The 144,179-nt window shown below is 42.7% G+C and overlaps 1 protein-coding gene across 3 annotated transcripts; it reads left to right on the forward strand.

Annotated features, from left to right (window-relative positions):
* Positions 1–912: 912 nt before the first annotated feature.
* On the forward strand, positions 913–109,851 carry adamts18 (ADAM metallopeptidase with thrombospondin type 1 motif, 18). 3 transcript variants are annotated; one of them, XM_015953947.3, is made up of 24 exons: positions 913–1,374; positions 1,592–1,673; positions 4,305–4,618; positions 35,619–35,874; positions 36,109–36,323; positions 41,750–41,833; positions 41,946–42,105; positions 44,265–44,370; positions 45,859–45,996; positions 46,075–46,228; positions 50,177–50,272; positions 51,117–51,265; positions 61,853–62,025; positions 64,310–64,440; positions 64,620–64,743; positions 72,064–72,308; positions 84,453–84,573; positions 85,125–85,251; positions 90,667–90,871; positions 103,627–103,821; positions 105,931–106,001; positions 106,181–106,346; positions 107,659–107,857; positions 108,197–109,851. In XM_015953947.3, exons 1-24 carry the CDS (start codon positions 1,270–1,272, stop codon positions 108,310–108,312), a joined length of 3,732 nt encoding a protein of 1,243 aa, XP_015809433.3. In that variant the 5' UTR covers positions 913–1,269; the 3' UTR covers positions 108,313–109,851. The 3 variants fall into 3 exon arrangements, with proteins under 3 accessions (XP_015809433.3, XP_070410841.1, XP_015809434.3); XM_070554740.1 differs by having other exon boundaries at positions 914–1,210; XM_015953948.3 differs by lacking the exons at positions 913–1,374; positions 1,592–1,673 and having other exon boundaries at positions 4,479–4,618; positions 35,619–35,878.
* Positions 109,852–144,179: the final 34,328 nt, after the last annotated feature.

Consider the following 144,179-nt stretch of genomic DNA (forward strand, 5'->3'; position numbering starts at 1 on the left):
GAGAACTGCAACATTGTTTTCTTCATGGCTTTAATCCAGAGGAACAACATAAATAACATTAAACGGTAACATCAAAAGTGATTTTTTTTTGTTTAATAGCGGATGGCATAAACAAACCGTGACCTTTGAAGTCTCAAGGGATCTTACGCGAGGGAGACAGCAGAGAAGCCACTCTACGGCTGAGATTCTCCCCGTGTGGACTGGCGGGCAGCACAAGTAAACTGTTCTGCTGCCGTTCCGCGCCGCTGATGCCTCCAGTGTGAAGCAGGGGTCACTCCACCCACAACATCTGTTTGAAAATGCCCCACAAGGAAGCGCTGCCAGGTGGACTGTGAGGGCGGGTCTGTAGCAGTGAGTGAGGATTTTTACAGATTTAAAAACCAGATCATGTAGTTGCAAGACTTTTCTTAGTGACAAATTACACTCTGATTGAATAAAGTATCCTGCAACCAAGTGATCCATGTGACCATTTTTCATTTTTCATCTTTTCATAATATTGCACATTTTCACAGGTGTATCAATAAAAATCTCCACTGCTTACTCTACAGCATGCTTTTGATAAGATGAGAATGAAAATAAAAATCTAGTTATAGAGAACTGCTTCCCATAAATAAGCCAAAGAACTGCATTTGATATGTTATCAAACACCTTGTTCAATAATTTAGAAATGTTTTTATTCTCATAAAAAGTATAAACTATTTTTTTACATCCCGTTTTTATTGAGTTCTATTTCAGCTTGTTGTATGTGTTTTTATATCTTCCCTATACTTATTGCATTTTGCTTAAATTTGCTTTAATGGATATTAAAAAAGAAATTAAAGTTCAACTTAGATTACTCAAATTTCCGAGCAAAGCCCGAACGCAGCACTGGTTCGTTTCGCTGCCAGGAGGAGAATCTCGTTTCTCCTCTTCATCAGCTCGTGGTAAATGATGCGGTCAGCTGATTGGCTGCCTGCAGCTGACTTATGCTCCATCCTGCACGCCGATTCTCGCAGAGCCGGACTGAGAGCTCCCAGTTAGCACTCCTCCTGGTTACCTCCTCACACACACACACACACACACACACACGCTCACACACTCAGACACACACGCGCGCACACAGACACACTCATGAGTCGCGGCTGCACGCACCACCGTCCGCTGAAACCGGCTGATTTCACCTGAAAGAGCCGCGCGTCGGGACACCAAACTGCACTATGCGTCACCACAGGTTATTATCGCTTTTGCGCTCTTTTAGGAGGTAACCGAGGAGGTGTCACGCGCATCACTATGGATTGCCTTTTTCTTCTGATATGGTGTTTACCCATGATGCCGCTGGCCGGCTGCACCCCAGTCAAGCTGCTCTCCACCCTGTTGACCTGGAGCTTCTTCAAGGCATGCTGCACTTTATCTACTTTGATGTTCAGCACGTGCAGTTTGGATCAAAGATAAACAACGTTATTGATGACAGCAGCGCTGCCTTTGCTATTATTGTGGTGAAAAGGGATGCCAAATAGGAACTCCATTCATCACAAGTTCTCCCACTGCTGCAACCTGTTGCTACCTGTTCATTTATGCATTTGTTCCTCTCCCTTCTTTCCTTTTTTTGCAGACTCTGCACATCTACTGCACACACGCCTCCCACTCTGCTCCAGCCAGCTCTTCTTCCATCCACAGCCACGGATTAAACCATGGTGAGTGCATGTTTTTTGACATCTGTGAATGTTTCTTCCAGCTGGCACGGTGCCGGGTTTGTAGAGAGAATAAAATGAGTTACATGGCAGCTTCACTTAACTCCCCAGAGAGGAAGGCTTAAGTGAAAACAGTTCAAACAAGCTCATCGCCCTGCAGAATCACATGCCAGCTCAATGTGTAGTGATACTGTTCAGAACCCTTGTTTGGATCTTTATATTGTTGCTTCACTCAGCATGAAAGGCTCTCAGAGCAACCCTCATTCAAGGATTCCCTCTTGGCTGCTTCGTCTTGCAGAAATTGTGGAGCTGATTCAGAGTGCTCCATCCTGGGAAAAGATCGCAGAGAGGGATGCAATAAAAACATCAGCTAACATCCATAATGATCAGTTTATTCAATGGTCGGCCAATTGGAATCTCAAAAATCAGAGTTTCTTTAGTTTGTTTTTGTTTGAATGCAAAACAGAAAAACCATCTAAAAGGTTTCTGAGAACCCGCCACCACTAAGTACATTGTCATATTAACCACACTACAGGTGTTTGTTTTAATGTTTTTTTTACGTTTATTCTTGTAATTTCCACATTAGCCAGACTTTTTAAGTACACTGTTGCATCTTTTGACATAAATCATCCAAAATCAAATGTAGCGAATCTTGACTACAAAAATCAGAATTCCGTGTCAGCTCTCCAAACCATAATCAGTGCATCTGTAATCATAATAGCCATACATGAATATGCAAAACAATTAGTCATCCAGTTTGAAAAGGTGCTGCATTTCTTCCTGCTCTTCAGCTGAAACCACAACAGGAACACCGGCTGAGTTGCTGCAAAAGCAGAAAAGAGCCGCTTTCGGCAGGGGAGGGTCCAAGCCCAGGTGTTTATGAATGGATGCACATTGTGCCATGTCCTTTTGCAACAAGCCACTTCTTGGTTCATTAATGCTCCCAACTGATGCAGAGCGGGGCCGGGACTCTAAATAATATTTAGGTCAATATGGAGAAAAATAAACAATAATAACAACAGTAATTTTTGAATGTTCTGTACAACCAATGTTTAGGGTAGATGCTGCCACCTGCGGTTTTTGGGTTCATAACCCCAAACTTTTTGTGGACAATATAAAGAAAATTTCAACTCATTCGCCTTTTTTACAAGACAATGCTGTCAATTTGCTGCAAGCGCTCCAGTTTGTCATCTCAGCTGATTTTGTTAAAAAAGCAAAACCTATTGCTCGTGTTTACTTTCATTTTCAATAGATTTGCTGGTCGGAGCTCACCATGGCGCGATAAGCGAGACGGAGTGAATGCCGCAAAATTCGCGCAACACAATGCCGTTGTGACACGTAGACACAGTTGCGGTAATATTACACCAATTAGCTGGCATGATGTGTCTCGTAAAAAAGGCTGCTGAGGTGGAAACTTGAGTGGCCAGTCAGATTCCAGTGGTGCCGTGTGCTACCCCAGGCCACTCCCTGGACACAACCCTGCCGCTGGTGTCCAAGCAGGAAGTTAAAATAAAGTGGTTGTTTTTATGGGAAATTGGGACCTGGAATTAGAGCAAACCATGAGGGGTAGTAAATGAAAATAGTGAAAAAGATTTTGGGATTCGTGTCATTTAAAGCTGTTTTAATGAATTTACAGAACAAGCTCCCCTTGAGTATCTTCCCTGAGATGCTTCTGCCTGAACCAGAAACCCACAAACCTCTCACACCAGTAGTGTTTTGTTGCTAAATGCATGTGTGTAATTAAGGGAGGAGCCAGGGAAGTGTGGCGGTTCGGCGAGACGGACAAACAAATGGTCCAGTCATTGCTGTCGGTCTGAAACGTGTTATTGGTGGAGGCTTTTAGGCGAATGCGAGAAAACCACTTAATAACTTTTTACATTTTTTAATTCTCCACAATATATTAATACTATGTTAGACCGTTGTTAGAAGGCATGAAAAAAAATTAAACCAATTTGTTTTCCATATTTGCTATTGCAGTGTTTTGCCCTCATTCTGCCATCCTCATTTGTGCTGATTTTTAAAAACATCACTTAAAATACACAAGTTTAGCCTGTAGAAAGGGCAGAAGAGTTTTGAAGGCATGAGAGGTACTTTCTTGTTTACATTTAGGTTTTTGTGATCATTTTCAGCTAAAATTGAAATACTTTACTACTACTTTATTAATACTTTTGAATTGAAATTCAAAAAAATCTTTGAGACCTACACTGTTAAATAGTTTTTAACCTAAACGATAGGAAACCAAGCTGTGTGTGTGTGTGTGTGTGTGTGTGTGTGTGTGTGTGTGTGTGTGTGTGTGTGTGTGTGTGTGTGTGTGTGTGTGTGTGTGTGTGTGTGTGTGTCAAAGTGAGCACCAATGACAAACTTTTCACCTGTAAACTGAGGACATCAGTAGCAAAGTGAGGACACTTTGCTGGTCCTCACTTTGGTGCAATGTTACAGAGCTCAACTCGTTACTTTTAAAGGTTTGGTGTGAATTAAGTTTTAGTTAGGTTTAGGGATAGACTGGTTTGAGTTAGATTTAGGGTTAGGCACAAGCGAGTCACTAAAATAAATGGAAGTCAATGACGGTCCTCACAACAAATAGGTATTTCCCATGGAAATTCTTTTTGTGACCTCCTCATCGTTTTCCCTCAGACTACGTGTTTGTGACGCCTGTGGAGGTGGACGCTGATGGCTCATATTTGACCTACGATATAGCCAGGAGAAGTCATCGCAGCAGGAGGTCCCTGTCTACGTCTTTGCACTACCGCCTCTCTGCCTTTGGGCAGGACATGCACCTGGACCTGCGTCCGTCTTTTGTGGTTAGCCCGGGATTCTCCATTCAGACCATCGACTCAGATGGCATCTCCACGGTGACGGGTGATGAGAGGTTTCACCACTGCCTGTATCAGGGATTTATCCGCAACCTGTCAGCCTCTTCAGCAGCCATATCCACATGTTCTGGACTGGTAAGAGTCTGTCTGCAACCTCATGTTCTGAAATCACATGTCTTATTGAAACGCAACTGCTGTGCTTCAGATAGTCACAATCACTCATTTGAGCTGAGAGAAATACGCTTGTTTTTACTGTCTCAAACAGATTTCCTCTAAACAACAATATAATAATCAGTTTAATCTATCATGTAATTAATTATAAACATATAGCAGTAAAAAAAGAGGACTCTTAGATCCTCCACTTGAGGGTAGTAGACATGCAAAGGACTGGACATGACAGGTTTGTCTCAACGGTACTAATCCTGATTCTACATCTGGAAGCAGTTTAGTGTGATGGATGTTTAATGTGAGTCGTAGTGGCAGTCTACAAGTAGTCAAAGACACTTGTTGAACATGTTGAAATGCATTCAAATTATAACAACGTACAATTATATCCATTTTAGAAAGCTTCTTGACTGACCTCAGTTAATAGAAATGGAGTTTATGTCTTTCACGTCCACTACGCTCCAAACCAACATGTGCCACTGCTGTCCTAAAATGACACATCTTCAAACTACCAGATGTTCATCCACCATTAGATTAAACGCATTTTGTGTGCCATCAGTTTTACATTCCACAGGTTTTTGTATGGAGTTCTGGTTACTGACAGGTCTAAATGTTTTCTGGAGCATCTAATCAGGCAGTAGTTTATTTATTCTTAACATTTAGTTTAATGTTTGTAGAAGCTGCTGTAAAACTCAGTAGACTGGTGCCATTCAGCGTAGAACACGGGTCTGGACATGGATTCCTTCATGGCAGTTTAACCAGAGGGGTTAAGCTTAGTTTATGCTTCTGCATAAACTAACTTAGTTTATGTTTATGCAGCAATTTTCTAGGGGCCACCCCTTGGGGGCGCGCTTGGGTTCATGACAGGATACTACAGAACAACGCTACGCCCTCTGTTGTCCTGGCGGGAAATAGCTTTGCAACGCTCCCCAGGAGACGGAGAAGTCTGAGAGTAAAATGTCTCCGGCAAGGCGCATGTGTCCCTCATGGAGCTGACAGAGAAGCATAAACTAAGCTTTAGTCTAAACCAGCAGTTCCCAAACCTTTGGGAGCCAGGGACCCTTTACATGTTGTGACCAGTTTCACCATTCATTCCTCTCTGGGGCATGTGATACCCACCCTTTTGTACTTTTTTATTTTTAAAGGAAGCTTGCTTTGTTAGTAGAGACCACTTTGTTTAGCTGCTGCACTTGAAGACATACAACCCATTTTAGTCTTCCATCGTCTCTCTCAACAAAGTCAGACTTGAGAGGACTGTTGTCAAACTTCTAATTTCAGGTGGTTTTGCATTACTTGATGAAGTGGATGGTCTTGTGACTGTGCCCACTATGCTAAATAAACCAACCCCAGGAGATGCAAAAGCAGTGCGTGTTCAGGTCTCACTCTGTGTGTTTCACAGTCCCCCAATCAAAACAGCTACCGGTCTAAATGGACCCTCGGAAACCAGTTCCAAACTCTTAAATGACACAGATTCATGCAAACATTATCTTTTCACCTTTAGCGGTTATTTAGCATCACGTGGTTGTTCAGACTGAATCTTTTAGGAATTCCTGACTGACTCGACCCCTGGACACACCGGCTTCCTCAGATTATCTACTAGCTAGCATTTCTGAAGGATGTAAACTATTTTACCACACAGAGGCCAATTCAGGCGCTATCTAGCTATTTATAACTTTTTCAAGAACTTATTTAAATTGTATAAAAATGTGCTCCAACAGAAATGTTTCTGATACTGTTTTAAAATGAAAAGTATTCTGAATATCCCCAAGCCTGTCTTGTCACAGATGTTTGGATGATCTGATCCACAGTTCAGACGTGACAGCATCTTGATCCTCACTGATTTACACCAACTCCACCCAGTCAAGACGCTTCTATTTCCCCCATAACTGCTGAGATTCTGCATTTACAAGATCCTTCACTTTCATTTGTGGTTTATGAGCAGCCTGGGCCCAGCAGAATTAGCACATTCCTCGACACATCTTGGAGTAGATGGACACGTTACACCGTCACGAACCTTATAGGTCCATTAATCATGCAGGCTTCACAGGTCCTCTCACCTCCTTCTCCTGCGCTCGCTCTGCTCTTTTGTCCCCTGGTTGCCCTGCCTCTATGTTTCCTCTTGTTCACAGCAATTAAAGCCGGGGTGAAGTTTGAGCCGCCTGGCCGGCACTGCTAATCTGTGCACTGTCCCTTTCATTAGGCTTGCTTCCACTCACAATAAAACACCACTGACCCGTTCACTTAAAAGCGCTGTGAGGACACAATGTGAGTGGGTTGTGATGGCACTTGAATGGGCCAGTATAAATGTTTTGATCTATTTTTTACTCCTCCCAAACTTTTACAAGATGTTCCCCCTCTTTTCCTCACCCAGAGGCTGACCTTTGGGCTACCAGTTGTTGAATCACTTCTCTTGGACTTTTGCTTTTTTTAAAGCCGAAAACGACAAAAACAAAGAACAAAAAAAAAAAAAAAAAAAGAGTAAGTGCAGACTTGTGTTTTCCTTGCACCACATCCGATTCTGTATGTTAGGCTGGTCCAAGGGTTTAGACAGCAAAAACAGTCTAACCTGGTTTAAATCAAGCCTTAAGTCTAGAAAAGTGGTGTTGAAACTTTGAGATAATGGCAAACATTTCTCTAACCTTAACCCAAACTTCACAAAAATTATGACGTATTATTAAAACGGCAAAAGACTTTAGGGTTGAACAGGACATTTGAATATAAACAGTTCAACAAGTTACAATTGTCACGTGAAAAGAAAGTATTCGGAATAGATTAGTAAATCTGTGAAGATATAAGACATTAAAAAGGGTTTTGTACAGTCGCCTTAAATTTTACAGTGAAATAAGCACCAAACTAATGTCTCAGTCATGTTGGAAGGAAGGTTCCATAGAAACAGATTTCATTTTTAGCCAGGTGGGTGGGTTCATCTCCCTTCAAAATGGTCAAAGAGGTACATAGTTAAAGTTTACACCCTGTGAGCCTGCAGGTCTGCTGAGTCTGTTTGAGCTAACGCTGCAGCGCCTCTGCAGCGCCAGCATTTGTAATTTGACACCAGCCAGCCCAAAACAAACAGGAGCGACCCAGAAGTTATTTCTCGTTGTTTTACTCTAAAATCGGGTAAAAAGGCTAGAGGCTAATGCTTCGCTAACCGTGCACAACTCGTCTTTGCTCGTCACTTAGAACCTTCCCGCGCTGAACTGTAGCTGCATGAAACTCACAGAATGGTAGTGAGAAAGGCACTCGTGTGTTTAATGGGCTGCCCTAACAAAATGTGACTGTAGGATGCCATTCTTAATTCATTCTAACATAATGCACCTTTAATGAAAGAAAGGTATCGGAATCCTGGAGCTGACGGGTTGATTGTTTTTTAGTTTTCTGTTCTATTATAAGTAACAAGAAATTGATCCATGTCACTGCTTCATCAGTAATGTTTGTATTTATTTTAATTTATTTGGCAGGCACTTTTATCCAAAGTGGCGTACAATTGTTAATCCATAGGGCATGTTGTGATCTGTGGGGGAAACCGGAGTACCCAGAGGAAACCCACGCATGCATGGTGAGAACATGCAACTCCACGCGCAAAGGCCGCAGCCAGGCTTTGAACCTGCAACCTTCTTGCTGCGTGGCAACAGTGCTAACCACTGTGCCACCACGCAGTTAGTCAAATTATGCAAATGGTGATGAAAAATCAGCTGTTTAGGGTATTTCAATGACAATTACTGGTTCAAGTTACCAGGAAATAAAATAAAATAAAATAAATGCTCAGTTAAAGGAAAATGGATCACATGCCACATGTTTGACAACCCTGTTCTAGAACATCCATCCATCCATACCTGCTTGTTATTTTACCTGGTTGCCAGGGAACTGAAGCCGAAGTCCAGCTCTCATTGGATGAGAGGCGCGGTAAACCCTGGACAGTCTAGGATCTGTCTAGAGCACATCTAAAGCCTTTTGGCCTGTCTCCATATGCTGATTGAGTAAGAGATTAAGTTAGAATTGAAGCACAATCTTGTAGCGAGAGAGCTAGGAAAACAATGACAAGGAAAGCTGGGGAGAGAGAGAGATAGAGAATCTGAGCTGAGATATACTTGGAGCTCTGCACAAGAGAGTGGAAGTGTTGTGCACCAGTAATGTGGATGTATTGTATGGGTTGAAGCTCCCAGAGAGACTTGGTGGTCTCTTTAAAGATCCTGATGAGTCCATCACTTTCTTTACAGAGAACTATGGGTTTACTTGATGTCAAACGACTTTGAGGAAGATGGGTTTGGGAAAAAGAAGGGTGGGGGTGTAAAGGAATAGACCTTCTCTGATCTTTATTGTCTTCTTTCAACAGAGATGAGGAAAAGAGAGAAAGGGGCTTGTAAAAGGGTCTGTAAATATATAACAGCCTAGGTGTCAGTGCTTCTGGGCTGAAACATGGCAAGGACCTTTTAACAGAAGGAAGCTGCTAAAGTGAATAGTAGGGCAGGGTGGTTTTAAGAGCACAGTTGGATGGATTGATGACAACGTGGGATTTTCTACTGTAAGCCCCCAATGATAGCACATTGCATTTTCTGATAGTGGGCTTTAAATACTCCCTCTGTCTTTAAGGAGCACCGTGATTTTGTTTTTTAATCAATATGTTTCTCAGTGTTTCAGGAGGTATGAAAGTATGTCATTTCAGACATAATGCTCTCTGAGTTGTAAGAGAAGTGCATAGGGCGTGGTGATTGGGGGTCTTGTTATTTTGCTTTGGGTCTCACATCTGAGGTCGCAGGGCTGCTTGACCCCAATCCTTCCTGCTTGGGTGTATGGGGGCTGGTGGGGGTTGACCTCACAGGTTGTCGAGCAAGTTCAGAGCTGCTCAGCGCCCCAGCAAACGCAGAAGCCTGAAATGATTTACAGCTCCAAGCCCCCTCCTAAGATAGGATTCTGCTTGTTGGGGTCTGTTTCAGACTGTGCATGCTATCCAGGCTCAGAAAATAGGTGCTCAGATTGTTATCATATAAACATGTTCACTTCAAACCATAGAGTTAGTTAAAAAAGAGAATTCACTTGGTTGAGAATCCTGAGCCAGGAAGTTAATAGCTCTAGATGTCCAATGAAGAACTCCATAAAGGCAGAAATTAATCTTAAGAAATTGGGCCTAAATGTATTGGTAAGTGACCCGTATGTGTAAAGCGCCTTCTTAGGGTTATACAACCCCCCCAAGGTGCTTTACAACACAATCAGTCATTCACCCATTCACACACACATTCACACGCTGGTGGGGATGAGCTACAATGTAGCCACAGCTGCCTTGAGGCGACATTCAGACATAGATTTGCTATAAAGTTTATTTTAAGCACTAGCGTAGGATAGAGGCTGGCCATCTTTCTCAGGTTGTGGAGAAGCTGGCCGTGATTTTTACTGTGACCTTTGCCTAATGGGTCATTCCCATCTGTACCGGGCCGGCCCGGGCCGGGTAGCCCCAGTCGGCCCCAGCCTGGCCCGGTTGATTCCACACATCCTTGTCTTAAACCCATGTGGGCTGATTCTACCCACCAATCAGAGGCTTGCTCTAATGCAGTGGTTCCCAAACTTATTTAGCCGCGCACCCCCTTCTATGTCCCGACCATGTCGACGCACACCCCCAGCCCCCACATCGGGGCATGCTAAACAGACAGGGTTAAAAAAAATTCCCCATCACTTTCATTTTTTAAATAGTAATTAATAAACATTCGATACCATTACAATTTCTTTTGATATCATTTTAAATAAATATTTAGAGTGCCCAGGTAGCACATAAACAATGCAATTTAACGGTTTTCTTAAAGTAGGAAAGTTTAACCTGTGCGGCCAGAGCGCTCTCCTTCCCTCTGCTCTGCGTAAACCTGAGCTGATCACCTACTTGTGCATAATCAAATGTCAGTAGGGGACAAGATATAGCCATGATGTTCACTTTTACCTCAGACCGACTTATTGCTGTTTTATGGTGTGGCTGAATCTGCGATCCGCTGCCACACTGACTGGAACAACAAATGCTGCAGTAACATGAGATGTGGTCAGGTTCATGAGGAGTCACTGGCTGGAGCGGACCCGACTCATCCCAGAAGCTAATATCTTAATTTGACCTTGAATGAAAAATAACCTCTTAAAAGTTTTTATCACGGTGGAGGCAGCGTTCATTTCTGCCTTCAGTCTGACGGCGCGCCGGAGTTAAAGCAGCGTGTGCGCTTATTGAATCTGTGTGTGTGTGTGTGTGTGTGTGTGTGTGTGTGTGTGCGTGTGTGTGTGCGCGGCACAGCCGCTCAAGTCACCGCGTCTCGCGCTATTTAAACCAATGTTGTAAAATGACTTCTGCCCAGCCCAGATTTGCTCACTTGTGCACCCGTGAGCCGTGGTTCAGCCGGAACACGTCTGACCTCTGACAGAAGCACTCTGAACTTCAGATCTTCAGCGCGCTGTCAATAGCCTGAATGGGAATCATTTCTTGTTATTTAGTTACATCCACAATGTTCTGTGTGTGAGGTTTACAGTGTCAGAACACCTGCATGAGACAGGTGTTAATTACAATCTGCCAGAATGACTCACCACCTTCAGATTTCTCCAACACCGTTAAAAATGATCAAATATGGAACATATCGGCATGCGCAGGCCAGAGCGCTGAAGCTCGGCGCATTGGTATTATGAAGCTAGGGCACATGTGGAGGACACGCGCAAAAATATACTTGTTTTCAATTACATTTATTGTGCCCACTTACTTTTTCTTTGGCCCACCCACAAATGAGTTTCTACGCTAATGGTGACATATGACAGACTTCTCTGAGCTCCGCAGCCATTACACTTTTCACCTCGCGCACCCCCTAGCGGCAGCTCGCGCACCCCCTAGGGGTGCGCGCACCACACTTTGGGAATCCCTGCTCTAATGGAAGGTGTGAATTTGCTGTCAGCAGTGGGTGTGTTGGCCCTGGTCGGCCTGAAGCAGACCCCCTCGAGAAGAGGGCTGAGAATGAGCCTTGGTTGACCCGGGAAAATTCCAGGCCACCCAGATATGTAAACAACCTACGCTACCCGGCCCGGGCCGACCCGGTACAGATGGGAATGGCCCATTATTCCTCTCAGGCCAAGTAGACAGGCTGGGCTTTCTGGAAAGTGAGTTGTCTGGGTTCAGAGTGCCCAAAATGAATGAGCTTTCCTGATCTCCAGCACTTCTTATGCTTCAATCAAAGCATCATCTAATGACTTTACAAAGCACAACGTCCAGCTGTGTGTTCAAACCAGAAGGGGCACCTTATAGGTAGTGTAGAAACAGACTTTTTCCAGGACCTTCGCGATGTTGGATTGAATGGAGCTTCCCACCAGAATAACATTTTTGACCTCTGACTTTACATTCTGCTCTTCACACGGGAACTTCTTAACTGAGTAATTCACACAGTTGCTAATCTACCTGGCTTTATAGACCAGTTATGTAGGTCTTGCACTCTTGTTCCAACCATGCTCACTAGTTAATGATGTAGAACCCAAAGTCCAGACTGGGCTAAACACTAAACCATTATCAGTTTGGCTTTTATTAATTGAGATGCATCACTAAGCATTTTATAACCACTTAGCTGCTCTATGAAGTGTAGCTGAATCAGGAGAAGCCATGGTAAACAGCATTTGACAAACACTTTCCTAGCTATGAAAGTGGGATGATTGAGAAATTCATAAAGAAGGATGATTACATAGTTTGATCCAGACATGTTTTGGGCCTTCTTGAACTTCAATTTGTTCACATTTAAGTGAACATCATGCACCATTTGCATCAACTTGTATTCTCACTTTTATTAGTTAGATTTAGGTGTTTTTTTTAATCTTGTTTTAATTACCTTTGTTGTGTTTGCTCGCATGTTTTAGACAAGAATGTGTTCTTATAGAGCTCCGGGAGTTGACGTCACTTCTCCCGGCATGCAACAGTTCAAATCGAAATGGCGCCATATTGGCATGCAGAAGCCAATTTGTTATTGTCAGAAAACTCAATCAGACAGGAAATATGGTAGATTCCTGTTGTGCCCCGGGATGCAGAAAAGACACGGACGACATAAGGAATGAGCCATCAAACGGATTCCCCAAGATCCGGAGCGCCGCAAGCGTTGGATGATTGTAATAAAACGCGCTAGTGACCGGGCTAAAATGAAACTGTGGGATCCCGAGAGTAAAGGTTTTTGCTTATGCAGCGACCGCTTCATATCAGGTACTTAAACCAACGTTTCCTCAACTATATGGTATTTATTTTAAATACTTTTATTACGATTCTTAGTGGGCTTCCTAAACTTATTTTGGTGTGGATTTTTCTGTCTTATTACTCATAGCAACAAGTAAACGTAAAACGTTTACTCGTGAGTTCTGCGTGCTGCCGTTTACGTGCTTTATGATCACAGCAATTAACCAGCTAAGCTGTATTTAATTTTTAAGCAATGGTTGATCTATTGTCAGATCACACATAAAAAGCACTTTGGATTGCTATTATCTGTCTCACCGAGACAGATCTCAGACAGATCCTGAGACACTCTTGCCTGACATATTTATTTTATTCACGGAAAAAAATCAGACTAGTGATTTCTCTTGGCGTTCGGTTTATACATTCAAACAGCACAGCACTCTATTTAAACTACAGTACTTACATGTAAATCTATGTTATTTGTCCATCCATCCATTTTCATCCGCTTATCCGGAGTCGGGTTACGGGGCAGTAGCATCGAGAGGCCCAGACTTCCCTCTCCCCAGCCACTTACAGTGTTGGGCAAGTGACTTCAAAACTGTAATGCATTATTTATTACTTGTTACCCCTCATTTCAAAGTAATTCATTACATTACAATATTACTGATTTTAAAATGTAAGGCATTACACTACTTTTGCATTTCTTTAAGTTACTTTTACCAATACAACTTCAATATGAATCTGGTAATGTGACGCTCAGTGAGCTCATGACATATATGTGGAAAGTGATGTGGTGTCTGAGCTAGGATTGCTGTTAAAAACAGTCAGATATAATAACAGTGCTTTAAAATGATTGTATATTAAATAAAAGCAACAACAATCTATACTCTCAGCACGCTGCCATCTTATATTAACTGAGCAGGGAGTGAGGTGGTGGGGGCTCCAAGCCTATAATTGCCTTGGTCCCCAAATGCCTTGATACGGCCCTGGATGTGGGACTGACATCTGGGGTGATCTGATTCTATCACATGTATAAATATTAGATGCTTATATATTATTGCTTTTCACTGGTAATAATGTGTATTGGGGATGAATCTACCTACTTTTTTCTTTTCAAGCACTTTGTTTTGTTTTCTTGATTTTATTTGAATAATTTCCGGCCCTTTCTCTCTCTAACCGTCCTGCATGCTGCATGTTTTCTCCGTCTTCCAGAAAAACTGTTTCCTAGACTTCCTACTTTCTATCAGCCAAAGGGATCTTCACATGAGCGGCGCTCCAGCAGTAATGAGTTGAAATCACCGGGGCACAGATTATGAACTCAGCTGAGGCAAAGCACGTCAGAAAAGCACAAAATACCAGAGAATATGCGCTGATATGAATGATCGCAAGACAAGTGAATTATTTTGTTTTAGTGGAGCGATTTTGTGAATGTTACAGCGGCCGCATGCAGGACGCAGCTGGAGTAGTTGAGCCGTTACCGCGGCGTCCTCTCTGCCCGCAAAGCTGAGTCCATAAATGATGTAATATATGCAGATACTGGATCTTTCTTTGGGTTTCCCGTAATTTGAATTTTTAAGGAACACATCTTGATTCTGGGTTTAAAAATGCATTGTAATTACCGCGTTACTGACAATTGTATCGAGTAAATATTACCATTTTCTTTCCCTGTAATGCCTTACATTACCACATTACAGCAAAAAGCAATGCATTACAGTAATTAATTACTTTTGTACCGCATTACTCCCAACACTGGCCACTTAGACCAGCTCCTCCGGGGAAATCCCATGGGGTTCCCCGGCCAGGTCCGGTAAGAAGTCCGCTCCGATAGCTTCTGGCATTTTAAAAAAGTATCCCAGGGGCATTGTAAGGGTCAGAGATGTTTAGTCTATTTAATTTCTGACTATATAAAACGATTTCTTCGGTTTTAAAGTGTGAAGTAAACTCTGACGAAGTAAAATCCAAGCCGATCCCGTTCATGTTCATGTTTACGATCCGTGTTTGTTTACATTTTTTTCCTGCCAATATGGCGTCTACTAACTGAGAGTCACATGGGGTCCGGAGCTCTATAGCCTGGCCTGCCAGACTCATCCTCTGTCTACACGGAGAACTAGTCTGGTAACTCACAGGCAAAGAGGCACATGAGGGGCTGGACTAGCCAGCTCAAAAATAACCAATGGGGAAAAAGACGGCAATGCTGACTGTACCGCGCGTTGCTGTCGTTTTTTAGCTGTAGTCAAAAATGGCGTCTGGCTACAACGCAAACATCTTTCTATACAAGAAAGGCTTTTAGCGCTTCTACTTGTTGTGGTTTTACAGATGTGTTCAAGTCATTTAGAACTGAGGAAAGAGCCGCAGCGAACTCTGCTTCAGACGCCATGTTTATGACAAACTTGGGGTTGTGGTATGTGACGAAAGCTACTCAGCGCTGATTGCCTCGGTTAGAATTCTCAGGGGGGGGGGGGGGGGGGGGGTTATTTGAATAGGAGTGTTCCCAGACTTTCTCTGTGCAGAATTAAACAGAGAAGGAGTCTGGCAGGCCAGGCTAGTATTCTTATGCACCCTTTCTAGCCCTAGGTTTTGCAGGCAGCTTAAATCAAAGGTGCTATCCGATGGCCGTCATTGACACAGAGTCGTGTGTTGTGGCAACCAGCAGAGACTGTTGTAAGAGGAGGGTTCTCGGGGGCTCCCTGTGGTGGGAAGACAGTGAGTACATGCAGCCAGTAACCCTTTTAAAACCCGAATATTCACAATAACCCGGTTCCGCACGGCCATGTAAACACAGCCAAAAACCCGGATATGCTCATAACCGGGTTTTTAAAAACCCGGTTATTACACCTGGGGTAACCCTTTTCTAACCCGAATGTTTGGTCGTGTAAACGCATATCGGGATATCCCCATCAAAGCGTGTGTTCTGCGCATGCTCTGTTCACAAGGAATCTTGGTCTTTTGAGTAGCGAGACGTCTTGTATGTGCCAGAACACCGGAAGTAAACAACAAGTTGGGAGCAACATGGCGAGTCGCGGTAAGAGCTGCTGGTGGGTCAATACCAGCACCAAAGCGCAAACAAACGCTGTCGCTATCTCTTCCGAACTGGGAAACATGTTGTTGTTTTCACGGATACTGGAACAAGAAGAACCGGAAATGACGCATATTGCGTCTGGACGTAGTCCATACGTCCTGACGCTACCCCAACGTCCGCATTTAAATCAGGTTATGCAAGTTAGGGGTAACTCTTTCTATTTATGCTTGTAAATGGGTTATTCTGATCAATTCAGAAACCCGAATACCGACCTTAACCCGATCATAACCCGGATATTGGCTGCATGTAAACGTAGTCTGTGTCTGCTCTTTTCTCAGGACTTTTTGATGATGAGATGTGGTTTGAGGCTGTAGGATGTAGTAAATGCATGAATATACAAGAGCTGTTCTCTATCCCTTGCTAGAAAAGGTATCTTCAAAACGAATATACATTTTCCATATCAGAATAATTTATGTTATTTCTAATTTAAAAATTATTACAAAACAGGAGGTTTTTAAATTGGAGATGCATTTATCAAGATTGTCTTGTTTTTCCTACAAAACTTTGTCCTAATATTAGCGTTCTGGTTACTAAACAATGTTTTTGATCTTCAGTCAGTAACAGCCAAAACAGTGCTGCAAACAAAAGTTACACAGGACCTGGATTCATAAATACCAGCTAAGCAATTTGGCGATTTTTAGAAACAGGGTGAGCCTTCTCTGCCACCATTGATGCCATAAAAACCCTGTAAAAAAAGTGTTTCATCTGACCCATTAATTGTAGCTTTTCATAGGTGCTGTGCAATGTTTGGTCCATTTAGAGCCGATTTGCTCTTGTGCAAGAATTTTTAAGGTCAGGGCGAGTTTTCTGTCGTGCATCGTGCGGTATACAGATGGTTACGAGATACAAGGAACACCTCACGTCCAGCTCCCCATCAGCAACTGTGCGGTTTCACGAATATCAAACGTGTTTGATATTTTGCTCATCCCTCGTGAAAGTAGTGCACTGCTATTCCAGCCTTGTGACCCTAATGTACCAGAATCACTCACACTGTGCATGCACCAGCACGGCTGCCCAGCTATTTCCATGTCCAAACACGTCGTCTCACTTTTTCCCCACTTTTTTTCTGCACATAATGGAAAGGACTGTCAAGAAAGTGTGTTTGTGTCAAATAAAATGGATCCCAAAACATCGGTTGGTTTATTTCATTCATCTTTCTTCTCCAACCCTCATAAACCCGTGTGTTATCCTCCAACTATGGCAAACCTGAGGTAAAATCCTTAAAAAACCAATTCTGTATAAAGACACAAATGCTGAGAGGACAGGACATGTCACATTTCACCCTAAAGATAATCATAGGACTGGGACTGGAAATGTTAATGGAGTGTGGCTGGTGGTTTGCTTCAAATATCTCATTGTTGAGCAGATTTAAAAGACATGTATGACTGATTTCCGTATAGCACTTAGGCCATTTGTACCTGTCCATTTTCAGAAAAGGTTAACAAATGGGAAGCGTAGACTCACCTCCACAAAATTCTCCTCTAGCTTGGCCATAACTCAGCAAGTGGAAGCTGGGAGCTCTGAGCTACAAGTGGCCCCGAGCTTTTCCCTGGTGGTCTGGATGCTGACAGTGATGTAGTGCCCGCTTTTAGATGCCAGCAGGAGAGGGGGGTCAAGATCTCAGCATGGATAAGGGATGGTGTGTGTGTGTGTGTTTGAAAGGAAGAGAAGAAACAGACAGTGTTTGTGTGCGTTTGAGCTCTAATGTCCTTTCTAAGTCTGTGCAAGGTCTTTCTCACACAAGATTAATGGTCACTGCTGAAGTGTTCAAGTGTATGCTGTAGCGTCCACAAACGGAGCTCATGCATCAGTGCTGACCCACTATTGTCGCTTTAACACTCATTGAGTGGTGCTGTTGTAAAACCATCAAATAGAAGTGTATCCATTCATCTAAGATCCAGATGTTTTTAGGCTATTTCTCCCATCACCTGACAGTGTGACAGTTTTTTTAACACATTTTATGTTGTCTTCCTGTATTGTAATATTGAGTTTCGGTGAACTGTTTGTAAAAACTGTGTTTAGCCCTGCTGTGGTGTGTGGATCAGACTCCGTAGCAACAACTTGACTCCGGGTAGCTGCAGCGGCTCTGCTCCACACGGCTGCAGACATCCACAAATCAACAGGATGGAGGGGAGTTTTCTTCTGCTTGAAGAGTTTAGTCATTAGCAGCCATCATATTTTTTCTGAACTCCACTTGATCATGATCACTAGATCCCTCTAGCATTAGCATTAGCTTTCACAAATCTGCCCGTAGTTTAACTCTTGATCCCAAACTTTGGAGCATTTCTGCCTTTTACAATGGTTTCTGTCTTTGCTGGTTTCTCTATTTTCCTCCACTGCACCTAGATTATCACGTTGTGCACCAGTAAAATGTGGTGCGCACATTTAATGAAGCTTTAAATCAGTAAAAATGATCCAAGGAACTGAATCAATCGAACCATTCGAGGAATCATTTCCGCCCTAGTTACCAATATCTATTTTTTATAGGATTAATCTTCTTTTGAGAATATAACGTCTTTCTACTTAAGGAGTTCTGGGTAATTTCTGGGAGGGTGAATATTGACTGGGAGATACAACGGCTTGGTTCACTGTTGGGTCTCCGTACAAATTCAGCCCTTTCAGGACTTTGCACAGACATCAGAAAATCACAACAGCTTTGACAGTGAGCAATGAGCAACTAAAAGCATCCACATTAAAAGTAAAAAATTTTTGTAAGTACGCCGTCATTTAATCCATTCTGAGGACCAGGAGAGTGCCTGATGGCATGGGAAATGTGGCGTTCAAAGACCAGAAGAAGTGCCATTTTTTGTGGTGCTCAGTGAGTCAACAAATTCCTGTGAATTACATCATTGTGGAGGGATTTACACTGCATTGTTTGGTGCTGGGAGTTAAGTAACAGCACTTTTAAAGCATGGCAAACTGCTTATTTTGCTTTTGCTTCCGTTTTGCTTTTACTTCACTGGAGTTTTTGACAGTTAAAATCGCGCCCACATTTTCAAAGTTAACACACATTTATTTCAACAACAGTAGTTTCTGCATCTTTACTGTTCCCCTGCTTCAGCCTCTCCCCCCTCCCCCCTGCGCAGTGGTCGCAAACTCACTGATGCGCCTGCAGCCTCTCAGAGTTCCTGCTGCTCTAAACATTGAAAGAATAATTTGTCTGTTCCTCACTTCTGATTACCTTCAGTGGTGTCTGTTTGTTGCAACCAGCAGGTACAAAAACTAACTTGTTTTTATTTGACTATTTTTCTGTCCTGTCTGTTTATTATCTTCCTGCATCTCCTCTCAATCCTAAAGAGAAACTGCTACCTGGCTTCATATATTTTCACCTTATGAGTTACCTTTGAACTGCAGTTCTAAAAGATCTACCGACCGCAAATATAGCGGAGTGTGCGCCGCACGCAGACCGCACCCGTGAGGTGAAATCGCCGGAGAAAACAGGTGGTGCGCTCCGCTCCGCAGCAGCGAAACGCGTCAGGCACAAATAAAAGACCAAAAGCATAAAAGGAAATGAGCCGACATGAACGATCGCGTGTTAAATTTGTTTTTGAGGTGGCGACACTTTGATAATTCTACTGTGGCCGTGCTCAGGATGCATCTGTCTGGGGCGCGTCAACGATCAGAGCTCTGCACCTCTCAGCTCAAAATAATCCCTGGAGAGTCCACATAGATAATGTAATATAAGTAGAACGAGTTTTACATGAAAATGTCACTATATATCTTTGATAGCGTGGACATTCGTTGACCCGTTGTGGTTTAGCTATCTTTGTAGGGACGCTACATTGTGTGCTTTCTGTAAAATAGAATTGGTTGAAATCAAAGGGAGAAAACGTCAGTGTCCCACTCTGTCATGACAGTTTAGCTCTTGTTTTATTCTGATCAAGATCCAAAATTAACATTTCTTTTTTTACCCTATTTTAAAGACACACAATTGACATCAGAAAACTGTAATTACTCCGAATATGACTTCATTGAGTATGTCAGATGCCCGGGGGGGCCTCCTTTGAGTTTGTATGATTTTCCCTCCTGCACCACACACTGTGCTCCTGTGGTCTCTGCTGAGCAGGAGTGCAGATGTGCTTTTTAGAGCTTGGTAATCACCAGCTTGGGGCTTCTCACCGCTCAGCCCCAGTCTTTAACAGCATGTAAGCACTTACTCATTTGCCCCGTAATATTATGGTAGAAAACCTTAAAAGAAACTATTTCATACACAGACAAGCTGAAGCTGCCATCTCCCCTGAGACAAACTGTTTCATGGCTAAGAAAAGGCTGAAACTGCTTGAACTTCCTTTGCCAAAAGAAACAGGAAAGTGACTTTAAAACAAATGTTTTCTGGTGTTCAAAGAAGATTCTTTAGTAATGGAAGGTTTCCTCGCTAAACCTGCTATCTGACTAGGAGATTACAACAAAAGCGTGAGAGTAAAAAAATGCGAGTGAATGAATATCTGGGAGGAAGTAAAGTGGTGTTTAGCTAAGAGTGTTTATCCCTTTAATCTAGCCGAGCCTTACAAGTGTTAATATAGAGAGATAACTAGAGGTCTTTCTATTGACATCACAGCCTGCCTAGCTCAGGTCTTTGGTGAAGGCGCCTGCAAGACTCTTTACATCCCACCTGTCTTGTAATTATAAAACGTATTGAGCATTCAAGTGTATAGCTCTATGAATATGTCATTTCTATTACCATGGAAAGTTATTGGATGTTCCCAAATAACGGGGGTGTTTAAAAAAGCCAGGTTTACAGAATACAATTGGATAAATTAATTGAGAAATCATTTTGTACTTGTTATTTTTAAAATATGATCGGTCAGTCTGAGTTTCACATGCAGGCTGAACAAGACAATGGTCGTCTACCCCTATTTCCTGCATTAGTCGCTGATAGAAAACCGACAGGGAACAGCTTGGATTAGAAAAGACATACGACACATTCAATATGAGCATTTATGGACTCGCCCATCTGAGCTCATGACGGGTTTTTGGTTTAGTGTCCAGGAAACAGCAGAGATGAAGCTAGTCGTTAGCATTAGCAACTCCACAACATGGTAGAACTCCTTCAGGCTTGAGTTATTTGTGGAGATAAAACATCAATGTTGCAGAGCAAACAGAGTCAGTGGTAGAGTCACATTGCTGTTAGCCAGTTAGAGGCAAGATATTAGAATATCATGAAATCCATATCCTGCAATGTTCTGCTCCCTACTCCTCTGGTTAAACTTTACTTCCTGAAACAGGAGCGCCAGAGCTTTTTTTCCTACAGAGATAGACTCACAAGGCATTCATTAATATTACAGATGACTGCAAAAGTTTTGAATAAACAAGGGAACTTAGTCTTTATATCAGATGACTTTGGTTGTCTTCTTTAAAAGTCTAATCCTCACTGACAACACCAGGACCTGATTCTGCCACTGCACCGAGTCTTACAGCCTGGCATCTGTTATCATCGAAGTCCATGCTAGATGCAGCGCAAGCCCTCATCACAAGGGCTTACTTACACATGGCAATGATAGCATGATGTTGGTGCAAAATTGTTCATTGTTAGGGTTGTTGAAATTGGATGGAATAGAAGGAATGAGTTATTAAATGGCATAGACCATTGGAAACTTGTATTAGCTATGTGTGATTTATACTTCTCCATCAGCTCAAATGCACACGCATTGATGGAAATGTTTTTTCTTCAGATTTCTCCATCACCTTTGGGAGTGTTGCAAAGCCAGGACAACAGAGGGCGTAGCACTTTTCTGGGGTGTCCTGCCGCCATTACAATCACATATCTGGTCCAACATAGTGTAATTACCATTGTGTTTATATTGTTTTATTGTATTTCAGAGACTTTTTAACACAAACAAAATTGTCCCTCATTCTCCTCCACCTCTTCATGTGATCAGCTCCTCTAAGCCCACGTTTCTCTTCATTTCCATCCACAAATAAAATGTTTGCTGCATATCTTCAAACTCCTTCAGTCACGGGTGAATAAACGTTTCTATTTTCTGACTTTTTACGCTAGAAGTTCTTCAATCTGTTCCGCGTCTGCTGCTAAATGTTTTTTTATTTTCCTGAGGGAGCAAAGGTGTTGCTGTTGATGAATTGAAAGGAAGGGGCGTCATGACCAATCACAAGCTTGTGGTCTCCATCACTTTTGACTGATAGTTAGAAAGTTGGGCCCGTCTCCATCAGCCTCTGCGGGCCTGTTTAGCTGTATGGCTTTAGACATTAGTTAACATGTTAGCTGATGCTAGCTACATTAGCTGCAGAGAAGTACAAATTAGGCTTTGAAATTAAAGGAATTGTTTTGTGTATTCTGTTTGATCTCTAGTTCTCGTTAATGCATTTCATTTTCTCCGGTTGTTCCAACTCTACTCATATTTGTTCTGAAATCATCAGTTGTTCTGTTCAATATCTCACCAGCAGCAACTCTAACCACCACGCTACCCCCACAAACCCACGCCTTCCATTAAAGTGCTCTGTACATTCCCTTTGAGGCTGTGTGGGTTTTTTCTGGTGCTCTGCAGGTCCATTCAAAACATGAATAAACATCATAAAACATCTTAAAATACATATTTTCAGAAAAGGCCATTGAGCTTTGCTCCACCTTCTTCTCAAAATCCCCACGCATCAATGGATTGTGGGTAATATCAAAGTGCGGATCAAGAATGCAAAATGAGCGTGGTCAAATGTCTGCACTTGAGAATGAGGTCACCCTATGCACTCACACCCTCGGACGGTAATGTGCAACTGAAGGGCATGAGGGTGGAAGTGCGAGTCTTGGGATTGGGCCAAAATCAGTCTTTTCAAACCAAATGGGGTTATCATTTCAAGCAAATGTCTATTTAATTCAAAAGGGTCTCTGAGGGGTTCACTTACATGTACACTCCACTAACTACTCTTATAGATTTTTTTCTTCTTTATGATTAGTCCAAAGCGTTCTATGCTTGCTAAGTCAGTGTTAAAGGCATATGAAACACAGAACAGCCTTAGCTTGGCTAAAGAATCTCCAAAAACATGCATTTTTGTTGATATAGTTTGCTGGTATTATTAATTTCAGCAAACTTTTACAGTTTTTTGATAACGGAATTTGGAAAAAGTGAAAGAAATAGACATTTAGCAACAGCAGCATCGTTGTTGTTTTAGAAATAGAGATCACGTACAAATCAGTGGACAGTCTTTCTTAATAAAATTATGACAAATATTAAAAATATTTCTAGATCTATCAATCCCGACCTCCAGATGAGGATGCAGAGCTTTTAAAAATTCCCAGCGAGCCGGGGAAACTGGTTTCTGGGTCTGAAACAGCTGACAAATGGTCATTATGAGAGACTAAGAATCAAGAATCAATATTATAATAATTGACCAATACTATTTTAATTGTGTGGTACATGACAGTAATCTGTTAAACATTGTGATGTTTAGAGTGACCATATTTCCATTTCCAAAAAAGAGGACAGGAGATCTGTGCCTACTGATGACGTAACACTACGGCAACACCACACACCACGTTGGGACCCTTTTTTTTTCTCCAGGTGAAGAGCTAAAATTAATATCAGATTCTGCCAACAAAAGGCTCTAAAACAATTTATATGTAAATATTTTGCATATTTATTGCAAAATCTCATTTTTCTGCTGCTTTAGTGCTGCAACAAGGTTTTATTAATAAGAAATTATTATACCTTTTGTTTTACTACAGCATTGGTAAGCTTCCTGTGCACAGATTATTAGGAAGCTTGTTTTAGCTGTGAGATTAGACGATAGGGCCAATGATAAAAAAAGGTGTCACACACTCCATGGAAACTTTCAGAAAATCCACAAATAGTGGCTTTTAAATACTGACAGATTATTGTGAGTTTAGAAAAGAAGCAGATGAAACGGTGTGTCCGACAATTTTGTTTTTCGTCGGACAATATTAGAACATGTCAGTGATGTCTCAGGTGTTTTTATAAAAACTGTTTAATTAGCACTCCTGGACAGGGTAGGAATTACACAGAGGCTTCTGGGGGAACCCAGTGATCCGTTTTGCCTTGGCCACCAAAATGCCTTGAAACAGCCCTGTGTGTGTGTGTGACTGAGTTTTGAAGGTGATCTAAATTGTATCAGATGTATAAATATTACATGTGTATAACTTATTACTTCATACAGGTGAAAACGCGTAGTGGAGATAAATCTACCAACATTTTACTTTTCAACACTTTGTTTTGTTTTCTTGTTTTTATTTAACTATTTTCCTGTCCTGTCTGTCTCTCATCTTCCTGCATCTCCTCTAAACTCTCCAGAAAAACTGATGCCTGGATTCTTACTTTTTCACCTCATCAGTTACTTTTGAGCAGATCAAAGGGATCTCCTGACCGCAAAGCGGAGAGTGTGTTTCGATGCTGCGCCAGTGAGGTGAAATCACCGCAGCACACGATGAGCGGAGCGCGTCAGGAATGATTAAAAGACAGAGTACCAGAGGATATAAACAGATATGAACAATCATGTGTTAATAATAATGTTTTGTTGCGCCACCTTGAGAATGTATCGTGCGCCGGATGCAGTGGGCGCGCCAACGATCAGCGCTCTGCGTCCTCTCCGCTCAACAGAATCCCGCTATGCTGAGAGTCCATAAATATTGTAATATTGGCAGAAAGTGGATCTTTCCCTGAAAGATATCTTGCCCCATAACTCGATCCCTGCTTCTGGATGACAAACCGAACATTTTGATCAATGTAGGACCCCCCCCCCCCCCCCCCCCCCAGCCCCACCACCACCCCCCACCCCCAGGACGCCCCGGACAGAGAGTGAAAAGTGGACATGTCCGGGGGAAAGAGGACATATGGTCACCCTAGGATGTTGGCACACGGGTTTAAGCTAGCTAGCTAGCTAGCATCGCTCACTCTCCGAGACACCCGATCACTCCACAGAACCTCCTGACACCACAGCTCCTTGGTCCATCGTTTCTCCCTCTAGCTTGTCTCTGCTCTCTGGGGGGTGCAGCAGGCTCATAACAGTGTGGTTGTTGTCCATCATAAGTATAAAAATAAACATTTAAAGTTTCTCTGTGTCAGAACCGGCATTAGAATCGACATTTTTCTCAGGATCCAGCTAACAGGACTCCCTCTGCCTGTGTCACGTCTGGTTTAGCAGGAAAAAAAAAAAACAATTGTAACAAAAACGACTCCCAAAGCCTTAATAATTCATTTATTTGTACATTTTATTCAGAATGAGTTCCTGATATGTTTCTCTGAACATTTGTTTAGCCTCAAACCTGCTCTTTAACACGTCTGTTATGATCATGTCTTTTAATATGTTCATGTGTCATAAACAACATAATGTGGTGCTCTGATTTGGCAGGCTAAAAAACATCCAGTGCATGCTGACAAAAGGATTTTGAATTCAAACACATACTAACAGAGCACCGTCTTTAACATTGGTGCAGATGGAATTCATTTCCTGTCATCATCATCACAGACACTTCCATCTGCTAACAGCTGGGAAAGAAAGTGTTGAGCTGGCAGATGTGGTGATTCTGGAGAAGAAACAGGGAGATACATCAGTGATGGCTGTCAGTGAAGTAACTCCTGATTGGTTGTAGCTTTCTGGATTTTTATTGCTGGATTTTTGTGGTTTCCATTTAAGTCAATAATTACACGTTTGTGTGAGGAGAAATTAGGTGCACTGCTGAAAGAACAGATAATTACATTTTAATCTCACATTGAAAAAAGTTCTCATCATTCATTCTTGGTAATCTCTTAATAAAAGGGTTTGTTGGGAAGGAAAATATATGAAATGATTTGTCATTGTTGCAAGACACTGAACTGTCTGATAAAATGGGATGAGATTTGTGTTTGACTTGTCTGTGGTAATGCTAAAATATAAAAATATGAAAAAAAAACATTAAGGGACTGCAGCAAAACTGATGTAAGAAGCCATTTTCCTTTTTGGCCAACACCACTTAATTTTGGAAACAAAACGAAATTTGAGTAATTCAAATTTGATGAAATACTTGATGCAAAGTAATCATTACTTAGTTAGTTCACCAGAATAGCAAAATGTTACCAAATGTGTCCAAATGACCAATGCATCCGAGTAAACTTTCTTACCAAACAGACTCCGTCTTTACAATGAGACAAACAAGCTGCAGCATTCAGAGTCTTGTATTGATGGCTGGATGATTGGATGGATGGTTGCTGGTTGGTTGGTTGTGGTGTGCTGTATGGATAAGAAGATGATTAATGGGAGAATAGTTGGATGATAGTCAATTGTTGGTTTGTTGGATGGCTGTAAGGATGGATTGGTGGATGATGGATGGATAAATGGATGTAGGGATGGATTAGGGCTGGGCGATATGACGATTTTAGACCGTTTTACGATCTACACATCTGACGGTCTGTCATTTTTGAGAGACCTTTTATCACGATTCACAGCTCTGCTGTTGAAATTCTGCCTCTGAATGAAAATGGAACTTACCTCAGGCGAATGACACGCCTTTGTTTGACCCTTAACCAATCAGAGTGAGTCATAGTAATATATTAGTGCCCCGCTTGTTTTCACCTGTGTGTGAACAAACATGGCTTCGGCCGCGGCTGAGCGACAACGAGGTTTTCGTTCCGAAGAGGAACGCAGGGTTTCCTTAGCGCGCGGTGCTAACAACTTAGCGACGTGACATGTCTCGGAGAAAGCGTAAAAACACGTTGGACGCTTCTTCTGAAGCAGGAAAATAACACCGCTTCTTAAGCAGAGCACGACGTCGCCTCGGCTCGTCCACCCTCTGCCGAGCCAGACTGAGCTCGGTCACTGGGTCGTTGGAGCTGCCCCGTGACTGCCTGATGGAAAACCAGCGGGTTTCATCAGACTCGTAGTTTCTTGTTTTTGCTGGGACCCCCTGTATTTTACCGCTCCCTCCTGCAGTCTTCCCCTATTACAATTTAAAATGATTCTGTAAACTCCGTGTATCAATAGAAACAATCTCTGCCTCTGCCAGCTGCAGTAAATGTAGTTTCCAAATAATAAGAGGTGCATTCATCTGTGTATCTCCTTTGATCCGCATTAGTGATATTCTCAGCACCAGAACAGTGAAGCAAAGAAAGATTCCTGAGTTTGTTAGTAATTTTATTTATTAGGTGCATCTAACCTGTTCTATTTTTCTCTGAAATGAGATCAAATCAGTGCTTCTATGGGTTGTCTCCACTCTGCACTGGAAAATTTTACTTTATTTAGAGACTTGTTGCAGAAAATCTTCAGAATGCGCAGTTTTTTGCTACCACAAGCGATCTCTGGTCCAGCCGCACATCAGAGCCGTATTTGAGCTTAACTATCCACTACATGAGCAACTGGGAGCTACATAGTATTTTGAACAAGTTAATGTTTGCACAATACGTTTCCAATTGACATGTTTGCACTTTAAATATGTTTACGATTTTAATTTATGTTAAGTAACTTGAAAAACGAGAAAAACAGATTTTTGTAATTGTTTCTCTCAGGGCTTTTATCATCTCTGGTGTGAGTTTAAAATATAAGTGTGTTAGCATTGTGTTGATTATCCCTAATATGAATAAATGTTTATTTATTCAATGTTTCTCTTCTTTAATACGCAATTGAAGTTATGCTATTCATGGATAAAAAATCGTGATAAAATCGAAATCGTGATAAAATATTAGAAAAATTGTGATATTCTATTTTTGCCATATCGCCCAGCCCTAGGATGGATGCATTGATGTTGGATGTGGATGAATGGATGGATAATTGGTTGGTTGGATGGCTGGATGGGCAGGCTGATGGCAGTCTGCCATTTATCCAGCCTCTGTTTTGATAACAAACACCTCGCCATGGCTTCACTTTTGTCTTGTTTCTGTTTATTTTGTCACCTGCCAGTCTGAGGGGAATGGAGTCAGTTTGGCTAGAGGAGAGTGCTCTCTCTCTTCTTCATACACAATCAGGTCACAGGGTCAGTGGGTGCATGCATTTGAAAGTGTTTTTATTAAATTTGATGAATGTGTGTCTTTTAATTGCACAGCTATTTTGTGTGTGTGTTGGTGCTTTGCAGAGTAAATGAGGTTGAAGTCTGAGGTCAGGTGGAATAGTTAGCATTCAGTGACTCCATCTCTGAGTTCAGAGGGTAGCTCAGAGCAGCTGATCAAAGCAGCCAGTCAAAACAACATGAAAGCCTGACATGTCAACTCTGTGGGTTCACCTTATTTCAAATTATATATATATATATATATATATATATATATATATATGTATATATATAATGTATGTGTGTGTGTGTAACTATAAAGATATATATATATATATATATATATATATATATATATATATATATATATATATATATATATATATATATATATATATATATATATATGTACCGGTAAATATAAAAAAATTTATAGTTACACACACACACATACATTATATATATACATATATATATATATATATATATATATATATATATATATATATATATATATATATATATATATATATATATATATATGTATATATATAATGTATGTGTGTGTGTGTAACTATAAAGATATATATATATATATATATATATATATATATATATATATATATATATATATATATATATATATATATGTACCGGTAAATATAAAAAAATTCCCATCACACAGTCTGTGGGAGGTCTCATCCTTCCAAGCTCAGGTCCTCTACCAGAGGCGTGGGAGCTTGAGGGTTCTGCAGTATCTTAGCTGTTCCTAGAACTGAACTTTTCTGGACTGAGATATCTGATGTTTTTTCTGGCAGCTGCTTTAGCCACTCCTCAAGTTTGGGGAGATGACTATAGGCACCAAAGTCAAGTCAAAGTCATTTATTGTCATTTCTACCACATGTGCAGGACATACAGAGAAACGAAATTGAGTTTCAGTGCACACAATTCAAAGATCAGACATACGTGGGTAAGACACATGACAAGAATTGGTGACTGCGATCATTCGCAACATGAGTCGCGCTACCTTAATAGATAGATGAAAAGGGTGTTACATGAGGATAAGTGGGGGTAGGTAAAAAAGGCATAGCAGAGTTAGACCCAGCGGGGAGTAACTCTCTTATACAAAAAAAACTCCTTTAACATGGAAGCACAAACAGCACAGATACAACATTCAGAGTCCGATGGAGAGGCGGGGATGGGCGGGATCCTGAAGCCTCCAATGGGAGCTGCCACTGCGGCGCATCGACCAGCTGCAGACCAACAGGTGGGAGGGAGAGATAAGGACCAGAGAGCACATTGAGTTTCCCGCAGACGTCTCAATATGAAGGAAGAGGGTGAAGGTCGGGACACAGCATCTGTCGGCATTCCTCCTTTCGTGGGGGTGTGTTGAAGCAGCCTTGAGAGGCTGCTTTGGCGTCAGATAAGGATAAACATAACTTTGTTTGGGGCAGGCAGAGATCATTTTCCTCTCCGCCTTGGAGTCTCTAAGTGGTCATTCATGTCCACCAGTGAAGCCAATTTACGTTCTAAACATCCCCACATCGTCCAGCGACCCTCTCCGAGATCAAATCCATCTTGCATACTATCACAGGCAATGCCGCGAGGACATTTTCCAGCTTGCGGTTCACCTCGAGTAACGTCCCAGTTTGTGAGGTCACCGCACGAGCGGCACATTCCTTGGGCACGGGTCGCACTCCAATCGCTCCCGATGTCTTCACTCTCCAGGCTTTCTCCAGTTCTTCTTTGAGGCCCTGGTATATCTCTAGTTTCTCGTGTTCCTCTTTGCTGATGTTGCCATCCTTTGGTGTTGCCACATCAACCACAACCGCTGTCCTCTGTTGTTTGTCCACCACCACAATGTCCGGTTGGTTAGCCATCACCATTTTGTTTGTTTGGATCTGGACGTCCCACAGGAGCTTGGCTCTTGGCTCTTGTTTTCAACCTCCTCAGGGGGTGGTATCCACTGTGACCTTTGTGCTTCCAGTCCATACTCTGCACAGATGTTTCTGTACATGATGCCAGCCACGTGATTGTGGCATTCCATGTATGCTTTCCCTGCCAGCATCCTACACCCTGCAGTAATGTGGTGGATTGTCTCAGGGGCCTCTTTCCATAGCCTACACCTTGGGTCTTGTCTAGTGTGTCAGATCTTGGCCTCTGTTGCTCTGGTGTTCAGGGCCTGTTCCTGTGCAGCCATGATGAGTGCCTCTGTGCTGTCCTTCAGATCAGCTCTTTCTAGCCATTGATATAAGCCACTTGAGTTATCTGTCGGTGGTACATCCCATGTGGGGGTTTGTCCTCCCATGATGGTATTTCCAATGACTCCTCCTCTTTTTGCCATTGTCTGAGACATTCACTGACTACATCATGTATTGGGGCCTTGTCCTTGATGTACTTATGGATCTTGGATGTTTAATCCTGGACAGTGACTCTCACACTCACTAGTCCTCGGCTTCCTTCCTTATGGCTAGTGTACAGTCTCAGGATGCTGGATTTGGGATGGAACCCTCCATGCATGCTCGTTGTAGGATGAAAACTCTACATCAATTGTCCCAGGGGAAAAGTTCAGCAGACATGCTTGTTTACGTTTTTGCCACTGCATGCCTGCACAGTGTGAGAGAAGGGAGGGAGGGGCAACGTGACGCTCCATTCAACGTCTCTACAGGTTCCACGGTAGCAGCGACAGCCAGTTGGTTTGATCCACTCTGAAAGGCAATCAGAATTTTCAGATCATATTTTCAGAGTGCAGCCATTATGCATCACTCAATACAGCGTCTGTGCGGAAATTCGCCTATGAACTTTAATCTGCTGCTCTTAAATAATGCAAATAAAAATTCAATATTTAATGGAAAAAATAAACCGAATAGGTTCAACCCCCCCGTGAACCGTTACACCCCTAATAGTGGCTAGTGCTGTTACCTTGCAGCAAGAAGGTCCCAGGTTCTAATCCCTACCCGGGGTCTTTCTGTGTGGCATTTGCATGTTCTCCCTGTGCATGCGTGTGTTTTCTCCAGGTAGTCCGGCTTCGCCCCACAGTCCAAAAACATGACTGTTTGGCTGATTGGTCTGTTGAAATTGTCCCGAGGTGTGTGTGTGTGTGTGTGTGTGTGTGTGTGTGTGTGTGTGTGTGTGTGTGTGTGTGTGTGTGTGTGTGTGTGTGTGTGTGTGTGTGTGTGTGTGTGTGTGTGTGTGTGTGTGTGTGTGTGTGTGTGTGTGTGTGTGTGTGTGTGTGAATGGCTGTCCTTCCTGTGTGTCTCTGTGTTGCCCTGCAATGGACTGGCACTCTGTCCAGGGTATACCCCGCCTGATTGCCCACTGATCGCTGGAGATAGGCACCAGTTCCCCCGCGACCCTACATGGACAAGCAGGTTCAGACAATGGATGGATGGATGGACTGGCAACCTATCCAGGGCATACCTCGCTTGCTAGCCTTGAGATCGCTGGAGATAGGCACCAACTCCCCCCTACCCTTTTTGGACAAGCAGCTATAAAGAATGGATGGACATATATGTATAGTGCTTGGCATAAATAAGTACACCCCGTTACATCTGCCAGAAAACCTTTAGTTTCCTTTCAGAATCAACATTTTCTATGAGACGTTATACTATAAAATGTTCTCACAAATGTTGGTCATTGATTGCAAACAAGATTTTTTCACTTGCACACACCAAAAAAGTTATTTTTCTAACAAATTTATTCAATGTTGCAAAAAATGAGAACACCCCAAATATGGTCTTAAGAGAAAAGTCACACTTAAGACTACACAATTCGAATTAACAGTTATTCAACCACAGGTGACTATAAAAGGGCGTTACTTAACAAAGAAAAGCCCTTCCCATTTCATGCTGTCAACAATGGCTCCAAGCGGAAGAGAAATATCACAAAATCTGAGAAAGGAAATCATTTCTTTACACTCAAAGGTGAGGGCTACAAGCAGATCAGCAAAGCTTTACTTATCAGTCAGAATACTGTAGCAAAAGTGGTCCAAACATTAAAGAAAGATGAAAGTGCAACCATCTCACAGAGACGTCCAGGTCGTCAATGGACATTATCTCGATAGGAGCATCTTCCAATGAGAAGGGTTGAAGAAAATCACTATGCAAGTTCACTGCAGCTAAAGCAGTAGAAAGCTAAACTGAGTGAGAGTTTCCCTTGGCACCATACGACGTACACTGCAGAGGAATGGCATGCATGGGTATCTTCCACAAAGGAAGCCTCTCCTAAAGCCCATGCACAGAAAGCACACCTAGGATTAGCTAGGGCCCATGCTGAAAGAGACGAAGACTACTGGGCAGTGCTTAATTTGAGCCGGATCTTACCGGAACAAGATCCGGGAACTGTCTTATTTTGAAAGGACCGTTCCGACAACTGTCTGCTAGGTTCCGCAAGTCACGCAACCAACTTATGCTATATGCAGGGTTCGAATTACGGGTGAGCTAAAGGGATCGCGGCTCACCCCAAAGGATGACAGGCTCCCCTGGAAGCCCTCAGTTTACACACCCAGGGGGAGCCCGAAAATGATTCTGGTTCTACTTATATTACATTACTATGTGAACTCTCCGGGGATTTTAGAGCTGAGAGGCGCAGAGCTCTTACGCGCTCCAGACTGCTGCGTCCTGAGCACGGCCACAGTAACATTCTCAAAGTGTCGCCACCTCAAAAACAAATTCAACACGCAATCGTTTATGTCGGCTCATGTCCTTTCATGCTTTCTGTCTTTTATTTGTGCCTGATGTGTTTTGCTGCTGCGGACCGGAGCACATCACCTGTTTTGTCCTCCGGTGACGCAAGTTATTGGTGCGGCCGGCGCGCAGCGCACATTCCGCTGTTTTTGCGGTCGGTAGATCTTTTTGAACTGCAGTTCAAAGGTAACTCATGAGGTGAATATATATGAAGCCAGGTAGCAGTTTTTCTTTAGGATTGAGAGGAGATGCAGGAAGATAATAAACAGACAGGACAGAAAAATAGTCAAATAAAAACAAGTTAGTTTTTGTACCTGGTGGTTGCAATAAACAGACACCATTGAAAATAATCAGAAGTGAGGAACAGAAAATGAAATTATTCTTTCAATGTTTAGAGCAGCAGGAACTCCGAGAGGCTGCAGGCACATCAGTGAGTTTGCGGCTGCTAAGCAGGGGCACAGTAAAGATGCAAAACTACCATTGTTGAGAGAAATGTGTTTTAACTTTGAAAATATGGGCACAATTTTTAATTGTCGAAAACTCCAGCAAATCAACCGGAACACCCCCCGTGCGTGTTTTGGCACCTGTTTTGCCTTTAGTGAACTTTGGTTTGACGTCACTATTTGTGTTCCGCGAACGTTTCATTTACAAATTAAGCACTGTTCACTCTGGAGCGATGAGGCAAATATCACTGTTTTTGGAACTAATGGTTACAAAACTGTATGGCGTCGTAAAGGTGAGGCTTTCAAAGAGAAAAACATGGTGCCTACAGTGAGGCATGGTGGTGGTGGTGTCCTTATGTGGGCTGCATGAGTGCTGCTGGTGTTGGGGAGCTGCATTTCATTGATCGTATCATGAACTCAGCAATGTACTGCTCTAGACTGAAGGAGAAGATGCTGCCATCACTCCGTGCACTTGGTCGTCCTGCACGTTTCTAACACGACAACGATCCAAAACACACATCTAAAGCTACTGTTGCTTTTGTGAAGAAGAACAGGGTGAAGGTGATTGAATGGCCAAGTATGTCTCCTGATCTGAACCCAATCCAACACCTGTGGGGAATTCTGAAGCAGCAAGTTGAGCATCACTCTCCATCCAGCATCCAGGCTCTAAAACAGGATCTTCATGAAGAATGGAATAAGATAGATGTTACAATATGTCACCAACTTGTTCATTCCATGTCTAGAAGACTTGGTGCTGTCCTTGCAAAATACTAGATGTAGTAGTTTTTAATGTGAGGTGTATTTATCCTTGCTTCAACCAATTTTAGTAAAACTGAACTAAGTTATATTATTAACCTTAGTTTCATTTTATGGAGTAAAACAAGGGTTCAATGAAACCCAGCCTCATGAAAAATCTGGAAATTGTTCTTTTGTTCACTGAGCTCCTGATTAAATGAGTACTTTTCAAAGGGGTGTACTCATTTATGCTGAGCACTGTATAAATATGAATACATCAGAACTGAATGAGCTATTAATTATGCAGGGCCATGAGCTGAAGTAAACTCCATCAAAACTCATCCTAGAACACTAACGAGACGGCACACAACTGTGCAATGTTTGAATAAATTTAGGGGCTTAAGTTTGTGTTTGGTTGATCTTTAGCTTCCGTCCCACAACATAGTGGCAGGGATTCTGGCGCCAAACATTTCTTGTAAGCCACTTAAAGAAGGATATAATGACAACACAAACAGCTTCAGCAACCAATACATAGTTTTCACCCATTTATGACTGCGTTTTTCTGCTAATCTTTTGTAACATCTATGGCAATAATATGCTGTTAACAATCTTAAAATTGTAAACTAAGAAGCAGGTTCTCTCTTAGTGGTTCATGACTCACTAAAGCAGTGGTGCCACCATGGTGGGCCAGACAATCTCATGTGTATGGCTGTTTTTGAACACAAATTCAAGAGAGTAAAGGGGAATCTTCAATGTGTTGCAAGATTTGTTTATTTATGCTTATTTAAAGAAAATAAGTGAAAAAGAGAATAAAGATGGGTTGGTATATTAAAAAATACAAATAACATATTGCAGCTAAAATAAAACACTTTTTGTTTTAGTGTGCCATCCTTTGAAGACTACATGAAGCATCAAAGTCCTGTTTAGCGAAACAATAGTTGGAAATCAAACATGTATCTCCTGTACAACACTTGTTTTAGAGTGAACCCTCTTTCTGTTGCCTTTCCTGCAGTTTTCAAGTGTTCTTACTTCATCAGTGGTACCTGCTTTTTATGAAGAGAAACCTGAGAAACACAAACATAGTTTATCAGCTCAACTCCTTCTTAAAAAGCAAGTTCACTGAGAAGCAGTTTTTACTGGATATGTTTGAAATCCGAGTTTCACATCAGTGCAGAATGTGAAAAGAGTCTTCTTCCCCTGATTTCTGCATTAAGAAAACAAACGAGGAAACTCTTGGATTAGAAAAGTCAAACAGGTCTATGTCACACTGTAAATTTGCATTCAGGGACTCGCACAGCTTGGCTCGTAGAAGCTAACCATTAGCATTAGCAACTCCGTGGCAGGACTCCTTCTGGCTTGTGCTATTTGCAGAAATGAAACATCAACGTTGCAGAGCAAACACAAGCAACTGAAGACGTGGGTTATTGTTAGCCAATCAGTGGTGAGATGTCCCAATATCATGAACACTAGTGAGTAACTCCAAACCCTGCCATCCTTCCTGGTTAGCTTTCACTTTGTGAAAAAGGAGGTGCCATAGCTCTTTCTCCCATGGAGAATGACTCACTGAACATTCACACTAGAGACCACTGCAAATGTGTTGAAATAATGAGTGAATAAGAGATTTAAGTATTTCTGATAAAGAAAATACATTTTGTAGCTCACTGCTTCACAGTAACCATATTTAGCCTTGCACACATATATTTATTAAAAGTTTACGCTTGCAATTGTATTGAATAACATGGAACACATTTATGAGTTTGTACTAATTAGCCTTTTTTTACAAGACCACACCATTGCCTAATGTATTAAAATGACACGATTGCACCAAAATATCGCCACAGCCACTTATAAATGACCTAAGACTTACTGATGCCGCCACGGCTTTGCAGCAAATTGAAGGCATTGTTTTGTTAAAACAGCTACTGTTCATGATTTTGTGTTTTTCAGTCAGGTTTGATTCGTGTCTCTAAGGAGGACTACCTAATAGCTCCACTACCTCAACATCTAGCCAAGCAGCACAACTACAGCACCCCTGATGGTCACCATCCACATGTGGTTTACAAGCGCTCGGCAGAGCATGTTGTTCACCGAAGATCCTTCACATCGGAAAGTCTTCCTCTTCACCATCAGCAGCAACAAAAGCATCATGACTACCAACATGGAAAGCTGCAGAGGCAACACTTCTGCGGACGCCACAAGCAATGTATGTAAGGGAACCCTCTCTCTTCATATAAACACCCCTTAAATATTTGTTGATGTAAAAATCAACTATTCACCATCAACATTTTTGTTCAGTATTGTCATGCACTAGCATAAAAGCACAAATATAGGTCTGTTTAATCTGCTAAACAAAAGAATACCTATGTCTTCCTCTATGCCCGCCAGGAGAATGTGCCCTACCTGCATCATTTCCCCTTCTCTTTTTATGTTTTCCTAGATGCTCCCAAGCCTCCTGTAGAAGATCCATTCATCATGCCTGATGAGTTCCCTATGCCGGAGGTGGAAGAGCCAGGGCGGGCAAAGAGGTCTCCCATCGACTCCAACAGGGTGGGAGGTCTGAATGTGGAGACCGTGGTTGTGGCAGACAGGAAGATGCTGAAGAACCACGGCAGGGAGAATGTCACCACCTACATCCTGACCGTCATGAATATGGTGAGAGTGGGGAAGGAGAAGGGAGGGGAAGGAAAGGAGGAGCTTGCAATGATTCAATAGCATGTGGAGTTTGTTGAAATGGGTTTGGTCTGTTGTCCATCATTGAAAAATATTGTTTTGTATCAACAATCTGCAAGGTGACTATTGATTAAGCTAAGTACAAGAAAAGCTAGAGTTAATAAAAAAAAAGAACATGTCTGTTACCTCATTTTGTTTTGGCTTTTAGCCACATTTATTGTGTTGGTGGTCTTGTGAGGTGAGGTGTTGAATATGGTTCAGTATGAAGTTACTGAGACTAGGGAAAAAAACTCTTACCCATAAGGACCGCTGTCCTACATTTTTTAGTGGTTCCTGTGCTCCAACAGACCTGACTGAGGTCCTTCTCATTACCTGTGTCCCCTAGTAGTTGTGACGTCTCAGCCTTTGACCTTGTTCTTACTCCTTCCATATTGGTGTTGCAATGCTTCCGCCCTAAATGCAGCTCCATCTTTCTAAAGGAATTTTCCGAACTTTTAGCAGACTTGCTCCTCAAGTACGACGGTGGACTCGTACTTGGTGATTTTAATATTCACATTTGCTGCCCGTTGAAGCTGCTGGTGAAGGACTTTTTTGACTTGGATTATTTTGGCCTACAATAGCTGGTTGAGGACCCTACTAACAACTGCTCTCATACTTTGGATTTAAATCTGTCCTTTGGATTTTGTGTTACTGACCTGTATGTTGATCCTCTGACCACATCCCCATTCACTTGAGCATCCCTGGAACGTCTCCTTCTCCAGTTAGGAACTCATCTTGCCATTATTCTAGGTAAATTTCCCCTTCTATTATTTTTCAGTTGGCCTCTTGTTTAGCTGACGGTCTCATTCACCTCTCACCTACTCAGGCGTAGTAAAACTACCTGTGAGCCATGGCCCAATGATGAAACTTGTGTCCTTCAACACCAGTGTAGGATCTACAAATGAAGGTGGCGTTAAGACAAATTGCACACTTCACAACTGTTAACCCTTTTATCAGAAGGCAGTCAGACTCACCAGAAACAATCTTACGCTGGCTTAGTTACTACACACCGGCCTGATCAAAAGAAATGGTACGGTGTCATCAACTGTGTTCTGTCCTTAAATGACTGACTGACTAACTCCACCTTACCCGTCTGTGGCTGTCTGTACTGAATTTCTTAACTTCTTTGTTAGCAAAGTCCAAAACATCAGGTCTAACCTCCTGCCGTAGGAACATTTACTAGTGAAATACCGCCCTGCCTATCCCAGCTCTCTGATTTTAGCTCCATCTCACTGGAAGCCTTGACTAAACTAATGAGGTCAATGAACCCTTCTGGCTCTCCTGATGACTGCCTTCCCCCTAGTCTATTGCTTGAGTTACTGTATGTGGTTTCATCTGGGATCTTTCCATCGGCCCTTGAGAAAGTGGTGGTTCTACCACTTCTAAACAAGGTCTACATATGTCTGACTGTGGAAACTATCACCCAATCTCAAAGCCCCCATTTATCTCCAAGGTGACTGAGAAATATCTACGCCACATACAGTTGACAAAACATCTGGACAACCATCACCTTTCAATCTGGTTTCTGACCTAAATTTAGCACTGACACTGCTCATGTTTGCACATTCTGGTTGCTATCAACTCTGGCCCCTACGTTTTGCTATTACTGCTTGATCTCTCCCCTGCCTTTGATACTGCCAATCACTCAATTTTAGTTGATAGACTTGAATCATGGCTGGGTGTTCCTGGGACCCCACTCAACTTGTTCACTTCTTACCTCTCTGGCTGCTGCTTTCTAGTTAGCATTGGTAAACACTCCTCTAGCTGTGCTCCTCTATCCTGGAGGGGGCCCTCAGGGCTCTATCCTTGGACCACTGCTTTTACATCACACTCAACCATCACAATTACTCCAATTGGTTTGTGGACTGCCTACATAAGGTTACAGGCTGGCTAGCCACAAACCTTTTTGAAACTCAACAACAGTAAGACTGACGTGATCATCTTCAACTCTAAACACCCTTCTTACCCACTAAGCACTCCTTCGCTACCCTCTTTATATATCAAAACCTGTGTCACAAGTCTGGGGGTTTAATTACATTCTGACTTAACAATGTCGCCCCAAGTTAACGCTGCTGTTAGATTCTGCTTTAGCAACTTTGCCGTAAAATACAACTGAGACGTATTCTAAAGAGACCCCACTGAAGCCCTTTTCATATAGACATTCTGGAACATTTGTGGACAATTCAATGCGGTTTTTAACCGGAACTGTGTTTTCAGACACACCACTTTTGTACCGGAACTTGTCCTTTCGGCTGCGTTCACACAGCAGGGAAAGGTTCTAGATGTCTGACGGCGGTGGGGGGGTGGGGGGTCAGACTCATGCTAAGAAGAAGAAGAAGAAAATATCATTTCTAGCGCCTCTCAAGATAAAAATCACGAGGCGCTTAAGCATAATTCTGCGCACACGAAGACGCATAAGAGACCTGGATGATGAAGCTCAATGGTTAAAGGAATCACTGAAGCGGTGTGAAGCGCTCCGTTGCGCGTCTAGACGGTACCGTAGGAAGCGAGCTGCCGTGGTTCGCCGCATGCTACAGGAGCGAGCTACAGTATCTGGGTGCGCACAGCGTCCCCCGGTCCCCTCCTCCTCCCCCTTGTCCGGAACTCTACCTCACCAGTCTGAAGCAGCCACCATGTCCGTAACAAGTCCGGACCTGTTACTAGGGGCTTCGTCCGGTTAAATTCCGGAACACGTTATCCGGATGTTTGTATTCAGACACAAGGGTCTTACGGACAGAGTCCGGAACATTTCCGTTTTTCATGGCCTGTCTGAATGGGGCTTTAGAGTCAATCATCCATGCTTTTATCACATCTCGCTTGGACTATGCTAATTACATCCTGACCAGGGCAAATGCCTCCTGCCTTATCTGGCTGCAAAAAATCCAAAATGCATCTGTTAGGTTCCTCACAAACACTGATCGATGTTGTCATATCACCTGCATCCTTGCCTACACACTCCACACTGGATTCCAGTGCAATGCAGGGTTACATTTGAGTCTCACCTTTGTCTATAATGCTTTAAATGGTTCTTTCCATCCTTCTCTCTGTGACTTGCTTAGGCCTTACACCCCAGCACATTTCCTCCCCCCTTGGCCTCCTTAAGATGTCAAGGGGATCTTACAAATCTCATGGAGCGCAAGCTTTCTCTCACACAGCCTCCAAACTATGGAATGCACTACCCATGCACATCCGGACGGCACAACCGCTAAACGAATTGAAAACAAGATGAAAAAGTCACTATTTCAGTATTGCCTTTGGCTCCTAAACTGCCTCTCTCTGCCTCTTTTACTTTATGTTCTCTGTATTTGTAATATCCCCTACCCTTAATCCTGTTTTTATCTTTGTCTTTTAAAAGGTTCCACTTACTCCTGAAATGCTTGCTTTATTTTATTGTCCAGTCTGCAGTGTTATTTTTTTGGTTGTACTAGCCAAGTTTTGCCTACCACTTTGGTCAGCTGCAATACTGTGTTTTAAAACGTGCTCTGTACGTAAGTTATAGATGGATGGATTATTTGAATCAATGGGTATTGTGTAACACTTGGAGTCGCTGTACAGGTAGTTTAGCCACTGATTCAAGTGTACAGCAGAGAAACAACAAAAAAAGCTGATTATTGGAGTCTGACACTTGAACAGATTTTCCTGATTTGGATGGACAAATCCAAGACCATGGTTTTGAGTTGGAAAAGGGTAGAACGGCTTCTCCAGGACAGGGACGAGGTCCTTCCTCAAGTGGAGGAATTGAAGTATCTCAGGGTCTTGTTCATGAGTCATGTGGTGAAAAGAGAGCTGACCCAGTCGCAGCTGAAATTAGTTTTCTCCCCAGGGTGAGATAGGCTGAGAAGCGTAGTCATCTGGGAGGGGCTCAGAGTAGATCCACTGCTACTCCACATCGAGAGGAGCCAGTTGAAGTGGCTTGAGCATCTGGTTAGGATGACTCCTGGATGGCTCTCTGGTGAGGTTGTCCAGACATGTCCAACTGGGAATAGACCCAAAGGAAGACGCCGGGCATGCTGCGGGACTCTATGTCTCGACTGGCCAATGAAGACCTTCCCCTGGGGGAGTTGGCCAAGTGGCTGTGGAGAGGGAGGTCCGAGCCTCTCTGATTAAGCTACTGCTCCTGCGACCTGACCCCATATATACAGAAGAGAATTGATGCATGGATGGATAGATGAACAACAGGACAACTTTGTCATGCTAGACTGAAACAGTTCCCCTTTGCAGCCTGTCTTTACAGAAGACACTTTTTGTTTTCCAACATTTTTGTAAATGCCTGTTTGTCATCAAGTGGGAATGAAACCCCGCCGCTGAATGGTTATGTCTTGACCCCTCATAATCAAGTTTTAACTTAAGCTCAACTAAACTTGTGTTTAACAGAATGGCGGTTTAGCCACTTCCCCCTCATATAATTAAAGCTTTATGTACCCTCATGTAACGCTTTATATGCAGCAATGTTTCACAATAAATAGCTCCTGCAAAGCATCTTAAGCTTTATGACTAATTCATTTGTTAAACACCCTTTTACAAAAACAGAGGTACATAATAAAACACACCACGGCTGCAGGCCCCCCACCACATGAGAGTTGGAGCATGGTGGACATCTTTTATTTTCATGTCTGAAATGTGGCAACCCTATTGAAAAGTTGTATGCCAATCAGTCATAGTACTGAAGATAATGAGGTTTTCTTATGGCTGGGACCAGTTTCAATGTAAAATTCACAAAATGTAACTCAATATATGTGTTTATTAGGTTCTGTCGCATTTTTATTGTAAACACCAGGTAGGGCTTAGCTCTACATGCCCTTAGAGAATTTAATTAAAATTCATTCAGTGTATTTTGTAGTCGGGCATCCAGCCAGCAAACCAACCAGCTACCCAGGCAGGCATTGTGGCAGACAGACAGCACTGAGTCTTAGTTTAATGCAAAGCTTTAAGCAAAGATGACTCTCTTCACTGCGTCAAAATCGAATTTAGCTATCTATCTCTAAAATCGATCACAGTTTTGTGTTTTCTAACGCCAGTTGGCTATGGAGACCATCATCACCACCTTTTCATCAACCATCAGTTTAGAGTTTCTAGTAAAGTTAAACATAAAAGGGAGTTTTCTGGGTCTGGATCAGTGTTTTCCTAAATCTGTATATACGTATCTCTAATTTTAACATTTTAAACATTGTTGTGTTTAATGGTTGTAAGCTGCTAAACTACTCAACTAAAGACAATTTATAAATGTGGCTATTGCACAGTGAAGAAATATGATGATGGAGAAGTCCTTGTTGTGGTTAAAGAGCATGCTTTCCAGGCATGTAGATAAACATTATCAACTATAAAGAAAATGGAGTGTTACCAATCAATTCATCTGCATATCTTTGTAGGTTTCCAGTCTTTTCAAAGATGGCACTATTGGGACAGACATTAACATTGTTGTTGTCAGCTTGTTGCTGCTGGAACAAGACCCTGTGAGTGGACTGAAAATGAACTCTATAACAAAGATTTGTGGTGCTCCGCTGGATACAGAAAAAATCACCTATAACTGTCACTCTTTTTCTGCATCTATCGCCTTTTTTCCAGCTGGGATTAAATATCAATCACCATGCCGACCAGTCCCTCAACAGTTTCTGTCAGTGGCAGTCAGGTCTTGTGGGGAAAGGAGGAAAACGGCATGACCATGCCATACTACTCACTGGACTTGACATTTGTTCCTGGAAGAACGAGCCCTGTGATACTCTGGGTAAGATGGTACTTTCCTCACCTTAAGTTCTAATACTAGAGTATGATGGTGAGAGGGTGGTGAATGTTAAAGCCGAGGCACATGTTTGGGTTTCTATCCTGTCGTCCTTTATCTGAGGAAACTTTCTCATTAATAAAACTAAAGCCAGCAAAAATATAGCAATGCAGCTCTTTTAATATTTAAATAAACCAGATGCATCTCACTGTTCCATGTCCTACTTCCTGTTTGGCTCATGAAATTTTTGAAGGTGGAATATGGAACATGAACAACAAAGTGACACCTAGTGTGTGGAGGTTGTAATTGCAACAATAGAACAAGGTTTCCAGCCGTCGGGATACCAGGTTCGCTGCAGATATGTGACCATTTTTATTTGGGTCCATCTATTGTAGACTTCACCTAAACACTGGTTTTAGATCTTTTATGGTCGCTACTTTTCTGAGGATAACAACATCTTCTGGGCACAGAAGCAGCTGCTTGACTTGCAGAGTCCGCCATTTTCCACAGTGCCAGCCTCGCTGTACCGAGTGGACTGTTTACCATATTTGACAACCTGCAATGGTGCCCTCTATTGGCTGGTGGATGTAAATATAAACCCTGTGTCATGCACGTCAAACTGAATGTTTGATTATGTTTTTTGTTAAAATATAGAGTTTAAACAAGTAGGGCTCGCCACAGAACCACAAAGGCGGAGCTGCTTCAGGGTCAGCCCCACCCATTCATGCAAACTCAACCCAGCCTGCTGACTTCTTCTGTTTTTAACTTTATTGCTAACTATCCTGACCTATATGAATTACAGCTGTTACTAAAACAATTGTTAATACTATGTTCCAAATAAGCAAGATAGAAATAATTTGCTACATGACAAAGCCTGAATATACCCCAAAATGATAAGGTTCCTTTCAGCAAATCTCTGCCCACGGCCGCGCTGACAAAACGCTCCTACAACAGCCTTTTAGACAAACTGAATATTGTGTGAGCTCTGGTAGTCTAGTGGCATAATGTTCTGACTTTAGTTTAGTTTTGCGCTCTGCTGACGACGGCTCGACTCCAGGTGGGGTCAGCAGTAATTCATTTAGCCAGCTGAAACAGAATTAATTTAATTATATTTTAATTTTATTGATTATTTTCTGCAAAATATTTCATGTCTCTAAAGGTTCTTTGAATTTGGTAATTCCTAAGCAGCATTTTAGTTGAAACTCTGGATTAACACTGGCTAAATAAACAAAGAAAGTAAAAAACAAACAGATTAGTCCTTTTATTTTAAACAGTTTATCAGTAAAGGGTTGAAAACATAATACTGGCAAGTGTGGCTAGAAAAGAAGAAAAAAGTTAACACCGCGACCGGGAGGTGAACCTTTGCAAAACTATACACCGGACACCATAGGCACTTCACCACAGTTTGCTCCACATATCCTGTACTATTCAGTCTTTGTAGATGGGGTGTATAGTTTTTCTGGTGATGTCCCAGTAGAAGTAATTTCAGCTATTGCGCCATTTCCAAATATGGTTTGAGTTTGACAACTGGAAGCAGTTTGACTGACCCTGATGGAATGGGCGGGGCTGACTCTGGTGCAGCTCCACCTTTAGGTGAAGCTCCGCCTTTGTGGTTGTGCAGGGAGCACCCTCTCCAATTAAAAGAAATACTGTGCTTTCATTCTGCGCACCACTTAACACCCCATGGAGGTATTATTTAAATTAAAAAATAGAGCTTTTGATTCAATTGTTCCATATTCAACTTTTAATTACATGGCAATCTGCATGCAGCGTCCACAAAAATTAGACTCCATGCAGAAACTTTCTGCAGCTCCGCATCTGGAACCAACCTGCGCTGTAGCGTGTGTGAATGCTCTGATTGGACTCATTGATTTTTGATCCATGCAGAAGCCATACAGAAGCTGCCTTTGCTCCCTATTCAGTGTGAACGAAGCTTAACACCCCTGTGATTACAGAAATGGGTGGATGTCAGCACCACTGACAACGGTAGATTGCCTGGGATTGTCAGGCTGCCCCTGTCAGTTTGTGGGAAACTAATTTTCTTATGAACTACTTCTCATGAACTTTGCTCTCTCACCATAGGCAACGCAGAAAGAAATTATTCTCATAATTTTCATTAAAAGCTAATTTGACCTTTTGATTTTTTTTCATCATTTGCTCTGCAGGTTTTGCTCCCATCAGTGGCATGTGCAGTAAATACAGGAGCTGCACCATCAATGAGGATACAGGACTGGGCTTGGCCTTCACCATCGCTCACGAGTCTGGACACAAGTGTGTTTAAGAAAATAACCTCACATGCACAAAGTTCATGAGCATTTCATTATTTTACAATTAATATCTCTTAGTAATTTTTCACCATTCAGTGGACTAGTGGTGAGTATCCTTCCTGGGACTGGGAGATCGGGGTTCAAATCCTGGTCAGGTATTACCAAAGACTATAAAAATGGGACCCAATGCCTCCATGGTTGGCACTCACCTTTAAGGGGTTGGATTGGGGGTGGGGGGGTGGGGGGTGGGGGGGTGTGGGGGGTCAAACCACCAAATAGTTCCTGAGCCACAGCTGTAGCTCACCTCTCCCCACTGGGAGGGGTCAAATGCAGAGATGTACTTTCCCCAGTGTGTGATGACTAACGTGACTTTAACTTCTACGCGTGGGCCATGTTATTATTAGAAAGACACAGCTGAAGTGGCTTCACGCTGCTGATGAAGGATTAAATGAAGGACAGGGTCTTGCTTTAAAACCCTACTGTGACATTCCAGGAAGATTAAAAAACAATGCTTCAGCAATCATGAGCTGTCCCCCACATTTAGACAGCGTCTTTAAAGACATATCAACTTTTCAGAATGATCTCTCAAAAGTTGATGAGTTAGACTTTTTCAGACATGCCTGCCCTAATTTAGCGAAGGCAGCAAGGATGTTTACCTTCGGAAAAGACACCACTAGCTGTATTTCTCAGTGAATTGCATCACAAACAGCACAGCTGTTTGATGCTCATAGGCTTGGAATAAAAATCAAGACAAACATTATTTCCTTGAATGCTTCTTTGAAATCTGGGAAAATGTAATAGCTAGGTGCTCATTGGTTTGTTGCTTGGTTTGGGGAAAATGTCCCTTCGTGAGGATTTTGTGAATAAGACAGATGCACCAAACACAAATTTGCTCCTAAAAAAGTGCCATGCATTGTTAAATTAGGACCTTAACTTGTGGGGAGCACAAGCGGATGATCGTGAAAATGAAGTTAAAACTCAGATACAGGAATAGATGGTTAAATTAAAAAGTGGATAGGATGAAATATATTTTAGTTTGATATACTACTACTGAAAAAAATGCTTTTAATTTATTTGGTTTTCAGTTTTATAGCTTTTAGTGCAAAAAATTGATTAAAATCAACAAAATATGTCAAAATCTTAACATCTAGATCAGGAGTGCCCAATCCTGGGCCTGGAGGGCTGCTATCCAGTATGTTTTAGTGGTTTCTCCGCTCCAGCACTCGATTCAATGGTTCAATCACTCGTGCAGCAGCTCATCAGGTTCTGCAGAAGCCTGTTAATCAGCTGCTGATTGAAACCCAAGTGTGTTGAAACACGATTAAAACTAAAACGTGCCCAATCCTGGGAGCGACCAGGCTTTCTGATCTAGATGTTTAAATGTTTTCATTTTTCAATATTTTGTATCATGTCACAATTATAAGGAAAAACAACCTTTTTTACAGGAAAAAAATACACTCTAGAGTGTCAAATAGTTTATTTTCTTTTCCAGTTTTGGGATGATCCACGACGGAGAGGGGAACCCTTGTCGGAAGACAGAAGGCAACATCATGTCTCCCACCTTGGCTGGAAACAACGGGGTCTTCTCGTGGTCCACCTGCAGCCGACAGTACCTCAGCCGCTTCCTTGGGTAGGCCTCACAAACAGATGGCAGACTAGTCCCACAGCTGCTAATGCTCTGACCCCGTCGGTGTGCTGTGCTCACCAGAACAGCCCAGGCGTCCTGCCTTGGGGACGAGCCCAAGCAAATTGGTCAGTACAAGTATCCTGAACAGCTTCCTGGTCAGCTGTACGACGCAGACACGCAGTGCAAGTGGCAGTTTGGGTCCAAGGCCAGATTGTGCAGTCTTGATTTTGTCAAGGTGATATATTCATTTAATGTATTTTGTCAGTTTTTCTGTCTATTTTTCATCATTAAACAGCCAGGAGGATTAAAGCTGCTACTAGTTAAGTTTTAAGATAAGATACAACTTAACTGTGCGTAAACGTGGGAAATTGTCTCAGTGTACTCTGTCCACCTTAAAAAAACATTAAGATGCCTTAACACAAAACGTAAGAAACATGAGAACAGACTCCATTCAATACAGGCCTTCCAGCTGCATAACACTACTGATTGAGTAGACTAACTGAAAGTGCAATGGGAAGGCTGTGGTTGTTTTAGCATCCAGGAGAGAGTAGAGCACGTCTCAGCTAGTAGAAGCTAACTGTTAGCATTAGCAACTTCACAGGCTTGTATTATCTGTGGAGATGAAACATCAACATTGCAAAGCAAACAGAATCAGTGGTAGAGTTGTGTTGCTGTTTTCCTATCAAAGGCGAAATGTCTGAATATCGGGAAATAAGACTCCAAATCATGCTGTGTTCTGCTCCCTTCCATTCCAAGTTTAGGTCCTCCACCGCCTCCCTTACATCCAACTGTACATCTCCTTTAAGCCCCATGAGATGTCTAAGCTGCAGCTGTTACACACCTGCTTAGACTCTATTAAAACCTGGATGGCTGGGAGCTTTCTTCAGCTGAATGAAGATAAGACTGAGATACTCATCTGTGCCCCAGACAAGCTGGTTCCCAAAGTCAGAGACTCTCTTGGTCAACTTGCTTCCCACACCAAACCTTCTGTCAGGAATCTTGGCATGACCTTTGACCCGGCTCTCACCCTGGATTCTCATGTCAGTTCTCTTGTTCGCTCTTCCTTCTTCCATCTCAGGAACATTGCCAAGCTGAGTCCCATTCTGTCCCGCTCTGAACTTGAGACAGTTCTCCACTCCTTCATCTCCTCACGCTTAGACTACTGTAACTCTCTTTTCACGTGTCTGAGCAGAACCTCCCTGAACCGTCTACAGGTGGTTCAGAATGCCTGTGCTCAGCTTCTGACCAAGTCCTCCAAACACACCCACATCACCCCGCTTCTCCTCCAGCTTCACTGGCTGCCAGTCAACTTCAGGTTCATTTCAAGATCCTGGTTCTGGTCTATAGGGCCTTACATGGACAAGCACCATCTTACGTTGGTGATCTTCTTAGTCCCTACACCCCCAGCAGGTCCCTGAGGTCCAGTGATCAAAGCCTACTGGTTGTGCAGCACATCAAGCTAAAGACCAAAGGTGACAGATCGTTTGCTGCTGTAGCCCCCAGACTCTGGAACTCTCTCCCACTGAGCCTGAGATCAGTGGACTCAGTGGTCTCCTTTAAAAATCAGCTGAAGACTCACTTGTTCAAGCTGGCTTTTGTATGACCTTCTTCACCACTCTCTTTATTCTGCTCTCCCCACCTATTCCACCTTCCTCAGGATCCACTGATTTCTCTTTTTCCTATTCACTCTCTCTCTTTCTTAACATTTTTTAATTACAATTGCCTATTTTTTGCTCATTTTAAATACTGTATATTTTAACCATTTTCTCAATTCTTTTTTATATTTTCGCATTTTTTGTTTTTGTGAAGCGCCTCGTGATTTTTATCTTGAGAGGCGCTATAGAAATGATACTTTCTTCTTCTTCTTCTTCTTCTTCTTCTTCTTCTTCTTCTTCTTCTTCTTCTCCCTACTCCTCTGGCTCACGTTTACTTCCTGAAATAGGAGCGCCGGAGCTTTTTACCCACAGAGATAAACTCACAAGGCATTAATTTACAATAGAAACCCCTGCAGATGTATTTAAAAATGAGCGAACTTGGTCTTTAGGGCTTATGGTGATTTTGTTTTATTAGAAGAATCTGCAAAAAACACATTCCCAAAGAGACAGACATAAGAAATTAATTGGAGGGACTGGATGACTTTTACATTTACTTAATTTAAAATACATTTTCCGTGAACTCTGGCATTGATATCATGTATACATATTTCTGTATTCATATTTTGACTCATTAAGGGAAAATGCACGTCTTTCTTCCATTTTGTTGAGCATAAAAAAACTCTGTAAATGAGAAAAGCTGACATTAGCCAGAGGAGTTCTCCGGTTTCTACTCTCCAGTACCTGAAAATCAGCTTTGAATCTAATAACCAGACTTTATTAACAGGAATTCACATCTTCAGGAAGCCTGGACAACAAAGACACTGCCAACCCTCAGGAGGCAGGTGATGGGAATTGATGTTTGAATTTTTTTCCCATTTAAAAAGTTGTCAAAAACTTGGAATCTCATCGTTTACTATTAGAACTGACCATGCTTCTCAGATGGGGTCGATGAATCTCCAAGAATGAAGAAAACGTCTAGCTGCCTTTGTTTTAACTGATTAGGATTAAAAGGCACAACACCAAAGAACCCAGACAAACATTTGGAAAGGCTCTGACCTCCCTGCACCCCCCCCCCTCCCCTTCCCCCACAGACACACACACTCCCACCCCCCACCCTATCAGCGTGTCCCTGATCGTCGTCTCCTGACGTGCTGGGGCGTCCCGAATCGTCGTATATCGAGGCTTGGTCACACGTGTCATATTTTGATGCTTTGGGTGTGAGAATGTGTTGTGGAACCAGTTGCCACCCTCAGTCAGGCTGTCCCCATCTCTGCCAGTCTTTAAGAGTCGCCTAAAAACCCATCTCCTCCACTTGACATTACCTGAACGTGTTTGAATTTGGCCATCTTTTATGTTGATTTTAATTCCCTGCTTTCATTGGTCTCTTTATCCCTTGTTTTACCCATTTGTTTTCTACTTTAATGTTTTACCTTGTTTGCACTATTTGAATTGTTTTTATTATTGATTTATTCATCATGTTTCACATTTCTCATGTACCATGTTCAGCGCCTTGGGCTTCCCGACAGGGTCGTGGAAGGTGCTTTATAAATAAAGCTTTGATTGATTGATTGATTGATTGACATTTTCGGTTACTACTTTATGAATGTGGACCAGCTCTGTTTTTACTTATTATACTTTCTTAGTCTATTTTTCTTCACTACCAGAGCCTCTGATAATGGCACTGACATGCTAAATTGCCGATGATCCAGTCCTAAACCGCCACTTTGTTAATCAAGAAGGTTCTAGCCCTGAACAACTCCTAAATGTTTGATCCTCTGTTTGGATCCTTTCACTATGCACCCCTACCAAGAATCAGAAAGGCCTTTATTCAGACAGGGTAATTCACATGTAAATGATGTTTAAAAGCTTTTCACTGCTAGGGAATTTTCCAGATTGTATTCTGACAGCTTAGCTCACATGACAGCACCTTGCCGTGCCCCCCCCCCCCCCCCCCCCCCCCCCCGTGTTTCTCTACATCTGCATTTGTAGGACTCGTGTAGAAGACGGAGGGGGGTAAATCACTTATGCTTATTAACAGTGGATTTGTGGTTAGCCGTTCACACTTCATCACCCATTTTTTATTTTTTCTAAATTCTTTTGGACTTGTGTGGACGTGTGTTTTCAGCTTTTCTCTCTCTCACCTGCTTGATACCAGCAAAGCGGACCTGCCTCAGAGCATAGAACCAAACAAAGCAGAGCCGTCTGCTCTAATCCTTACCGCCCTCCCTCCCTCTTACCTCTCTCACTGCTAGCTGCAGTCGGGCATCCCGCCAACCAGTGCTGCCTGTCTTTTGACCCCAGCTCTTCCTCTGGGCTCACTGGCTTGTGCTGTCCGTGTTTTGTTGGGTCACATGACAAATGCAATCACAGCTTGTTTCATTAAAGTAGTACACTGATTGGGTTTGACAGAAGGGCTTTGAGGAGAAGCCGGTTGGAGGTGGTGGGGGATTATGGAGCAGCTTGATTGTGGTATTTTCTGGTCCAGGGTGAGGGAAAAGGGTGGGAATTAAAGCTGCCACCATTGCTGCCAGCTGACACTTATCTTTAATACATTTTCTCATTCTGGTCATTTGTTTCTGGTTTGACAGGACATCTGCAAGTCACTGTGGTGTCACCGCGCAGGCCATCGGTGTGAGACCAAGTTCATGCCCGCTGCAGAGGGAACCAGCTGTGGTCCAGACATGGTGAGCACAGGCCGACTTGTTTCTGATGGATCACAGCAGTCGCTCCCTCCATCTTCTGCCGGTTTCAGTCACTGATGTTCTAATGAGACAATCTGTTTACACTTTTCATTAGTGGAGAAGTGTTTACCTGTAGCCAGAGACACAACAACTAGACCATATTAGTGAGTGATTATGATAAGGCCCAATCCTGCTATTTTTTCATCAGCTTTCTTCTCTTATTATTATCTTATCATGTCCCTTCCAACTCCAACACCATCATTTTGGACATCTAAACATGCATAAAAAGTATTGAGTCCTTCAAAAGTAGGTGTGGCAAACGGCTTTACGCCTGCAAACCCTTTGACCCACTACCTATCCCAGTATTAGGTGTGCACATCCACACAAGGAGGACTTATGATACCTAATCACAGATATTGAAGTTCCATTTAGAAAGGATGGACCGGAGTACCTTTCCTCTTTAATTAGCATCCATATCTGAATACTGACTTGCAATAAAATATCCACTCATGCATGCACAAGAACACCTGCAAAAGCATTCTGGACAAAACTCTCCAAGCAAAGCTGCATCTATTGTCACATATAAGATGATATTTAACAAAGAGAAATGTGGTGAAGTGTGAGCAGGATTTGGCGCGTGTGTGTTTGCATTCGTGCATACGTATGTGTGTTTGTGTGTGTGCATGCTTGTGTGTGTGCATGCTTGTGTGTGTGTGTGAGTGTGTGCACATCCGTCCAGGTGTGTCGTTTGACATTTGTCCAAATGGACGAACCCAGACCTGAGCATTGATAAGAAAACAATTACCTTCTTTTGTTTCATTTTCTTCCTCACTTTTGTTGCCTGTAGTGGTGTCGGAGGGGTCAGTGTGTTAAATACGGAGAGCACGGTCCCAGAGCCATCCATGGTCAGTGGTCAGCCTGGTCCCAGTGGTCCGACTGTTCCAGAACTTGTGGAGGAGGGGTCATGTACAGGGAGCGGTCCTGCAGCAGCCCGAGGTATGAACACACTTCCAGGCTCTCACATCGTCCTGATCTAATTCATCACATCCATTTTAAAACTTAGAACCAGATTAAGTTGCCAAACAGACGACAAAATGATTCATGTTGTTACGAACCAAAAATCTGAGCTGCAGTTTGGAACAGAAACTCCTCATGTAACAAAGAAAACCCTTGGTTTCTGAACACCTGAGAGACCTTTCTGCCAGGTACCTGTCAGCACGCACACACACACACACACACACACACACACACACACACACACACACACACACACACACACACACACACACACACACACACACACACTCATCAGTCAGTCTGACAGTCTAGGCTGACGGACTGTTTCTTGCCGTGCTTCAGCCGAGCGAAACCACCTGACAGCATCCTCGTTTGTCTGCAAGCTGCCAAGACAGCCGGTAAATGTCCACTACAGCTGCTTACTGATGCAAGAAAAGCTCCCCATGATTCTGCAGAGCCAGTTCCCACAGTGCATGTTAACAGAGCTGTGTGCACGTTCCCATCTCAGGTTTATCGATGCATTGCACAACAGCCATGCAGCACCCTGCTGTAGAACACTTGGAGATTTATTAGATGTTTTTAGACCTTGATTCTCCTTTCACATAAACCACAGCTGTCTAAAGTCAGTGTGATCATAAAGAGGTGTAGTGTATTAACTATCTGAAGTTAATTAGCAGCTCTCAAATTTATTACAGGATCAGCGGCTGCCTGCAGCAGGACCTTTAGAGTGGTGAATGATTTCCTACTCATTTATGCATTATCATTCCTTCTTTAAGCCCTTCTGTTCAATCTAAAGCCCAAACACAGTCCTGTGAGATTCAGGGTTATACGATATTTAATCACGTGTTTAAACAGCTGCTGGTTAACTGGGATCTATGTTTAGGGAACAAATAGAACATTTAGAACTGTTCATCTCAGCCGGTCATAGATGAACACTCACACTGCACACAAGGTATAGAAAGAGCTAATCCAGTAGGATTATGGCTGAAATATCTGGTCTGACAGGATTGGTGGAAAGGGGATGACAGTGATGGTGCTGGTGAAACATTAGCTTTAACCAAAGCTGGAACATTGTTAAAAGTGACATAGTTGCTGCCAGTAAGTCAATAGGGTCACCATGGTAACCCCTGGTGGCACATTAAGGTTGGTTCATGCTTGATGCGTCTGCGAGGTTTGCACGGCTCTGTGCGGCGAAATTGCGTCATTTTAAAAACCACGCCCCTCCACCGCGCCTCCGCACGGCCCAAACTTTCCACACCGCGCACCTAGGAAATTTTCTAACCACGCGGACGGTCGGACGTGGAAAAACATGGCGGACTGGCAAGAACTAGTATGGCAAAACTAGTATGGCAGAGGTTGGTAAATACAGACATTTGTATGATTCAGCTCTCAAAGATCACCGTGATCAACATGTTGTTAATAATTCTTGGAGAGAAATAGCTCGCACTGTCGGAAAAGAGGAGGACGCTGTTAAAAATGCTGGAATGCCATGTTGTAAACAACAGTAATTTTTACTTCTACTATGGTGTAGTGTTGGATGCATGCATGCCGAAGAGCTCCATGCTGCCCCCTACAGGTTGGGAGAATATTGGCTCACCGCAGAGACAAGCCGCATGAACCATAAACGCTGCAAGTTGTGAAACGCGTTCCATCCGCGAGCCGCATCACCAAGCGGAAAGTAAATGCGTCAAGCATAAACCGAGCTTTAAGGTCATGTCAACCACACTCTGGCAGAGAACAAATCACTCCTGTTCTTGGATCTCTACACTGGTTACCAGTAAACTACAGAATAGATTTCAAAGTGCTTCTACTAGTTCATAAATCACTCAATGGCATGGAGCTTATATACATGTCAGATCTCATTTCTGTATATATACCTAGGGCTCTGAGATCCCTTGGAAACAATCAGCTGGTTGTACCACGGGTCAGAACCAAACATGGTGGAGATGCATTTAGTTACTATGCTGCTCACATATGGAATCAGCTTCCCTTTGACCTCAGATGTGTTCCAACCCTCGTGTTGTTTAAAAACAAAATTAAAAACCCTAATGTACTCATCAGCCTTTAAATGAACATGCTGCGTTATCTCCACTGTCTGCGCTGTAACTTTGTCTTCCTTTAGCTCTAAACTGTAATTCTATCCATGTGTATTTGAATGTGTGTTTTTATGTTGTTTTCATATCATGTCCTGATTATTGTAAAGCGCATTGAATTGCCTCTGTGTTTGAAATGTGCTCTATAAATAAAGCTGCCTTGCCTTCTGCACTCCGAAAACCACCAGTTTGAGTGGTAGAGACACACCAAGTTAAAGATTATTAACTTTTTATCAAAATAGCACAAGAAAATAGTACATAAATAAGACAGTCTAAATATTCTTTGTGAACTTTTTTTTTATCTTAAACAATTTTTACGTGCCAGTAAAATGTATTTCAATTATATGCTGTAGCCTCAAATTTTCTGATGCATACATTCATCTGCAAGTTCTCATAAGTTCTAATCAAAAGTCATCTTTTTTATTGCCCCATTTCATCTGTTCAACTAAAGACCGTTTGAAATTTGTCCTCCTCTGTACTTCAGTAGCTTCATCATCGCTTGCTTTAGTGAGACAGACACTCAGCTCCGTGTCTCCGTCTCAGTCGACTCGTCTCCTATTCCACGTGAAGGATCAAACACATTTTCAAAGACAAGCTGGCTCTCATATGATACACATTATACACAGTTACTGGCAGAGTGAAAAAGGGCCACAGAGCGTTTCAAACCAGGTTGGCTGTCAACTTCATTTATCATTCCTGTGGCAACAAACGGAAACTTGTAGAAGCAGCTGCTGAAAGACTGGAATGAAGTTGCTGAATGGTTGGTTCTTTGGGTCAGTGGGACAAGATAATGATTCAGTCAAACAGCGCCGAGTCATAATTTCATCTTAAAGAGTAAGTTGAAACTGGACTGCTGCATTTTTGAATTAAACGTTTTAAGTCCTTAGTTCAAAACGCCCACATCCAGAAGTCTGCAGGTTACTCACAGACCCAATCAGGACTGGAGCTTTTCCCTGAGTCTCATTTTAGTCATTGATGCAGGATCCAGATCTGGAGAAACTCATTCATGTGTTCATCTTCAGCAGGTTGGACTATTGCAATGGTCTTTAGTCTGGTCTTACCTAAAAGGCTTTGCAACAACTTTAGCTCATTCAGAATGTTGCTGGTCTTACCATGAACAAAGAGAACCTAGCGCATCACTCCTGTTCTTAAATATATTCACTGGTTATCAGTAAACTACAGAATCCATTTCAAAGTGTTTGTACTAGTTTATCACTCAGTGGCATGGGGCCATAATACATGCCAGATCTCCTTACAGTATATTAACCCAGCTGGGATTCTGAGATCCTTAAGAAGCAGTCAGCTTGTAGAACCATGGGTCAGAACCAAACGGGGTGAAGCTGCTTCTAGTTACAATGCTGCACACAGATGGAATCGGCTTCTTCATGACCTCAGATATACAACACAGTCAGCCATTCACCCATTCACACACACATTCACACACTGGTGGTGATGAGCTTCGATGTAGCCATTGCTGCCCTGGGGCGCACTGACAGAGGTGAGGCTGCCGATCACAGGCGCCACCGGTCCCTCCGACTACCACCAGCAGGCAACATGGGTTAAGTGTCTTGCCCAACGACACAACGACAGAGACAGGCTGAGCGGGGCTCGAACCTGCAACCTTCTGTAGTTTCAGCTATAATGCCAGGCCTGATACCAACATTTTATTAGAAATATTTTTGGTTGTTTTAAATCCCAACGGACACGGAGACAGAAATGAAAGAGAAAGAGGGGCGAGAAAAGGAAGAGGGGGGGTTCACGAAAATAATGTACAAGAATCCTCTTCTAGACCTGCAGAAAAAGAAAAGAAAGGGTGCACACAAAAATCACTGTCATGTTTGACTTAATCCAGGCCAACTGGGAACTCCGACTGGAGAGGTTGGATCAGCACAGACATCGGATCACTGCTTCCAGTTCTTTACTCATTCTTTCACATCGCCCGTTAGTCTGTGGGTAAAAACCAGAGGAGAGGTCGACATTGGCCCCCAGGCGGGTGGCAAACTCCTTAAATGTATGGGAGACAACCTGGGGGACCTGGTCAGAGAGGATTTAAGTAGGGATTCCATGAAGGCAGAACAAGTGTTTGATCATGAGGGTCGCAGTTTCTGTAGAGGATGGGAGAGACCTAAGGGGGATCAGATGACAAGCCTTGGAAAAAATGATCAGTGACAGTTAAAATCACATTAAAACCACGGGAAGGAGGGAGGCCAGTGAAAAAGTCCAGGTCGATATGAGACCAAGTTCATGAAGGAATGGGGAGAGGGTTACAAAGCCCATGTGATGGCTGATTGCTGCTGTTGTTGCGAACAGTTTAGCTTCCTTGAGGTGTACTAGATTTTTGTGGTCTGTCCACACAATAACAGGGGGATCTGCCCCCTCCAGCCAATGCCTTGACAAATGCCTGTTTGATGGCAAGGAGCTCACGATTACCAGCATCGTAATTTTGCACCGCAGACATTGGGCATCGTGTGAAAAAGGCACAGCAGTGCAGTTTGGGTGAGATTTGGGACAGAACAGCTCCAACGCCTGAGTGCAAGGCATCAACCACCAGAGTAAACTGCTGTGAGAGATCGGGTTGAGTGAGGATGGGCGCTTGCATAAACATGGTTTTGAGCTCCTTAAAAGCCTGGTTTGCCTCCATGGACCACACAAATGTTTTTTTTATAGGCATGTGTTGTGTAAGGGGGGTTGCAATTATACTATAGTTCTTATTAAAACGGCAATAAAAATGAACAAGTCCAAGAAAACATTGTAACTGCTTATGTGATGAAGGGATAGGCAAGTCGAGAACAGCTTGAACCTTGTCCGAATCAGTCTTCAGCCACCCGCTCTCTAGAATGAATCCAAGAAACTTCCCAGAGGTTACATGAAATTCACATTTCTCGGCTTTGACAAAAATGTGGTTCTCCATCAGTCATTGGAGGACAGCCCGGACATGTCCTGCACAGGCTCGAAGGTTGATGAAAAAAAGGGCAGCGGATATTTATTTTTCATGGTTATCTGGTTTAGACATCGACATAAATATACTGGACAATTCCTTTCCATAGGCTCCAATATCACGTTTTTGAGGCCAAATGGGAGGTGGCCACCACCGCCATTTTGACTGTGTCACAGGTTCCATCAAGCCCAGACAATTCCAAAAAAGGGAATAGAGGTGGAGCTGAGGGTGGGGCTGTAAGGCTGGAATCAACTGACAACACCCGGTTGAACTAGCTACAAGCTAACCTGAAGCTAACCCTGGCTAACCCAAAGCTAACGCGGAGGTGGGAGCCGAGCTAACAGATGTAGCCACCTAGCTACAACCGGAGCTAACTCTGTGGAACATCCATCGACCGCATGGAGTTCAGGTGGAGGTTTGGTGTGCTTTTTCATGAAAAGTACCTTTCTGTGAATAAAAAAAAATATTAAATCGGTAAGTTTATAAATTATTTCCGTAATGAAAATATATTTTGCTTTGAGCAAGTTTTCACTATTTTAACGTACTGTATTTTCCGGACTATAAGTCGCTCCTGAGTCGCACCAGCCATTAAATGTATAATGAAGAAGAAAAAACATACATAAGTCGTATTTTGGGGAGAAATTTTATTTTTCTTACAAAATCTGAGACCAAGCGTTTCACATTGCAAGACAAGTACCGGTAACAATAACCGAATAATGCACCGCAGCAGCGCGCCACGGTCTCCAGCAGAGGAAGGCGGTATTTGAAACCCTCCCAGCGGGACAGGGGAACTCATTCTTGGGTCGGAGTCGGCCCGCAGCAGCACAGTGTAGCCTACATATTTTGTTATATAAGTCACTCCGGAGTAGCAGAACCGGCCAGACTATGAAAAAAAGTGTGATTTATAGTCCGGAAAATATGGTAGTTATTAGTATTTGAGATAAATTAGCAGGCTAAATACATTTCATATATTTCCAAAACGTAATTTTGTTTGTATGTTGTACAGCCAAGTAGCCTTTATTCTGGACTCAGTACAATTCACCATAAGTAAAGAGACATTATACAGATGAAGTAAGCACAAGACAACTTACTGGAAGAAACAGAATTATTATCATGAGAACCAGAACAAGACATGTACCAGGTATGAGCCTCGTCCAACTGATTTGCAATGGCTTGTCGGGAGAAGGCAGTGTAGGGTCCTTGGGGGAACTTCTGCGGGGTGGTGTTGAAATTGAAAGAAAGCCCCTGCTATGTTCCCTTAGCGTCTTGTCGAAATGGATGGTTAAAGCAATGAGCCCTTTGAGGTCAGATGATTCTAGGCAGAAAGCTGATTGATCCTTAATCCAGTCATTTTAAGCAGGGCTATAATATTCCGGGTCTGGAGGGCCAGTATCCAGTATGTTTTAATGGTTTCTCTAGACCAACACACGATTCAGTGGTTGAATCACCTGTTCAGCAGCTCATCAGGCTCTGCAGAAGCCTGTTAATCACCTACTCATTGAAATCAGATGTGTTGAAGTAGGGTGAAAACCAAAACATGCTTGATACCGGCCCTCAAGGAGGGACAAAAGCAAGGTAAATAACAAAATTATTTAATAAAAAAGAATAAGAACTGATGGCGCTGCTCAAAGGATGCGGGATGATCCACGAGGGTTCCAAAGAGGAATTATTGAAATTAATGTGAACTGGTTTTGTTTTTGCTTACCGATCCGGCGATAAGGGGGACAGAAGGGAGGGGCTGTCTTGGTCTGAGTGAGACAGGAGAAGTTGCGAGGCACAGGCAATGTTCCAGGGCTTGGATTGACAGAAAACTCCAAGGGTGATCCAGGAAGACACGGTAGAAGCAGGTGGATGCCGGAGAGTGGGAGGTCAGGGGAAGAGTGGCGTGACGTGGAGTGAGATGCGAGGTCGGGGAGTACTGTAGATGGTTGAGTTGGTCACAGATGAGCCTGGAGAAGCAAAGAGTGGGGTTAGATGCTGAGGTCAAGGTGAAATTGAACAAATATTTCATCATTAACGATGACTAGAATCCACTAATAGTCTTAGTCTTAATCTTAGTCTTAGCAAGATTTTGGCTCGAACTACCCAGCATAAGTAATCATTCCGTGTGGAGTTGTGTCAACCTGCTCCTTAAATTCCCTGGAGCGTGATGGAGAATCAGCTACAGCTGGACCCACTCTCCAGGCATGCACACCTGCAATTAGACTCAGAGAGAGCACAGCAGACATAGAAGCTCATCCAGACCTTGACAATCACTGCGCCAACTGCATGAGGATGCATAAGAGAAACAACAATTGTTGAAGGACACGGTACAAATTCATAGTGCATTTAGTGCCAACCACAGCCTTGGGTTATGTACCAAAAACACCCAAGTCCATACGTGTGAGAGCTCCATGTGCATAGTGTTTTTCAACAGTAATCTCTGCAGTCATTATCATCATTGTCATCATCATCAGTTTCCAGCTCTGTTCAGTGAGCCCCAAAGTGCTTAACACAAAAGATTAAAACACATTACAAATACAACGAAACACCTCAAATCAAGAGTGACTATAATACAAATACAATTATGAAACAAAACCTGCCCAGTAAAATACTTGTGGTTGCCACCTTACTGCGTATTGATTTAATTTAATGGTGTGCTTTAGTGGAATTTTCTATCAGTTATACAAGCCTTTTCCTAGTTCAGATTAGCAGCATAGTACAGGAATGTGGAGCTACTTACACACATGAAATATGTAGTGAGAAATCCTGAGAGGAACAGTGAGGAAGCAGGTGAGTCCTAAAGAGAACATGACCAGACAGGATGACCTCTGAACTCCCAGTAGTTTCCATTTCTGTCAGAGAGCAGATTTACTAGGCAACTGGGACATTTAAGCATCCTAAGGGTCAAAAGGTTTAGACACTGAAAACTTGTCAAGTCTGCTTTCAGTCCTGTTGTACGTATGATTGTAACAACTCTGGTGGATCAAGGAATTGTTGAAACATGGTTATAAGGAAAAAGATCCAAGTTTGGTGTAAAAGTCAGTTATTTTTAATAAATTCAATTCTCGTTTTGTGTAAATTGGCCATCACCTGTGCTTTGATCAGAACAAGTTGACTGACAGTATACGCTGAAGTCCCCCGCTGGCCGGGTGTAAGCACCTTACCATATGGGCTGCGTTTGTGTGCAGCTAACTACTAATAGGATCGGGACCATGAAAGCCAGGGCCAAACTTCCCCTTTCACCAATGGGAAGCAAGTTTGGCACAGAGCATGTTGACTCACCCACATATACCTTTGAATGGAGCTCCATCAATCTTGGCAGCCATGTTGTTCTGTGAATAAGCCCAGGTCTAAATGGGCAGCTGAGTGTAAGAAAATCTCAGTCAGCTTGAATATTTACCTTTCAGTGTTGCTGGATCTATTCCACACAGCCACTCTCAGTGGTGCTGCAGAAAACTCAAAAGAAACACGCCACTGATTGTCTTCTCCTTGTGATTTCTTAGTTTCTTTCAGTTGATTTTCTCTGTTAACACGGAACTGTTTTGATTAGACACAGTACGCTTCCTCAGGCAGTGTGTGTGTGTGTGTGTCTATGTGTGTGTGTGTGTCTCTGTGTGTGTGTGTGTGTGTGTGTGTGTGTGTGTGTGTGTGTGTGTGTGTGTGTGTGTGTGTGTGTGTGTGTGTGTGTGTGTGTGTGTGTGTGTGTGTGTTTGTGTTTATGTGCATGTGCAAGCCCCTCTAATAAACACCCACCCAAACTCAATTTTCTCTGTTGGTGTTCTTTGGAATGTCTGGCATGAGTTTAGAAAGCCTGGGAATTCTTCCATGGCATCCCAGTGTTTATTAAAACACTGCTTCCTTTTGTCTAAAACATTCTTTTCATCTTTCTGGTGAAACATTCAAGCTTCATTATGCTTCTATGATAGTAGGTTAAAAAAGCTTTGATTTGTCATGTTTCACTCATGGATGAAGTCAGTTTAGTCTAATGTGAAACTGATCTTGACTGGAAAAGATAAACATTCTACATCCTACATTTAAAAGAGACGATGTGTAGCTTTACCATTAGTTTCTGGAATAATCCATCAAAATGCTGTTGAAGATGAATGAGTTGTAGAAAAATATTGGCAGCTTTGCAACATATAACCATAAAAATCAGGTCTAAAATACACGGGAGCCGTTCTAAGTCTCTGGGTGACGCCATATTAAATTCCATGTTTCTTTCTACGGGAGCCCATGAGGACAAAATACATTTACGTCTGTGTGTGTGCGTGGATGGGCCGGACTGAGCTCCCAGCTGCAGAGATTTGTGTGTAGGGAGGGGTGGGTGCTCTATGTGACTGGCCAATCACAGAGCGTGAAGAGTGTCAGTTACCCAATGAGGATTTTCCTTCATCACGATTACAGATATTTACGAATTTTACTCAGTTCATGCTCGTATTCGTCAAAAATGCTTTATCCATACAGAGTATCCGGCTTATCCCTACTAATGGGCATCCATTGGTAAGGTCTTACTTCAACACAAAAATACAGCTTGCTTGCAGTGATTTAGGTATCTACTGCCCCCATAACCAGAAAAAATACACACTGACACTTTAAATCTGTATACTTAATCAGAAAGGTTTTTAAAGACAGATTTGTGTCTCTAGATTGGCTTCTGTCATATACTTGATTCTTGTAAATGGTAAAAAGCCTTTATTTGATATGAGCGTCTTCTAGAGTCCTAGAACCCCCCACATTCACTTTACAAAACAATCGGTTCTTCACCCACTCACACACTGGTGGTGATGAACAACAATGTAGCCACAGCTGCCCTGGGGCGCACTGGTGCTACCGGTTTGTCCGACCACCTCTAGCAGGCAAGGTGGGTTAAGTGTCTTTCCCAAGGGCACAACAGCAGAGGCGTTTTCTCATTTGAACTTAGCTAAAAATGATCCACTTCCTACCAGCAACCATCAGTAACTGGTATGCAGATTGAATGTTTGCACTGTTGTCCCTTGCTCAGCGCACTACCTCTGCAGTGCATACAGCTCCCTACGCAAGACAATAGTGGCTCCTTCAGGGGACGGGACATTTGAAACCATTTGCAGAAGCAGTGGTACAGCTTGGCGTTGGTTTGTGATAGACTGAACTCCTGGACAGAAGTCAGACTTTTTGTCATGGGTTCATGGTTTTTCTTTTTGTTGACCAGTAACTGTAGGACCACACCTCTTGTCTCTCTGAGCATACCACAATCCCTGTTGCAACGCTTCGTTGACCCCGTTGCCTTATCACACCTACAGTGTTTTTAAATCACTGATGAAGTGGAAGATGTTGATTGGAAAATGATTGTTTCTCAGGGTTTAAATGTTAGTAAGTGCTACCTATAATGATACATCTAAATAGTAGAGGGGTCAATGAGAGTGTTGCATCATCACACTCACTGTCCTTGACTCAACAGCATCATGAGAAGGTCTGAAGAGTACTGGAGTGAAAGATCATTGAGCCCACCAAAGATTTTCAATCCAAGCATTGCTGTCATGATTAATTACTTTTTTTGTTGTATTTTGTACCCAGACCACAGAACAATGGTAAATTTTGCCCAGGCCCAAGTCGCCTCAACCATCTGTGTAACACTCGCTCATGCCCCACCAGTGCCATTGACTTCCGGGCCCAACAGTGTGCCGAGTACAACAGCAAACCCTTTAGGGGCTGGTACTACAAGTGGAAGCCTTACACCAAAGTGGATGGTAAGGTGGCTGTTTTTTTCATTACATTATGTGATTTACTGTCTTTTTTGGTGATTGTTCACAAAGCTGCTATCTGTGACTTACAGAGAATAAGCTTCTTCTTGTCTCCGATCAGCAGAACGTGTATATTCTGTGTACCACTGATGGTCCAAATCACCACTGAAGTGTTCATATAATGCCTATCTCTGTTTACTGTTTAATGACTAGGGCCAGAAAGCTGGAGGAAACTATAGTTGTGGATAATGTGCTTGGGAAGCATGTAGCCACCTGTAGCCTAAGACGGAATGGGAAAGGGTTTAAAAAAGGAAGCCTGGGGGCCAGCTTTGTTACACAGTGAAAGGAAGAGAGAAAAACGAGGAAGAGCAGTGTGTTTTGATGTCATCCCAGGTCTGTCTAACCTGGTGATGGAAGGAGGCTGAGGTACAGACGAGCAGATTTTGAACTGCTTTATGGAACCCTGGACTAGGGCTGGACAATATGGAAAAAAAGGAAATCAATAAAAAATAATTCATATGAAACAATATAGATAATTATTGAAAAATATTGGTTTTAAATGTAGAACATATATTTTAAGTGTGGCTCTGGCCATTTACGCTATTCCTTAATTATCTACTTTCAATAAGGAATTGACTTAAATTTAATATTTTATTTAAACACGTTTATTTTACTAGGAATGAACTATTTCTGTAAAAGATTGAGTTGTGTTTATTTTTCTAGCAGAAATTAAGATTTCAGTTAAATTCATTATTTTCTTCAAATCAAAGTTCAGCTGCAGCATGTTTCTCTCAATATACAGTGGTGTTTCCAAACATGACAGGAAATGACTTAATTCCATCTTGTTTTCACTCTCTTCATCCCTTTTCTGTAGCGCTGTTTATTTCTTTCTTTCCTCCAGCTTTACAGATTTGTCCCTGCCAACATTCACAGGTCCCTTCATGTTAATGCAGTAACTGCTCCTGGCATTCACCTGCCACCACTATCACCGCGATCAGAAGCACGCTGTCCGTCTGTCTGTGTGCGTCACTCACTTCAGCTCCTCCAAAAAGGAACTGTGGGTCACATTTGGCTTTCCACATATTCACACACACTTCTCGGAAACACAGAAATCTCCAAGCACACGGGTGAAGAAAAAGATGCGTAGAGAAATCCGTGCTGTCCTCCTTTAGTTAGTAAACAAAGGCGGGCGTGAGCAGTGTTGCTCTTGGAGGCTTCTGATATGAAGGATGCTGCTTCCATGCCTCTCTCTCAGTGACAGTCTCTCGAGAGCCAGCTCTATAAAGCTTGTCATGGCCACAGCCCTGTAACGGCGCAGGACAATAAACACATGTGCAGCTCTGTCAGCTGAAGAACTGGCCTCAGCTCCCATAACAAATTTCAATGGCCTGTATTTGATATAGCGCCTTCTAGAGTCCTAGAACCCCCCCAAGGCGCTTTACAACACAATCAGTCATTCACCCATTCACACACACATTCACACACTGGTGGGGATGAGCTACAATGTAGCCACAGCTGCCCTGGGGCGCACTGACAGAGGCGAGGCTGCCGAGCACTGGCGCCACCGGTCCCTCCGACCACAACCAGCAGGCAAGGTGAGTTAAGTGTCTTGACCAAGGACACAACGACAGCGACAGACTGAGTGGGACTCGAACCAGCAACCTTCCGATTACGGGGCGAGCACTTAACTCCTGTGCCACCGTCGCCCCAAATGCAAATTTAGAAAGGACTAGTAAAAACAAAATTATTCTCATGGGACTGTTTCCTTTGCCTCCTCTGGCTGTCTTGTTTAAGCCACGTGGTGTCTGTTTCAGGTTGAGAGGAGAGGGCTTGGTGATGGCGCGTGCCTGGATCTGTGTTGTTGATTGGTTGAGAGCCTGGTATTAAGCTACTTGATAGGCTATACTGAAAAATGAAAGTAAAAGGTTTTTTTATTAAAGTTTTTATTGACCCATTTTTTTTCTATTATACCACATGTCTATAGATTGATATCATTGTTCAATTATTGTTCAGATCTACCCTGGACCAAGTCACCTTCACTGTCATTTTAACCAAAGATGGTTGAAAATACTTTTAAAACTGATCTGAGTTAAGGGGAGAATAAAAACACATGACCCTGCGTGGGTACCTCTGGTTTAGTTGTAGCTAGTTCTTGTCAATTTTTATTTAGCTTCCATCAGTAAGTATTATTTACCATAATATATGTGGAAAGGTTTGCAGCATTGCTGTTTCTAAAGCTAGTAATCGCCCAGATCATACTTTGAATCATTTGGATTTCTTTTGAGTGCAGATGAAGACATATGTAAGCTGTACTGCATTGCCGAAGACTATGACTTCTTCTTTGCCATGTCCAGCAAAGTTAAGGATGGCACCTCCTGCTCTGACCACCAAGGAGATGTCTGCATTGATGGAGTGTGTGAGGTACAACAGTACAACTTTCAAATAATCTTTTCACAGAAAAATCATGTCATGGTCACATAAGTATGATTGGTTTATTGATAGTTACTGGTTTTTTCCACATAAAGAGCTGTATGAGGGATTTTATCTCTATCTCTGCTCTGCCCACATTAACACGGCCATTTTTGTGTTTGTGTGTTTAGGCTGTGGGTTGTGACCAGATTCTGGGCTCTAAGGCCTCTCTGGATGCCTGTGGGGTCTGTCAGGGAGACAACTCAACTTGCAAGTTTGTCAAGGGCCAGTACTCGCTTCAGCACCAAGCTAACGGTAAACTTTTCCTAATCTGTCTGTATGTGATAGAAAGAAGACATTGTGAGAATATGTATATCGTAGGAGTTAATAGACACAATAAAATATAGATGGACTTGCACCTGAAGTAATGTCCACACTAAAAATATTTTTAAAGACACCAAAGTTTTAAATTTGCTCAGCCCTTTGTTAACATGAGTACTGCTTAATGAGTTCCAACATGGTATATTTAGATCAACACCACCCTTTTATTTTCATGCAGACAGTCAAATCTTTTGAAAGAGATTGTGTCATAACACCACCTATACACTTGGGGCCTTAACATGAACTGTGCCTTATTTCCTCAGTGTGTTCCTAACTGTAGAAACAGAGAGCTGAAATCTCTGAGACAGCTTTCTGTATCCTTCCCCTAAACCATGATGGTGAACAATCTTTGTTCTCAGGTCATGTGAGAGTAGTTTTGAAACCCCATGTTGCTGCTCTTTAGAGAATATTCACAGAGGAGGGAAATCTACGATTGGCCCCATAAATACTCTTCTTCTTAACTGGATTCACCTGTGTATGGAGGTCAAGGGTCACAGAGCTCACCAAAATAATTTGATTTCCAATCATTTGTTTTAAAGGTTTTGGAATCAACAAAATGTCAACAGTGGCCAAATGTATGCACCTGCTTTATTATGTTTAAACACTTATTGCACACTTTCTGTAAATCCTATAAACTTTGTTTCACTTCTGAAATGCCGCCGTAGCCCTTCTTAAAAGACACACCATGCTGGCAAATCAGCGTAATACTGTTACCACAGTGTGTCTGATGAAGGCACCTGTTGCGGCATGGTGTTGTGGGAATTTAGCAGCATTCATGCCACCACGCTTGTGAATGCATTTTATGCCTTGGGGCAAAAGATGGAGGTGTCATGATCATGTATGGAGTTACTGCCGAGCTCCAGCTGACAACTATGTTGAAAATAAAAATAATCAGAATCAGCTGAGACGGGAGCGATGCAGCGCTCCTGGAGCTTCTCTCCTGTGGAAGAGATGTTCCTACATTTAATTAGAAACCATAAAATGTGAAATATCACGAAGTATGAAATATCACCTTAGTGGATCTTTAAGTAAATTTAATTAGAAGATCGGATCTTTTTATTGCAGGGATTGAGCAACACTTCATACTAACTTCAAGAAAAGAGAGTGAGTCAAGTTTTAAAAGTTTAAAGGTTTATTACTAAACAAATTAAAACTAGACTAACTTTAAACACTAAATGTATGGTGTAACTAAGGTGAAGTAAGACTGAGAATGGTGTATGTGTGAATATGTTCAGAACCAGCCGATCCGGAGAAACGATTAGTTCTGATGGGCAGGGGCGGGGTTAGGCCCGGCTACTTGGGCTCAAGCCCTGAATGTTTTATGAAAAGCCCCGGATCTAAAACGCGGAAGTAACATGCAGTACCAAAGTCCAACAGAGAGGGAGCAGCTGGCAGTAGTTTGTATACAGCCTGCCTGAGCCTCCACCACTGAAGAAGAAGCCCTTCAGCAGCCGGCTTCTTCTACTCTCTGCCTGAAACGCATGAGTGAAGATGGACATAAGGACGTTTTTTAGACAAAAAGTATAACGACAGAACCCCAGCTTTGATGAGACTGGTGTTGACTCAGGTTTATGAGTCTTATTTGAAAATATTTGTTGTGCTGCTGGTTTGCCTAAAGTTAGCTTACTATCAAGTAAAGTTGTTGGAGAAAGAAAGGGAATATTTACTATCATCTCACACTAAACACTAACAGGAACAATACTCTGCCCTGAATATGCCTAATATGTAGCTTCAGATTAAAAATTATGTGGTACAAGACAAATATATATGATGTTGAAAAGTGCGTGCCACCTGTGTGTGTGTGTGTGTGTGTGTGTGTGTGTGTGTGTGTGTGTGTGTGTGTGTGTGTGTGCGCACGCGTGTTTGTGTTAAGACCCGGATCTTCTTCAGTCCTAAATCCGCCCCTGCTGATGGGAGTGAAGATGATGTTTTGCACTAAGCTTGGTTTGGGAGATTTATAACACACATTGAGATGCCATTCTCTCGGTCTACGTACCCTTGGCGGAAGTCCCCGTCTAGATCAGGGGGTGTAGAGGTCCAGCTTGGATCTTTCTGGAGCTGACGCCTGTAGCACAGCCGCGGCTGCCAACCAGTCCTGTCGTGAGATACTCCCAGGTCACAACAGTTTTATTGGCATCTAGCAAGACCCAAAAAGGGGTTGATGGTTCAGCTTTTATTCTGAAAGGGACCGTTGCAGCAGGTGGAATTTGCAACAGATTTATCCAGCTTGTCGTTGGTTCTTTCGGCTGAAGAGGAAAGTTACGGATTGGCCACTCCAAACACTTCTCTAGAAAGCTTTGAACTGAAGTTTAAGATCACGTGGGCAGAGTTTTATAATTTGGATGTTTTGATTTACGGTTGAATCAAAAAAGGCCAAGCACCAACAAAACCACGCCTCCATCAGTTCTGGAAGATTCTGATTGGATCAGTAAAAGGAAATGTGTCATGTGACTTAACATTACGTGGATCAGTCTCTAGTGGAAACATTTAAAGTTATATTACTTATTTTGACTACTGATCATAAACATTTTCATTTCACAGATTGGTTCACATTTTATTATTTGACCAACACTTTGTTTGATTAGCTTTATTAAAAATAGAGTTCTTCTGATTTATTAAAAGAAAGTGTCCTTTGCCTAAGACACAGTTTAGAAGCAGAGCATGAGACCTTGAGCAATATTTCATGTAGATTAGTTCTGTATCAGAAACTTCTGTTTTTGCTTTGAGCAGAGCAAAACAGAGCAGGGCCTTTTAGGTCAGAAATGGACAATTCATCACGCTACACTCCATTAGAGCTGTAGGTCAGACCACCAGAGAGTGCACAGGGAATGTGAAGGACAGACACCTGTAGGGGTGGCTTGTTAAAAAACGTAAACATTGTGGAACGACGAGAGCTTCTAATTGGCGCCCTTGTTAACCTACGCTCTCGATCACATCAGCTGCGAAGCACCATGAAAACTTGTGCCGTGCAGCGCTCATTTCGGCGTAAGTTCAATTTTTTCGTGAGCCGTGAGTGAGCCACGTCATTTCAGGCAGGAAGTCAAACCAAAGCAGAAGAGGCAGGCCAGCAAAATTAACAAAATAAAATAAATTCTTCAAAATAAAACACAGCTATTGATAAATCTGATCATTTCTGTGTATCTAAACAGATTAGAGGGATGAAAATGAACACACACACACACACACACACACACACACACACACACACACACACACACACACACACACACACACACACAGCAAGGGCATGGGTTGGGATGGGGGTGAGGGCTTAAGCAGAAGCGCTCGTTGAAAATTCTCGCCTGATGTGGACAGAGGAGGAACGGCCAGTGCGCAAATTTCGTGAGCGATCCACTTTGCGGCGCTTTGCAGCTGGTGTGTTCAGGGGGTAAGGCTCCCAGATGCCAGCTCAGTGTTGCGTATTGTTTTCTAAAAGAGGCTTGTGTGTCTCCTATATGATATATTTAACTGAATTGTTTTTTTTATCATAACAACCAATGATTTAAACAGGAATATCATGAAAATTAACAAGGCTGCCCAAACCTTCGCATCCCACTGCAAGACCAAGACGAACACAAGCCATGACAACTTAAAGAGCGGGTCAAGTGTGCCTCAGAGTCCTTCTCCACCCACGTATCAATTTTAAAAACTGCAACATTAGTAGGCATTGCCTGGCGGACCGAGAGGGCGGAGCCGCAGCAGTGACGAAGACGATGGGTAACGAGACGATGCTAGCTCCCTTCACTCTGAGCAGTTATTAGAAGTGGAGGACGTTTTTCCCCCTCCTTACCCAGACACTCGAGAAGAAAGAAACCAAGTCTATTTGGAGGAGACAAGCAGACCTGATCCTGTTTTGATCATGTTTTGAGCTTGTGATTTGCCTGAAACTACCAGAACCGACCCAACAGAACCATCTCTGAATGGTAAGTAGCCGTTAGCAAAAGCATTAGATTAGCTGCAGGGTTTGGCTCCACGGCCCTAGAGAGCTAGTATTCAGCATGTTTTAGAGGTTTATCTGCTTCAGCACACCTGGTTTTAATCAGCAACAAATAGCTGAGCTGCTTAACAGCTAATCTAACCTGTTAAAGCAGGAAAACCACAAACATGCTGGATAGCAGCTCTCCAGGAGCCCTGGGCTCAAGTTACAGTCTGCTGCATAAAAAGTTATGAAAATACCCCATGAGAAAATTATTCTGTAATGTGTTCAGCCCACTAAAACTGCCCTGATTTCATTATTTATTTACTGATACCAGCTGCTCTCTTGGTCATAGGTGATCCTCTGGTGTCTGCTGGTGGTCTATGCTGGTGTCGTCAGGATCAGGAGCTTCCAGAAGAATGTGTCACACCCTGTCTTGTCTCCCCATTCTGTTCAGTCCTGTGTCCATGTTGATTGCTCCTACCTGCCTCTCGTCTCCGAATCACCCAAGGTCCCAGCTCCTCCTGTATTTAAACCGTTAGTCCATTTTGTCTGGTTGGCTCATTGTTTCATTGTCCTGCATGTCCTCCATTAAATCAGTGTTTTAAATGTTCCTGTCTGCCTCCCGGCCTGTTTCTTCCCCTGCACTTGGATCCTCACCTCCATCTCACTCACCGGCACGTTGTGACAGAATGTGCCTTTCAATGACTCTTTCCCCCTTATTTGTTATATTAATTAAATAAATCTCAATTGATATATTTCCTGTTTTTGTTCATGTCCATAAATACTTAAACATGCTTGAAATTAAAATGAGCTTTTAACAGTGAGGTGCTAGTTTAATTCATCACAACAGAGCTAGTTAAACATGCAACAATGTGATAATTCAATTAATGTAATTTATGAATATCCATTAAAATATCAAAACTGGAATCAAAGTGAGATATTTGGCACCACAAAAAACTCGTCAAACACAATTTTTATTTTAATAATTGTGGGCAGACAGGAGACAGAGCTGATGGAGGTTCTCAGTCATCAAAGGATGGCTGAAGGCTTTCCAGGAACAGGAGATGTGGTGTTGTCTCTTCTCTCTCTATTCTGCCAGATGAGCTGATAGGTTACAGGTGTGTGAGGACATCCTGTCATAACCAGATGACAGAGTTATCAGGTGATCAGCCAGGCTAATGATGAGATGCAGAAAGAAAACAAATCCAGGACAGTGTACAATAATAACAATAATATGCGGTGTTGCTCACCTTATGTGCTCTTATAGAGTATTAACATGTGCCTGCCTCATGGTTTAGAGTCCATATTTTGCTGAGTGTCCTGCAATAATGCAGGTTATTAGTTAATTTACTTTTAATAGCAAAGAACAAAATATTTAATGTAAAAGTTATTTTCCAGGTGAATCAGCTCACACGTCACCACCAAGTGTCACAGGGCCAGAATCAGTAGCCTCCTTCATGATGTCATGATGTAATCACATACTTATTTAATTGTTAATATCTTAAAAATTCTGAAATGTTTTATTTTTTTTTACCTTGAACAGTTCACTGAGCTTGCACTGTCACTGAGGTGGAAGCTGGAATCAACAGCAGACACCTCACATCTTGGTCTTTTCAGGGGTGTGGACGCTGCTCTGGGACTTTCTGGAAGATTAATTTCCGTCATGGTCCCTGTGTCACAAGACACACTGAGGCTGTGAGCTCTATTCTGGGTGGCTATGTAAAAACAAAGAAACAGCACATTTATAAATATTTAAAAGAGCATAAAATCACGTGTAACAATAATCCGTAAAACAAATTAAAACTAGAAGGTAATAATGAAATGTTTACATAGAAGATTATTCAAAATAATTCACCTTTGCTCCGGGTAAGGCTTCACGTCAGCCTGGACAAGTGCATTCTTGCAGACTACAAAATCAGTCTGACAGTCAATGTCTTGGGTAGATTTAGCCTGAAAAAAAATAGAAGCACATTGTTGTGTTGTTTATAAAGTCAGATACTATACAAAAGAAACTGTCCTATATAGGCGCTTTATAACATTCCTAGTGTGTGATCATTATTATAACGTAAAAGTCAGTCACATATGATGTGAAGAGCCTGAAATGCGACCTCCTGAACAGAATTCCTCACAGAACCGGGTCACGCTGTAATGCTGTCTGTCAACTAGTGCTGCGTTAGTTAGATTCACTGTTGCAGAATTACCGACTGACACAAAAACAACCCGAATTTTCTCCGAGCCTGACAGTAATAGTCATGTGGACCGTTTCGTTGGCCAGGGCTTTGAGATATGTTCCGATCTGCCCCTGATTCTAACCTTCCATCCCGTTCCACATTTTGTGAACTTCACAAATCAGCCCAAAGGCAGTGCAGGCTGATATTAGCTAAATGAAGTGAACCACATCTCTCAAACTTTGCATTTAGGTAGGGAATTGTCTTTAGAAGATGTTAACACTTTTATTTAGCTTACTCACCTCAGACTGGAGCCCGCCATGGTGGGGGAGCAGAGTCGGTAGGCTGCATCTAAATCGCGGAAGAGCCACGGTGGGCCGGCCTCCCTCTTCAAACGGAGACGTGCAGAATAACCCAGTTCAAACTCCATCATGTTGGTGAAGGAATCTCGGGTAAAATGCTGGTTGCAAATGACAGCACCAGGCGGGAGCAGACTGTTTTCCAGACACTGATTGCGCACAATCACTGGCGCCTAATTTCTAAGTCCAGCGGAAAGGAGTGCAACCCCACAGCCACCGAACCCACTACACTACACCTTCTCACCATACTAACACGATATGGAACACTAAACCCGAACTACTTTCCTAATAACACTAACAGCCAAACACTAACTAAACTACAATATCCAACAGCCAAGCTAACACTAAATAAGTATGTATAACACTAAAAGCTATGCTAAAGACTAGGATATGCTAATGCTATATGCTAATGCTGAACTACCGCTAACCGTCCTACACTCGCTTGCAAACCCAACTCCCAACTCGCCACAAGGAGTGGCCGAGACTCTCGATGCTTTTAATAAATTTGACACAGAGCTGCTACGTAGTACTCTACTGGTTTACGTAGTATCTAACTCTTTAGCCATTGGCTAAAGTGTATTCAAAATGACTCAAACTCTATGTTTTAAGCTGAAGGTGGCGCTATACTGTGGTATTTAGGCAGAATTTTTAATTTTTAAAGAAAATGCACCAAAATGCTAAAATAATGAATACACACATTTAAAATACCATTATACACTAATTTATACAGTTCATCAGCAAAAAAAAAAAGTTAATTTAGACGTTACTTGCTCTTTAACTCTGTTTTCTCTCTTGCTGTTCCCCACAGAGTATTATACCATGGTGACGGTTCCAGCTGGAGCTCAAAGCATTCATATTCAGGAAATGGAGGTGTCTACTAGCTACCTGGCCGTCCGGTCCCTGAGGAGGAAGTACTATCTGACCGGTGACTGGATGGTTGACTGGCCAGGAAAGTTCTCCTTTGGTGGGACCGTGTTCGACTACCAGCGATCTTTCAACAAGCCAGAGAGCCTGTATGCCGCTGGACCTACTAATGAGTCTCTGGTGTTTGAAGTAAGCCGCCACTGCTGGTTGACATTCATTTACACCAATTAACAGTGACAGGACTTCAGAGCTGCTGAAGCTCTCCGTTTAAGCCCAGACATGATTAGAGCCGGAGGTAAAAATAAGTTTTTAGGTGGTATAGAGAGTCAGGGTTGCTGTAGCTGTGGATCCTATGTGAAAGATGTTTGGCTGTGTGCTTAATGTGGGCATGGACTGTTAAAGGTTTTAGTTTGAGCTAAATAAGTGAAAGTGAATGTACAATTATAAAAATACAACATTCAATTTTGTCACATAGGATTTTAAAGTCCAAGAACCATCCTAATTACTTTTTTTAATTCAAAAAGTTTTCAGGGGCTTCATTTTGGTTATGTTTATGACTATGTTCAAAAATTGAGAAATCATAAAAACTGATTTAATAGGCTAAAGCAGAAATGATTATGAGAACAGCTGACTGCATCGTAAGTTGCTGAAGACTGATGGTGATATGTTGGAAACCCAAAGTCAGGCGTCGGTGCAGATTGTGATTTTTTTAACCGCACATCAACCTGATTAACTATTTTTCACTGTGACCTGTCTGGTCTCTGCACACAAGTTATTTGTTCTTGGTGACAGATGGACTAAAAACCAGAGTTATACTGGAATCATCTCTGTGTCTTACCTAAGTTGTATCAACCATTTTGAATTGTTTTAGTCATAAAACATGATGGTTCCCCATCTAATGACCATATTCTAGGAAAAGGGGAATTATTTGTCGCGTTTGTTGGTTCAGTAACTCTTACTTTGTTGTTTTTGCAACATTGGGAATACCCATCCTTCAGCCTTGTTTGGTTCTTTCCTTGAAGCCAGGATTCTGACACAGGGACTTTCACAATCTTTTGGCAAGATGTGTTTCAGAACGTTGTTTTTAATGGAGCACTTTCATGAACGTCATTCGTCTTTCATTCATAGCTGAACCCTACAGTTTGATGGTATTTGTGTCTTAACACTGATAAGGCCTTCCCTAGTTTTATACCTGCTGTGTGGTAGCTAATACAATCTGTTGAAAAATCATTGATTTTGTTTTATTAGAACATGTAATTTAGGGCTTATTACCTTTAAGGTTAGGGATGCAACAAACAGGCAATATTTTGTCATACATGAAACAGGAAAAGAAATAAAGCAGATAATCACAGATTTTTTTTGTTGCAGTAACATTGGAGAATCGCCTAAAAGTTATTTTTAAATTAATGCAGTGACGTTCCAAGTTGTTTTTCCTTCCTGTCAGCTAAATTGTTGTGGTTGTTCAGATGACAGGGAATTATCAGTTGTGTCACAAAAGCAGCAACGTGTTGATAGATCAAGTTGACTTCATTTGTAGGACTTATTTAAATAAAGACACTCCTTTTTTTCATGTTGCTAAATAAATCCCTCACAAACCTCACATTTCCAAAACTTTCTTTTAAATTCTTTACAATGTTCATTATGTCCTCTTTTTAATTCTTGAATAAGACCGCAGACGACGGTCGAAACATGTAAAAAAGCTAATTAGAAACACCTTCATGTTCGAAGCAAAAAGAACCTCGTTTAATAAAGCCTCGCATTTGTCATGGTTTTAATGGGAGTTTCTCTCTATGCTGAGATACACCACACTTCTGCTGTACTTTCCTAAGCACCAGTCGTCACTTCTAAGAAAATATTACAGCTGCAGGGACAGCAGCAGAAGAAGAGTTTACAGGAAGTAGACTCTTCAAACAATAATACAACTAATATGCATCATTGTTAGGACAATATTCATTTTAAATTTATTGATTTAAGCACAGGTTACTCAAACATTTGATTTAAACATCTTGCTCATTCATCACATACGATTATTATTTATGAGTTGTAAATTCATGTGGTCTTCACTTATTCAGAGTGAAGAATGCTGATCTGGCTTTTACACAGAGATGAGAGGAGACCTTGAGCAAGACTGTCTGCTTTGAGGAAGAATAAGTGGGCAAAGGGTTGCTTTGAGAGTCTGGGCCCCGATGGTGCAGCCTTGAATGTGTATGAACAGTTATGTTGTGTCACTTAGATGGTGAAAAATAGACCACTTGTATACGCAACATGTACTTATGTAAGAGCTATTTTTGGATATTCTATATAACAGGTCATCCCATCTGACTGCATATTTGGGGTGGGGGTGGGGTGGGGGGTGGGGGGTGTATATGAGTGTCCATTATTGTTTTATATGGGTTGGGGTTCAAAATGCACAGATTCACATGAATTTAGCTTCTTAGCATTTACTACTGTTGGGAAATCCTGTAGGACTCAACCTAAAAGAACAAGGTTCTCATGTTCTGGTGGTTCCTGATGCCACATCATCATCCAACACAGAACTCTGTAAATGTCTCAGAGGTGACATGAGTGCACCAGGAGTGTGTTAAAATTACTGCACTGCTTTAAATACGTGAACATGGCTTCTTCTGGTTCATTTATTGTTGTATTTTCCAGAATTTTAGGTTTTTTTGGCACAAAAGCTGGGACTCTGAAACCAGTTCAGATTCATAATCTTCCCCACTAATTGGACAGACTTTACAGAAGCACTAGTAGTTACAGAACTATGGAGAACAATGACAGAGTGAGCAGTGACAGTGTTTGTTTAATGTTTACCTCTCAGATCAGTCTCCCATGTCAGGGGCTTGTTGTTGTGAAGGATGGCAGCTTGTGACTGCAAGCTCTAGTATAAACACAATCATGTGTTCACATCCGTGCACACTTCTGTGTCCATTGATGTGGCCCCTGTGGCCACTGGGCTCAGAAGGGCTTTGTTGAAGCCCTGTGAGGCTAATAGAGCAAATAAAATCCTTAAGTCAACTGCTCTTTCAAGGAAGGAATGAAAAGTATAAAATCAGATGTCTGCCCTCAGTAAATTGTTCTGCACAGTATAGCAAATGATTTATGAGCTGATGCATTTTTTTCTATTTGTAGTCAGCAGTGTGTTAGAAACCAGAGGTTGGAGGAGAAAGCAAGTCTTTACCTGTCCTCAAGCAGCAAAATGGATGGGCAAAACCAACATTGAACAGGTGTCTGAGTCATGCAGAGGTCTCAGTGGGCAGGGAGGGATGTGAGGGATGTTCCTCACACATAACTTTGTCAGCAAAAGTGCCTATTATCTGTTGCCCTCTGAACCCTGGCCGTGAAAACAGAAGTGGAAACCAGCTGAAGAGCAGGCAGTGAAACGATATTCATGTAGAAGCAGGTTTCCACTCGGCACCCCGGGCTACGGGCATGCTGTGGTTAAGGCAGGAATGATTGGCCCGTAGAGTCCAGAACAAAAAACCAGTGTTATATGTGTTACGTCTTTTGGTGGTCACTTGTTTGGCTGTCTGGAAATGTAAAAGTGCTAATGTCACTATTTTAGTGAAGAGGCTTTGGTCTGTGGACAGCCAAGTTCAGTCAAGGGTACAGTCGTAATATGAATAGCCCAGAGTTGTCCTTCTACACTGGCTGTGGTCTCTGAGCTAAAACAGGAAACAATTCACTTTGTACTATTTAACTCAACATGGCTGTTGTACATCAACACCAGAAAGCACTTGGCTAATTAACATATTGCAGGAATAAAACAGAAGAAAATTGCATTTCTGTTTTGGTTTTAGTCTCAAGCCTAGTTTACATTACTGTGTCAGCTCAGGTGCAGTCACACACATTAGGGATGGAGAGATTCACCGATCTGAACCGCTGGTTCGTTCATGATGTGACCGCATCTGTAGCTTCAGACTGCATTGAGTACAACGGCATTGTACAAGGCACACCTGTACATTATTTCTGCTGTCTAATCAGCCCCTTGATATGCCACACCTGTGAGGTGGGATGGATTATCTTGGTAAAGGAAAAGTGCTCACTAACACACACGTAGACAGATTTCAGAACAATATTTGAGAGTCATGGGTGTCTTGTGCATGTAGAAAAAGTTTCAGATGTTTCAGCTCATGAAAAATGGGAGCAAAAAGAAAGTCTTGCATTTATATTTATGTTCAGTGTATGATGTGTAAATGTATTTCAGACATTTGTTTACATGGACACGTTTGCCCACCTCTTATTTCAGTGGGCCACCTCCCAACCAACATTTCCCGCAGTTTCCTTCCAAAATTCAAAAGTCAGCTACGCATCTCTCTGATTGGCTACACATCACATTCAACATCGAGCATGTTCACTTGTTCTTGAAATTAGACCAAGACAATCCTACATGCTTAATGTGAATGATTTATGAACAGAGTGGTCCCAACATGTTACCAAGCAGAACAGAGCGCTCGAAACACACCACACATGGAAGGATTATGTGATAGGATGATCTTTAAAGCCATTACTGTGATCAAGTGACCGCTATAGAAATGATACTTTCTTCTTCTTCTTTTTCAAGCGTCCTTAAGATTATCTGAAGAGGAGGAGTGGGTCATTCGCTTTACAGGAATCATTTTAAAACAAATTGTTCTGGTTTTCTTTCAGACTAGTCATTATCTCATCAGTTTTGAAGGATTAGAACACTTTTTCAGCGAGACATTCTACAACAGCTAAAATTGTAAAAATGTACAACTTTTACACAGAAGCAGAAATCTCTTAAAATTTGACCTTGAAGTGATTTAACTTTTTATTTTATTTTTTAGATTTTCAGGAAACATTGCTAAATAAATCTCGGATAATTAGCCTTCTGGAACTAACCATTAATTAATATGTAGCACAAATGTATGTAGCACCAATTGGCCTGTGCTCCTAGAAAGTCCTCCACTTACATTTGATGTAGTCTCAACCCTTTTACATTCTTGGTATTTTTCCTCCATCATACAGACGATACGGTCCAACAGTCATAACTGTCCCTGTGAAATACTTGACAATGAGCTATTTTCAGTCACTTGGATCAAAGAAAGCATCCAAACAAATAACTGTACCCTAAAATGTTTTCATAATTAAGTAATTTGACAAATTTAATGCTTTTATTCTAACAAAGTGCCAAACTTGATGCTGGGAAATGAGGATCAACTTAACATTTGATGATATGATTAACGCATCAGGGAAGCTTCATAAGAAATGTGGCAGCTGAACTGTTTCCAGCTGACAGCAGAAACCTCAGCAGGATGGAGAATGAGGCAGAGAACAGCTGGAACACACCAGGCTGTCCTTACATGATGACATCACAAATGGCAAGTTAACCCCTTAGCATTCCAGCGTCCCGCTCATTAGATCAGGAAATTTAAGGGTTAATTACCAGGATCTATAACAATATCTTTTTTAATAAACTAATTTAAGTTCACATTGGAAGACAACCAAATGCTAACAGGAAGATAAAGCTGCCTGTCAATCTTCATATAAAAATCCATCACTCGGATTTCCTGTTTAATTTCTGTAGAACTGCCTTCATGTTTGGGAACTTGCATTAAAAAACAAGTTCACTCATTTTTTCAACACATTTGCAGTGATCTCTAGTATAAATGTGAGTCTGGTGCTTTGGTTTCAGGTATTAGAAGTGAGGCATGCAGATGTGAACAGAACACGGCGACATTTGGAGTCTCATTTCCTGATATTTGTACAGCTCACCTCTCATTAGCTAACAGCAACGCAACACTGTCGCTGACTCTTTGCTCATAACGTTGATGTTTTATCCCCACAAATAACGCAAGCCTGGAGGAGTTCCGCTGTGTGGTGGAGTTGCTAATGCTAATGGTTAGCTTCTACTGTTCTGGACACTAAACAGCCTGCCCTGTCTCAAGCCAAGATGGATGAGTCCAATTGACATTATGACGTGCAAATGTCACTGGCTTCTAATCTGAGTGTTTCCCCATCTATTTTCTATTGACACCTCATGCAGGAAATAGAGGTAGAAGATTTTTATAGCAAAACTCATATTTATTTTTGACTGTATGGGGATTTGGGAGTGGGATTATACAAGTTTTCTTCTTCCCACTCCCTTTCGGGCAGAACAATATGGCCATGTGTGTTTATTCCTTTGTATACTATGATTATATTTACCTTGTTTACTTAAATACGCCATTGCCTGAAATAAATAAATAAATAAATAAATAAATATTTAGTCAGCATGCGAAACCTGGATCATTTTTCAAAACGAACAAGTACAAAACAGTTTTTCTTTGGAATATCATCACTGCCTGCGCTCTCTAACCTGTCTGATTTTCTTTCTTCTTTTTTTTTGAGTCTTTCTTCCACATTTCTGGTTTAATCCAACAAAACTAAAGATTAATAAAACTAAAAATTCAAGAAGAAATAATTTCATAGTCTATTCTCTAAGACTGATTCTGTTTTTCCTGTTTGAGTCCAGGTTGTACATCTGTCCACTATAACGCTCAGCAACAGCTGATTTGCAGATGTTGCAGGACTTATCTCAATAAGTACGTTCTGTAATTACAAAGGGGAAGACAGAGGCTGACACAGAGATGAGGACAAACAGAGGGGAGGAGGATTAAAAGATTAAGAGTCGTCCAGCCGAGCGCTTTGGATGTGTGACGTTGGACTGCACAGACTTTTAACTGAAAGTGAGGACAGAGTTTTATTTTTCTTCTCCCAAGCACAGATCCTCATCTGTTTCACACATTCTGCCTAACTGATGCTGTGAGAGAAAGGCTGAGGGAGACGGGGGAGATGCATGGATCACTCCCAGACCCTACCTCAGCTTGAAACATTGAAAGAAAAGCATGTGTTGAGGAGTGTGAGTGTAAACTGTGACAAGGTGCTCTCATCTGCACAGCTGCTCAGCTGGTAGAGAGGAGTAGTGATCAAGTGGGGTGGTTGTAGTAGTTTACAGGAGGAGGGAGGAACAGATATGACATATGGCTGCTCCCAGAGGTCTTAGTTGATACTAAGTAGGATTATTTAACCCAGAAATTGAGATTTTTGCGGCTTGGCAGGACAGAGTTGTGCCAGTCTGAGGCAGAACATCGTCAGCCTGATGTCTGTATCTGGCACGTCCTAATTTATCATCATCTCTTCTGACTCGGAGAGCGGTGTGGCTGTTTGGTTGGGAAAACCAAGACACTCTGTGGCAGGCTGCTGCAATGTAGAAGAGACAGACTGACATCAGTTACACAACCTCAGCCATATTAAAGAGCAGAAGTCATTTCAGAGCAAGGAGTGGATTTTTCTCCCAGCTCAAGTCTCATTCTCCGTGTAGATTCGATCTTATTACCACAATGTCTTTGAGTTGTAGTAATAAAACACTACATCTGCTTTGAACTTGCCTCTAAAATACATTCAATAAGAGAATGGAAATGGGAATGTGCTTAAAGCGTTGTATTCTTTCTAGTTAAAACTGAATGTTCTATTAAAATTGTTCATGTGGCAATTTATAGTGGTGCATTTATTTTTGAGCATTAAATTTGAAGCATTGATTTACATAAAGGCTGAAGACAAATTTCCATGTTTGTCTTCAACAGTGAAGCCACAACAACCGGTTTAGACGTTCCACCATGTTACTTTTATGGAGCCAGAGTGTCTTCACTTGGGATGTGGGGTTAGTCCCCCCAAACGCCACGCTCAACTGTGGTGTTTTTAAAAATATCAGAATTGCAGCAAAATGTTATGAGAAATATCATTCACTCATCCTCTGTATTATTTTTAGCTGCTATGTAGGTCTCTACTGCTTCTATAAAAACTCCAAATGTGGAACAAACCTGTCCAGCTGTTTTCTATCAGTGCCTATAGTGAGCCGTTTCGCCATTTGAGACATCACAAACGGGCAAATCGGCAAACAACCCCCTCTTCCCTGGAGAAGACCCCGACATTCTCAGCTTATTGACCCTTTGGACCTAGCCTGGTTTTTACCAGTTCAAGCCCGGTTCCCTTGTGGAAAGGTTTGGCACACCTAGGTGGGTCTAGAGAGAGGTGTTTACAAGTGTTAGCTAGCTTATTAACATTGCCTTATGTTCTCCCTGCTGCTGTTCACTGATGTAAACAAGTTGCCGGCCTCGCCAGAATCCACCCTGCTGGATTTATAACATTATGTGCTGAACAGCGTTTCACTTTACACTGGAGCTGATTAAAAAAACTTAAAAAATGTGTGTGTGTGTGTGTGTGTGTGTGGGGGGGGGGGGGGGTGTTTCAGCAACTACTCTCACACCGGGGCGACACAAGCTGGCTCATTACGGCAGTGCTCACCATGCTAAATCAATAATTTCACACACGCGACCCTACATTGTAACCAGAGGTGGAAAGTAACGAATTACATTTACTCACGTTACTGTAATTGAGTAGCTTTTTTGTATATTTATACTTTTTAAGTTTTTTTTAAAAACTGTACTTTTACATTTACTCGAGTACATTTTTAAAAAAGAATTGTAAATCATAACCGTTACTGAATAAAAATCAAGCTATAGGCTTAATAAACTAAAAATATTGCGTGTAGCAGCGTCGGAACAGAAGAGACACCTGCATGAGCACCACATCTAAACCGTGGGGGTGTGGGTGTACACTTCTGCTCAAAAACATCAGTTCAGTCCCTCAACTCGCTGTTTACCTCCTCTCTTCCTCCTCTCCTGTGGGTTGGATCCCGCACCTTTGTGCACCGGTGTGACGTCATCACAATTCCACTCGGTTCGGTAGCCAGACTCGGCTCCGTGTTTGAAACGTGTTTCCCTACCGCTCCGCACGGCAACGGCAAAATAACGTTTAGCGCTCATAACAAGCAGATTATCAGCGCTGTGCTCATAAAACAGAAGACCTGCAGGCCTCTGTGAGTTAAAACATCCTGACACTGTTCAGGTGTAAACATTGTGCTCCATCCCTGTGTTTGAACTCAGAAGATGCTCCTTGATGCCACAGATATGTGATGATTTAGCTTGTTTCTTTATTTTACTCCAGAATAAGAGATTAAATTATTACTAAAGCAGTTCAATGTCGTTAAATTAGTCATTCAAATGATTCTAACATGCTGCAGTGTGTGTGTGTGTGTGTGTGTGTGTGTGTGTGTGTGTGTGTGTGTGTGTGTGTGTGTGTGTGTGTGTGTGTGTGTGTTACACATATAGGACTGCATGAGACAGCATGGTTTCATCAAATCCATGCATTTTATATCTTGGCTGAAGTAATGGCTCAGGAAAATAACCTCTATTTCATAAATAATGACGTCTCTGCAGTGTTTATGATAATATTTTATCTTACATTGTACTTATCTTTGGTCTGGGAGGTGTAACTTATGATGATACAAGCCTTTTAAAACATGTTAAAGTGTTACAAGAGGAGATACATGCATGAATTTAAAGTTCATGTTTGGAGACCAACCTTCACAGTTTGGAGGCTCACGCTGGTGAGGAGACACCATTAGTTCTAGTAACACCTGGGCTCCCAAGGCCTGTTCTGACAGGATGGACGTTACGGGACCCTTAAGGATTCCAGTTGGACGATTGGAGGATTATTTAGGAGGATTGGAATGAACAAACTGATTTCAGTGGTGAAGGGTTAAATGAGTGAGTGAACCCACTACCAAGGATGAACTCTGCTAACTTTAAAAATCAGCTGCTCTAAATAAGCATGAAGGTCAGAGAGGAGCTCTAGGATGGACACGAATAAAGGAACTGTAATGTAGAGGTAAAGTAGGGCAGGGCCAACATTAGCAGCTTTCATACGGTCCATCTGAAATGTTTGACTCTCATTTAGCTTGTTATGTGACAGGTTAGAGCACAGTCTCATGTTAGAGTTTTGTCATGAGAACATTGAGATACCTCACATGCTGATGGCATCTAAAAATTAACTTTTTTCAAAATAAAGAATAATTTTAATCACAGTTGAAACGTACAAGCCTAGAAAACCTCGTCCAATCAATGTGCACGTCCTGTTCTCACTGACAGAAATCCCTCCATCAAACTGTGTGCGTGTGTGTGTGCGTGCACACACGAGCGTGTTGTGAACTGGTGTTGTGGTTTTGCACTGATGTAACCATCTTTACGCTGACAAAAATGTAACTAAGTAACTTTTACTTTAAGTACATTTTATTTACGATACTTTTTACTTTTACTTGCGAAAAAATTTAGGCAAGTACATTTACTTGTACTTGAGTAAAAAATTATCAAAGTATTGGTACTCGTACTTAAGTAGGACATTTTAGTACTCTTTCCACCTCTGATTGTAACAAAATTGAAATATAGTGAAATTGTGGTGAAATGTGGGATTATAAATACTAAATAAGTAAAATAAACATCACATTTATCATTTCAGGTCCCGTCTGCCCCTCTTCCTCATGAAGTACTTTGAGGGCTGCAATCCCTTTGATTTTTCAATGCGGTTCATCCTTGTCTTCCGTGTCCATCAAAGTTATTCCATAAAAAAACGAGTTGGGTTTACAGTCTTGTCTGTTAGTGCCTCCAGCAGCCCAGCAAACTTTACAGAGAAATCAGCTAAATAAAACCGATAAACGGCTACAAACTGGCTTGTTTCCATTAACTTTACAGGAATTCAAATGTCTGTTAACAGTTTTTCTTCCATCTGTAATGTCAAAGGGGGCGGTCCCATGAGAAGCGTGATGTCACGTGACAAGAGTCAATAGCAGCCTAAGTGAGGGATGGGTGGGCACGGTAAAGTGAGAGCCCTGAAACGGCTCGTTCTGGTCAGAACTGAAACCTCTGATGTGATTCGGGTTTTATGCAGAGAACATGAGGAACAGGTTTTGAGTGGGCCATAGAACGATTATTACTCCAATAATTATTAAGTAATAACCATTTAAATCAACAGGATTCAATATATGGAAAAAAATCTCTTTCTGTATGTTTAGTTTTCAGTCAGAAAAAATGCTTTATTTGAGGGGGTGGGGCTTAAAGAGTGCACTGCAGCTAGCTCGTATAGAGCACCCGTTTCATTTTATCCTAGTTTTCTGCATCAAATTCCTGCAAATGATTAACAGACATGTTTGGTTATCTGAATTTAATTAAATTAGGAGAAGAAAATCTGGGCTTAACTGTAGTTGGTGAGAACAGCTGAAGCTTTTTAGAAGAGAATAAGAACATCTACAAAACACAAGAAAAATAAAACATCAGGTAAATATAACCAAACATAAAACAGGTGTTTTACAAGAAAAACAAGCACAAGAACATCAAGATAAACAAAAGAACCTCAGACACTAATTGCAAACAAACCAGAACCATATTGTTTACAGATAAATGTGATTTTACAAAGTTTTGTGACCCGCCCAGTCTGGCTGTGCATAGTAACAGTGTAAGAGTGGGGATGGCTAAGCTAGAGAAGGTCTGAGACTTCTTCTGAAATCAAACTGAGGGGTTTTCTAGTACTGAATTTGAGGATTTGTACCAGACAGGCCTAATTTTTAATCAGTCTATCCAGAATAAAGCTGCCGGAGTGCACCAGACGCATCTAATTCAGGTTGTGTGTTTAGCCTCAGTAATTGGAGCCGGTAGTAGACCCACCATGAGCTGATGATGAAACCGTGACTTCTTACACCCTTTGGCTGCTCTCGTCATACCTTAATTCATCCCCTGTAATTGGTGGGTCTGCTTTTATTCATCCGTTAGTTTTTGCTTGACTTGAATGTCCAAATAAATCTAAAAGGAACCTGCGAGTGTGACGGATGTGGTAGGTGGACTGTTTAATCAGAGTGCAATGATCCGGGCGGTAGGTTTGGACTGGAGGTGGCAGAGAGTGTTCTGTGATGTTTCTTCAGTTAAACTGTCAGATTCAGCAGCGCTGGTACGTGAGTGGTCCAAATGAGCGTCTGCATCCTCGTTGGGCATTTATTTCATTTGTCTCAGTAAACTAGATGTTTCTGTTTAAATACTTATTTTACTTGGGGCTCTTCCAGGGGTTGACAAAAGAAATGATATGTAATGGTTTGCTACTGGAAATGTGCTTACCTCCAATTAGCATTCACAAATTCTAGAGTCCTTGGTTGGTATTAAATGCATCTTTTATATTTTAAGTAAGAGCCCAGGCTGAGTGGTTTGGCATAAATATATTTCTTTTTCTTCTTTTACAAGAAATCGATTTAATTTCTTTATTATCTCAACAGTTGTTGAACAATGCAATCAACATGTCTGCCTTTGTAAAATCCAGACCATTAAACAAACAAACAAACAAACAAAAAAGATAAACAGAATATTTAGGCCAAATTACATATTTATTCGGTTTAAATAAATGTGTGCAATGAAACGAATGTCAGCTCTGGACTGTTTTCTGGCCCGACAGATCCTTCTACAGGGAAGGAACCCGGGTGTGGTGTGGGAGTACACTCTGCCGCACACTGAGAGGAAACCGGAGTACAGCTGGGGTGTGGCGCGCTCCGACTGCTCAGCTCCATGTGCCGGAGGTGAGACTGTTTCTGTTTTAGCCTGAACTGTAGGGCCCGCGCTGACAGTGACGGAGACAAATGGATCACCTTTAAAGGGTTACAATCCTGATCCCACACTCTGGAAGGAACGGGATTTCCACACACACACCTTAGCTGCGCTTCTGCCCGGGCCATGCCTGTTCTAAACACATTGTAAAACCTGGGACACTTTGTCAGTAAATTGCAACACAATTTGCAGTGTTGCAGATTCGTTAAGAGTCCAATAGAAAATTTGCACTTTTAAAATGTTGCGCCTCCGCTAGCAGCCTGGTCAGATGCAGGATTAATGTTGAGGAACATCTTGCCTTTTGCTTCTCAAAAAGAAACTAAACTGTTTCCTTACTGTTCCTTCCACTTTTTCTACAGAAATCAGAAGATTTTGTGTTTTCACCAATCTTCCAGTTTGACAGGCAACCCACGAGCATTAGAGAATGTAAACCTTGAGATGATTGTGGTGCAGAAATAAAGATGTCACATCCTCTCCCAGTTCTCCATCAACCAGGTTTTTTTCCTCTTTTTCCCTCCATCAGGTCGGATCTCAACCAAGGCGATCTGTCTGCAGGACCAGAGGACCCAGGTCAACTCCAGCATGTGTAATCCCCTCACCAGACCCACACTGGGATCCCATCTGTGCAACACCCAGCCCTGCCCTGCGTAGTAAGTATATGTGTGTGTGTGTGGGTGGGTGGGGGTGGGGGGGGGGGGTGGGGGGGTCAGGGCATGTCTTTGTGTCTGCTTACTTGTGGGATATGTGGCATGGACGCTAATGTTGCCAAATTTTCAGGAACCCGTGCAAATGTTTTTTTATAGGAGCACACAGGGACACACACGTGGTCTGTGGTGGAGCTGCGGTCAGCCGCCACTCTGCTCACCCTGTGTTCACTTTTCTCCTCAGCCCACTCTATAATTTTTCCTTTTTTTCCTGGTTTTCCTTTTTTGAATACACACACAATATCACTCTGTGTATTCTGGGCCTTTGCAATATCTCAGGTTGTGTCTCCAAACACCATTTACGGGGAAGTGTTTGGAAAGATCCCAAATTAATCCAATTTATTTAGAGTTTTACATTGCTCAATCAGATACCATCATCAATGCATTTAAATTGTTTTGTGCACAAATGCAATTTGAAAAAAAAATTGCATTGCCTAAAATCTCTTAAAATCTGTCACTTCACAGCAAAAAACAAGGTGGACAAAATGTGATTACACACTTATTCATTACTGATGTGATCACTGAATGGAAAGTCTGAACAATAAGGGATTGTATAGTTTATTTCCATCGAATATCTTATCATTGTACTAATATTTCAGGCAACACCCATTTAGTTTTGGTGTTGGAAATGCTCAGAGCTAAAGATGTTTGGGCACGAAATAGACGGAATAAAATCAAGTGAATAATTCAAATAAAACTATTCATAACAAGAACTTAGGAGCATGAAAGCAAGTGTTTGAGGGACAGCAGGACTTGAGAGAAGAGGAGGACATAAAAACTGAGTTTTTCATCCATTTGAGCAAAGATCCTGAATGTCCAAATGGACAAATCATCCTCATGCGTGATCTGTTGTCTGAATGGTGAACTTTATGACAGGTATTTTTAAAAGATGGCCTACATTTGGTGAAAGTGCAGCAGAGCAACAAGTTGAAACAGCACTGAATAAATGGCCTCGCTCCTGCAGAATGTAGGTTCTTGGCTGAGGCAAGAGGAGCTAGCTTGATTTAGAGCACTGCCCCATTGAATCCATGTCCTGTGTTCAGAGAGAGTACACACATCAACACACACAAACACATTGGTTTGAATGTAGGATGCTTTAATATTCTGAGCCCAAACCTTAAGGTAAAAATAAAAAACATAACCTGCTTGTGTCTGACGGATGTAATTTGGGTAACAATGCAGCAACAAGTCTGGACTGAACTCTCTCATGTGTCAGGAGCCTAACAAGCCAGAGAGCTATCGGTTACACCTCCAACATACCGCCTCTGTTTCTCACTAAGTTTCCCACCACCCGAGAGGAAACGTCCTCCCCCTAATCTTGAGCGTATAGTTTCTCTTATCTTGGAGAAAGCTATTAAACAGCCTTGTTGTCTGCCTGACCTTCCCGCTTTGATTGGCTAAAGACATTGGTATAGTCCAGATGTCAGCGCTTTTGTCCATTCAGCAAAATAAAGCACTTTGACACCCATGGGTTGCCTTATGTATGGAAACACAAACACACACACACACACACACACACACACACACACACACACACACACACACACACACACTGGTTGTGTGTACAGGCTGGGTTGTGCATGCTGCACAGGAAGAAAGCTGAGCTGAGTGAGCAGCATGAAAGCTTTAGTGACTGCATTAGGATCTCTAGGATGTACGAGCTCACATTCAAGAGCACAGCAGAAAAGAGGAGCTGACAATGAGGTGAGATGCATTTGAACTGTGTGTGTGTGTGTGTGTGAGACAAGAGGAGACTGTTTATATCTATAGGGTGTATCGCGGGTGCTGACAGCCATGTCCATGTTTCATTGTGCAGAGACGGTGAGATTCCCCTGGGGCCCAGCCGGTCTAGCCATGGAGAACAACTTAACCCCCCCCACCCCGACACACACACACACACACACACACACACACACACACACACACACACACACACACACACACACACACACACACACACACACACACACACACACACACACATGTCCCAACCCCTCTCCACTCCTAAACACCCTCTTTAGCTTCAGGAACGCCTTCAACTTTCTCTCCTGTCTTTGTCAGGATGCAGGATTGTGGTTGTAGCAGCATTCTTAACAAAAAACAGATATGCAGGAGAAATGTAAAAAAGTGTGCTCAGTCATGCGAGCCAGGTTTCTGTTAGATATATATGGTCATGGTGGTATCTGCCGTGCCTCTCCCTTAGTTTCCAGTTTGACAGAGTGCATCTGTGGAAGCATTTAACTCTGGCTGGAAATTTCACTTTGAGGTTTATGTAAACAAGTCAGAGTGACACCTACACAAAGTAAAGCCTGTTTTTATGTTATGCTTTTTATCAAATGATATAAGGAACAACTCTACAGTCAGGGTTCCTGCAGGGGCTTCAAATCCTCAAAGTACAGTGATGTTGCAGGAGTGATTTATACTGTAATTTAAGTCAATTATAGCTTAATAAAATGAACTTGTATGGGACAAGAACAGATTTAAAGTACTGTGCTTCTCAAAATGTTCACAGAGTGGTGTTGATTATCTCGAACACATCTGGAACACTTCCCATTCTAGTTTCCAAGAGTCAGAGTGTGAGATGACACCAGTGGGAGAGAAAAGTTAGACAGTCTTGAGAAAGGTAGACGACCAAATGATTATTACAAGTAGGATCACTTGTTACATGTCCCACTATCTATCTATCTATCTATCTATCTATCTATCTATCTATCTATCTATCTATCTATCTATCTATCTATCTATCTATCTATCTATCTATCTATCTATCTATCTATCTATCTATCTATCTATCTATCTATCTATCTATCTATCTATCTATCTATCTATCTATCGTTTCAAATGTTTTCACACGTTTTTACATCGGTTTTAAAATCTGCATAGAAAAGTTGTTATTCCGTGAAACAGCAAGATTCCCATGAGGTCTAAAAACCTTTAAGACAAGTTTTTAGAATTTAGAACAACCACACTTTTAATGAAACTTTATTTTAGGACTCAGATCATTTAGACGAGGTCATTCATTAGTAGCGCTGGTGATTTTGTGGTTCTACAAACAGATCGCACATTAGTCTTTGGAGAACCTTCCCTCCATTTCACCTCAAAATGTGCACACAAATTACAGCTAGGTAAAAAAAAGATACGTGCCACATCAGCTGCCTTCCCCCAATCATATATTGTTATTTATAAGTCAGAGGGGAAAAAGAAACAAATAGTTCACAAGCCAAATGTCCCAACCCCATGCTTTCAGCTCCCAGTGGTCCACAACTTTCCCATTTCCAAATTGCAGCTCAGTCCTGCTGTTTCATTTGTCTGCGGCATTTGAAAGGGAATGAAAGCATTTTTCTTCCCCTGAAGCAGGTTGGCGGCACGGAGGAGCAGTCTCTGTGGTAGCTGGTCGTCAAAGGACTGGACAGAGCCATCTGCCCATCGCCTCCCTCACCCTCTTCTTCTAAGCATGCGGTTGTCAGACCTCTCATTTGTTCAATCCCCATCATCCGAGACGCCAAGGCAGAAGTTATTTTAGACATAGCAGTTGGCTTTCGGTCGGTAACGGCAGAGCAGACGCAGACGTGGCAAAGAGCATAAGACAAGTGTGAAGGGGTTAGACTAAAGCCAGGAGGACAGGTGAGAAGTGAGTACAAGGAACAACAAAGGGACGGAGAGAATCAAGCGTCTGTCTTTAGCCTCAATGTTTGTCAGTCGGGGCTGTCGGGGAAAGCTGAGTTGTAAACAATGTGGTTTTTAAAGTAAAGATGGAATGAGTGACAAAAATATAGATGCAGGTCTGAGTGAAAGTGGTGACTGCAAGTCTTCCTCTTAACCAGTCTAGATAACTGCTTCATACCGTGCAGAAGTTTGAGCTGTGTCGTTGAGTAGCACTGTGTTTTAGGGGACCTGCAGCCACACGGATAAATGTCGAGCCTTGGAGCTGCTGATTTGGAGTTTCGTCGTGTGGTTACCAGGCTGTGTTTGCTCTGCGTGTTCATTTAACTTGTCTCGTTTTTGATGTGTTTGGACCATCGACATATAAATATTGGACAATGGGTTTCCATAGACTCCAATAACACGTTTTTGAGGCCAAATGGGAGGAGGCCACCACCGCCATTTTGACCGTGTCACAGGTTCCGTCAAGCCCAGACAATTTCACAAAAGGGAAGAGAGGTGGAGCTGAGGGTGTGGCTGTAAGGCTGGGATCAACTGACAACACCCGGTCAAACTAGCTACAAGCTAACCTGAAGCTAATCCAAAGCTAACGCGGAGGTGGGAGCTAAGCTAACGGAGGTAGCAACCTAGCTACAGCCGGAGTTAACTGTGCACAACACCAGAGCTTCTGAGTCAGAGATACGCCGGGCTGACCGCTGGGTAAAACCGGGTGGAACACAGAGGTCTCCGAGACCTCCATAAGCCGGCAGCCGCACAGCAGACAAGTGTCGCTGCGATCTGAGATGCGCAGAGCTGCCGCTGGGGAGAACCGGGTGGAAAGGTTTCCATCCCAGAGCTCCACAAGCCGGCAGCCCGCGCAGCAGACAGAAGCCGCGATCAGACAGAGATGCGCCGAGCTGCGGGAGGGGGGGGGGTCGGGTGGAAAACATCGGTCTCCTGAGAGCTCCACAAGCCGATAGTCCGAACCCAGCTCCACCAACATGTTATATTTCAACCCATTTTCTAAAGTGCAGCATTATGTTAAATGCACTGGGTTTACCCTATTACATTTAAATTTCATGGTTAAACAGTACATGTTAAAATCTAAACTCAGCTCGGCAGTGACCTAAAATACATAAATATAATTTTACTTACCGAAAAAAATGAAGTGGAGACTCCTTGGACGCTCTATTAGAGCAATTAATGCCACAGCAAGTCATTTTGTCCAACAATTGCACAAAAAATATCCAAAAAAGAATACACAAACACAGAGACTCAAAATGCCGGAGCAGTTTCCAGGCCAGACCGAGGCTCTACGGAGGCCTTTCCACGGAGCTAGCTCTGTGGTCACGTGGGTCTGAGGCGGCGGTCACGTGGGTCGGATGCTCATTAATTTTACAGAATTTTAGGCTTTTAATACACTTAAATAGAACAGTGAGAGAGAAAAATTCACCCCCTCAGAGTTGTCATGAGTGTAAACTAGATAATTTAAACAAAAAACATGTTTTGGTACCAGGCTGTAAACATGTTTATTTCTGCTGTGAAATTGGTATTTTTAACATGAGAGTCAATGAGGAGTTGCTCGCTTCTGACACCAGCCCCCAGCGGATGAGGGTGGAACTGCAATTTTTGGTACTTCTGGGTTGTTCTCAATTTTTGAGCCGCATTGTGGGGGCTTGGTTTGGACTGATGCAGACTCTCTTTGTCCCCCCTCCTCAGCTGGACCACAGGAGACTGGGGGGCCTGCAGCCGCTCCTGTGGTGGAGGTCAGCAGACCAGGACATTGCACTGCTTGAGGAAGGTGACCTACCAGAGGGAGGAGGTGGTGGCTCATTCCCTCTGCCCCTCCATCTCTCCAGCCCAGGTCCAGCCGTGCCACATCCAGGCCTGCCCTCCAGAGTGGAGCACTGGATCTTGGTCTCAGGTGGGTTTAGTACTCGGACCATTACTCATGCATGTTACAGAAAAAGCACTCGTGATTGTTAGGCTCCCGTTGCAGATTTATTTTTTTCTTTCTTTTAGTCACTTAAATGTTTCAGATGAGCAGATTGCAGCATTAGAGAAATGATCGTTTTCTTCATTATGACGGAGAAGCTGTTAAACCCACAAAGGCTCTACATGAAACTCTAAAGCTAAAATCTTAGTGGCAACAACTTTAATCTGGTTATGAGCTCGGGGACGAAGCAACACAGCCCCAACGACCGTGCTGGACCATTGGTATGATTTTCTTTATCTGGAGAGCTTATTCTTGAATCATGACCTTTGACCTTAACCTGACTCAGGTGAGACCTACAGGGCTTGAAATAGTTGAGTGTGATTTTGGTCTTTAGAACAAGGCATGATGTTGATTCTTGCTTCGAGACAGGTTATTTTAAAATGATTTAATAATTACTGAGGTCTGGACTTTATCAGGTTTCAGTTTGGTTGATTATCAGGTCTGGTAGTGATCGTGTCTGGTAGTGATCGTGTCTGGTAGTGATCGGGTCTGGTAATAAGATCTGGTAGTGATCGGGTCTGGTAATAAGATCTGGTAGTGATCGAGTCTGGAGGTAATTGGGTCTGGTGGTTATCAGGTCTGGTGTTGTTCAGGTCTGGTAGTGATCAGGTCTGGCAGGGGCGCAGATAGGATTTTCAAACTGGGGGGACAAAGTTCCAATGTACCCTCCCCCAAATACACATACACGCACACGCATGCACATACTCATACACAAACTATTTCAAGAGCCTTAACTAGAGCTCAGTCAGATTGTGTAATTTCATCCAACGGTTTACGTAAAAACTAACACTTTTATATACGTGTTTGAAGCCATTATGCAACGGAACGCTGGCAACAAAGCTCTGCCTGATCAACACTATCCAAGTCAGTCATTTGTTATTCTCCCAATCAAAGCAGTCAAAGCAAGATGGCGGAGTGAGTGGTTGTGTGCCTGCGGTCTCTCCTGCCTTATTTAATTAACTACCTGGATTTTTGACCTTTGTGCGTTTGGTACTTGAATTTAAGGCCTTTTTTGAAGGATTGGGAAAAAAGGTGATTGACTAAGCCATATTACTGATAAAAATGCCTCCTAAGCGCCAGCAGAAAGATCAAATTAAGGGCTCTGACGACGACGCTGCTGACGTGTCACTGGAAGTCCTGAACAAGGAGACTTTGGAGTCTACTCTTCAAAAGTTTTTTGACAAAGCAGAAAAACATGCCAAGGATCGGTTTGATAGTCTTGATTCTCAACTTGACTCAATTCGATCTACACTTGACAAGCACACACAAGAGCTTGAAACTCAAAAACAAATCACCACCTTACTCCAAAAAAGGGTGCGGTGCGTGGAGGACGCTTCCGTGGCTCAGAGCGCAGACCTGCAGAAACTACAGAGGAAGATTGCTGCCCTCGATGATCAAAGTAGAAGGAATAATATCCGGATCCTCAATTTAAAAGAGGGGATTGAGCTCAACAATGCTCTATCCTATCTTAGGAGCAACTTGTTGGTGTGGTTCCCAGAGCTGGCGGGATCTTCTCCTGATATAACTCGGGCACGGCGGGTTGGACAACCTGGTGCGTCAGGGTCTCCTCGGACCTTGGTGGTCTGTTTTCTCCGAGCGAATGACAGGGATCGGATCCTGGCTCTGGCAAGGAAGTCTGAGGTGTTGGTGGCTGGTAAATCGGTTCGATTTGCTGCTGATTTCAGTGATGAAACAGCTCGTCGGAGACGCCGCTGCTTCCCGGTTTTGAACCGGGCTCGCGCCTTGGGACTACAAGATTTTCTTCTTTATCCTGCAAGCATCAAGATAATCTCTGATGGTGATCATCTGCTTTTTACAGACCCAGTGGCTGCTGAAAGTCACCTGGACTCTTTGGGTTGAGATGCCCTGAGAGGTTTTGGGTGTACGAGCACCTGCGGAGGGCGGACTTGTGACTTTCCTCTTTCTTTTATTATTCTAATTCTGGCTCTTCCGCAGAGCAGGTAATTCCTTTTTGTTTTTGCTTCTCCTCTTGTTCGGTGAAATCAAATTTCGTCTAAGGTCAAATTATCCTTACTTTATTCTTATTTACTTATATTGATAAAATCCAGTCACCGTGTTGAGTTATGGCAATTTTTATTAGTTTAGGTGGCTGTGCTTTGAGCAGGTTGCAGGCCATGGGCTCAGATCTGAGACTTTTTGGACTATGAGTGATAACTCATTTAATTTCCGTGTAATTTTATTATATTTTGTTCTTTTTTTTCTGTTTATTTTTGTTTTAGATTTTCTTCTGTATCTGCCTGCTGTGAGGGTTATTTTTGTACCTCGTCTTTCTTGTTATGGGTAAAGGTTTACACATAATCCATCTCAATATAAGAAGCTTATTTCCTAAAACTGATTTATTAAAAGCATGGCTTGGTTATAATGAACCAAAAATAATTACGTTGTCTGAGACATGGTTGAATGGTAACATTTCTGACAATGATATTTCTCTTGACAACTTTGTTTTATATAGAATGGATAGAGGGACAAGGGGTGGCGGGGTTGCCACTTATGTCTCCTCTAGTCTGCAGTCTCGGGTTATTGTCCGGACAGTCAAACCACTTCACTTCGAAGCCATCTTTACTAAAATTTCTTTTAATGGAAAAAAGCACATTATAATTGGCAACATCTATTCCCCCCCCCCCCCCCAGTTTTGAAGCAATACAAAATTTACTAGCAACGGTTGATTCGTTGGGGGACTCAATGGAATTGATCTTACTTGGCGACTTCAATCTTAACTGGCTTGATGAATCTACTCTTCCAGAACGTATTCTTTTAAATAGCTCAAATGTGACACAGCTGGTCTCAGAGCCAACTAGGACTTGTGCCACAAACTCTTCTCTCATTGACTGGATATTAGTAACTCACCCAGACAGATTTTCTGATTACGGCGTTTTGCCCAACTGTTTTAGTGATCATTCTGTTAGTTTTTGCTTCTGGAAAATATCTTTACCACATACACCAGCTAAGACGATCAGATTTCGTGACTTGCATACTTTTAACACTGATCAGTATTTACAGGAGCTGCATTCTCTTAATTGGAATAGATTGTTTCTTATACCTGATGTTAATGATGCTTGGGCATTTTTCCACTCTCAGTTCATGCAGGTTCTTGATAAACATGCTCCTTGGGTCAATGTAAAAATTAAGGGCAGCCATTTGCCTTGGATTTCTCATGATTTAATTGCTTTATTTAAGAAGCGCGACAAAGCGTGGAAAGTAGCAAAACTTAGCAATCTGCATGAGCATTGGACAGTTTATAGAAAACTAAGGAACTTCTGTACTACCCAGACTAGGAATGCTAAAGCTAATTTTTATAAGAATGCTTTGCATAAGGATATCAATAACCCTAAGCGCTTCTGGGATAAAATTAAAGACCTGAGGGGGAAAACTAATGTTAAAATCTCACATCTGAATGTTAATGGGAGTCTTATTAATGACCCGGCTGAAATTGCTGAAGCATTCAGTAAGCACTTTGCTTCCTCTCCTCTCCTTGCCTCTGCAGAACATCATGGGTCTTACACCCTGCCTCACTGTTGCTCCAGTGGATTTTCTTTTTCTGAAATTCGTTCTGAGGAAGTGCGTAAAGTTATACTGTCTCTCTCTAGTGGGAATACTGCAGGTCCAGATGGCATAGAGAGTCGCTTTGTTAGGATAGCTGCTGATGTTCTAGCCTTACCATTATCTATTCTTTTTAATCATTCAATTAACTCATGTTCTGTTCCAAAAGCTTGGAAATGTACTAAAATAATACCACTCCATAAAGGAAACGATACATCTGAACCTAATAACTATAGACCCATTGCTATAATTAATACAGTTGTTAAAGTATTTGAAAAACTGGTTTTTATCCAACTATCTAAATACTTAGAGGATAACAACCTACTATCACAGTACCAATCGGGGTTCAGAAAAAACTTCTCGACAACTACTGCACTGCTCAAATTTTCTAATGACATCTATTCTGGTTTTGACAATAATTTATTTGGTGGTGCGATTTTTCTTGATTTAACAAAAGCCTTTGACCTCGTCAATCACTATCTACTGTTAGATAAATTATATGCTTTTGGTCTGTCAAGGCCGTCTCTACTGTGGTTTAGTTCTTTTCTTCATCATCGTTCTCAATTTGTTTCCTTTAATGGTTCTGAATCAAACACGCGTGGAGTCATCAGAGGTGTTCCCCAAGGCTCTTCACTTGGGCCATTATTATTTTCAATTTTTATTAATGATTTACCACGGTGCTGCAGATCCTGTTCTGTTCAGTTATATGGAGATGACACAGTCTTATACTGTTCTAAGTCGGGTAAATCCGAATTACAAGAAGCTATTCAGCCTAATTTTGACGAAGTGCAGCTCTGGCTAGCGCAGAACAAACTTCTTTTAAATAAATCTAAGACTTACTCCATGCTGTTTCATAGATGTAGTACTCTATCTGACAGTGACAGGACTCTTAATCTTTATTTTTTGGATTCCTCCCCGGTTCAACCGTCTGTTAAAATGAAATATTTAGGAGTTTGGCTAGAGCCAGAGCTGTCTTTTAAATTTCACATTCACACAACATGTCTTAAGGTCACACGGTGTTTACGTATCCTTTATAACTCAATACATTGCTTTGAACCTATTGTACGAAAGCGCATCGTCACTCAGCTTCTGTTACCGATCATTGATTATTCTGATATTTTATACCAAAACTCAACAGTTTCTAGCCTGCGGTCTCTTGATGTCGTCTATAACAGTTTGTGTCGTTTTATTTTGCGGTGTTCATTTAACACTCATCATTGTTATATGTATGATCTTCTTGGTTGGCTTCCTTTAAAAGCTAGACGACAATTTCATTGGTTGATATTTATGTTTAAGTGCATTTATTTTGATTTTCCACTTTATCTAAAAACACTTTTGGTTCCCATTGATTCCTTGTATTCCATCCGCTTAACTACTCTTCCATCATTTGTTGTTCCTCGTTTTAAAAAGGAGGTGGGTAGACTCGCCTTTTGTGTTAAAGCTCCTCAGGACTGGAATAAATTACCCACTGAATTAAGATCCATCTCAACTATTCGTAAATTTTCCCGCACTGTTTATGCTTATGTAAAGCCAAGCTGTAGTTGCTTTGTTTAATCTTTACTATAATGATTTTGTGCATTCAATCGCTAACATGCTGTATTTCGTTGCCAAACTTTGTATTCAATTGGGATACTACTTCACTTTAGGTTTATTTACAATGTAATTTCTTGCCCTTATTTCTCTTTGAGTGCCTCACAGCAGTTTTATTTAATTTAATTTGGTATATAGGTATGTATGTACGTATGTACATGTGTGGGTATCTATGTATCCATGCTTATGTGTTTATATTTACGTGTGTATATATATATATTTATACATATCGTTGATTTTACTATTATTTACTTTCCCTTTTTTTTAAGTCTGTTATAACTTTCTAACTCTGCCACCTTATTTGTTATTGGTTGTGTTGTAGGAGGACCTGCTCGAAAACGAGATGTTACATCTCAAGCAGTTAATCCTCCTGAAAAACATAAGTTAAATAAATAAAAATAAATAAAATTACTAACCAAAACCTCATGCTTTATGCAAAACATTAAATGATTTTTAGCTTACCAATCTTTACAGAAAACATAAAAGCCCTGAAAAAATCTGTACATAAAAAATATATTAAAAAAAAAAATTCACTTATAGGGTTGGCCATCGTTTTATTTTGAATGATTCCAATTTCTTGTTTTGATTCCGGTTCCTTCAAGACATGACATGTTTTACATGAACCAGCTAACCACAGGTCCTACTTAATGAAATAATCTTAACTTCAAAATGAATTTTAATTCTATAAACAATAACATCACCTTCATTTAGACAACAACATGCTTTGGAGAAAAAAAGAAAAAGACTTGCAGCTCAACCAGTGTGTTTGTTTCTGACCACAACCTAAGTCTGGAAGAAGCCTCTGGGATGAGAGGCTAAATGTCTCCAACATATCCAGAGACGTCCAGCTGTTTTCAGCTGAAACTCTCAGGATGATCACGTCCAGGATGACCGAGAACTACACCTCCATGCTGCAGCAGCCTTCAGTCAGAACAGCTGGCTGCGTCTGACTGCTGACGCTCCGTGTGTGTTTTTATTTCTGCAGTGAGACAAACTCACCTCACACCATCCAGAGTTTGTTCTTTAAAGCTTCTATTAAATCCACCGTGTTGACGTATTTAACAAGTTTCCTCTACGCTGCAGGAGGTAAAGTTTACATTACGGAGTAAAAGTTCGGCAGACACGTTTGTTTATACCTGGGTGGGGGAGGGGGGACTCTGTGCTGCTCACAGACAGCTGGTGTGATCAGCTCTGAAAAGCCTTGATCACAGTTTGCAGATCACGTTTATTTTTCACGGAGATCGGCCGCTGATTCCTCTTCCATCGGCGTTCTAGGAATCTAAACTAGGAATCAAAATAAAAAAACTTTTAATGATTCCGGGAAAAACTAACAGTTGGAACCGGTTCCAATGGATGCTCGATGCCCAACCCTATAATCAGTTATCACTTAGAGCAGTAGGTCCCAAACTTTTCCACCTGACCAACAGATGTTGCTTCATATTTTTACGTTATTTAGAAATTTTCATTATATTTGGAAAGTTTTAATTTATATATAAATACATAAAACTCTTTTTAAATTTTATATTTGGCCTTTTAATGATTTTGTGGCACACTTGACTTCCATACATAACACATCGGCATCTGCCTCTTTTTTACGGCTTTTTTTTTACATTGTCGCTACATCTATCACGTTTGCGTCATTTTTACCATCATTTCTACATCCATCATGTCCCAGAGAAGGTAAAACAAACATCAAACCCAACGTTTGTAGCTTGTAAACCCCACACACCTCTCGTGCAGCACCAGCTGTCTGATGCTGCAGCAGCGTCAATCTTCCCGGCTGGATGAGTGAATTTCTTCATCAGAGTCAATATTCTGCTTCATAATCGGAGTCAGTAATTACCAGACAAAGTGATCAGTCAACAAAACCAGACCTGCCGGCATTTATACGTTTTATCTAATATTTACGCTCTTCGTGCTGCACACATCTCCTCCTCTCCCCGACTGGGAGCCTCTCGGCAGGAGGCATTTTTCAAGCTCTAAAAACTCCCAAACTTTGCTCAGCCTGAAGGTTACACATCTCCACTATCTTCTGGTGTAAGGTAGTAACTTCATGAGGGATCATATTTGTAGATGAGACTTGTTAAAGTCAGCAATGAGGCTTTGGCGCTTCTAACGAGTAAGTCCCAACACTGACAACAATGTACTGAATCTATAACCAACATGCATAAACAGACAGTTCGGTCCCACTTATTTAGGTCTACATTGTTGGTCTTTTTTAAATACGCAGTGTAATGATTTAAATTACATGTTATTTAATAAGCCATAAGGCGTATGATTCCATAGGAAATATGAAATCCACCTTACGGGTCTGTGAGGTTATTTAAACCAGAAGATTGGATCTTTTTATTGCAGGGATTAGATAACAGCTTCGTATTCACTCAGAGACAACAGAAGAGAGAGAGTCAAGTTTAAAAGTTAAGAAATTCATTACTAACAAATTAAACTAGACTGACTTTAAACACTACGTGTATGGTGTAACTAATGTGGATGAGACGGTGAATGGGATGACGTGTGATGTTTTCCAGAACCAGCAAATCCGAAGCTGCGCTTAGTTCTGATGGGAACTGAAGGTGATGTCTTTGCGTTAAGCTTTGATTAGGAGATTCATAAACACATTCAACGCCATTTGCCGGTCTACATACCCTTCAGGAAGCCCCCGTTAGATCAGGAATTTCGAGGTCCAGCTTGACCTTTCTTGGAACCGAGCCGGTAGGAAAAGCAGCGGTTGCCGACCAGACCAGTCTGTGAGATACTTCCGGGTCACGACAATTTGTTGGCGTCTGGTGAGACCCGAGCCTGGGTCTTGATGGTTCAGCTTTTATTCTGAAAGGAACCGTTGCAGCAGTTGGAACAAAAACAAAATTTCCAGCTTGTCGTTGTTCTTTTGGTTAAAGAGGAAAGTTACAGATTGGCCATTCCGACAACTTCTCTGGAACGCTTTGAACTGGCGTTAAAGATGACGTGGGCATTATAAATCTACCCTCTGGGTCTGAAATTGTGTCCAATACTGTGAAATTGATGTTTTTGTGTATTAAAATAGCTACACCCCTTTGCCTAGAGTTATAGCAGGCAGAGAACATGCTGGGAAACTCAGGTGTTTTAAGTTCATCTGCAGATGTGGCAGATCTATGAGTCTCTTGTAACAATATTACGTCTGCTTGCACTCTTTTTAACTGATCAAAAAAATGTTATCTCTTCTCTCTAGAGCCAGCCCCATGTACGTTCCATGAGACAAACCTTAGTGCACGCATAGATGTGTGTGTGAGTAGCTATAATATGACGCCTTCATATGAGATAAAATAAGTAATTAAATGCATACATTAATCTTATAGTAAATAATAGAGAGTAAATAATAAGGGTATTATTGTAATCGTTATTATCATTTGCAACATTAAATATAATAACAATAATAGTAGTAAAAAAAAATAATGCAATGAAACGCCTTACCCCAAAATTCCTCTACCTCCGCTCCGCTCCGGCACGAACTCCGCAGCAAAATCGGTCCCATTGTAGTCAGTCAGACCTGTTCCACTACTGTGGCCATACTTCGGATGTTTTGATTTATGGTCGAATGAAAAGTTGACAGGTTTTACCAAATACCATCAAAACCACGCCTCCGTCAGACCTGTCAGATTCTGATTGGATCAGTGAAAGTAATGTGTTATGTCTTTAAACACTATGTGAAATCAGTCCTGTTGGAACATTTAAAGTCATAATACCTTTATGTTCTATAGGATTATAAAAAAGTAATAGAGTTCTTTGATTAATTAAAAGAAAAGAGTCCATTCTTCATTCTTCATTCTTCTGTTGAGCTGAAAGTAAGCAGGTTAGAAGCGAATGCATGAGACCTTGAGGCCATATCTCATGCAGACTAGTTCTGTGCAGAGGAGGGGGAAAAACTGTAATTTCATTCTGTTACAGCAGTAATTGTTGCTTGCCTTTTTCGCTTCATCCTGCATCCCACCAGCAACCACTTTGGCACCTCTGGAGTCGGTGTTTGTTTACGTCATGCTGCATTCAATGTATTTGGAAAAAGGAGCATCAAGCTCTTAACCTCCATTTTAGTTTAACTTCTGGCATTAGTGCGGGGGACAAATCAGGGTCGATCTGAATTTGGGGGGACAGTTCCCCCCTGTCCCCCACCCTGACTGCACGCCTGAGGTCTGGTAGTGATCAGGTCTGCTGGTTAGAAGGTCTGATAGTGATCAGGGACCTCATTTATCAAGCTTGCTTACACACAAAAAGGGGTCGGAAAACTGCGTAAGCAACTTTCCACGCAAAATTTGGGATTTATAAAAGAAAACTTAGCGGAAAAATGTGCACAACTTTAAGTTGACTAAGGACCTGGCTTACGCACATTTTGGACATGGAGAGCACCTGCAGCAACAAATCCTCACACCCTAAGCGTAGAAAAATGACGCGCTGTGCCAGATCGTCGGTTTCCCACGCCCGCGGTAAAACGGAGATTTGACCAAATTGTGACCTTTAACCTCTTGCCATTTAACCTTCCCCTCACCCTCATCCCTTAACCACACACGCAAAGCTTTGCTTCACGTTCCATCGTTCCTCTCAAACACGCTTAACGGAAAATTTAGACTGACATACTGGGTTAAGGTTAGGATGTGGGTGAGGGGAAGGTTAAATCGCTAGAGGTTAGAGGTGAAATGCCAGTGAAATTGGTGAAATCTCGTCTCCCGACGTGCAGGGGCTCCCAACGCGTCGGAAACAAGTGCTTGGTCACACCGCGTAATTTTTCGACGCTTAGGGTGTGAGAATGTGTTGGCTGCTGAAAAGGATAAAATTATGAATTCCAGCAGCATTATCACTTGTACCGCTTCGTGCGCACACAGAACAAGAAAAATTACATATGTTTCTGCTGCTCACCCTTTTAAAAAAGTTTTTATCTCCATCGTTTTTTGTGAATTGAACAAAAAAATACATTTTAAAATCAAATTTGAAGTAACTGAAATACATTTTTCTGAAAAGTTTGTGTTTGTAAAATTTAAGTTAAATGTTTTGGATACATACTGTTTTTTTATTTTTAATTTTAAATAAAAGCAAATAAAGGAGCAATGCAATACATGGCCATAGGCTAAACTCTTCCAGAGCTACCACATGGACCAATTTGGTGGGCCACCCCAAAAATTCCTTTGGCCCCATCTGGCCACCCGTTATCAAAATTTTCTGGAGATGCCCCTGCAACAAGGGAGCGAGCCACTTTTTCACATTGAACCAGGATGGTTGGGTTAATCTCTACAAATGTTAGTGTCCTAACCCTGTTTGCTGATCTATTACACTTAGGGGACAAATAAATAAATAAAGTGTTTTAAGGGGGCAGAGACTTTTTCACTGCTCTGTATGTGTCTGCAGTCTGCAGATTTAGCCATTTTTTATTTTAACACAGATTTCCAGCTCAACAGCTATTCACCATTTCTAGTCAATAAAATACAAATCAACTTCCAGAATTGGACTTTTAATTTAATATATCATTAAATGCATATTTGCTAATGATGAAGTGTTCTTATAGCAAAAGAGTACAGAGCTGCAAACCTTCAAAATTTAGCTAAACCACATTTTGTGACAAGCGCATTACGAAACTAACATAACAAAAATAAAAAACATTCACTTTTCAGTGACTGTCAAAAACAAGTTTGTAGTTTCAGTTTTAACTCAGTTTGTTTGTTGGTTGGTAGCTTGGTGGCTAAAACCTTGGCAGAATGGTGCACATGCTGCTGGGATTAAACCCAGCCAGTTACAAATGTGGAGGACTAGTTCAAGTAATGCTCTGCTGCCCTCTGCTGGCCAAGTGGATGACATTGAAAGAAACAACATGTTGCTTGTATCTTGACTGGTCTCTCTTGAAAAGGAGATTTTTAATCCCATCAGGATTTTCTTCCTGGTTAAATAAAAGATAATGTATTAATCTGCTATGATTCAAAAATGCATTTATTATCTTTAGCATTTATTTTTGTTCTGGTGTTTTTTTTATCTTGATAGATAATAATTTAATCCGCCCTCATTGGACAAACATTGATATCGTGAGATGGTTGAGTTCATACTATAAACCAATTCATGATTTATTACTTATTAATCTGTTCATCTATTCAAACCCGGTGTCTTAAGCATTCAGATATTTTCTATTTACACATTTCAGAGCTGAAGTTGCTGCTCTTGGCTCACATTTCTGTGTACAACTGTAACCGCCTGACAGCACCTCTGTTAGCTTCTGTGACCGGCACAATCCAGATATTCTGCTGTAATTCAGCCATCGCTCTTTGGGATGCCACAAGCTGTTTTCTAACACAAGTTCAGTCGGCGGTCACACAGAGGCGAGGCCGAGGAGATCAATCAGAGCTTTCAGTGACAAGAGGACAACTGGGATGCATGCAGTTGTGCATGCTGATGCACAGGCAGGGTGCGTGTGTTGTCTGATAAATGAATGGGATGCTGTCGGATAAACAGCCCGGTCGGCTTTGGTCCCAGCGGAGCTGTTGTCCGTCTCTGTGCAGTTCATGTGGAGTCTACAGCAGCTCAGTCTGCAGTCGGTGGAGACGTTGATGAGGTCACATTCATCTCACAGCTCTTGGTTTATTGTATTTCATGATTGGCCATAATGTGTTGCCATCAATGACCTTCTGTTTTCCTGTCCAGCACACGGTGAATAGCAACTGCTTTCATCATCAAGTGACCGTGTACTTGGAAGGCATTAATGATGTCATCTGTGTAGGGTCATTGTTACGGCTTCTTGATTAGAGAGAAAAAAATCATTGTCACAAATTTTTGGGTCAATATTGAAATCAAGATTATTTGTTATTTACCAGATTAATCAGGAAACACATTAAATGTATTTATAAGTCACCAAAACAAAACAGGAACATTGTAGTGCAGCTTGTCAAAATAAGAGTGCTCCATACTCACTGGGTCACTCTGGTGGGTTCACTAGACCACTTATTAAGACCTGTGTTCACAGTGCTAAAGCTGGCTGTTATTATAAACTATAGACAAAGGTTTTAGGATCATGGAAATCCTAAAATATCCAGAAATCACATTTTATGAAATGCAGACCTTGATTTTTACCAGAAGATGGCAGCGGTGAGTGGTATAAATAAATCCATTTAATTGAAACCACACATTGAGTTAATTTTTCATTTGATTTATGAGCCATAGTGCTGCTTTAAAAGGAGAGAAGAGCTGCTATGTAGCCATGATTTACCAACATGGAGTTGAGTTCAAAACGTTATTTTCAAACACACAGATAGAGCCTTAGGAAAACGTCACTGGAGACCGCCACCCTTCAGAGAGTAGTCATGAGTCTTTATTTCCAGGAACTTTTAAACCACATCCACCAGACAAAGTGGCACTAGCCTTCGGAAGGGAAGGACATTTGTATTCATTTTTGTTAGAACATTTTTGTGATCACTTGCAACTAAAATCAAAACACTAGAGTGAAGTTGCATTTTTGCAACAGCTCTCACTGATGTCCTTGTTTTCACAATGACTATTTTTGTTTCTTCCTGGTTCACTCTCAGTGCTCCAAGTCCTGCGGCCGTGGACTAAGGAAGCGAAGCGTGTTCTGCCGCAGCACTGATCCGGGGGCCAATGCGGTGGTGGTGCCTGACAGCATGTGCAGGCAGCACCACAAACCCAAAGCCCAAGAGACATGTGTCCTGCAGCGTTGCCCCAAAAACGAGAAGCTACAGTGGATTCTTACCCCCTGGGGAGAGGTAAGACCAAAAGAGACCTCCAGAAAAAGGTGCTTGTCTCCCTCCCGATGCAGAAGACATCACGTCACATTGAAATGTTTGCAGCTGTGAAGGCAGTTCCTGAAAAAGAGTGAAGTAAGACCTCAGCCTCATAAACATTTAGCTGTCATTAGAGGAGAACTTCATGACAGAACAGAAAAATCTGTTTATTGCTTGCAGCTTCAGATTAATATGCAAGGCAGCACACTTCATTTGGAGCCATCATCACTGCTCAGATTTACTCCCCTGCTATGAGCTCATTGAAATTAACATTCTCAAAGAAAAAAAAAGCAGAAAGTGAGCCGAGAGTCAAGACAGAAGCAGATGAAAGCAGCACACACTTAGTGCCTTACTTCAATGCTGTTTGATCGTTCACAGTCTATTTAATTGAATCAAGTAAAAAGTACTTTTCACTTTTGCTTTTCCTGCTGTTGTTAATTAGTTTCCAGTTCAATGCACTTTTTTGTTGATGTGGCAGCAATAAACAGCTGTACTAATTTAGCTGACTGGATGAGTAATCGTCTTGTTGTGATAAATAATAAAGATGATGATGTGTAATCAGCGTAGTTAAATGCAGATTAAAGCAGCCTTCTCTGCACAACACTAAAGTTTAGTAAGTGAATATATGTGATGAACACGCTCCGACCTCAGTTCTTATTCAGATAATACCTTATTTCTCACTCTAAAATGTTATGATAATACTTCAAAAAGAAGCAGCACCTATAACGAGTGAGCATTCAGACTCTTCCAGCTATTCTTTTGCTAACGGGTGACTAGCGACTGAGTTTTGGAGCCTTTAACATGAAGCCACTTATCGTTTTTACTCTTCTCAACGAGCAGCAGATGTTTCCATGAGTCTCTCCCCAGTCCCAAAGCATTCACAGGCGGCCAAGTCTTCACACAGAAACCCCCTTTCCATGCAGTCAACGCTGGAGGCATTAAAGCAACACTTGACATGGTTCCCATTCCCCTTCCTACTGGTTGAAAGATGATTTACAGCTATCGTCAACAACCCTGCCACAGCCTGCTGTAGCTAGAGCTCACAATGAGCTAACGTTAACACGAGATTAGCCACAAAGTCAAATATCTGCACTGTTGGACAAAAAGTATTATTACTTACAGGTCCTTGATGTGCTTTTTATTGCCGGTCAGCAATCTGGAAAAGCTAACTGCTAGCCTTTAGCTACCGGCGCAGTAAACAGCTTTTGCCGTTAAACAGGTAGACCTCCCACTAGTGTTCCTACCTGAACCACAAAACTGCTAAGTGTGGTTTCTGCTCAGCAGAAGGCTGCAGAATGCAGTCCAATGTGAAGTTGCTCATTTTTATAGCTGGAGAACCACTGAAACCAATTAATAGAAAGCAAAAGCTCAAAGTATTAAAAGTCTTTAGTTTGGCTTTAACCCCTCCATGCCCCGACAGCAAATGAAGCCGACAATGGGCCCATCTCTTTTGGGACACATTTACTTGCCTGATGTTCAAATATAGATGGAAGTTTGGGTTTGTGACGCTAAAAAACAAGCGTCCCTAATCCAATTTTACTTCCGGCAACCTTATTTCTCTGTCCTAAAGCTTTACTGCCTAAAAGCAGGGGTTGGGGGAACGAGTTGCATGTGACAACACTGTGCAAATTAATTACAAGCTGAATTTAACAGTAAAATAGAACTGATAATGACACATAAATGCATTATAATAAATGTAATGTCATCTAAACCCCGTCAGCAAATAAGAACAACTTTCAAAAGAAAAGATCCAGAAGAACGTTTATTGATTTTTTCGCCTGACCTTTTGAACTTCTAATGAAAATCTGACCCCATGCTTTAGCAGCCTATATACACTTTATATGTCTCTGAATATGGACAAACAAACCTATCAGAACAAAACAGAAGAACAAAACACAGACCCATAATCTGCTCATTTTACATACAGTAAATACTGAAAAATAGCCAGTAAAGCACAGCAGTTTTTGCTCTATTACTAGAATGATAAGTGAGCTGGTGGTACCTGCAGCCACAGGAACCCTCCACAGCCCCTACACACACTCTCAGAGTTCATTTTCTAAAATTGTCCCTCCTGCCTGCACTCTGTTTTAGTGCTCCAGGTCTTGTGGATCAGGCATCCAGAGGAGAGAGCTTCGCTGTGGGGAGAGAGACTCACAGGAAGGGTATGTGCTTTCAGCTGCACACCAAGACATCCATCACACTTTAATACTCTTGCACAGACACTTGAGACCCCACTGCGTCATCCGTGTGCCGTCCTCTGAATCATATTTTCTATGTTTTCAAATGGGATTCTCTGTGGGAACAGTAATTCTGAGCAGACAGTGTGTCTACTCCCACACAGGTATGTTGAATACCCCATACGGAGGTGCAGAAATATGGCCAAGCCATTGGTGGAACTTCAGCAAGTTTGTAACCGAGGTCTGTGCCCAGAGGTCCCGCAGGCAGTCCCTGGCAGAACAACCTCCAGCGCCATGGGTTTGGGCTGGTACTCTTCTCCCTGGCAGCAGGTACATCTGTTCAGAGTCTGAACCCAAACAGGAAGAAGGAGAAACGCTGTGTCTGCTAGTGTGTTACAGGTCTGTTCGTTTAGAGTGTTTCTCACATTCTGTGATTCATGAGGCTTCATTTCAAATCTATTTAACCCTCTCAGGCTGAAAATAAGTTTTGATATAAGGACGAACAACTAAGTCCATCAGGGGTACTTCTGGGTAGGTGGAGTAACCAGGTAGGTAGGTTTTAACGTTGCAAATCTGCAACGCCTGCCTCCAGAGGATTAATGCCAATCCTTTCGAAATAAGACTACAGAGGCAGAAACACATGATCACGCGTTTTCTTTTTTTGAGAAGGCACTGTACTGAAAACTGCAGAAAACGCAAAAATAATGATTAAAATAATGATTAAGAAACTACTTAGGACATTACCACGACCTAGTAGCAGCACCAGCAGTGTGTGGTTAAGGAAAATAATAATAATTAAAAAAAAATATATATATATATATATATAAGTATATATAAATACGTGGAATGACAGGACCCAGTGGCTGGCATAGTGTACAGGAACATCTGTGTGGCAATACCAAGCGATGCAACAACAAGAAAAAGGAACATGAGAAACTGGAGATACAGCAGGGCCTTAAAGAAGAACTTGAGAAAGCCTGGAGAGTGAAGACATCGGTGGTGCCCGTGGTCATGGGGGCACTCGGGGCAGTAACCCCCAAACTGGAGGAGTGGCTAAAGCAGACGCCAGAAAAAAACATCAGACATCTCCGTCCAGAAAAGGGTTGAAAACAAAATTACAACATTTGTTTTCCAAGTTTGTGAGTTTTTCTAACCCTACAGCTAAACAGTAGACTGTGGGGGGCCGTTAACTGCTCTTACTGCCTCTATGGGAGGTAGATTGTTCAGCAAGTGATGTAAGGAACAAGGTTCTTAACCAGCGGTGTAATAGTCTTTCTGGGGAGATCCAGAAAGCTCCGCTCTCTTTCTTCCAGAGCCGTTCTGAGGGAATTTTGTGTGGCATCCGTTGCGTCATCTATTATGCAGAACATCTTAGAGGTAACCTCAGGTAGCACCGCGTCTCTTGTTGACCCCAGGCTTATGATGCCTGGATGTTTGGACATGAGCAGAAATCTCCTGACAACTTGCTGGAGGGAGAGAACATGCTGATGTTTGAATTTACCTGTTCACTGTCTCCATCCTAACCCCTTCCTTCAGTGCTCCTTACATGACGAATGCTTCTGCTTCTGCGTTTCATCTCATCCTGTTACCTTCTCTGCTGGTCTCTCACACATTCACCTCCCTCTCTTCCCTCCTGACTCAGTGCTCTGTGTCCTGTGGAGGAGGAGTTCAGACTCGAACCATCCAGTGTCTGCGGCATGGTCTCCCCTCAGCCGGCTGCCTGCCCCACCAGAGACCTGCCACTTCAAGAGCGTGCAACACACACTTCTGTCCTGCAGCTCCCCTGGCTCCGGTACAACGCCCCAGCAACCGTGTCTCAGCTGCTGGGTCAACACTGAAAGGTATCGAGCTGCAATTGGCATTTTTTTATTTTTGGTAATGACTAAATAAACTCAATTCCCAGTAGATAAACAGTACAAAATCCTCCTCCTGAAGAGAAATCCCTTCATGCATCTGAAACTATTGAGTCATTACCGTATTTAGATTACAAGCTAGCACACACCATCAGGGTTATATCAGCACTTAACGCTTGTCCCTTTCTATAGGGAGGATCTTATTTCATACACCGACATTTTAGGAGTTCCTTGGTGCCGGATGGTTTCCGTCTCTACTTTGCTGCTAGGTTGGGACCATTTTAGGCTGTAATCAGTTTCCTTGATCTGTGTTTATTTCCTCTGCAGATGAGCGGTGCGCTGACCTCTTCAGCTGGTGCCACCTGGTTCCCCAACACGGCGTTTGCACCCATAAGTTCTACGGACAGCAGTGCTGCAAGTCCTGCTCCAGCAGGAAGCCGTAGAGCTCTGTCACCCGAGAGTCGGCGCCTTGGAGCTTCTGAAGGAAATGCTGTCACCGAGGCTATTTGCCCCACCCTCCATCCCTCCCTCACACACACTCACACAGAACTGTGCATAAACATGTGTGTTTTCCTCCTGGAGTACTTGATCATTGTGTGGAGAGAATGCGTGGACTCTTTAAGAGAATGGCACGGCCTCACCCAGCCAGAGACGATGAGAATCCCATCTGAAGACTTTGTAATATCTAAATGTTGTCTTTTGTCTTTTTCTCCTTTTGAAACCTCCGAAACAAGAACTGAACATAGTGTTTAGCCTCCTTAGATGTTGTGTATTTGAAGGCATCAGGTTAAAATGCCTTTTTAAGTTATTTTGGAGTTTCTGACGTTACAGCTCGTTCAGGCTCACGTCGGACCAGTCCCGTGTTTTTATCCGCGTTTGAATCCATGTGTTGAGATTCTGGAGGCGGCGTCGGTAATCAGCGATCACACGCTATCTGCTCGTTGTGTTTGTTCCTGCTGAATCACAAGAGGGCCCTGTTTTATTTCCATTCCATTCACGGAGAAGTGATGAAAACGTCTTTCTGCATCAGTGAAACATTTTACTCAGCTGTGGCGTAACGGTCATCCTCATCGCTCTCGTATCACTGCAGTAAACAACTTGACCGTCTATCCGTCTTTCCTTACTTCCCCGTATTCTCTCCGTCGATTGCAGGCAAAACAAGGTGAATAATGAGCTGCAGGCCTCGGGGAGAGGAGAGGAGGGTGAAGAGGGAGAGAAGAGGATGATTGCAGGGCGAGCGTGGGTGCGGCGGAGATGACAAGTGCTTGTTAAGAGAAAACGATGTCGGTTGTGTTTTCCACAGAAGTCTGGTCAAAATGTGGAGGCAGAGCTTGAGATGAGAGGTGGCACGCCCATGGCAGCCTCGATGCTCACAAAGACCTCGCTGTCCTCCTGAAAACTGGTTAACCCTGGTTTAGTGCAGAGTTCACGTCTCGGTCCAACAACCTTTACATGTTTCTGGCCTTTTCCTCCATTCGCGTCACAGCATGGTGTGTTTTATATGAAAGGACTTAGATTTGATTTAAACGCATCATTGTTATGACGGAATGAAAGCCAGACTATATAGTTTGTTTGGGTTTAATCATAATAGCTTAAAATCTCAACCAGACTCAAATGTTCTGTTTTGCCATTATAAAATTTACCAGAATAAGTAGAAAATTCCCTGAGATGAGACGCATTCGTACATTTTGGATTCATTAACTTGTTTACAAAACTACATTCAAATAAAATAATTATTTTCAAACGAATGCTTTTTATTTTATTGCATAAAAATGTGAATCCACCGTTGGCTCCATGAACGCATCAGGATGATTGTGTTGGATCTTGTTCCAGTGGTTGCAACATTTTCTAATGGAATTTTTAAAAGTACACCCGATGAAAACCTAAATAACACTTCTGGAATCCATTTGTGTGAAGATGCCATTTTTTTCGCTTCCAACCATGTTTTAAATGCAATATGTGATTAAAAGACAGAAAAATGACACATTTGTTATTTTAATTTCACTGTACTCTCTTCATATGGGTGGAAATACTCACAAATTGAAAAAAAAGAGAACCTTAGATAAAGATCTTTTATGTGCTTTGGGGGTGTTTGCCGACACCATTTAGGCTAGTTTTCCTCTGACGAGTTCAGATGAGTCCACGCTTGATCAGGATCATGTTCCGGTCTTCTGGACTGGCACTAGTCTGATCCTTGGAACAGTTTAACTGAAGAACACCAGAGTTAAACTCTGACCATCAGTCAGACACAGTCCCCGTTCCTATAGCCGTAAACCACATCACCTTCACCCATGATTCCTGATTTTACCCGAGAGGTTTTAAGATGTCAGACGAAGATGGAAATCCAGTCATTCCCAGAACAACATTACTTTTTTTATTGAGAGGATTACCAGATTAAATAAATGATAAACGATAAATGTCCCGCACTTGTATAGCACCTCTCAGAGTAAGGACTCCAAAGTGCTTTACACTACGGTGTATCATTCATCCATTCACACACACATTCACACACTGATGGTGATGAGCTACAATGTAGCCACAGCTGCCCTGGGGCGCACTGACAGAGACGAGGCTGCCGAGCACAGGCGCCACCGGTCCCACTGACCACCACCAGCAGGCAAGGTGAGTTAAGTGTCTTGCCCAAGGACACAACAGCAGAGTTCTCTGTCCGGAGCCGGGATCGAACCTGCAACCTTCTGATTACTGGACAACCCGCTCAACCTGTTGAGCTACTGCTGCCTAATAGAATCACATTCACCTGTAGTATGTCTTCATTTTTCAACAACAGAAAGTGGAGACGGTGTCTTTGTGTTGTTGGTCTCACCGACAAACATTTCAACACTGCATGAATGCAATGAAAAATGCAACAAACAACCATTGGGAACAATGCTATTGGCTGATACAGTAAAACAGAACCACATGACTGTCAGGCTTTAAAAGATGATTTAACAGGATTGATTAATCCGAGGGCTGCAGAGTGGCGCAGTGGTTAGAGCTATTGCCTTGCAGCTAGAAGGTCCTGGGTTCGATTCGCAGCCTGGGATCTTTCTGCATGGAGTTTGCATGTTCTCCCTGTGCATGCGTGGGTTCTCTCCGGGTACTCCGGCTTCCTCCCACAGTCCAAAAGCATGACTGTTAGGTTGATTGGTCTGTCTAAATTGTCCTTAGGTAGGTGTGTGTGTGTGTGTGTGTGTGTGTGTGTGTGTGTGTGTGTGTGTGTGCATGTTTGTCCTGTGTGTCTCTGTGTTGCCCTGCGATGGACTGGCTCTCTGTCCAGGGTGTACCCCGCCTGATTGCCCATTGACCGCTGGAGATGGACACCAGCCCCCCGCGACCCTACATGGACTAAGCGGGTTCAGAAGATGGATGGATGGATGGATGGATGATTACTCCAACTTGGCTGATGGTTCTGAAGCTTGGAGGTAGTCACCAGGTTCAAAAGTTCAAATGCTCATAAAGTTCAGGTTTTTGAACTAAAACAGTTTAAAACATATCCTTATGAAAACTCTCATAGCAAACAGACTTGATGTGAGGCCATTCGTGAGGAAACCTAACCATGTATGAGTCTCTTGGTAACTGAAGAGAAGTTTTAGAAGTTTATGTGAAGAAGCTTACTGAGCAGTGTTTTCCTTGCGGTGATTGGGCCACCCTTTCTAGCTCTGCAGGAGCTGCGATTTGCTCTTTAATCAAACTGTCTGCATGAATCATGGAGCCTGGAATCCGTCTGCTGCATGCTGTTTGTCAGCATGCTGTGACCCAGACACCACAAGCTGGGACTGTGCACAAATACAACGGTCCCACCAACGTGCACGCAGAGGGCTTAGAGCTGACTCTGGAGGCTTTCTAATGCCGGTGTTTGGTGCTTTATTTACCATCATGTGACTATGAAACACAGAGCTAGATTATTAATGTACTGTCTGTCCTTACAACATGTGATGTCCACCTCTCAGTGGGGGAGCCATTTTGACTTCTGAACCGATGTGAGAATTTCTAGTTTTCAACCTTGCTTCCTGTTCCAGGTGTGACTCACGTTCTCTCATCCTTATTGACTCCTACTGGAATATCCTAATTAATTTGGCACAGGGAGTCATCAACCTGCCGTAATGCTGCAGCAAAGCTACTGACAGATTCAGATAGACACACATATGGGATGTGCTTATTTGGTGTCCTTGGATTTAAACCGTGACCCACATTTAGGGAAATCCTTCTGCAGCATCGTCTGTTTAAAATAAAAGGTTATTTGCTTCATGGCACATTTTGACGGACTGATTTTGGCCACAATTTTATGCAAATCACCACATGTCCCTGTGCAGTGTAACCAAAATGCTGCCATTCAAGTAAACTTAATGGAAGGTTTGTTGACTATAGTTCAAGCTATAGCTGAGGTTAACTGACGTAGCTTTGTGACAAAGGTCATAAGTGAATGTCTGCATGTTGTAGACAGCTCCTTAAATAAGCTCATTTTGGACAAAGATCAGTTTTAATGATGTTTACCAGACAAATAACGGACAACTTGTGGTGTGCCAGAAGCTCATGTTGTGCATGTCATGTGCTTCAAATGTGTAGGAGTAAACTATGTTTTATTACTCATCAAACCCCAGAGCATCAAGCAGCATTCTCAGTAAAACTAATGCATAAACTAGCCCAGTTATAAATCTTAGATGCTGCCTAAATGAATCAAAAATCTTTGAACAAACATATAAGGATATTTCTGGTTGCACAAAACTAAACTGATTGATGTTTTGTTCTTTGGAGTCATCATACATTCTGCTCTTTTCACTATTAGCTGACTGAACTCATCATCTTTCAGTCGAATCATATCTGGCGCCTGTTAGAGTGCCATCTGGTGACCGCAGTGTAAAACTGCAGTTTAAAGTTAAAATCCTGGACATCAGAGGTTGGTGTCACATGAGGACACAGGTTTTCAGAAGGCTAAGACGAGAGCAATCCTTGTTGGACTTGGCCCCACTCCACTAGTCTGTCAATCCGGTCAGACTTAAAACTCTTTGGATGTAAATTTAGATTTTTCAAACAGCTCTTTGCAACGGCTGAGGTATTCATTCTGCACAGACTTTCAACTGAAACTATTTCTTCCGCCACAAATTCACTTTAAACCCCTTCTGGCCTTAAATGAGCCAATGTGGAGTATCAGGATTAGTACGTTCATCAGAAATCTGCTGTATCAAACCTTATGTCTGTATCATTATATAAGAGACAGTCAGATATAATTAAATGGTAAAATGGTAAACGGCCTGTATTTGATATAGCGCCTTCTAGAGTCCTGGAATCCCCCAAGGCGCTTTACAACACAATCAGTCATTCACCCATTCACACACACATTCACACACTGGTGGGGATGAGCTACAATGTAGCCACAGCTGCCCTGGGGCGCACTGACAGAGGCGAGGCTGCCGAGCACTGGCGCCACTGGTCCCTCCGACCACCACCAGCAGGCAACGTGGGTTAAGTGTCTTGCCCAAGGACACAACGACAGCGACAGACTGAGCGGGGCTCGAACCTGCAACCTTCCGATTACGGGGCGAGCACTTAACTCCTGTGCCACCGTCGCCCACACACACACACACCACACACACACACACACACACACACACACACACACACACACACACACACACACACACACACACACACACACACACACACACACACACACACACACACACACACACACACACACACACACACAATTATAGTAACAACAAAAACTACATCCATTTTTTTTTACTTTAGATTTTAAAGGATTCATGCAAACCTCATGCTGCTCAGTGATGGTCTACTGCACAGATCTTCTACAGCCTGGTTGGTGTAAAATGTGGCCGAGGTGCCAAAGTGTCACAGCCATCATGGAGGCCTTTATTTCTGATACCCATGTCTACATGGAAACCTCGTCTAGGGCAAAACAACAGCACATTTTTAGAAAACAAGGCCACATCCCATCAAGTCAAAGTGAATGCTTTGATCCACCAGCTCCAAAATAGGTCCGTCTCTCTCAATATATACATTCCCTGGCAGATCGATGCAGGTATTCCTCTCCTGATTTCGGCATGCTCCTGGGGTCCATCTATTTTTTGTTATTTTTTTCTTCTTCCCATTGGCAAGGCCTGGTTGTTTGTCGGTCCAGCTGTAAGTCAGAGCCGCTTGTTATTTCCAGCTTTGACATTCCTCCACGAGCGGTCTGTCAGGCAGGATGGCTAAGAACATCGTTTGTGTGCTCTCAGGGTGCACTGAACCTTGATAGGACCCTTCACAACTGACAGTCAGCCTAATCACATCTTAACAGAGCACCATCTCACTCTCTCTGCATGTGTGTGTGTGTGTGTGTTCGAATCGAGAGAAAGTGAGAGTGATATCTCTATCTCTTGCAGGGCTTACTCAGAGGGCAGGCTTCACAAGTGAGAGCTGTCGTATTTCAACGCCACCTCTCCCATCAGTTCCTGTGTATCAGACTGGGTGCACCAGACACACACACACACACACACACACACACACACACACACACACACACACACACACACACACACACACACACACACACACACACACACACACACACACACACACACACACACACACACTTCTTCCCTTGTACCCCACCACCTTTCCCTCCCTCTCTTTAAGACACACACACGGTGTTGCGGCCTGCACCGAGGATCATGGGGTATTGGCAGAGCTTTAGAGCTGTGAGTCATAGTGTGAGGCTCATTTGTTGCTGCCAGGCGTCTCCTCCACCGTTAGGAGACGTGTCCCTCACAGATCTCCCTGATTAAGAGATCAAAAGACGTCTGGCAGCGCTGCGTCAAGGCAAGGCCACTCTTTGTGTTGGTGTCACACTGGATGATTTTAGATTGGGGTAAAGACTCCTGGATCCCTCGCTCACACTTGCCTAAAAAGCTCCTCAGCTCTGGTGAACCCGTGCCTGTGAGCTTTGCCCATTATACTCTCCCAGGCTGCCTCTCATTAGCCTCCTCCACTATCCATCTTCATCTTTGTTCTGTTGTTTTCAACATCCTCCTCACCTCATTCCTCTCCCTCTGCTCTGAGTCCCAGATTCCTTTAACCGCTCTTGTTTTCACACCTTTCATCTCTTTTATTCCATTTATTCTTTTGTAAACTCTGAAAGAAGGAGTGTTTGGTTTCTGAAGCACCCAGATCACTTCATGACCCCTAGCTACTGCATGATTTTGTGAAAGAGTCAGGTACTGCTGCGGCTTATTTTAAGTTCAGTTTTAAAAGTGAGCAGGAGGACAATCTTCTTTCTTTTGGCTAGCTTCCAGCTCATGGTGATTTAGCATTTAGATATTCAACCCAGGCTTATTTAGGAGAACAAACACACTTATGGGCACGAGGTTCTAGACTGGACTGAGATCTAGAGGCTGTGGAGGAAACCAGCGAGAGATGATCTGAGCTTTGTGACCTGGTGCATTATGGGTTAGGGTTAGGCTGCAGCTGAAATCCAGACTCCTCAGACCAGAACGGGTTTTCAGTCTGTTCTCAGCTGACAGGAGAGACACCTGGTGACTGCTCGTTATTTTAACCTTCAGATGGACAGGAAGTCAGCTTCACAATAAAAGCAGAATGTGACCAACGTCTGAATAATTGCTTTTTTGTTGATTAAATTGTTTCTCTGCAATCTTCAAGAGCAGCAAATGAAATTGTAAAACAAGTTCAGTGAAACTTTACCGACTCTTTCAAAGAGCAGCGCCGGTCCAGTGAAATGCAATACGCATGCCCTCATTTCTCTACCTTCAATGACCACATTACACATTTCTGCCTTTTCTTTTCTCTGCCTTATTTATTTATTTATTTGCAAATGAAAGCATGGTCTGTCTCCCGCTCCCTCTCTGGAGTACAAAGGTGCTTTTCTGAGAGCATCTCTCTTCAGATCTATTGAGTAAAAGGCTTTTACTTAACACATTTTCTCCTCCGAGCTGTGAATGTTATTGATCTATGTGTTTACAGCAACTCTTTCTCATCTATCATCCTTTGAGTGGGGGATTCTCATCATTTTCCCCTGAAATGTAAAAATTGATCAGAGTCCTGCGAGCCCTGTGAGGCACCAGCTGCTGTGGCGCCCACCTGCCTGTTAACCCCAGCGCCCTTGAGGAAACAGCATCCCAAAAACAGGCCGTGCTCCTATTTGTGTCCTCCTCTTGGTTGTAGGCGCTCCCATTGTGTTTGTGTGTGAATTAATCAACTTAAGCCTCATCCATTTCTTTCCCAGCAGCTGACGCCTGAACACCCCCCTGGAGATGCATTGCATTGGAGATATACACGAACATTTATACACACAGGCTGCCTTTTGTCCCTGTGAGGCGGGAGAGCAGTGGGCGTTCATCCATCTGGCCACTAGAGGGCAGTGCCCGCACAGGAATACCACTGTGATGCATTTTTGTCTTCATCGCCTGCATTTTAAATGCAAATGACTACAAAAAGTCCAACATAAAGCAAAGAAAAGCCAGATAAATCACTTTCACTCTCTTCTAGATGTTAGATGCATGCAGATCAGCTTCTCCTCATTTCTTCTCGTTTGTAAGCATCTGCTCCTTTGACCTCTGCTGCCAGGTTAAACAAGCAGTGATTTGTACAACTTCATTTGGACAGGTGTTCTGTTGACAGTCCTTGCTTGCACAGTGATATTTTATTGATGAACTCCGCACTACTAGCCAACTACAACAACAAAAAATTTGTTGAACAACGTAAATGTAAATTCTAAACTAATCGATTTTTCAAACCGCGTCGTGCCAGCTGAGTGTGAAGCCGTCCTTCATCTACAAAAAATGAGGTTTGGACATTGGCGCACCAAACGTTTCCTAAAGTAAATAAAATACACACTCTGAGAACAAATGATGGTGTGGAAACATCATCAGATGGAAAAAAACAAGGTCAGAGCGATTACCAATTAGCTTTTTCTTTTTTGTGCAAGGCAAGCAACAAAAATGTAAGGAAGGTGAAGCTTTCCCCTTCAGTGAGGAAAAAAAGTCAAGGAGTTTGCTGGTAATTGGCCAAGGTTACAAACCTCGATAAATCAAAGCCAGGGTAGCACTTCAAACAAGGACGCAGCTACAGTGGCATTACAACAGATATTTTAGTTTCCGACATCCTCCGTACATAATGACTGTGCTCTCCACCGCCGGTTCCTCCCCCTTACTCGACCTCTCGCTGCGTGTTCTGATGTTTGGAGTGGCAGGCATTGCAGATGAACAGACTCCACATCAGGCTCCCCTTCACCGACACTTTCATCTTATGAAGGCCTTTATGACACTGAACGGTGTTTTGAAAGGGAAAGCTTCATTTGCTGCTAGTTCAACTAAACAGGGAGGATTTAGCTGTGAACCAGTCGCCTCATTAAATCAAGATGAATTTATTAACGTAACAAAAGCATTTGGATAAAGTTCAAATGCTGCTTCAAGTTTCTGATGCAACTTTTAAAGTCAGATTCAATCTAAATGAACACAGATTAGGGCCAGCACACATGTTTGACTGAGCTTGTGACATGGTTGATGTTTGTGCAGAGGAGTGGTTTTCATATGACTGCACTGGAATTAGCTGGAATAAATTAATCTACCTTTAATTACAATTTGCAGTGATAACTGCTGGAAAAATCAAGCAGCAGACTCATCTGTGGCTTTTAAGGTGTGTAAAAATAATTCACATGAAAACAACTAAAGGCCTCAGCACTCAGTTTAAAATCTTGGGATAAAAGACTAAGACAATTTTACATGGAGTTAGAGCTATTTTGATCCAATCTGGAAAATAACGGCAGCTTACATAATATTGACAGATTTTGGGTTATAAATGGCTCTTGAATACTAGACCACCAAACAGTAGCTATGTCTGTAAAGTTGGCTGACGTAGTGTTATTTATTAGCTGTGACAACCACCTTAAACTGGACTGACTTCAAACATTTAAGAGCAGCATGTGTTGCTCTCTGCCGCAGACTCGCCCGGCCGGTCTGCCAGGCAACGCCTCCTTGTGGCACATTCCACACAGGAAATGATGGCAGAGTAAGATTCTGGTAGGGTGGTGACTTACACTTTAATTAGTTGTAGATGACTTCTTGAGAATTTTATTAAAAGCAGTCCTGTGGTTGGTGAACTCAACAAGAAAGGCCATTCTTCATTGCATTTTAAACAGATTGGTCAGTTAGCCCTCTAAGTTTGTGTTGGTGATGACTCTTAAGATAAGATAAGATAAGATAAGATGACCTTTATTAGTCCCACAAGTGGGAAATTTGTATCGTTTACAGCCAAGCAAAGTAAAAGTAAAAGTTATGCAGCAGAGGGAGAAAAACACTAAAATACAATAAGACCGACCGCAATAAGATAAAATAAACTCAATACAATAGACAGTTTATACCTTAAGAATGGGTAAAAATAATAAATAATAACCATACTAGATACAGCTAGAAATACAGAGTACACTTCATCCAACAGCTTTGTTGTAGAGTCTGACAGCAGTGGGGACATCTTATAGCACATCTGGGTCGGTGTCAGTACCAGACCTGCTCGGGTGCCGGATCAGCTCGTGGATCACACTACATAAATGGCTGAAGGCAGAACTTACTAAAGTTACGATGCTACGTTCGTAAAAGTTACCTTAGCACGTTGACACTGATGATTTTGATTGGTCCGAACAAATTTGTGGTTCTAGTCCTGTGTTGAGGGTCTGACCTCATGAGGAAATTACTATGCAGTGATTTTCTCCAAAATGACTGTGCTTAAATTGCTCTGAAAAGCAAATAATCACATCAGCGCCAAGAAACTTCATTTCCCATGATGCTTTGCACACGGAAGCATTGGGATGATGTCACCGCCTAATACCAGAAACACGTTCTGCGCATGTGCGGGAGGCCGTGGAGCTTTTCCCGCGAACTAAGACCATAAATCTTCAGCAGAGACAAAGAAACCTCGTTCTTTTGCCCAGGATACCTGGCGGTAAGGACACGCTTGTCGAACGCTCCGACAACTTGAGCACGCGGAAGCTCTAAGTGCCCAAGTTGAGCCACGCAACCGCTGGAAACCACTCCAACTCCCATCGGGACCTGACTGGGAACGAGCGGAGCTCCATCCAGCTCTCAGAGACGCTGTAAGTTGTCAAACTCAGCCCAAAAGAAACTTCGTTCTCTTTGTGTCCAGCCCGTGGAGAAACACTCGTGGAGCCAAACAACGGAGAAAGCATCAAACCGACGGATGACGCTGAAAACTGCGGAGAAACACGGAGAACCGTCAAATCAAAACAGTGAGGGACGCCTCGCTCTTCTGGTGATCAGAAAACTCATTTTTCTCTCTCCTTTTCTCCTCCCGTTTCCTCTATAGTCCAGAATAAGCAATAAAACCGCGCTATTGCTTAAAAAGTAGCTTCGTGTTTTCCTCTTTCGCTCCCAAAACACGTCCGCCGGGTCATTTTGAAAGAATAAACTGCTTATTGATCATCGTTAATATCTTTAGTCGTCAGCTCTGGCCAGGCTGCCGACTCCTTTTAGATTAAATAATTTACAAGTGACCTTTTGTTGTTTGTTAACTTTTGAAGTGTTTGAGTTAAGTTTTACTGTGATTCTAAGCCACTAAGTGTTCGGGAAAGTAGAAAACTTTACACAGGGGAGGGGAAGAGCCCCACACACACTCACAGCTCACTCACAGCTCACTCCCCCCACCTACTCTGGGGAAACAAAGACCCATTCATCTCACACACACACACACACACACACACACACACACACACACACACACACACACTCACTCACACACACCACACAAACACCTTGAACATTATTTTGAATATACATCCTTTTATTATATCACATGGTTATTATTCATTTATGCCACTGTTTATTCATTTGACAAATTGTTAATTAAACGTTATAAAATTCAGATTTTCGTCTCCAGTAGCTTTGTTGTGTCGAAGAGAAGTCTCTGCTCCGAGGATTCTACGAACTTCAAGAAAGACTGATAAGAGTTTTGGATTCAATTTTCCCCGGTTAAAGGGGAATGGTGCCCCGTATATCTAAGAATATCTTAATTAATTAATAAATCAGTAAATATTCCCATATTTACAGAATTTATTGAAGAATCCAAAAGTAAGTTAAAGCTTACGAATTGTTCGCTCCTAATAACCCCAACACCTGTAATCCAAAAACAAACACTTTTCGGACAAAATATGTTTATGTTGCGATTGGAAACTGATTTTGATGAAACGGAGCAAAAAATAAATAAAAAATTTTGTTTAAAAAATAGCAAGCAGCATTTTTAATGAATGAATGGATTTATTTACATAAGAACTTACGACATATACAAAGGATTCCCAAATGTAAACGGACAAGGCTGCTAATTATGTAAATTCATCTTAAAATTGTCACATTTAAGACCTGTTGTGCTTTTTACAGTTTGGTGTTGGTTTTATGTAGTTTAACATTGTTTAAAAAACTAAGACAATATGGTGTTTTATTGCCAAATTACAGTTATAAAGAAAAAATGTAGGCCGTAAGACACAAGAATGTAAAACAAACCTGCTAAACTCTTTCCAAAACGTAAGTGTAAAAGCAGAGTGGATTTGCCGTTGTGTGATGTCATCGGCAGGCACAGGACCCCGCGCCGATCTAGCACCCAAGCAGATCTAGGATCGACATCGGCATGGACCCACTCAGGCAGTGTTATGTGTGTTCACATCTGGGTAGCCTGTGTTTTTTTGTGCTCAACTGACCATTTTTCAGACTCCCCTAGTGGTCCGCTTCAAATTGAACTGGCCCAACACATCCACTTTTGACTGATTGGCTGGCTGAATTCACACATACCTTTAGGAGGACCCTCCGACTGGTGGGTAGAATCAGTCAGCGGGGGCTTCCCGCATTCTGAATGCTGTGGAGTAAACATCTCCTCCAACTGCAGGTCTGAGCTGCAGTCAGAGGAGACTATCAACACTGGGCTAGACTGGGCCAAATATAGAAACGCCATTAGCTACTACAGCATCAAATCATAAATGACTTGTACTTGTAGCATTCAAGTCCAAGGTCTCCAAAGAGCTTTACACTACATTCAGTCATTCTGATGGTGATGAGCTACACTATAGCCACAGCTGCCCTGGGGTAGACTTTCAGAAGTGATGTTGCTACATAATTGGCACCACCAATCTCTCTGACCACAACTAGCAGGCACAGAGGGCACAGTGCCTTGCTCAAGGACACAGCGACTGAGATGGAGCATGGGTTTAAACTAGTGACTTACTGGTTACAGAACAACGCCCAGTTCCTGAGCCTCTGTCATCCCATCAGAACTGAATGATTGGGTTATAGCATTACTTGTGTTTGCTAGTGCCATTTAGCTGTAGTGGCTACCTTGGATGGGGTTGACTCTGCTGTAGGTGAATCCAGTGAAGATGTTTGTTTAAATCTATCCAGTGGCTCACATTCAGCACCGTTTCCCTTTCAGCAGCAATCATTAATATATATGCATAACTTTGTGTGTGTGTGTGTGTGTGTGTGTGTGTGTGTTTAGAGAAGAATGAACGAGACAGACAGCGTGTAGGAGAGGCGTCTGACAGATTTCAGTGACAATGTGCCTCAGAGCCACTTCCTCAGTGCATTTACCCCTTGCCTCCAGTGAAGTGCACACATAAAAGTGAAGGAGGCATAGCATGCAGCCTAAACTGTGAGCAGCCATGTTACAAAACAACTGTCAGCTGAAGCCAGAACCTTGGTGGGTGACGTCTCACCTCACTTTCCCTTGAGCAGTGTGTTTACAGCCAACATAAACGTGGAGATGGTGGCGAGCAGGAAACAAACACACAAAACATACTGTGACGTTTGTTCGTGAGACGAACACAGTGCAAAAGAAAAATGATGATGATCCTCATTATCACATGTGGCACAGCAACACATCTTGACAACAGATAGAAAACAAATGAAGCTAATCAGTCAGATTCATTCCTCTGTTCATTCTTCTTCCTAACCACCTCCGTACGTCTCCCCACTTGCCTCCTATTAACAGAGAAAACTGCTCCATGAAAGTGAATTTCCAGTGGAAAAGTTTGCTTCACTGTTTCCTTCCCACAGCTTTGGGAGGCGAGTAAAGAAGGAGAGGTGGGCAGATGTTGTCTAGCTGTGCTGGTGAGGTTCAGTTTTCTTCCTACTTTTGCTACACCTCAGCTAATCATCTAACTCAGTGGTCGGTCCCCCCAGCAGGAGACTCCAACACATCGCCCCTCCCTCAGCCTTTCCCACGTTTGCCTTAATTAGTGAGGAATTAGTCTTTTTTTCATGGATAGGATTCATGGGGGACGCATCTTCTTAATTACAACAGCTCTCCATGTGCTGCTGGGAACTGATTGCAAGGCGAGACATCCTCCAACTGGAATCCAGTGTTGCTTAAATCAGCAGACAGATGCAGATTTGCTATTCAGATGATACAATGGTGCCGAGCTACAAGCGTGCCTGTAATTTCTTCACTTTCTTATCATGCTGCTTACAACAAGTCCACAGAGAGCAGTCTTCTTTTTCGTTTTAAGCTGAAAACATTCAACGGCACAGCTGTGGAAAAAGAAAGTTTTGTATGGAGTCTTTGTTTTGTCACAGTTTATAAAAGCCTGGGGAAAGGCAACATGGAGAGATGTTTCCAATTTTATTTGTCATCTCTGAATTGTCCACGGCTCTGTTCAGGTTCTCAGATGGTCTGCTGTAAAACGATTCTTTAAACTGATCTTCCTTCAAAAAAAAGGAAATGCTGCTCATGCAACATTCTGTGTCCAGAGGCAAATGCCTCTTGAAAGTGTAACCCACTTTTATGTGACTTTTATTTTGAAGGTGCTGCTGACAGGATGTGATGTTTGAAAAGAGAGAAAAACAGAAGTTGGAGCGGAGTTGTTAATGGTGTTATTTAAAAATAAAGCGACCCTGAGAGTTCACGGTTATCAACCTTTTCTTGAGCAACCACAATCCTTTATCTTCTCCCGTCTCTTTCTGGAAGGCTCGGTTACAAAAGCGCCGCCTCGGTTTGGCTACAGAACACAGTCTACAGGTTTATGAGGGGATTGCTTCATAAAACACAGTGTTGCATTTAAAGATTCAAGATCTTTTTGTTGTCATTGCACAGGTGTACAACAAATCTGGCTTGTGCTCATTAAAGATTTCCTCTGTATGCTGACGACTGCCAGGTTTATTTTCCCCTGGGATGAGGGACAGCAGTATTCATGCATCCTCCTCTGGACGGCTTTTTGGAGACTAGATTCTGGATGACTATTAACTTTTTGAATTTTAACAAAAGTGCCAAATAAATAAATATAGTGATGCTGCAGGCAAATTAGGCTAAAATGATGAATGGGACAAATGAGACAAAACATCAACGTTTTGAGTCTAACGCCAGGAGTCAGGACCACAGCAGCCGTGAAGTGGATCGCTCGTGAAATTTGCGCACTGCTCGCTGCTCCTTTGTTCCCATCAGGCGAGAATTTTTGACGAGTGCTTCTGCTCATGCCTACTGTTTTCCAAACCCCAGCGCCGCACCCCCGTGCCCTTTCTGTGTGTGTGTGTGTGTGCGTGTGTATGTGTGTGTGTGTGTGTGTGCGTGCGTGTGTGTGTGTAACTAGTTTGCCCTGCTTCTTGATATCAGAAACTGCACTTATCCTGCTGGTGTTTTGCAGACCAGTTCCTTTCTAAAAGTTTAAAGCTGCTTTCTGGAGTTTTCCCCTTTCACAAATTATGTGTGATTTTAAAGAAATCCGTATAAGCGATTGTCTCATCATGTACTGTGATAAAATGCACGCAATACATCTTATTATTTATTTTTTGCTAAGCACGCCCCCTGCCCCGCATACAGGGGAGGATTAAGGTGTACAGGGGCCCATAGGCTACACTTGTTCGGAACCACAAATGCTTGATCGAAGCAAAATATTCTTATCCTATATTCTTATCTGCAGATATTTATTTTAATTAGGCCTGTCAACCAAAAAATTTTTAATCTAATTAATCATAGGGTATTGGTGAATTAACCATGACTTACCAATATTTTCTGGCATTTTCATCCATTTCACCCCAGCAGCCAGGATCCGGGTTTAAGTTAGCATCCACCATCAGCGTCACCTGGCTAGGACCTTCTGCCGGACTCCCATCAGAAACTACTTGAAGCAGGTCTGCCTCTGCCCCCAGGTGGACAATATCAGCTTCTTTGTGACTACTTGTTCCCTCCTTTGAGCTAGCATCAAGAACCTCTGCCGCTCCAGCTAGCATAGCTCCGTTGCCTTCATCGTGAACGTCTTGCTTTTCTATAACCTGCTGTTTGGTCCAGAAGCAGGTTTAAAATATCCTGACAATTTTGGGATTTTCTGCAGAAGACTTTTGTTCTTCTGTTCTTTGATTCTCTCCGTGTTTCTTTTCTGAGCGCCGCTCTCATATTTTCTTTCTGACATTTTTTTCATTTTCCCTCGTTAAGTGCAGCAGCCTATGATATACGACCACCAGAATGTTTACCCAATCAGTGTCGCTTATGGCTTTGTCGGCCAATACAGTTGAAGATATTCTTGCATGTAAATTTAAATAAAATCATATATTTTTAGCTGGCCAATGGGGGCCCCAGAACACACGTGGACCCCAGGATAAAGCCATATCAAGCCTGTGCATTAATCCAGGCCTGCCTGCAGAGCTCCGTGCAATAGGAAACTGAGCGCCGACCAGAACTAACCAATAGAGTTAGACTACCGCTTACTTGCTTCAAATTTATGGAATATCTCGGCTGATGAGGTTTGATGAACTTTTCACGGACAAGTAAGTCTCTAACATATAAATGTATGTGTTCTGTCCTCACTAAGTGTTGTCCTCGCTGACGTAGACTCAGCTATCCAGAGAGCTAAACACTCTCCCAATCAAAAATCCAAGGAACAGGCCGATGTGTTGAGTTGGATGATTTAATAAGGAAAAAGTGTGAAACTGTTGACAAACCAGAAATAAACCAACAAAAATGTTGCATCAGTACAAAACAACACCACATGAAATCACGCTCATGCTCAAAATGTTAAAGAAACCACATGTGAGGTGAGCTAGCTTAACCTTACTAGCTTAGGTTACACCTGCATTCAAACTAAATTCAAACTACAAACTATATCACTCTTTCACAACAATAACAATGCACACAAGTCGTTTCAGTGATAACAGACAATATTACTCACAGATGATGCCGTTTATCAACTTTTGAAGGCATGGATGGTAACAGATTAACAGAGGTGAAACTGCTTCTGGCTAGATCTTGCAGAATAAAAAACAACCACTAGAGGGCAAACTACTAAACAGAAAATACCTAATGCCAGCACACTCCCCACCTGACATCCCTAGGATGTCAAACTGCACATTACTTCACAGAGTTTCTTTGCAACAGAAGTATAACTTCAGACACTGGCCTTACGTACAGTTTCGGAACATTGTCTCTGACTATCTTCACCTCAACCTTCCTGACCTTTCCATCCTCACTCGGAAAAGTCTCCGTGATCAGTCCTGTGGGCCAGTCATGTCTCCCCAGTGAATTGTCTTTCATCAGAACAACATCTCCGTCCATGAGATTAGGCCTCTCTGTTCTCCATTTCTTTCGACCTTGTAGACTACTGAGGTACTCCCTTTTCCACCTCTCCCAGAATGTGTTGGCTAAGCTTTGAACCTGATGCCACTGACGTCTAAAAGTATTACTATCACCAAAGTTACCAGGAGGTACAGCAATCTTCTGAGTTAGCAACATAGCAGGAGTGAGGATGAGAGGTTCGTCTGGATCTGTGGACACTGAAGTAAGCGGTCTGGAATTGACAATTGCAGTTACCTCTGCCATCAATGTTGTCAGGACCTCATGAGTGAGCTGAACGGACCCAAGCTTGAGGAACATTGCGTCAAGGATCCGACGTGTGACACCAATCATCCTCTCCCAGCTTCCTCCCATGTGTGAAGAGTGGGGAGGGTTGAACAACCAAACACAGCCCTGATCAGACAGGTAGTTGGACACGTCCTTATTGCTACAGCCCTTTGAACTGATCCCAAGCTCTCGGCAGGCTCCAACAAAATTAGTTCCACAGTCTGACCTTAGTTGTTTGACAGGCCCTCTAACTGCAAAGAAGCGTCTTAGAGCGTTAATGAAACTGGATGAATCCAGTGATTCGATGACCTCGATGTGTATGGCACGTGTGCTCATACATGTGAAGATGACTGCCCAGCGCTTACTGTTGGCTAGCCCTCCACGTGTCCTCCTTGAGGTGACACACCAAGGTCCGAACACGTCCAACCCAACAGAGGTAAATGGAGGATCTGAACTCAAACGATCAGCAGGCAGGTCCGCCATTATCTGCTCCTCTTCTCTCCCACGCAGTCTTCGACATGTCACACAGGTGTAGATCAAACTGCTGATGGATCGTCTGCCTCCAATGATCCAAAACCCAGCACTCCTCAAAGCGCCTTCTGTCAAGTGACGTCCTTGGTGGCAGACTTGCTCATGGTAGTGTCTGATAAGCAAGGAGGTAACATGATGTTTACCAGGCATGATAATCGGCTGACCTTCTTCTGCTGTGAGTTGTGACCTTTTCAGTCGTCCTCTGACGCGGAGAAGGCCTTCTGAATCAATGAAAGGACAAAGTTTGCTCAGAGAACTCTGCTTAGGGACCTGATCTCCCTTGTGTAGGCAGTGCATTTCTTCTGAATAGACCTGCCTTTGGACATCCAACAAAATTTGGATCTTTGCATGAAGTAGCTGGTCTGGACTGAGGATAAGCTTGCAGTTGTGCCAACCGTGGCAAGGACCTTCTTTTGCTGCCCTTGTAAAGGAGTAAGCAATGTGGCAGAGCCTGGCAATAGCTCTAGTGAGTGACCTCCAACTTGAAAACCGCTCAAAGCGATTACTGCCCAGCTAGAATGACAAGTTTGTGGCACAAGTCACTACCTCTGGGCGTAGTTCCACATCTGTTGTGGGTTCAACTAGGCCGAAAACTTCCTGGTTCAAGTGACAATGTTGCTTGTCTACAAGAAAGGCTGGTCCAGACAACCAGGAGGAAGCTACGAGCTGGTTAGCCGGGATGGCTCTAGTTGCATGGTCAGCTGGGTTGACATCGGAAGGAACATAGTTCCATTGGCCTTTGTTGGTTGAACGCCTGATCCTTTGCACCCTGTTATGAACATAGACATAGAACCGTCTAGAGTCATTAAATATATAGCCAAGTACTACTTTGCTGTCTGAGAAAAGCTTAATGTTATCAATCAGAATATCTAACTCCGCTGACATAACCTCCGCCAGTTCCACCGCCAGAACGGCTGCACAAAGCTCAAGCCTTGGGATGGTGATGTCAGGCTTAGGTGCCAACTTTGTCTTCCCGAACAGGAATCCAACTTCGCTATGTCCTGCAGCATCTGTGACTCTCAGATAAGCAACAGCAGCAATAGCCTTGGTAGATGCATCACAAAACATACAGATCTCCTTCCTCTGAGCTGTGGAGAGCGGGATCATTGTGTAGGCCCTTGGGATGTTCAACTCTCTCAGGTCTTGAAGAGACGTGCACCACCTCTTCCACCTTTCAAGCTTTTCTCGGGGCAGTGGTGCATCCCAGTCACGAGTCTCAGTGGTGAGTTCTCTCAAAATTAGGCGACCCTGAACACTGAAGGGAGCAGCAAAACCCAATGGGTCAAATAAACTGTTTATAGTGGATAGCACACCCCGACGTGTAAAGGGTTTTCCTGCGCCGTCCACACGGAAAGTTAAAGTATCTGTAGCAAGATCCCAACCAAGACCCAGGCTGCGCTGCATGGGAGGAGAGTCCTGACCCACGTCCAGGTCTTGCAGGTTGCTAGCCAAATCTTCAGCTGGAAATGCCCTCATGACCTCAACACTGTTAGACACAATCTTGTGTAGTCTAAGGTTGGACTGCGCTAGCATATCTTGTGCACCTTTCAGCACTTTGATGGCATCTTCTGCGCTGAGGAACGATTTCAGACCATCATCAACGTAGAAGTGTCTGTGCACAAAACTCCTCACTTCGGGTCCGTAGTCTTCTTCACCCTCCATTGCCGTCCTCTTCAGGCCATAAATGGCCACAGCTGGCGAGGGACAGTTACCAAACACATGGACCTTCATGCGGTACTCCAGCACTTTGTCATCAAGTTGGTGGTTGCGAAACCACAAGAATCGGAGGTGGTCCCGATGATCCTCTCTCACTAGGAAACTGTGGAACATCTGTTGAATATCTGTCATCACAGCAACTGGATCCATTCTGAAACGCATGAGAACCCCAATTAGGGTGTTGTATACATCCGGGCCTTGTAAGAGCACATCATTCAATGAGATGCCTTCGAATTGTGCACTTGAATCAAAGACGACCCTTATTTTTCCCGGTTTCTGGGGGTGATAGACACCAAAGGAAGGCAAATACCAATACTCTTTGCCAGGTTCAGGTGCAGTAGCTTGTTCTGCATGTCCATTTCTGGAAATATCCTCCATGTACTCTATGAAATGATGTTTCATCTCCGGTTTCCTATTCAAGGTACGGCGAAGTGACATCAGTCTGTTGAGGGCTTGTACTCGATTGTTTGGCAAACGTGGTTTTGGACTACGAAATGGCAGAGGAGCCACCCAGCTGTTGGATTCATCTTTCTTAAACTTCTTATTCATAATCTGGAGGAAGGTTTCATCCTCGATGGAGGGCGCCAGCTTATCATCCTCTTTTGATTGGCTGAAAACCAGCTCACCTACACTTGGCTTAGTGGAAATCAGTGTGTCGGGGGATATTAGCTGTTCACCTATGACCTTTTCTTTGCAGATGATCCTGTTCTCACAAGGCTTGAAGTAACTGGGTCGTCCATTCTCAAGGACATTGGTCTTGAATGTGTTGACAGTCGGCCGCTGAGCCCCACCGAGACAGACATCACCGACTATTACCCAACCCAGGTCCACTTGTTGGGCATAAGGTTCATTGTGACGGCTGTTACGCTGATTGCGCACTTTGTGAACTCGGATGATGTCCCTCCCAAGTAACAGGAGTATCTCAGCTGACGCATCGAGAGGAGGGATCCTGTCAGCAATAGACTTAAGATGCTCGTGACTTTGAGCAGCTTCCGGAGTAGGGATTTCATCCCTATTATCGGGAATCAGATTGCACTCAATAAGAGTCGGCAATGATAAGTGCAACTGTCCATCAGCTGACTCCACCATGAATCCAGAGGCCCATCTTCCAGCAGTCTCTGTGATTCCTGAGCATGTTTTAAGGGTATAGGGAGCCTCACCCTGGATGTCGAACATGTCAAAGAATGCTGATCTAGCTAGCGACACATTGCTTTGGTCGTCCAGCATCACGTATATCCTCACCTTTTTGTCTGGGCGACCCTTGGGATACACGCTGACCAAACAGATTTTGGAACATGATTTACCTTTGAGTCCCTCACCACACACGGCTGTGCATGAAGAAGCTGCTATGTCAGTGACACACTCAGTAGGCTCCCCACCATGCTCTGCAGGAGGTGGTCTGGAACTGGGAGCCCAAGGTGCCGGTCCAGGATGGAGTGCTGCAATGTGCTGGTCGCTGTCACACTCAGAGCAGTGGATGTCAGCCTTACACTCTTTAGCTTGGTGACTCGCTGAACCACAACATTTAAAACATATTGAGTTCTCCGACAGGAAGCGTCTTCGCTCTGCAAGTGTTTTTTGTCGAAAGCCTCTGCATTTCCTGAGGGAGTGAGGTTTCTTGTGGAGAGGACACTCTCTGTCTAGATCAACAGTGAGTCCTTTGGAGTGATGAGAAATGGTGGGGTGTCCCACCTCGGTTTTACTTACAGAAATTGGAGGCTTGGATTTCCATGGTTTGGAGACGGATCCATCACCTTTCAATGCAGCTGAACTGAAGTTAGTAAGGGCAAAACTAGGATCATGGGCGTGGTAAGATGGCGCCGGTGTGCATGGCTTGCCGTCTGTCACTACCAGTGTTTTGTTTGGTTGTTTTTATTTTATTGACTATTGTAGGAAATGCCAACTCTCTCTTGGTATATGATCGCCTAACCCTACTGGATCTCCGACCTTCTGTCAAAAGCTGGGCAAAATGGAACCAAGCTGGACATAAAACTCTGCCCCCGCTAATATCGGAGATCCCGGCTCACCTGTGCCGTGTTCCAGATCCACCACCCCGGCATAAGTGCCGTCGCCGGGGTCGCCGGGCCGGCTTCCTGGTGAAGATGAAAGCTTCTTTAGGCTATTCTCACAAGCCCTTATTTAGAAAACAAGGAGCGGTGCCAAACATCTGCTTCTCTCGGCGATCGTTGGATCCTGTCTGTGCCTGGCTGGTACCTGTCTTCGGCCTGGATGGGACGTCCCAGCCTCGAAAACCCTGCTCTCCTCGTCTCCGCCGGCGTGGTGTGAATCCGCAAAACCTGCGGCCTCTGTGTCGGGCTTCTATGGCGGCTAGCGACGGGGACCCGCCGCTTACTGCCAGGTTTGGCCTGGTAAATGCTAGGTCGCTAGCGAATAAAACATTTATTTTGAAGGATTTTTTTACATCCCGAGGACTGGATTTTCTCTGTGTCTGCGAGACGTGGCTGAGCGCTGGTGAGTGCAGCATCTTCTCAGATCTTCTACCTGGCGATTGCTGCTATTTTAATGCCCCGCGTTTGTTGGGCCGAGGAGGAGGAATAGCCACTATTTTTAAAAGTCATTTTAGATGTAAACAGCTACCAACCCCGTCGCTTACCAGCTTTGAACTGTCTGTGTTTGAGCTGGGCTGCTCTCACACAGTGTTGTGTGCGGTGGTTTATCGGCCTCCTAAATACAATAAGGACTTTTTGGATGATTTTGCTGATTTTTTGGCTGAATTCATGCCAAAATATGATCGTATTCTTATTGTTGGGGATTTTAATATTCACGTGTGTTGCCCTGATATGCCCATGGCGAGGGGCTTTTTAAACCTTATTGATTCGTTTAATCTGGTGCAATGTGTGGCAGGTCCCACACATGAACGTGGACACACACTTGATCTTGTTTTATCTCATGGCTTCCCTAGTTTTAACATAGAGATTTGTGATGCTGTGTTTTCTGACCACAGTCCTGTGTTGTTTGAAGTTCCTCTTGTATGTGCCTCAGTTAAACCTCGCGCTGTTGCTCAGTGCAGACGTGTTTTTAACTCCTCCACTGCTGAGCACTTTTCAACAGTCTTTAACCAGATTTGTCAGATCCCGGATTTTTTATGCAGCCAGACTGATGATCTGAGCTCTTGGTTTTATTCCACCTGTCGGACTGCTTTGGACACTGTGGCTCCATTAAAAACCAGGCGGCCTAAAACCAAATGTGAGCCCTGGCTGAACGAAATGACCCGAGCTGTCAGACGCGACTGCCGTCGAGCTGAACGCAAATGGAAAAAGGACAAACTACAGGTGTCATTTCAGATGCTGAAGGACTGTTGGCGTCAATATCAAAGAACTGTGAAAGAGGCCAAAAGAAAACACTTTTCGGACATTATTTTGTCTAACTGCCACAACCCGCGTGTGTTATTCAAAACTATTAACTCTGTTCTTAGTGCACCATATGCTGACTCTATTGAGCCCTCATTAGAAGCATGTGAAAATTTGTTACTCTTCTTTATTGAGAAGGTCTCCTCCACAAGGGCTCAAATCTGTCCTTGTGCTCATGACCCCTCAGTCGTTGTTTCCTGCTCTGCTGTCTTTGACAGGTTTGAGCCTGTGACTCTGTCATCTCTACAGGAGACTGTTGGTCATCTTAAGCCTGCAGGGTCTCCAAATGATGCTGTTCCTCCTCGACTTTTAAAAGAGGTGATACCTACAGTTGGTCCTCTGGTTCTTGAGCTGGTAAACCATAGTCTGAGGTCAGGCGTTGTCCCTAAAGATTTTAAACATGCAGTAGTCAAACCCCTGATTAAAAAACCTGCTCTTGATCCGCAGGATCTTGCGAATTACAGGCCTATCTCCAAACTACCGTTTCTTTCTAAAATTCTTGAAAAGGTAGTTCATAGCCAAATATTGGCCTTCCTGGAAAAGCAAAATGTATTAGAGGTTTTCCAATCTGGTTTTAAACCCTTTCACAGCACTGAATCAGCCCTTTTAAAAGTTTTTAATGACATATACTTAGCTACTGATGCTGGGGACTGTGTTGTTCTTGTGCTTTTAGATTTGACAGCTGCTTTTGATACTGTGGATCATGCTGTTTTATTCTCTCGTTTAGAGCACTGGGTGGGCATTAGCGGCACAGCTCTGGAGTGGTTCAGGTCCTATTTGGCGGGGCGAACTTTTTGTGTCAGTCTCGGTGACTATGTGTCGTCCTCCGCTCCGCTCTTGTGTGGTGTCCCGCAGGGCTCAGTTCTAGGCCCCCTCCTCTTCTCTTTGTATCTTCTTCCTCTCGGTTCTATATTGAGAAAGCATGGCATTGCCTTCCACTTGTATGCTGACGACTGTCAGATCTATGTCCCTCTAAAGAAAAAAGGCAGAAACCTCATACAGCCATTACTACAGTGTCTTGACGACATAAAGGCTTGGATGTCTGTGAATTTTTTAAAATTCAATGATAAAAAGACTGAGGTGATGATTTTTGGTAGTCCTACTGAGACACCCAATGTGTTTGTAGATTCCTTGGCCCAGTTTGTTAAACCAACTGTCACCAACTTGGGGGTCAAAGTGGACTGTGATCTGAAGTTTGAACATCAGATTAAGGCGGTGGTAAAATCTGGCTTCTTTCACCTCAGGCAGCTGGCAAAAATAAAGCCAATTCTTTCACGGCAGCACTTTGAGACAGTGATCCACGCCTTTGTAACCACTCGGCTGGATTACTGTAACGCACTCTACATTGGGGTCAGTGCATCATGTATTAGTCAGCTACAGAGAGTGCAAAATGCCGCAGCTCGTCTTTTAACTGGCACTCGAAAGTTTGAGCACATTTCCCCTGTTTTAGCTTCACTTCACTGGCTGCCCATTTCTTTTAGGATTCATTTTAAAATTCTTTTATTTGCTTTTAAAGGTCTTCATGGCCTTGCCCCCTCTTATCTCTCTGATCTGATACAGCCTTACACTCCCTCCCGCTCTCTCAGGTCTGCTGATCAGCTGCTCCTGATTGTACCCAGGACTGAGCGTAAATTTAGAGGAGATCGTGCTTTTGCTGTTGCAGCCCCAAAACTGTGGAACGAACTTCCTTTAGAGATAAGACAGGCCAGTTCCTTATCTGCTTTTAAGGCACTCCTGAAAACACACCTCTTTACCCTGGCTTTTAATACCTTGTGAGATGTTGGTTTCTATTTTTTATTTTATTTTAGCTGTTTTAGGTGATTCAAATGCGGTTTTATCAAGTTTTATCAAGTTTTTATTTTTAACATAGGGCTAGTTTAATTTTATGTATCATGTGTTTTATTTATCTTTGCTGTTTTCTTTCTAGTCAATTGTTTTAATGTACTTTCTGTACAGCACTTTGTTCCTGTGCTGGGTCTTGTAAAGTGCTTTATAAATAAACTGGAAACTGGAACTGGATCTCTGCATAGTTATACACAAAGTTCACAAAAAATGAGAAAGGGGGATATGGAACTTGATGCTCCCTCTTGTAGCGCGACCCCTGAGTTATCCACTGTTCTTGGACGTTGTGGGGCAGTTTTTCCGCTATAGGGTTTATTCCCCTCGCAGTGTCTAGGAAACTGAGCCCTGGCAAATATCCTTCTTGCTTAGCAGCTTCAATCTCTAGGAGCAGGTCTCCAAGTTCTTGAAGCTTCTGGTGATCTCTATTTGAAAGCTAGAAGTGATTCAATCTATCAAAGAGAGAAGCTTCAATGGCCTCTGGGGAACCATAGCACTTGTCCAGCCTTCGCCAAAGCATGTTCAAACCCATGGATGGATTGTTGACATAAACTGCCCTTATCCTCTTAGCGTGATGTAGCGACTCCCCACCTAGCCACTTAATGAGCAGGTCCAGTTCTTCACTAGGTTTGAGGCTAAGTCCCTCCACAGCATTAACAAAGCTAGATTTCCATGACAGATAACTAGCAGGCTGGCTATCGAACACTTTCAGTCCAGCTGTGACAAGGTCTCGGCGTGCCAGATATACAGCTAACTCAGACACACCTCGAGTCTCCAATGGTGAGTGGGGTGGAAGTTGGTTTGTTGACCCTGTGTAGCGATATGTGTGCATAGAGGGAACATTTCCATCTGTGTCATAAGACAGAAAATGTGGCTGATTTTTTCTCTGGTTGCTTGGGTGAAAGCCTTCAGCAGAAAAAGCAGCAGGATTCAGCTGTTGCGTATCACGACTGACGCGATTAACCTCAATGTCTGGGACGTGTCTGTGTTGTGGTACAGAAGCAACAGGCTCTGTTTCTTTCTCGTTTTGAGCTGAAGCGAAGCAGTGCCCTGAAGAGAAATGTGCTTGGATGAACTCACCGGTTCGTTTTAGTGACTGCTTCGTTGCCTGGGCACGACTGGCTTCACTCCCAAGGTCACAGCTGTCTAAATCTGCAGCAGCCTCAAATACTTGAGCCTCTGCTGAGGCGGCCTCGGCTTTACACTCTTCTTTTAGTGCATTTAATGTAGCCTCTATGCGTGCTTTCTCCACTTGCATTTCTACTTGGCGTTTTGCATAAGCTGCTCGCATGCGTGCAGCTTCCGCCTTGGCACGAGCTCTAGCAGCAGCGGCGCTAGCTGAAGATTTATTTGAGCTTTGTTTGGAAAATACAGCTGAGGCAGCACACTCTGACCTAACCTCGAGGCTCCGAGTGTCAGTGTCGATAGGGTTTGAGCTTGACATCGTCTAATACAAGCAGGTGGATTGGTCATCAAATCCCATAAAAGAATCCAGAAGAAGCTAGCGTAGCCTCTTGGTGTTTTCGTCCACTTACTGGTCACCGGCGCCTAGGAAATGAGCCGTCGAGATTCCTTCACAGCTTGACGTGATGGTCCATCTTTTCACTGTTCTGTCCTCACTAAGTGTTGTCCTCGTGGACGTAGACTCAGCTATCCAGACAGCTAAACACTCTCCCAATCAAAAATCCAAGGAACAGGCCGATGTGTTGAGTTGGATGATTTAATAAGGAAAAAGTGTGAAACTGTTGACAAACCAGAAATAAACCAACAAAAATGTTGCATCAGTACAAAACAACACCACATGAAATCACGCTCATGCTCAAAATGTTAAAGAAACCACATGTGAGGTGAGCTAGCTTAACCTTACTAGCTTAGGTTACACCTGCATTCAAACTAAATTCAAACTACAAACTATATCACTCTTTCACAACAATAACAATGCACACAAGTCGTTTCAGTGATAACAGACAATATTACTCACAGATGATGCCGTTTATCAACTTTTGAAGGCATGGATGGTAACAGATTAACAGAGGTGAAACTGCTTCTGGCTAGATCTTGCAGAATAAAAAACAACCACTAGAGGGCAAACTACTAAACAGAAAATACCTAATGCCAGCACAGTATGAGAACACAGCATGACATGAGAATAATACTCGTAAAACAACGTGTTTTAGCTCTGTTTGTCGGCTACAGAAGCACATTTATAAACAGAAACGTGAAGTCACCATCTTAAACAAACAAAGCAACAGATTTTTGTGTGATATGCTTGTCAGCCACTAGATGATGCCATCGGATAAGATAAATACTCCAAAGCTTTAAGTAAGTAACTAGTGTTTGTGGTACTGTACAATGCTATTGTATATTTACCTTTGAATTAAACATTTTTGTATTCACATTGAGTGTGTGTGTTTGTGTCTTTGTTTCTTCATTTTCATCTCTCTAGTCTGTTTAGATACACAGAAATGATCACATTTATCAATAGCGGTGTTTATTTAGAAACAATTTCTTTATTTTGTTAAATTTACCAATCTGCCTCTTCTATTTCAGTTTGACTTCCTGCCAGAATTGACGTGGCTCACTCAACGGTTCATGTAAAAATTAGAGCACATGTCAAAATGAGTGTAGGTTAGCAATGGCGCTGAATGGAGGCTCTTTGCGGCACATCGTCGCACTTCCATGTCTGATGTGATCCAGGGTTAAGTCAAGGAAACTCCCTAGACTTTAATCCTATTGAAAACTTAAAAAAAAAACTAAACAACAGGGAAGAGACCAGAAAATGGAAGCTAATGGTCATTGCCTATCAAACCCAACAAAATGTTATGAGTTTTGAATAAACAGAGCATTCATTGGTTTTCTGAAACTGAGCATTTCTCAATATGAGTTGGTGTTTAACTCTAGCAGTCACTAGTCGAGTAAAACCCTGGACAAGTCTTCATCACAGGAAGACTTAAGACAATCACACACACTCACACCTTGGGACAATTTATGGCGCTCACACATTAGCATTGGTTTGGTCCCTTATGGGATCGGAAGTTGGTTTCCCACATGGGTCAGATTTACGTTTTTCGTTCTGAGGCGATGCATTTTTTCAGACCTTCTCCCCAGCAGTCAGACTGGGACTGAGTTGACACTACGAACTGATTGGCCAGCTGAAATTACGCCTACCGCCTCCGATCGGCGAGTAGAGTGAGCCAGCGGGGATGGGATGGGGGGTGGGTAGGGGGATGGGTTTGGGTGTTCCCGCATGTGCGATTCATTAAATTAATAAAATAATGCAACACAGCGCATGCCCGCCTTTGTTTACGTTATTATGGAGGACACCGCAGACTTTCCTGCGCGTATGAAACACCGCCCATAGGCTCGGGGATTTCCGCATTCCTGAGAAGTCCCTTGGATTTATATGTGAACACTACGCCACCCGTTTGAGACCAAACTCACGCCCAACCCCGAATACATACATTAACACCAAATGTGTAAGCACCATTAGAGGCATCAACTGACCTAACATGCATATTTTGGATCAGTGGGAGGAAGCCAGACAATCTGGAGAACACCCATGCATAAAGGCATGTGGAGAACAAGCTAACTCCCTTCAGAAATCCCTCTGCTCTGACCTGACTGCTTCTTGACTCGAGGCAACAATGCTTCCAACTGCACCACATGGGGACAGTTGTAGAACTTTTACTTACTTATCTCTTATTTTTATATTCTTTTTGCACCAAATACTGCAGCAATTTCCTAATGTTGTGATTTCTCACACATAAGGCAATAAAACCCTTCTGATTGGGGTGCTAGAACTTTATGTTAAATGTAATTGCTGGTAAAGACACCTTTATATATACCGTAAATCCTCTAATACAGGCCGGTATTCAATTAAAGGCTGGGTCTCCAATTTTGGCCGGTGTGGGAGTCGCGGAGGTGAATAATGGACGGTCTCTTATTGTGGCCGGGTGGAATGTGGTAACAAGCAAGTACGGGGGCGGTTGTGTCATCGTCTCACTTTTGATTTGCCAGTGATAGACCGCGAGGGTAACTTTAACCGTGCAGAGATGAAGAGGAGGCGAAAATTTTATATCAAGTTCAAAGAAAACGTGCGCTGCAAAACACTGGGGAGCAATAGGGGTTGTATGAACTAGTCGACTTCACTATAGTGACTTTTTATGCCTGTCGTCGACTAGTCGCTGTCACGTGATAATTACCGGCAAGATGCAGCCCTCGGAAAAGACAGCAGCCTGCTGTCAGCAGGTGACAATCTCCTGCGCTGGGGGGGGGACAACGCGCTCTGCCAGAGCGTCGGTACTGACACGCGATCGTTTATGTCGGTTCATTTCCTTTAATGTTTTCTGTCTTTTATTTGCGCCTGATGTGTTTCGCTGCTGTGGAGCAGGGCACATCACCTTGTCCTCCGACGCATTGATCACTGATGCGGCCGCCAAGCAGGGAGCACTCCGCTGTTTTTGCGGTCGGTAATCTGCCTCCTGAGCACGGCCACAGTAACAATCAGGTGTTGCCAAATTATTTAACACGCGATCGTTCATGTCAGTTCATTTCCTTTGATGTTTTCTGTCTTTTATTTGCACCTGATGCGTTTTGCTGTGGAGCGGGGCGAATCAACTTGTCATCTGGTGACGCACCGATCACTGATGCGGCCGCCAAGCAGGGAGCACTCCGCTGTTTTTGCGGTCGGTAGATCTGCGTCCTGAGCACGGCCACAGTAACATTATCAAATCAGGTGTCGCCACCTCAAAAACTAATTTAACACGCGATTGTTCATGTCGGTTCATTTCCTTTCATGTTTCTGTCTTTTATTTGCGCCTGATGCGTTTCGCTGCTGTGGAGCGTGGCGCATCACCTTGTCCTCCGACGCACTGATCACTGATGCGGCCGCGAAGCAGCGAGCACTCCGCTGTTTTTGCGGTCGGTGGATCTTTTAGAACTGCAGTTCAAAGGTAACTCATAAGGTGAATATATATGAACCCAGGTAGCCGTTTCTCTTTAGGATTGAGAGGAGATGCAGGAAGCTAATAAACAGGCAGGACAGAAAAATAGTCAAATAAAAACAAGTTAGTTTTTGTACCTGGTGGTTGCAACAAACAGACACCATTGAAGGTAATCAGAAGTGAGGAACAGAAAATGAAATAATTATTTTAATGTTTAGAGCAGCAGGAACTCTGAGAGGCTGCAGGCGCATCAGTGAGTTTGCGGCCGCTGCGCAGGGGGAGGGGGGAGAGGGCTGAAGCAGGAACTACCGTTGTTAAAAGAAATGTGTTTAACTTTGAAAATGTGGGCTCAATTTTAATTGTCAAAAACTCCAACGAACCATTAGTTCATTTTGCTCAAATAGAAATAGAGGCCTGCCTCTAATACTGGCCCTCCTTCCAATAAAGGCCTGGAGCTTGATGAGCTTGAGTCAAATACAGACCCGGGCCTGTATTAGAGGATTTACGGTAGTTAGAATAAGGGCATGTCACAATGCAGATTCAAAGGGCAGAAAACCAAAGGGACTTGGTTACAACAGAGAAGCAGTAGACAGTTTCTGACTTTTTCTAAGATGAAACAAAGTCAAAGAACTGAACAGCTATGAGTAAATATACATTTATGCATGGATACAAAGTGTATCTTATCTGGAAACTGAAGCTGCACTTGAAAGCTTTAAGTCTTTATTTGGCAGCACAGAAAATTACACGTGCTGTTACCACAACCCACATCTCAATGTGGCATTTTTGTGAAAAGGTTTAAATAATTGCACAACATCTCTGCACCTGTATTATACAGACAAGCCAAAAACCCTCCTTGAATCTCAGTGAAAAAAGCCCACAAGAGCCACTTGTGACGTGGGACCAGGAGCGGGCTGAAGTGGCTGCAATATGCTGGAATTAGCAGTGATAGCTGAATCCTCGAGGAGGGGTGAGGGTACACTTCTTATGTTATTTTTACACTTTATGTTTGTATGAACAGAGGAAGGAGAGTGATGAGGCAACATCCAGAAAACGAGAATAGTTTGCATTTCTTTGCATTAAATGGGAAGGAAAAAGGTAAAAATAAAGGTAGGAACCTCTCCTCCATCAAGCGTCGGCATTTAAAATTAGGAATTCTTAAATTTTGCAATGAGCCTGCACATTTCTCTGAGACTGTGATGATAAATCAGTTAAAGGCTTCCAAAAAAATGAAGCTTAGTCCCAGCCTCGCCAACTGCATAGATGATCTATTTTCTTTCACTGGAAATCCACATGCTGACTGTATTCACTGCAAGACAAATGTCACCAAGCTACCTTCCACAATGGATTTTGCAGTTTGCATTTTGTATCAATAGTTGGGGAGGCCTCATAAATCAACAGAGACAAATTTTTCCAATCTTGTCAAAAGTTAGATTTACAGCAGTGTCAATGATGGCATGAAGAATGAGCTCCATTCTCAATTTTGAAAAAAGAGGGGAGAAAAATCCAAAAGATGGATAGATGTATGCTGAAAAAGACAGAGGGGGTAGATTGAGCATTTATGCTGGGGGGGGGGGGGGGGGGGGGGCTGAAACCAAAATATCACATCAAAAGAAGCTTTTTAAAGCTCCTTTTATCCATTCAACCCAGTATAAAGGCTTACTGGCTAACAGGTTTGCACAGACCATTATACTTTTGTTTTTACTTTGGAAAAATTACAACTGAAATGCATAGACTTGGACCAACTTCATTTTCCAAACTTTAGCTATGAAACACATTTTTGTGACATTGTTTATTTTTCTCAACAATGCTGTCAACAATAAAAAGAATGAATAAAAACTAAACTTAGATACACACTTGGACTACCTCAGGGATAAATGGAAGGAATGCCAAAAATCTATTATTCCTTTGGTGTAGGCTTACAATTGGTCAAATCTGAAAGGCAGCTTTCTGATTAATAGAGTCTGCAAATATTTATCCTCTCTGGTATCTTTCAGCGGCTTGAGTAGAATACGTTTTACAAAAGCTGACTTTTTGCTGTCAGAGCCTTAAACCAAACCCATTAGAGCTGCAATTGTCTTAACAAGAGAAAACATTTCATGTAGTTTATTTTATTACTGATTCAGACTGCTTCTCTTAGCTTCACATTTTCAGACTCTTACTGGTTTTCCACCTGCTCTGTTGGGTGTTGGGAAAAATATATCTGGTGTTTATGAAGTCATTGTTCATTAAACTGCGTCAGATCACGTTGTCCGCACCAGATATTTGATGTTGACCTACTCTAAGTTTTTACGTCCGGGAGGTCATAATACAGCACAGACTCTTTGCTGGGCCAGAGGAAAGAACTGTTTTCATCAGGAGCTAAGTGTGTGTGTGTGTGTGTGTGTGTGTGTGTGTGTGTGTGTGTGTGCGCGCGCGCCTGTTCTCTGCAGCGGAGCTCTTGCCCTGGCGAGCAGACAGCTGCTCAGGGGAGAAATGTGTGTGTGTTGAGTACACTGTGAGTTGGTTTTACTTTTACTCCGCTAAATTAAGGACTTTAATCATCTCTAATCTTCCAGTAGTTTTAAACACCGGCCACATTGTTAGGGTTAGGGTTTCAATTTTTAATTGGATTAATAAACACTGTTTGGAAAGTCATTCATAAACAAACTAGCAGGTGTTATTTAATCATCGTAGAATTTTTGGATACACCCTCCGTGATAGTTTCTTTAGGTTTAAATTGATGCTCAATGGGCAGTTTCAATCCTTGCCACCTTGGCCATGTCACAAGTCTCGTCATGCAAAGAAAATCCATACATGGGAAAGGAGGTGGAGCCGAGAGCAAGTCTCTGAGGTTCATGTCAGCCATTGCTTTCCCAGCTACAAGCTAACTGAGCTAACCGAAGCGAAGAGGGGTTTTTGAGCACTTTTAGCCAGAAAAACGCAATTGAGTGAGTAAGAAAATAAAGTTTATTTAAATAGCACTCATCACAAAAAGAGAATCATAGAGATCAACAAAAACAAAACACAAAGTCGTAAAATCATAACGAACTTTTAGGCCAAACTGCAAACACAACATAGATTAAAATTATAAAAAAAGAAATTCATGAATTTTTAAAATGATCATAAATATCATGAAACAAATGAAAAGCAGCGTTAAATAAAAGGGTCTTCAGCTGATTTTTCAAAGGTTACAAAACTGTCAACACAACTTAAGGAACCCACAAGAGCCACAATTAATTCGCATGTCAACTGCATATAGGTAATATGAGACAATATGAAAAAGTTAATTCTCTATCTAAGAGGGTGTGTATGTTGTAAAAACAAGAGTGGACCCAAAACAGAGCCTTGGGATATCCCACAGAACAGGGGTCTCGTTTATCAAACATTGCATAGAATCCTTACTAAAACCGTACTTAAGGTCAGCATAAGAAAAAAAGTACTTACGCCAAGTAGGTTTGTGATCTATCAAACATGGAGTACGCACAGCTGCACGCAATCTCCGCTTCATAAATCGAAGACTAACGAAAATGTTTCTCAGCTGCATTTTAGTCACATCCCGCCCTCACCACGCCCACTTACTGCCATAAATAGTCAATGCAAAGTGCCTTGTGGACCTCATGCATATACATAAGCCGGCTGTTGCAGCGCTCCGCCAATGACTATGGCGACCGTAGATCAAGGCAGATCAAGGAAGCGCTATTTCACAGAAGCAGAAATTGAGGTACTTGTGGGTGAGGTGGAGAAATGAAAGGAAGTGCTTTTGCAAAACAAATAAGAGAAAATCCACGGAGTGCCACAGCATTGCTGAAGCCGTCAATGTTGTGAATTCTTCAGAGAGATCTGTGGTGGATGTAAAAAAAAAATGGTCCAATCGGGATTCGATCCCCAGACTCCCGGGTGATAGTCACTCGCGCTAACCAGTCACCCAAACAGAGATCTCCCCCTGTACGAGTAGCCAGGGTGCATGATCAATCGGGTCACAGTGACAGGACACACACTGTCACAGACACATGACATTCTGTCTAAATCTGCCCCCCTGCTGATATTCTGCATTCCGTATTCTGCGCTTCAGGCTGTGTATGAGTGTTCGCGCGAGCGTGTGTGTGTGAGTGTGCACACATGTGTGTGTGTGTGTGTGTGTACGCGTGTGTGTGCATGTGGGGGATCTTGTTCTGTGTGAAAACAAAGAAGTACAAGTGATAATGCTGCAGGATTTCATAATTTTATCCTTCTCAGCAGCAGCACTGCAGGTGCTCTCCATGTCCAAAATGTGCGTAAGCCAGGTCCTTAGTCAACTTAAAGTTGCGCACATTTTTCCGCTAAGTTTTCTTTTATAAATTCCAAAGTTTGCGTGGAAAGCTGCTTATGCAGTTTTCCAACCCCATTTTGTGCGTAAGCAAGTTGGATAAATGAGGCCCCTGATCTTTAGAATCTGACATGATTTGGTTTATATAGACTCTAACTTCTGTTAGAAAGGTACGATCAGAACCAGTTTAGAACACATCCAGATTTGAGCGACTATTAAATGAAGCACACATCAACTCACCGAGCTGCGGAGTTTCTGTGTCCTCCCTCAGAGAGTGTCATGAGTCGGGTGAGTACTCCTCTCAAACATTCCAGCTTTGAGTTGTGTTTCAGGAGAGGGAGGCTTCCAGCTGTGGCAAATTAACAATCAGCAGTTCCAGCTACGTAAGGAGTGGGAGAACACACCTAGACGTGGGATGATTACTACAACTCGGTAGTTTTCCAGCCTTCCAGTGCTCTAGTGTTTTTTTGTGTGACTTTTGTGACTTTGGGATTTATTGATTTTTGTAATTTTGTTATGCTCACGTTTGCCTCAGGATTTTGGATCCTCACTGGTGCAGAAACGTCTCTGGATTCGGTTACTCACCTGGATACTCACCTTCGTTACATAAACCTTCTGGACGCAGCTTTCTGGTGTTCTCCATTCCTCCATCCGCTCCACTCACCTGCTCTACAAACACTCCCTCTCCTGGACCTCCTCACCTGGACACCCCGACTCTAGACCTGCCCTTCCCCATACCTCCACCTAACCATTCCCTATGCTGCACTCCGTTCTGCCGAGCTCCGCTGGAATTTCCAGTGCGCCTTTTGTTCTCGTTCTAAAAATAAACTTTTATTATTTTGTTTAAACCCGTGAGTCGTGTTATGATTCTGCATGTCCTGGGTTAAGCACCTTCCCCAGACTATGACAGAGAGCTCCAAAAGTAGCCTGGAAAACCAGTCTCGTATTGCATGGCTTCATCTGGGAGGCTGGAGCGGCGGATTCTTGTATCTCTGACCATGGGGCTGTATCTGGTGAAGGGAGGGACATGATACCAAAACTTGGTCTTCCCCCCAGCTGCAGCGGTGACTTTGCAGATATCTGATCATGGTGGACCGAATTTCCTGGTTGACTTCGTCCAGCAAAAACTAGTTCAGAATAAAACTATTAGCAGACAATGGCTTCATCTAAAATACTTTAGAAATAATTTAAACTAGTATTTCCTTTCTCAGTCATGAAATTATCTGACCACAATATTCCAACAACAACATGGAAATATTCCCACTATGTTACTGGGTAGTTCCACAGCATGCAATACAATATATCTTATTGTCCCTATGAAGAAATTTACTTTAGGTAGAAAGAGAGAAAGGTGCTATGTATAGTATAGGAATGTGTCAACTATGGTACAGCTTTTTAACATCATAATAAATAATAATCCCAGTGCACAATGCCCAAAATACATCTTGCTCATAGACGTAATGGGCTCGACACACGGGAGGCAACATCGCCTCTCCTCCATTCATTTTCAATGAGACATGCGCGACAAAGCGATAATCGCGGGTCTCTCTCCTATTAAGCGAAACGCGAAAAACGTGCATGTGAAATTTTGTGCTCGTGCACGTGTCGTGCACGGACGACCCAGCGACGCAATCCCAGAAAGTTGAAACATTTTCAACTTTTCATCGCTGTCGCTCGGACGAGGACCAAACAACGGAGGTTTCATTCACTGACCAATGAGCGGACAGGATGCTCCGTACATCTCCGAGCAAACATGGAGGAGAAGTTGATTATTATGATGTTTT

The sequence above is a fragment of the Nothobranchius furzeri genome, chromosome 9, assembly GCF_043380555.1.
Source record: "Nothobranchius furzeri strain GRZ-AD chromosome 9, NfurGRZ-RIMD1, whole genome shotgun sequence".
Lineage (NCBI taxonomy): Eukaryota > Metazoa > Chordata > Actinopteri > Cyprinodontiformes > Nothobranchiidae > Nothobranchius > Nothobranchius furzeri.

Coding starts and splice junctions, on each gene's coding strand:
- adamts18 (XM_015953947.3), top strand. CDS start 1,270: ATGGATTGCCTTTTTCTTCTGATATGGTGTTTACCCATGATGCCGCTG. Junction 1,674..4,304: donor CAGCCACGGATTAAACCATG/GTGAGTGCATGT, acceptor GTTTTCCCTCAG/ACTACGTGTTTGTGACGCCT. Junction 72,309..84,452: donor ATGAGTCTCTGGTGTTTGAA/GTAAGCCGCCAC, acceptor CTGGCCCGACAG/ATCCTTCTACAGGGAAGGAA.